Consider the following 144179-nt stretch of genomic DNA (forward strand, 5'->3'; position numbering starts at 1 on the left):
GTGAAATCTGATTGGGGGGGGGTCAAGCAAGCTGCACTGCATCACTGCTCTGGTTTGTATCATACTTCCTGAAATACTGAAGCTGCTGAATGAAAGGAAACAGTGCACCATCCTCACTCTACTCTCATACCATGTGGAAAAGAGCTTTTACTGATGTTCTCTTGTCCAGTGCACAGGTTGCACTTTCCAAAGTCTGTATCAGTTTGTGTGTGTGTGTGTGTGTGTGTTGGGGGGGGGGGGGGGGGGGGGGGGCAGAAGTGTGCTGTAGTGGCAATGATAAGGACCTGTACCATAAACGTTGCCATCTCAATACCATGGTGGGCCACTGCATGTATAAATGCGTATGCGTATAAATAGATAACATTTAAAAACTTTAAGATATGTAAATTGCTCTGGAAAAGAGCCTCAGCTAAGATAATGTAATGTAATAACAGAAAGGTCCTGACTTCTATTCCTTGAAAACTTTCCAAAATGTGTGTATACCCATATATATGCCAGAAAATCTGAAAAAGCAGAACTCAAAATACACATGGAAATTGACATCAGTTGAAATTATGACATCATCTTTTTATATGAAAGCAGCTTTCCCTGCAAGGACCTGCCCTGTCCCCACCACACTCTAACTACACCTTTCAAATAAGTCTTCTTCAGTTCATCCATAATGAGGAGCATTTACTATTGGGATGGGAACCCAGATTCTAGGCTACCCTACAATAGGCTTGCAAATGTAAGCACAGTTGTAGGAATAATGTAATTTATCAGACGTTTGGACAACTTTATGGCCACTAATATTCTCATTCTAAATAAACAATAAAATTTTTGATATAAATCTTCCTCTATCTCATAATATTTACGTATTTTTGGCCATGAGACATATGTAAAATCCAAGAGTGGTGAAGACAGGGTCTTAATGTGTAGCTTCAGTAACTACAGCTGTGTAGGTCCTCTGCTGCGTGGCTCACTGCCAGGAGGAGGTGCTGCCACAAGGCTCCTCAGATAACCACAGGGGTTTCTGTTAAAGGAAGGGGGTCTCCTCCCTGCGCCCTGAGTGGGAGGGGGAGGTTGTGGTTGGGGTTTCCCACAGGACATTAGCGGCTGCATCTCTTGCTGCTGTAGGGACTGGGTGTCCTCCTCCTCCTCACCAGGGAACTGGAAACGGGCACTCTGGGGGGGGCCTCCTCCACCTGGTCGGACTCCTTCCTGCCTGCAGAGGGCCACCACCCGCGGGTGCTGTGGTTCCGCCGGCACAGGGGGAGAGGCCAGGCTCTCCAGAGAGGAGATGCTCTGGTTCCAGGCCTGCTGTAGGTCGATGGGGATGATTTTGGTGGTCTCCATGGAGACACAGACAGGGAGGGTACCCCCGTCCCCTTTCCAGGGTAGGTGTTTTTCTGCACAGGTTGGAGATGGGGGCATGACGGATGGGCTCTGACATACCTCCAGCGAAGCTGAGAGAGAGGGAACAGAAGAAAGGGATTGAGGCATAAAAAAGATCCACAAAGAACAGCAAAAAGAAATAATGTGAGCAAAGCATGGTGAAAACAAAACCCTGCTCTACTATACAGGGCTGTATACCAATGGTTTCTCTGCAATGTGTAACAATATGCTCTATAACATACAAAAAAATCACCATTTAAAATGTATTTCATTTAACAATGAATACGTGACAGCTTTAAGTCTTACAGGTCTCACCCACCTGATTGTGGTGGCTCTTTTGCGATTTCCTCAGCTTTACGAGCAACAAAAGTGATTCCCACATCCTCCTCCTTCTCTGGATCTGAGTTATCACTCTTCTCTTCATCAGAATCTACAGTCAGGACCACTGGAACTGCAAGCACACAAAGGTTTCCTGTATTACCACTTAGTGGTTTCAAATTGCTACCATAGCATGTTTATGATGACAAAACAAATTATTTAAATAAACAAATTGATCAAATAACTCATAATAACTGCTTCATTTTTACATAAAATCAAATGACAAACAAGACCAGTAAAATGTCAATATCCATTTGAATACCCACCAGTGTCCTGCCAGCTGACATTCCTTCTCGGCTTTCCATTGACATCATGCTCTTTTGCATCTGAGCCTTTACGCTGAAAAATAAAGTGGTGTAAAACTTTGGTCCTGTAATGTGCATTATGGTATCTTCTGTCTATTCAACAGAGGCTATACAGACATCATAAACACAAACATCAGTGTTGTACCCTTGCAAGGTACTTAACCCAAGAAATAATGATTTATTGAGTTTTCTTTTAAAAATGTATACATGTAAATGTATACATAATGTATACATTAGTTCTGTGCGAAATGGTAATAGTACAAACAGATATACATTGAACTCAGAATTGACAATATATATATATGTATAAAAATTCAGCAATATATGTCACACTTTGTAAGGGCTAATGCAATAAATACTAACCGATATGAAAAGCAAGCATGATCTAAATCTTAATGAGCCTGGTTAAAACTGCTTCATGCAAATAAAGAGAGGTTCAATATTTCAGCTGTATTTCAGCATTCACATTAATCAGAATCTACAACATCAACATCTATTTCAGCTCTGAATTTCTTCCCTACACACAATGAATCATGATCTATTCCTAGATGATACTTTTTAGGCTTTGGTTGCATCATCTCAGTGGTCCATCTTACCCCAAACCAAGATTTAAAATACATCAGCAGAGACCACTCAACCAGTCGTCCTTTGTCTCTGATCTGGTGTGGGGTGGGCTAAATGGAAACTCTAATGGCTCCCTTGTGGGGAGCACATGAAAGGTTATTGAACAGTAAGAGGGGTCCTGCCTTTTTCTGGCTGCGGTCCTTCTTGTGGCGACCCTTTCCTTTGTGGCGGGTGGACTTAAAGGACTCGAGACGGCTGCGCATGTTTCTCTGGAAAACCTCCATGTCCTGTCTCTCCTTGTCGCCCACAGTCATGAAGTGACGGCTATAGTGTGCCTGGTACTGTAGGACAGATTGAGACAACAAGATCCAGGATTGTAACGGAAGAAACAGCCTGGACATGAGAGAGAGGGGTTATGGAAGTATTTAATATGATGGCCGTGTTACGTGATATTGTAGTGGGAGATAAAGGTTGAGGGATTGTGACGTGCAAGAAACAAGTTTGTGGGATCGTGTAAGGGCTGAGACAGGCTGAAGGATGAGATTGAAGAACTGAGTGAGACTGATTGGAGAGTTGAGTGAGGATGGTTGAAATCTGAATGGAGATTAGTTGGGGGACAGAGTACAGAGAGACTGGCTGGAGTACTGAGAGTTGTTGAAAAACAACCAGATCGAAAGAGTCTGGTTGGGGCTTACCCTCCGTCGCGGCTTGTACAGGTTCACTGACAGAAGATGATGTGTCTCTGTCTCTTCTTGAACTTTTCCACTGGGAACCATGTCAATCACCTGCAGGTCCAAACACACTCCACTCTCGTTCCCCCGCCTGCCAGGGGCACAATGCCACCATCAACCCCCACACACTTCTGATACTGATACTCTTCAAACCGTTAGCACACCATCCATAATTTAGAAAGCACAGCAGTAATTATACATATGGTTACACTTTATTCAAAGGAATGTTTCATACTGTTATTATATATGCAATGAGTGCATTAGCATGCACTAAATTTGAGCAGTATGCAATAAACTAAATCCACTAAAGCATTTCCTGATTTCACTACAGAGAGTAAGCTGAGAGCGAGGCACATACAAACAGATTTATGTTTAAGGTGTTCACAGCATAGGTCTGGGAGTAGGTATATAACTATGCACAAATCATAGTTTCCAGGCTGGTGTACAAGGATAACATTCTTTTAGAACAACAAATCTCATTAAGAAATATGAATACTTAAAATAAACAGGAAATAACTATTTGTATATGAGGCTTTGACAAAATAAAACAAAATAAACAAAATATAACACACAAATGCATACAGTACTTACAAGTAGTTGGTGACATTGGTAACCTCAGAGAAGGATGTCCTGCTGGCCATGGAGGGCAGAGACAGCCTGGCAGAGGACAGCACATTACCCCCCTGTAGACACACAGAGGGAACTGACAGCTGATTGCTGGGTACAAACCTTCCCATTACCTCATCATCCCCCAGTCAGCCTGGATGCGCGACTGAACTGGGCAAACTAGTACTAAACACTTCCTTTCATAACGTCAGAAATGTTCATACAGAGGCTATATACAGAGTTTACACAGAGTTCTATATGAACAGTTTTGGGGAGACCATATCATTGGGGGACACCGCTGCTTTTTGAGTCATTATCATTAATATACTGTATCAATAGAACAGGTTGCAGGTGATCGAAGCTTCCAGGCAATAAAGCGGGTAATTTTAAGATATTGTAGAAGAGCATATCAAAACACCATGTCTAAAAAGAAGCTAAATATGTAATAAGTGAATGTTGATAATCTATATCTGTGTATAGAGACAGCAATATTATTTGTATCTAGGGAAAAAATTCTAAAAAACAAAAGGAAAAACATTTTAGATCAATCAAAAAGAAATCCCAAATGCATGCACCAAATGTGAGAGGAATGAAGAACTACTGTAACAGATGATGCGTATGTCTGGAACACATGCTACTGTGTAGGGCTCATGAGAGAGGGCAAAAAATATGTATTTCACACTAATACACAATGGCCAAATGAACGGGCCAATTTAGATCCAGCAAAGCCGTAAGAAGAAAGGCAAAAGTCATGTTTTGCATCCATATGGGTATAGTCAAGACAGGCAAGCTGTTGCCACATATGTACAGACCATATCTGACAAATATACAAATGCAAGATAAAGAAGTGAATGCTGTGAACAATTATTGACAAGTGTGAAAAATGTCTGATTTGGAGGCAACTTGGTCCTAGGCCAGTGAACAGTAAATTACACATCCACAGAGACTAATAACTGTATGAAATTACAACAAAATTAGACAACACTATCCAAGTGTTATCCAAGGAAGAAAGAATGGAAGCAAGAAAGAGAAAGAAGGAATGCAAGAAAGAAAACTGGGTGAACAGCAAGCTGACAACAGAAACTGTGCTTTAATATGCAAGGAAAAAGTGAAACTGCCAAATGACTGATGATTAAAAGACATTTTGACAGCCTTATGACTTACTCATTCATCTTTACATATTTTGGGGGAAGTGATTTGTGTTTGCATCATGGAATATGATTTCAATGAAAGAATGTTTGCTATTACCACTAAAATGACTTTTCAGCATAATTTGAAAAAAAGTTATGGTAACACAGAAGGCAAAACTATTCTCAAGATGTGGACAAAGCAGGTCTGTCCAAATCAGTCTGGAAATGATGGAATAAAAAGACCCACTTACATAACAAGAGTAACAAAGGCCAATTCAACGAGTTGAGCGCTGATAGTTTCAAAACAGACATCTTAGAACCATTAGCCGCCTTATGTTTATTTGATACATATAGATTCTCTTCATCAAAATTTCAAAAGGGATCTAATCTAAATCCAATGCATTTGTGTGGAAGTTTGAGTAACTTTCAGTTAATCCTCTTTTTATTCATAACTTCACTTCCCTTTTCTGTCCTGAAACAATGTTTAACCTTGTTCTTTCCTCCCTGTAGATGACTGGGTGGTCTGCTTTGGGAAAGAAAGGTTTAGAAAGCACTTTGTCTGGGCTAATATTAGCTGCTCAACTCAGCACAGGAAGTTGTGTGGCTTGAAATTCAAGGATACAGGAAATTATAATTCCCTGGAATTTGGAACAATCAAAACTGGCTGTGACTTATAGTGTTTTTTTATGATAAATATTGGTGTTAGTGCCGCCGCACTACTGAAGACTACTGTTTCTGTGCTTTATATAGTTTCAGTAGCACCGAATCAGCAATGATGTCCAAGAATACCTACATGCTCTGTGATCTTTGCATATGAATCATGGTTTTGTGTGCCACAGGTAAAAGAGCAGTCACTGAGCAGTGACATAACAGCAATACCAGAGGGGCAGAATGAAGAGAAGAGAAGAGAAGAGAAGAGAAGGGAAGAAAAGAAAGTACCCTTTCAGAGAAAGACAGCTGTCAGGCACCACCCTGCTCAAGGAGTGTTTATATGGGGGAGGCTTGGAGAAGACAATTATCATCTATCTTACATCAACATTTCAACACGTGTTTGACGACTCCCTCCTATCCTCTCAACAGCTACCAGCACTCTGGCACATCAATTACATCCTCATGTCTCTAATGATACCCTAGATACAGACTGGTTAAACTCAAAAAGATGTCACCACTGAATACTGCTGCTGAGTTTACATGATTTAGACAGTATAACTAGGTATGATTATCCCTGATGTGGAGATACTCTGGATTTAAAGACCTGTTTTGGACCAACACCATCAGTTTATTGTGCAGGAAACAAAGAAGAGATTAATAATTTTTATCTACCAAACACCTTTTAGACTGGACCAATCTTTCATTTCTTTCAGGAAACTCTACATGCATACATCAGCGTATATACCCTGTGCACTGTTTCCCATAAATCAAGAGTGGTGGTACTGTACCAGTGGCTTTGAGTGACGTCTTTGGTACAAGCCACTATTTTACAGCTAACTCAGAGCTACACACAGGCATGCGATTAAGTCATGTGTTGGGAAAGTGCCCCATCTGGTGGTCAGTTATTGCACTTGGTGTGATGTTCTTGTAGGCATTAAATAGCCATTATAATCAGCCTGGTGGTTTTAGTGCTTGTCCTTATGATGGCAGATTGCAGACTCAATCCCCAGCTAAGTCATCAAGTGATTTAAAAACAGTGACCTTCAAGGATGCAGCTAATACCTTGTTTTTAACCAGATACTGTAAATGAGACAGCATTTCAATTTACACAAGTACTTGAAAATATTTTTTCCTCAATATCAAAATGAAAACTTCCCCTGTAAAATATTTTAGCAGGCATTTGCATGAACATTCATATGCATACATTGATCAATTATAGTGTTGTGATTGTAAGTTTTGTAACTATATTTCTAATCTCAGAGTTATTACAAGATATGCCTACATTTTAATAAAAATATCTGTTGTTTATCTATTGTTTTGTTTTATTTTAAGGGGATTTTTAAGCGGAATATGCTGTTCCTGCACTTTAGCAGATGTACATATTGAAAGTCAAGTGACTGGTTTCACAGTAGAAAAACATGTTTCCTTATATATTTTTTCTGCATATTATGATGTCACCATACAACATCACCACTCTAATGTATAAGTGAAGAATGGGAACCAGACTTATAACTCCCTCCCACACTTCAGTCTTATTTTATGACATCCATATGAGCTCTCAAAGCATGCACATGTGATTGCACTCAAACAGTCAGAAACATTTATATGTTTTAATTGTTGCTGGAAATATAAAATATAACATATAAAATATATATAAACTCACACTGAACACAGTATGGCCCAAACCAGCTTAGTATATACAGAGCAGACTATGAGGGACTGCATCTGCACTCAGAATGCAGATACTGGTACAAAATGTAAACTATGTAACTGCACACCACTGACAGGGGTTAAAGATCTTATCATTTAGCACTTGCCATGTGCAGTTGTACTGTTACCTAGCAACGCTGCCTTGGTCTACACATATGAAAAAGAACATGCACACAGTATTATTTCACTGTGACTTCTCTGTTCTGAGGCATCGGCAGTCCCTTTTTTCCAATGAAAGCAACAAATTGCCTTCAGTGAGCTGACTGCCAGGGATGATATGATTCTGAGCAGTGGATTTGCATGTTATGAAAGTGTAGTTCAGTACAGACACTATGTCATGTATATCTTGATGGTACCAAACCGATGGCATTCTACCAATATGAATGTAAACTAATTTCTTACACCATTTGTCACACCTAAGCGAAAATGATGAATTAGAATTTAAATGTCACATGTGAAAGGCTGCTAAATTTGCATCTCAGCAAAATGTCGGAGGTCCTATGTACCTATGTGTTAAAATATTAAGAACTCTTTTAATGAAGATGATTTGATAATTTAGTTTTCAAAATTCCACTGAGAAGAGAAAGATTTGTGGATGAGGTGTTTTGAAAGCCATGTTACAAAATAATGCAAGGATCTCAATGAGTGTTCTCAGTTATTATAACAAAAAAGTCTTCAATATTAATACCCATAAAAGTAAATGTGAGGAAGAACAAATTACATTTAACATTTAACTGTGAAGTTACCCTTAAATAATGTAGTAAATATTGCTTTACTAGTATAATGTTTCTGAAAGGGAGTGAGGATTGATTGGGTAGCAGTATTGACTTCAGTAAAATATTGACAATTTTATCTTCATAATAAACAAGCCAGTTTTATTACACATCTTTGGCTGTTTGCTCATGACAGTAAATCTACAAGTACATGGGCAGGGGTAAAGTTTACAGAGAAGTTACAGCCATCTGACTATATCTAGCACCATAGATATGAAAGGACCATGTCTTTGTAGGATTCTGTCAGAGCACTTAACTGAGGTAGCTATGTACTGCAGTTTTGTTGTCTCCGACAACCAGAGCAGTTGTTGGATAAAAGAGCAGTAATAAATCACTGTACTACACAGTATTAATCTTACCTGATCAATGAGGCTGATTGCATCTCTGATATTGATCTTCTGGTACACCTCCCACAGTTCACCCTTGTGATACACAGACTTCCGCATCAGCAGTTTGCTAAGATAGTTCTTGTCAAACTGCTCCCATCTACATCCACAAAAGGTAGAAAAGACAAGAGTCCATTAGGTCATGCTTAGGGTCATGCTAGAGTGGTGCTAACACAGGTAAAACAAAGCTTGACGTGTATCAAAGGTCTTAATCAAAAGAATTAGTGCAGTTCTGTAGTGTTTAATATAAAGGTGTTGAGGTTAGCTGAGTGGACACTTTCCATTCAGAACAAACTATGGGACTATATGATACAGGAATACTGACTTGTCTCTCCAATGGTGGTAGCCATTCAGCCCAGCAATGTCCTCAACTGCAGCCAGAATATGGTCAAAGGCCTGGAAAATGTACAGAGGATCACTGTGGGGAGACTATCATTGACCTCAAATCCTGCCGTTTTCACTCACTGATCGACTCCTGCAAATGTCTTAGGCCAGGTTTCTCTACTCTTGATGCTGGGGCTCCCCTATGTTTTTTTAATTCTGTTCCAACAAATCTAAAGAAAAGGACGATAGCATTTTTTGATGTAATTTTCATATTGTCTTAAATTGATACTAGAGACATAAAAAAACACTTCTCTATATCTCAGTAAATCACGAGAGACCTGTTCTCCCTTTACACTCTCCGTGCACTGTAGAGAAGAGGGACTTAACAGGACTGAGGGTGCATTGTCCCTGACGCAGACAAAAGTGAAAAAGGTGATGGTTTACTGTCACTGGATAGACCTGGAGATAGATGTAGGGCTCATCTTGTGCTTACAGCAAATGTCTGTATTGTCTGAGGTACTCATGTACCCAGGTAGGGTCATGGGCGTTTTTTCTGCAGGCTAGAGTAGAGTTGACACAGCACCATTCACTCTGTTACACATCATAAGGGATGTGCCCTGCCACCTAATCAAAATGACGCTGCTTCTCAGAAAATAACGGGCCTTGATGATTTATTTATTTGACTTGTGCAATAGCGTCACTGCCGTACTCTGAATCAGCCCGCTGCCACAGTATAAAAATAAACACTGAGGGATCTGCAAAGAAACTGCTTGGAAAGGTCAACATTTTCAAACCCCAGTCCCACTAGCTGAAAAATAACATACAACAAATCTTAACATTCATTCTAATGGTATGTCATCCATTAATACGTAGAATCTGGCCAATACTTATGCCACACTTTATGATATGGATGTATCCATAAATAGACAGGTGTCAATAGATCCAATATCAATTTATGTAGTACAGTCTCATTATTGTATCTGTTCTCCTGATTTCTTGTTTCCATGTATTTCTAATCTCAGGATTACTATGAGATTTTTTGGTTTAACAATGTTAATTGATACATTATACTGATACAGTGGTTTCTGATCTGAATTCCATGAATACTTTTTACCTCCAAAACAGTGGCACAGTGTATCTGTCAAACTTAAGATGAAGAACCTGTGTTTTCAGGGAGTTAAGGGACAGCATTCTAAATTATTCCAAACCAAGTGTCAGAAAGCCCAGTGTGGGGAAAGTAATAGGTTGCAAAAATGGGTTCTTCTGGGCATGAAATTGATGGAGTAGTCACAAAACCCTGAAACCCATGGTGATATCAGCACCCCTCTGACAGTCACAGAAGAATTTAAAAAACCCGTTTCCAGCACTTTGCTATAACTGAGGTAATTCTGGGTGGGACACACCAGGTCTTCGGTGCTCACCCTCTCGTGGATCTCCTCGTTGATGGTAGGCTTGCGACTTGTGCTGCGTGGCACCTTCAGCCATTTCACTAAAGGCTTGATGGTCAGGCCCTGCACACACAGAAGCACAGACAGAATACTTTACAGAAAGAGAGAATATCATACAAAAAGACTAATCTGGCTCACACTCCCCTGTAATCCAAAGGTTCTGACAGAGTCTCACTGGGCTAATACCACATTTCATGGGGAGGCATGGGGGATAATAGTAGATATAACAATCCACACTATTTTTGGTTCCACAGCTCACACTGAGAAACCAAAAATTAAAAGAATCCAACGATGAAAACAAGGTATCCAGGTATTAAAGTAACATGTAAACTTAAATGTAAAAATGTAAGCAATGGAGGTTTAACAGGTACTGCCCATCCACTACTGTTCAATAATTTGCTCATCTACAATTAATAATGAATCATGACTGAGCTTGGTGTATTCCTCTAACACTCTCAACACTTTGTTCTGTGACAGTGTGAGACAGCGCAAGATTTTAAGCACACCCTTATTATCAATGCAGAGCCAGTCATCCTTGTTCCTGGGTATTTCAGTTGGAGTTTGTTTTGAAAGATCTGCTGATACAAACTTGGTCGCTGCCACTGTGGCTTCACATCTCGTTTATAAAATTGATCTTTCAGTCATTGAACTGATCATTCAATATTTATGTTCCAGTCCACAATGGAAATGCCAGTAACAATCTCCTGTGTTACAGGGCCTTGTTACATCACCAAGGTTACAACATGCATATTGGTTGTCTTGGTCAGCATATTCTCATGTTTTTTTAATACTCAAATCCTAGTCATCATCCTGGTTAAAATCTGATATTGTCATATCCTGTGACCGTATGGTGTGACAGGCCTTCATTGTTATTCCAGGCACTTCACAGAGAAGAGAGTGCTCTGTACAGACGTGCAGTAAGAGACCTTGCAGCAGACCTGACCCATGCCCATCACCATGGCCTCGCTCCCACAGGACCGTACCCTGAGTGCTGTAATTGGAGGGCACAGGGTCTCCCCACCTGCTCCATTCATCATAATCACTGCCTGTGTCTCAGAGCCGGATTAGCCATCACTGCAATTTAACTCCTCTCTCCTGAAAATGTCAACCCTGCCGGCAATTACCTTGTGTCAGAGAGACGGCTGAATAGAGACAATAGCGTGTGGGCCTAGCGAGACATGAGCTGAGCCAGAGATGGAGACACACTGATAATTACACAACAACTAATTACTCCCGTTTCATCAGCAGTGCAGTATATTCATTTCAACACGCTGCTGGATAGACTGGATGGAATTTCATTGAAACGCACTCACTCGTAACCAGATACTACACAAACACCCTGTATTGAAATTGTTCACTGTTTGTCTTTGACTGTTGGCTAAAAATAGAGTGAGGGGAACGACCAGAGCAAGTTCTGGAATCAATGTATAAAAAATGTAAAGCCAATGTAAAGCCAATATTTATTTAAAATTTAAGAGACTTACCTGGAACATAACTGTGAAGAAAACAACGACAATTGTGGTCGCCACAAAGTAATCCTTTGCCTTCACCTTTCTTTCATCAAGCAGCACTACCAGTGCAAATGCAACTGCTCCCCTGAGACCACCATACGACATCACCACCTGGTCAATCTTGTCTAGCGGGACTAGTCTGAACCAATTCAACACCCAGGTCTGCATGACAACACCTTCAAATGCAATGAACAGACACAGAAATTCAAACATGAGCGTACAGACAGCCAGACTCAAATGCATTTTACACATGAATGTTGTTTTTGATTACGGAAGCGTGAGAAAAACAGTTACTCATTTCAAGCATATACAAGGCGTTCAGACATGTGTTCATTGAACAGAAAAGTGTCAAAGCCCCCCATACGAAAATGAAATATATTGATAAATATATTGTTCAGCCCAAGAATATATTGAAAGTAAATTTAAAATATATTAACATGAAGCAGAAATACACTGAAATCTACCAAAATCACAATAATTTACATATTTTCAACATACTGATTGAGCTACACGTAAAAATATATTATCAACATGTAATTTTTTGTTTGGGTCATAAACAACAATTGAAATATTTACTACAAGTATGATATACAAGTTTTTTGGCTACCCTACATACACACATCTTTCTTTAATATTAAATGCACAGAACAATCCAGGTGTCGAGCACTGGAACTTACCAACAGCTCTGAAGACAAAAATGAAGATGAGGGTACAGCATACTAGGCCTGTGTCCCAGGACCACTTGGACTTGTCCACAGCAGAAATACCCAAGAAGATGAAGATGATGGTCTCTGCAATGCTGGCAAGAGTCTTCATGGTGTACTTCACCGTGGTGCGAGACTTCTGAGAAATGTTGGCCTCCACGTATTTGTTACATCCTATGCCACAGAAGGTCATGCTGGCAGTGGGAGACAGGAGGTTAGACACTAACAGAGAACAATTTTGAGTTGGTTTCAAAATGAGTGTGATTAATGTGCTTTGGATCCTTGTCTAAATTCACGCATCTTATAGCTTGATATGAAAATAAGACAATTTATATCAAACTGGAACCTGCAGGCAAATACTCACTTTCTTTTAAAACATATAGCTGCGAATATCAGCATCAACACAAAGTTCTTTCACAAACTGTGGTGTGCTTACAGGAGGGAAAAAGTGTCCTCCATGCTATCAGTGCTTGGACTCATCACAAGAATAATACCAGTGCTTACACGAGAGTCTTAAGTATTAGCCTTACAGATAATCATACTTACACAGTAAGAAAGAAAAATAGAGCTATATAACCTTTGCTATGAGGTTACAGAACACCATTAAAACAGTCTTGATGTGGGGAAAAAGACAACAGGAGACTAGAGAGATTTGGGAATTGTGTTCTTCAATCCTAATTGGATGAAAGTCTATAAATCATAACAAGAAAATAAATTGAATGGAAAAGAAAAGGTCACTCAGTATTTTGAAAAAGTAAAACCTTTTTTACTACTAAAATGTCAATATGTAGAATATATAACTGATAGGTTTTCATTGATGACCTTTCCATCTATTGTAAAGTGGAAAGGGTAACTGAGATTGAATAGCTCAGGCAGAGGTGAACACAGTTAATCACATTTCAACATATTGAGCCCCCTGGGCAGAGGGTTCTCTTCAATCCTGTTGTCAGATGAGGGCGCTGTGGTTTAACATTTGGCCCACCACTTGTGGCACAAACACAATTGTGCACACGCACCTTGCAAAATATGACTGCTTGCGTACACACAACTGAAACACAGCAAATTTTGAACACTTAAAGTGCTCTAATCAAACACACTCTTCTGAAATCCTCTATATTAACCTCTAACTGAACTAACAAAATGAAGATGGCCCCAGACTTACTGATCACAAGATTTCATATTCAAATATGCACATCTAACATCTCTCTCTCTCTCTCTCTCTCTCTCTCTCTCTCACACACACACACACACACACACACTTAAAATTAAACACCCTACATTACATGACATTTATTTAGCAGCTGCTCTTATCCAGAGTGACTTCCAGCACAAGGGAACAGATGTGTATCCATTCAACTTAAATGAGCAACAATGTCAAACCAGGCTAACAGCATTCCCAGACTAGTGAGTGCATGCAAAACACTATTCAAGCATCACCACAAGTTAACTTCTGCTAATCTGAAACTATAAAGCCTACAAAACTATGGAAAGTTGTTGAGTACATACACTACCATATATTGATCTTACTAAATCACAATATCCACAACACACACAGATACTACAGGTAAATAAGCATCAAGTAATAGTACAAGTGGGGGGGTACAAGTAGGAGGTGGGACTGAAGGGGAACCGAGATGCAGTCTGAAGAGTTGAAACAAGTTCAGTCTGCATCAAAAGATGGCCAGTGATTCTGCCATTCTGACACCTGTGGGAAGTTCATTCCATCATTGAGGGACCAGTACAAACAGGCATCGTGGCCGGCAGGAGTTACCCCGCCAGGAGGGGACAGTCAGCTGCCTGAGGGTTGCAAAGCGGAGTGATCTGGCTGATGCATTCACTAGCCACATACATGCACACACAGTACACACACTGTACATACACAGGAAAAAATTAAGCATCACGCTTAGCTACCCTCTTTTTACACAATAGGCTACTGAGGTGACAATGTCCAACAATTGACATGTAGTGCCTATTAAGTGACACAAAATAATATCAAGCCAATCTCTATATATAGTATGTCTGTGCAGAAACCAGCCAGTAATTACTGCTAACCCTTTATTATACATGTAAAACAAACTTTCCAGTAACGTTGTATATTACCCCTTTCAGTTATATGTATTCATGTAAGTGTTTGTATGTTGTGTTATACTATTTCAAGTGCATAAAACATCTCAGTAAGACATGTATGTAAGAATCTGAATCACATCCAGAATGGCTACATTAACCAATTATCCTCTGAATATTAAAGACTTTCAATAAGCCAGTGCCACCTTCTATCATAGAAAGTATTACGTTAACGTCACACCATGTTTTTGATCACTAGAGTAAACAAAATAAGCCTTAAACCCTACCATGACCTGAACATTGAAATACACCCCTTCACACTGGCTGCTTTCTTTGTGTGAGTAATCTTAATCCTGGTCATACAACACAGAGTTGTAATTTGTCACAGTTTCGTCACAATGTCAATTGGGCCAAGGCTCACACAGATAGGGTACACATGTAACAGGTTTTAACAGGAGAAGAATGAATTACTCTACACATGTACAATTAGTATGATGTAAATATTACATTCAGGCACTCTGACTGATACAATTTTCACGCTGCATCCATGTAGTACATTGATGGCTTTTAAAAGTAGCTGTTATAAAATAAAAGGCCTTGGACCATGGTTATGCAGCTGATAAGAATGTTCAAGGTATACCATTTCTTGTCGATAAAAGTGTAACCCATTCCAATGTGTCACATTTTCACTGTGACTAACAGCACAGCTACTTGGTTCACACATCAGAGCATTAGAATTTCACCCTTGCTACTGACAAGAAGTAATTTGGGCCATCTGGTTAATTTGGTTTCTGGTAGAACACTAGGCATATCATCAAAGCCTCTGCTCGAACACAAGAGGCTGGGCACACACCCACACCCCTCTCTGTAAACGAGCGCCTACTATTCTCAGAACTAGCGACACTCTTCCTTCTCTTCAACGTATGACCTTGGCTTCCTCTTTCACTGCAAAGCATGAATCATTCCTTCAGGCTTTCAGCATTCTGGGTCCTTTCCTATGCAAAGTCCACCCAAAACAGACTGCTTTCTGAACTCCTTCCCCATCAATCCATGTTCTCTCAATTCAATTGAGAGAACATGGATTCTCTTTTTCTTTAGAATATTCAGGATGAGCCAGCCAATCTTCATTTATCAGGTAGCATGGACTGACTCATGCTCTCTGACACATGATTTGATATGATTACATCCACTTGCAAGAGATTAAAAGTCTATCTGCGGGAGTTGTTCAGATAAGGGGTTCTGTTTGATAGGCTTTTGTTCTAGCATGTGCCCAGTTGCCCAGCAACATTTTACACAGCATGTGATCCATGTGCAGCGCCTACTCACGACAGGATAGAAGACAGGGACAGGAGCTCGGCTGTCAGGTAGGCCAGGTACACCAGCAGAAACACAAAGAGAGGCTCGATGATGCGCACCCTTTTGGTGAATCGTGTGACAAAGGCGAGGATGAGGGCAAAGATCAGGCCCACCAGCGTCCCCCCAATGCTGACTATGAAGAAGGAGGCTGGAGGAAGAACAGAGGGGGAAGAGAAAGGGGAATGCCACACAACAACAGAAAGGAAGAAAATTAGAAGAGCCACAACCCAAACCCTTGCCACAGCCACACTCTGCAGCTGACTGCAACATTATGCTCTTTAATAATTTCAATATTTCAATAATCAATTTATCCTGTATTTTCATCCACTGTACAGAACACACAAGTAATTCCTTCTAAAATTAAATGAACACAATGTGCTTATATTAAATACTCAATACTAAATACTTCTATTTTACGTATTTAAAAATAATCCCTATAAATGCATTTTCATAACTGAGTAACAAAAAGCTGAATAGAGCCACACTAATTAGATATTAGACATTACTAGAGATAAGATATTCTGAATTTTATACTTCACACAGCATCTCACGGGACAGATTGCCAGACAAAACTATTTGTCATGTTTCTTACCAACTCCTTTAAAATAATCTGCTGTTTGAATATTCCCTGGTCCCACCTCCACAAATGAGATGAATACCTTGTACAAAACCTGGGGGGGGAGGAAACAAACAGTAAGGGCTTTATCATCACATGTCCACTAAAAACTCTACCCAATGACTCCTCTTGTCATTATGTGCATTGAAAGTGGAACAAGGCTATTCAACAGATTACTGTACTTTGTGACAGTAGAGATTGTCAAAAATAGAGATTATCAGTAAGCATGTTACTGACTGAGGCACATTTAATTTGTATAAAATGGGAATGCTAAAAACACATTTACACATTGCAGTTGGGAGTTTTCATGTCATGGTCTTACTCGGTCAAAATAACCTTGTGATCCTTTTTCAATAAGTTCGGCCTAACTGATTTATTGTATGAAGGATGTAGATTGTCAGGGGAATGTCTGAATTAAAAAAAAAGAATTAAAGATGACATTTGTGTCTAATAAGAAGACATATAGATAGCATTAATATGATTTTCTACAGCTGAAAATCAAGGAGGTCTGAAAAATAAAGACCTCAATGGCATCATGCAATTGCGTAACTTCTGTACAAAATCCAACTCCAAGCACAGTAACCAACAGATGGGTTCATTTTCCAATCCATTCTGCTGCAGCTCAATAGGCTTCTTTAATGAGAAACGGGGTTAGTTTACTCCCACTCATTTGCTGAATGAAACTCACATGTTAGTGAGAGGCACAGTTTATGCAGAGGGAGTCTTTGATCTTAAAGATAAAACAGCATTTCATTTCAGTCCTGGAAACTGAAAGCTCAGGTGTAGCTGCTATTAAGACCTACTGTACCCTCTATTGGATGTTGGACCACTGGACCACTGTAAATGGCATATAGTTCCATTACAACATTGTTGCATTTCCTTTTCTGATTGTATTTTATGACAATATAAACAATAAACACTCTGTGATAGCTCTCTGTTTCAGAATCACACTATAAGGTCCTAACAACACCTGGTCCAATAGTATTCCTAAATGACAGACTACATAGACTGTGCAAACATTTAGGGTCATTAATGTGGGAGGCAATGTTATACTTCTGTGTTCTGTGTTTGCCACTATTAAATAGTTTATTATGATCTTTGCATGAACTGCCACCCTTCATGCCCTTGCCTAATAGTGAGAGAGCAGTGGCAATGTGCAGGGAAGCCAGAATCTAGGTATAGCAACAGGTTTGGCACAGAATGCAACAGTTACATAACAGTTAATGTACAAGCTCAGGGAAAATTTTGCAGGGGATTAATGAATTAGAATGTTTCTCTGGTGACACATATTTATGCAGATCATCCTTAAGGCTGCTAAAACTTCAAACAGCTGTTTCAGCAAATAGGCTCATGGCTCTGTTTCTGCAAATGAGCTTGAAAGCCTGTGGCTTTTCCAGAGAAACTGAACAAGACATATAGACACCCAATTTACAATCCATTGACCTCCATGGATTTTCTGCCTCAGCGTGTACAATCGTCACTTCAAAACATTCAGTTACCTTGAAAAACAAAGCGTGTGGATCAAACTGACATGAAGTCAGTTTACAAAAACCCAGAGATCGAAGAGTGATTAAAGGGGGTCAAAAGGAGATAAGGTGGATCACAGGTGGAATGATTCCAATGACACAGAGCCCCTGCCCCTATGTCTACGTTATTACAAAAATAGAGACAATTACAGGCTGAACACTGTCTGTCACAGTGGCCTAGGAAATTATTGGTTCAAATTTCAGTAAAAGCAAAAGCTGACAATTGGACCGGAAAACTGCAGTCCCTGAAAGGTTTAGTGAACTCTTTAAGCAATATCAAAGAGTGTCAAAGATGACTGCTTTTCAGGATAATCTTATTTAGATTTTAGTTTTGATAAGGGCTTAACACTTGCATGTTCATTTTCATGCAAGTAAATGAAACTGTATTCAGGACATTTCAATAAGAATACACTGGAACTTCAGACAGTGTGTGCATTGTGGGGAAATGTATTAAAAAGACAAATGCACGGTGTGTTCTTGATGAGATGGACAACTGGATTAAACCCAGTGTATCAGGGGTCACAATAACAAAAGAACCTTGTTGAGGTGATTGAAACAATCTTGCAACGATGGTGGGAATAGTGGTCATGTCGCTAAAATTGGCTGCAGAGTGTAGGAGGGATTTCCATCAGAAAATAGACTCAAATCCAAGATGTGGCGATCACCCAGCATGGTCGGCGCTGAAGACCAGGAGAGAAGCAGGCCACAAGGAACTTCATGTAAACCGATTAGGCCAGAGTTCATTTGGCTGTGTTATTTAAGGGCAGAAAATTTGTCAAGACTCCATGTTGTGCGAAGCGTAGAACCTTTGAGCCAGCAGCTCCACACAAGCACCCCAAGCCATAGTGATAGCATTAGTCATTTCTGCAAATTAAAAGAGGCACGAACTGTTGTCCTCAGTACTGGAGCCTCATGCTATCTGCTCCATGACTAAGTACAGTACTCGATAATCTTAGATCTACAGATGTGGCTTCAATCAAGTCCCTGAGGTCACCATCAATGTTTCCTAACAGATCGGAGATTCTAGGGTAGGGCTGGGTGGAACATGACTGAATATAATCTGTCCACCATTCTCTTGCTGTACTAAGACATTTTTAACGCTCATTAACCTTAATAATATTGATCAGCAGTGGGTGAGAGCACAAATTTTGGACCCCTTCTGAACCTCTTCTGAGCTATTCTAAGTGACAGTGTTAGTTGTTCTTTGGATGTATTTGATCCCACCCTTCTCTGGTTCCTGAGGGAGAAAGAGAATAGAAAGGGAGAGAGCAATGACTCACTACTGTGACAGCGTCGTTGAGCAATGACTCGCCAAACACGATGATGAAGAGCGTCTCGTTGACATGGACCTCCTCAAACACGGCAAGCACAGCCACCGGATCCACCGCCGAAATCAGAGCTCCAAACAGCAGGAACTCCATCATTCCTCCCTTCACCCTTTCATCTACACCACCCAAAGCACAAGAGTCAGGTAAGGGAGCTATGCAGTTGCAAATTAAATCAAGATATTCTTCACATCACAATGATATAACAGCATCATAAGTATAATGTTCATACTGAACTCTCTTTTGCTACATTCATAAAAGAGAAATGGCACTGTCCTCAGGATGTAATTTAAGATGTACCGGTAATCTTTCTGACCTCACTCTCTCAAGGAGAACCTGATAATTATCCTGATAATGAGCTGAGGGTTTCCATTCTCACAAGAAGCCAGACTTCCACACACATACAGCCCCAGATGAGGGCTCCAGCATTCTCTGTGTGCTAACTGACAAAACACCCCAGCCAGCTTCACTCTGTGCAGGCAGAACAGCTCACCCCAGCCCTGAAATATTCTGGTGCTCTCTGTGTGCTAACTCACCTATCACCCCAGCCAGCTTCACTCCATACAGGCTGAGCCCGGTACAGAAGGCATTCCACAAGGTGCCCACCACAGCGTATAGCAGGATGGCACCCAGGTTGTCGAAGAACAGCCTGCTGGGCATGAAGTAGCCGGCATCCCCGACGATGGTGGGCAGCAGGAAGAGGAAAAAAAGGCCGGGGTCCAGCAGGTACAGCTGCTTCTTGTTGGCAATGAGGACAATGCCACCCAGGACCAGACCAAGCAGGATGAGCAAGCAGCTCTCCGGAACCACAGTTGTGACCCGCTGGGAGAAGTGGAACACTGAGGGAAGAAACGCACAAACATATAAGTGACTGGGGCTGGAGATCCTTTTCTTTTCATTTTTTCCATTTTCTCCCCAATTTGGAATGGCCAATTCCCCGAATTTTTCATTGATGTTCGGTGCCATTGCACAACCCCCACTGTCAATCCGGGAGAGCGTGGACAAGTCCTCTGAGACACGTGATGTCAGCCGCTGCTTCTTTTCACACTGCAGCCCACAAGCTGAACTAGCACAGAGATGAGCTGGAGAAAGACATTTCGTATGCAGCTCTGGCACGTGGACGAAAGGTGCCTGATCGACCAGCAGGGGTCGCTGTTGCTAATGGGACCGAAGCCCCTGCAGATGTACCCACCCCTATCCCGGCGGAATGAAGCCAGTGTGTTCCACCTTTGAACTCCCAGTCACTGTTGGCTAGTGACACAGCCGGGATTGAACCCAGGCCGTAGCGTTCAGTCTACACTCGGAACGAGTGGTTTTACTGACTGAGCCACTTGGGAGCCCCGGAGATCCTAACTGTATATCACAGCTGAGGTACACATAGTAGAAAAGGATGAAGCATATAATATGGCATGCAGATGACCCTGCATTGTAGTTTGTCAAAGGCTGAAACACTGTTACTGTGCTCAGTCAAGCTCCGGTGCAGTCAAAAGTAATGTACAATATATATATACTAAAACCAAAGATGATCTGGATTATATACAACAGGCAGCAGTGATCATGGTCTTCCTCTGTCTGAAATTATAGTGTTGGGCTCCTGTACACACAGTCACTACATCAGCTGAGTAAAATCTGATGATCAAACAACACATGTCAGAATACTGGTCACAGTGCCATTAAGAATCAGTATAAAACCCTGTTATAAATTTTTGCCATGTTGCCATGCTTTGTTGGGCAAGATTAAAGTTTAGTTGAGCCTAGCTCACCCAGATCCTACTGTAGGATCAGTTCTGTCTAGCTACCAGATTTCTAGCCAGCTAGCAAGCGGATAAGATGATAAAAAGTCATACTATTCTTACCATACTTTAAGAGACATACCATACTGCTTCCCCAAACAGACTGCCTAGCTTTCTATCTGGCTTGCTAGCTACATGTACACCAAAAAGTAATCATCAAATGTTAAGCCACTGAAATCAATGGTAAAAGATAGTAAATATAAATGGTTTTTGACTTTACTGTTAACAACATCAGCCAGCCACAGCTCCCTCTGGGAACTGCCACTGGTTTACACTTCTGTCTGCAAGTTAACAAGTGACCTACAACACATTAGACATACTAGACTTCCATTACTTATTCATGCCGCTGCAGGAGTACTTGTCAGGATGCCTCATTCTTGCTGCCTGTGGCCGCCGCTTCAAAAATGTTCGTTAGCATGAACAATGATGGCTTGAAAAGCAGTAATCATGTATTAGCTCTTGCTATGGAGTAATGCTGTATGTGTCGTCTCACTGTTTAATGTGGCTCGGCTACACACTTCTCCCTCACTCAGTCTGTCACTTATTATGCAGCTCCCATTTTTAATGCACTACGTACAGGGAGTACAGCTTCTTTGTTGAAATTCAAGCCCCGTTTGGGGACCGATGCTGGGAGCGATCCCTTGGTTTTGCAGAGGCTGGAGTTGCACAATTTTAGAGAAAGGGTTGACAGCTGATACTGACATTGGGAGTGGCATGGCAAAGCTACTGACACAAGGTCTTGCATAATCGATTGACGGAACATATACATCAATCATAAAAATAATAATCCCCCTGAAAAAGCTACTTTAATTTGTTCTGAGACTGTAACTACCTCAGTTTGCACAATACATGTTGACAATGAGCCTTTGGAGACACCACATTCAACTGCCAGTTTATTTGATTATAATCACTTCCTTATTTCAGAAAAAAACTGCAGAACTGCCTCCTAGATAAGAGTATGATGGTTTGAATGATTAATCTATCTATGATAATTACTTGTTTGCTTTGGATACAGCCTCTTCCTGTGTATTCTACAAAACCGCATGACTGTATCAAGTCTTTCACATCTATCACATCTATTGGGTGTGTGATGGCTGGCTATCGGCAGACTGGTGGCCTCTCTTCAACAGCAAACAGGAGCTGTATGTGCTGAGCATGTTGGACCTCTTCCCAAATGCTTGTGAAATGGTCTGTACACAATGAGGAAGGCTGAAATACTCATAGCACCGAAATCCAAAAAAGGGAGAGATTAATCTAATCAGTGTGGTCATACACTAAGCAATCAGAGACATGGTTACATTTATTAATACTGTTGTTGTCACTGTCGCTTTGAAAGCTCCCTGAAATTTAGATATCAGTGTGAGCAAAATAAAAGTTTGGTGCTATCTCTTCCAGGGTCATAGCCTATTAATCACAGGCTGCTGTGAGTCATCACAGGTAACACGCACATGAGCAGACACGCAATCACCTATCCAAAAATACATACGTACGCAGAGCTACATGTTAACACACAAACAGTACGGCTTTCAATCAGCAAGATAAAAACAAACGAAAAAATGCCTTTGTGCATCATTAAAAACAAAACAAAAACAGCAAGCCACACACAGACAATTCTGGAACATGCATATAGATTTGAGGCAAGACAACTTGTATCTGTTGTTAAGGTATAGTGCTATTTCTATATCTAGTGAGGCTGGGGATCTTACTTTGACAGTAAGCGTGAAAACCCAGTCATTGTGAAAGGATACAGCTTAGCCGACAGGTAAGGAGCTCATCTTCATTGCTTCACACCTCCATGTGGTACCAGTAACATTCCACTGCGATGTTGATATTAAGACATATTCTCACACTCGTAGGCTTACAATTTTCTTGACTCTGTAATGACTTCCTGAAATATTGTATTTCCTTACAGAAGCTTTCAACACTCCAGAAAAAAATATCTTGTGGTTTGAAAGGCTGCAACATTTGGGAAATGCTTCAAAACATAAAATACAAAAATGCATTTATTAATATTAATCAATTTAAAATAGTAATTATGACTAGTATGTATTCAGATATAAAAGCAAAATGAAATAGTATTTGCCAAAGATACTCCAAGTTAAAGTTTTTGAACAGAAGCAGCAATGGTTAGAATATTATGCCAGGACCAGGAAGATGTAATGATATGACTATCATTGTGAATCCACACAGGATGGTGGCCTACTTAAATTGCAAGACAACAGATGGAGGCTGAGCTGCTGAGAGGACATCTCTTTTGAAATGAACAGAACCCTTGAAATGTAATAGCTACACAATTTACTAAATGGAACACTCTTTTTACAGTAAAGTCTCTCTGTTAAAAAAGGAGCAAGACTTGATTTGATTTAAATCATATCTTTCTCTGTGGCCATTTGCGGCTTTGGGAAGAGCAAAACCGATTGACTGCTAAAAGGGTTTTTTTTTGTTAAAGACGAAAACTTTTGCTATGACAAAAAAGTTATCGATACTATGACCAGCAAAACGAAAGCCCTTGTGGCCTGGGTGTGTATATGTGTGAAATGAACACTTCCTGCATCAGTTTTGAAAGAGGAAGAAACGATTTGTGTTACAGCAGTGAGGAGCCCTTGTGGTCATGAGGACATGCAACAGAATGTGGGTGTGCTTCCATTTTCAGAACATGAGTTAGTCATAGGCCTACAAAAGTACACAGAATTTTCACATCTGTTGCAAGGGGCATACACACAGACACAAATAACAGTGCTTCAGACAAGAGAGAGAACAATGACACCCAGACACAGAGGAGAAAACACCTAGACCTAGCCAGAGACAAGACAAACCTTTGACAAAGAGGAGAGAAAACTGAGACACAGACAGAAAGAAGACATACCTTAGACTCAGACAAGGAGGAGAGGCCTGCATACATTATTTTTGGTTTAAGGTACTACTCACTGCCTTCTGGAAGTTCCAAGTCATTAAATTTGAAAAGAAGATCTGTGTGTACACAACAGTTGATGTTGCTAAATTTGTATATAAAACACAACTGGGAAATGCAATCCCTGAACATTACACACCCCCAACTCTTCAGCCATTGCGTAGGACTAATGCAGCTCTGGCACATGTACGTGTTTGTATATATGAGAGTGTCACCACATTGTATTTGTGGTATTGTTTCTGGAACAAAAAAAAAAAACTCAGTGACAATGTCATGAAGGGAATGATCTTGATGTTGCCCCCAAGCAACTTCATCATCTATTCTGACAAATGGCACTGTCAACACTTATCTGTATGGGATGGAGTGGATTTCAAAAACAGTTAAGCACAGAAAAATCTCCACAAATGTTCTTTGTCATATCAGAGCCCTTATGAAGAGGGAGGGAGGAGAACCCAAGAAGAGTGCTTGGGTGTCAAGAAGTAAACACTGCACTCCCAATACCATAAACCATTTAAGGGGGAACAGCAAGGAAATAGAAGTCCAATGCAGTACACAGTTGAGTAATTTCTGGCTGTGAGGCATAAACCTGTATAGCCATGGAGTAGCAGTCTTAGTACTGGAATGTGGGTGCGCTTCCATTTTGACAATGTGAGCTGCTCTGCTTCAGGGGTAAAGGAAGGAACACTCGGAATGTCCACTCAATCTCAGACAACAGAGCCATCTCAGACAAACAGAGGCCAACATGAAGACTGTCAACAGCAGAATCACAGGGGAATCTGGTATGGAAATGAGAATGCTCTGCAATAGGCAGATGAGTAGTTTTTCTGGGTTGTGGTATATACTGTTGTAGCAGTATTGAGTTCATTTACTGTGTACATTAGAACACATCAGAAATGAAAGCTGCACATCGATAGAACAACTCGAGCTAACTGGTTCCAAAGCATTATATAGCATTTACTTGAAAACAGTGATGGCTTAAAGTCATTTGCAAATGTGGAAATTTTATAAGTTTCAGACAGAAACTGACAATGTCAAGGAAGAAAAGTTGACTTTGCAAAGGTCAAACTCAACATGGTATGAATGAATTTGATACATTAAGGGAGAAACACATCTTGTCCAAGGTCACAATAGAAATTGCTGGAGTAGAATTTGATGCTGATATCCCTGTGATCACTCTCACAGATGGCAGTGGCTGATCAGAGGCACTGCAGGAGTGTCAAGACAAGATCAAGGCTTAAATTTTTACAAAATGGCTTTTCACATCACAATCAAGCCAGAAATACTTATATAATACACTATATCATACAATATAATGTTTAATATGTACCGTTTTCTAACAATGATGTTTTACGGGGCTTCATATGTTTTCAACATTATGACGGAAAAGGGAAGACTACACAGCAGCAGGAGCGGTGGAGGCGAATTCAAACTAACCGCTAAGGTGTTTTGCCCTTTGTCGAACTTTGTGGAGCAAGTTCGGACTCTGCATTTTTCCCATTCTTACAAATTACTTCTCAGTCACTGACCAGCGAAGTAAGTAAGAAGAGCAATCTAAAATGTATAATGCAGTATTTAATTAGCAAGTCAACGATTCTCAATTAAATGGGATAACGGTTACATTCAATGTCCCCTGAAAAACCGCTGTCTAGCTGTGTGTACTGTGTGCCGAATTTAGCGCTGTGTCAAAGACTTTCACTTCGCAATTGTACAGCTTTGGTGAGAAACTTGTACTGTAGAACGGATTACACTGGGAAAAAAACGTGCAGTATGTAGCTATTTTGTGGATTACCAGATTATGGGTACACGTTGCTATAGCAAGAAAATGTGCTTTGCACCAAAACGGATGCATAAAACAATGTCATACATATGTCCTGTCAAAGTTTGTTCTAAAAAATGGACATAATTTTATCACTCACGTATTTTTGCGACACTGGCCACCAGTATCCATATGGCGATGATGTAAGGTGTCTGGACGTAGCTCCATTCCCACTGAACAATTTTGTATCCTCCTCCGTGGTGAGACGATGCGCTGCTTTCAGTGGTCGCGGTTGGCTCATACGAGTCGGCAGACCTGGCTAAAGCTATCCCAGCATCACTACGTTCTTCGGAAAGACGGTGAGGAGAGGTGGGGGATGGCACCGGCGCAACGGCAAGAGCACGCTCAGTGCGAGCCGATGTCTCAGTAACATAAAGGTCAGTTACAGCTTCACCGACTGCAGACAACACCAGGAGCAGAGTGACGAGCATCTTCCCGATACATTCAACGTCCTGTCATCTTAGGTTCTCTTTTATACGTCTGAGGGAGCAGCATAAAGACGGCGGGTTACCAGTCACCGGCGCACACTATAAACACCTCAGCCTCGGCGTAAGCTGAGGTATCGCTCTGGCGTATCTTAACACGTGACAGCTCCCACTAGGGAGAACAAAGATTTTTATTAAAGAGCTACCACATCCCAGTGACACCAGTCATTGTCTGTATTGATTTGACGCACATTCATTACGTGGTTCGGTCGTTTTAATGGAACATTTGTCCGTAAATGTTTACCTTTATTTCACAGAATATGGCTAGCCTACTGCTTGGATATGCTGAAAAGAAAGGCACCTTTACTAATAATTAAGTTTTACGGAAACTTGCAAGCACTGAATCCTTGAATTGTAGTCAGTCATTAATAAGATTTATAATTAGGAGGGATTAGTAATAATCAAACCTGAGAGACACTCCTCAGACACTGTCCACTTCGAGATTCCCAGTTCTGTGGATGTTAGAGAGGCCTTTCAAACACCATCTGACACACACATCAACGGGCCATTCAAGTTTATATAGCGGCTCTAAGTAGTCAGTTTAGTGCCTCCGAATAATGGTCTTCAAGACAGATGAGGTGGAACTAAGACCGGAAACTCGTGGCTCAGTAATAGACATCACTGTCGTAGACAGCTCAACGCATTTAAACTTCTGCACCTGTAACTAAAGATACAAGTGCCCCCTCTTATGGGCAAAAAGTAAAAGAACATTTTATCGTATACATAATTCTCAAAATACAACGTGCGTGTACCAGCGGCTGAGCCTTTGGAGACGTCTGGGAGGTAGAGAAAAATGAAGACGTCATTCCCAAGTTGAATACCTTATGGTCAGAATCAAAACTGTCATAAGCACATATAGTCAAAATAAAAAAATGTATGAAATCGTACAAAGAAAATGTGCAAGGGACACTTTTAATCTTTAGAAGAATCTCACTCAAAATATGTTGAAAAGGTTTATTTAATTATAAGGGATGACACTCTTTTGGGCCATATTCATTACTGATATATCAATCATTTGATCACATATGCATATTGTATGTTTACGTTTTAAATGAGTTACAGTACAGCTTCAGCGTCACATGGGTGAAAAGAAACACAGCAAGGTGAGATAGTATTCAACAGGCCAATAGTTTTACTGCAGATGTGCCTCAGAACAGTGGTGGAGAGATTCCTTAAACAAGAGAACATACCTACACTGATACATTCATCATGTAAACATACATTATTCATAATGACACAAACCTATAATGATCTCGCTCTTCAAAGAATACAGATTTAAAGGAAGTATATTCCATATGTGATATGCAAATGTTACCAAATATTACCACACCAAAAACCCCCAGTGCAAAAAGCTATATCACCATCATAACTTCCTTCACAATACTCAAAATTAGCATTTTTAAGGCATTACAGGTGATCTGTTTCAGGTTTGCATGCTTAAAACAGTCCATATGGCACCCTAGCCACTCCTTACAGTTAAAAAAAAACATAAATTGTGCATTGAGTGACAGAGGTCATAGCGGCTAGATCATAATAATACTGATTTAACTGCATTAACGATGGCAATGATGTGACACAATTCCCCTCTCAATTCATGCATACACTGTGCTCCTGCCGGTGGCATTCATTGGGAATGGACAACAAATTAAAAGCCCATTTAAATGGAGCTGTATATCAGCATAAGATGCAGGTGAAAACATCACCCTCAACACCAACACAACATAGCAACAGCCAAACTGGTGTTGCATTAATTAAAAACCAAAGTGGCACATACATATTATGATCAGCCTGACCTCTGTTCAAGAAGACCATGATGGTACTCCTTTTTACAGTCCTGATGAGGAAACTTTATCGTGAACAAACATAGAACGTTCTTGACTGAGAACATATTGTCTAATCAATATATTCAAAAAGTACTTATGTCTGTACAACATTTTCATTTAAAATTTTGATCATAGCTTAAAAGTATGTAACATCATGACCTATATTTTCTAATAACTGAAAATTTTGTAGCTTGCTCCACTAAAATATATATTTTCAGATATGGAGATTCATCTATTCTTATCTTGTCTTTCAACAGAAAAAAATCATCTCTTAGTGGGGCATCTGAGAAAGTCAAATGAAATACCTTTGTTTATGATACAGTTTTAGCACCTTCACAAACATAAGACTGAAGCCCGTGCAGTTAATCCATATTCCACCTGGAAGGCTACTTGTAGCTCTATCTGAAGTGTTCCTCAGTACTGGGCTGTCCTCTAAGCCCTTGTCGTAGGATTTCTCTTATCCTTGTCCTTATGGTGTAGTTTGTCAGACGTTGCTCTTGTATTTCTCATGTCTCTTTTGTGTCTCAGTCCAGGCAGGTCTCATCACAGCTGCTCGCTGGCCTTGCTCAGCCCTAGGGCCTGCACCATATCCGAGCTTAGCCCGCTCTTCAGGGTCCTCCGCACTGAAACATAGCACACACATTACTCTGCAAGCTCTACCCTCTTTGTCTTTAACATTCCCCCCCCCCCCCCCTCCCAAGAATGTGGAAAAAAAGATTAGTCTGCTGTGTGCCTGATTTAACAGGACTAGCATCTACTGCTTTACATCATAGAGGGACTGCCAATGTCACCTGTCAAAATGAAAAACTAGATCTGATGACACGGGGACAGAGGGATCCTGTGAAGTTTGCAAACACAGACAGGAATTTTCCTGCAGAGGTCAAATAAAACACTTTGAGCTATCTGTTGATCACAAACCAAAACTCATAGAGAACAGGTTATTTGGTGTGCTGTATTGTGGGCGGAAATGGCAGTCTAAGTTTATACAGCAGGATTATTAATGTCCTGTGAAGACAGGGCAGCTGACTGGCATTCCTCCTCTGGCTTCAGCTCATTCCAGATCTACTGCATAGCAGACAGGAAGGAAACACTCCCACAATTACAGTCAAAAGAGGACTTATGTTGAGATGTGTTACATAGTCATGGTACAGTAATGTTGTGCTTACAGGTTACACTGAGACTAAATCTACAGAATGGCAACTAATGGGAAAAGATTTTTTTGGCTGTTACTTTTTTAGTTTGTAGTAGTTTGTGACTTGTGGAAAAAACACCAATATATTTATGCATAACTCCCAGAATAAGTAATTTAAGTGAGACATGACTAGTGATGTAAGTAGATGAACATGGCATACAGACACTGAATACTTACAGGACTTCCTGTTGACACGGGAGCGTTTGCGTGTTTTCGGACTGGACTGTCTCTCTGTGGGATTCTGTGTGACAGACTTCACCAGGCGGTCCATGATTTCATCTGTGGCATCGTCCTGTGAGCTTGTGCTGTCCTCTTTGGCTGCTGCCATAATAGATGGGCTGACCCGCCCTAAACCTAGTATAATACAATGAACAGACTGATTATCTGGAGGATATTTCATTCAATAAGCCTATGCATTCCTGAGGAAGACTGCAGTTCCGCATTTCATCACTGAGTAAACAAAAAAATGTTACTTGGTCACCCTCTGACAAGATAACACCATCACTTAGAGAGCACCAGAACTGTCACTCAATGTGTAGTTTAGCACACACATTAAATGATGTAGCCATCTCACCATTAGCCCGAAACTGCTTCTATAAAACATTAGAAGCAGCAACAGTCCCTGTACCTCAGCAACATGAGACCCAGAGCAAAAACACCACTTCTCTGGTGGTTTTTAGTGATGTTGCAGACATGGGAAGAATACTGTCCTAGAAACAGGTTTGTGAAACACACTGAACAGTGAGCCTTGGCCTGTTCCAGGCACAGAAAGGTCCCTTACTTCTGACAGCGCGACTCCGGCGGAGGTTGCTTTGATCTGTGGCAATCAGCATGTTCTTCATGTTCTCATGCTCCTCCTGGGCTGGTTCAGCCTCTGTTACCAAAGAAACAGGTGCTGTGCTGTCCGGGGACTGTGGGGGGACAGCTCCGGAGAACTTCTCAGTCTGAAAGATGACAAAGAAGATACTCCTCTCTCATCCTATCCAACATCCATTACCATGTGACTGCCACTATGCAAATATTAAAGCCTTCACAACAACTCTGGTTAGGGATAAAATCATTTTCTCATCAAAAAATCAATTCCTGGACAACATATAACAAACTCTATGAAGAGGTCCTGCAAACGCTAAATGTTTAGATTGTGAATGTACGGTCCTGCCACTAATAATGGGGCTGGTTCAGTATGCCAAGCAGCAGGGGGTGGGCTGAACGAAGCCTTGCTGCGGCTGCCCACTCGCTCTCACCTCAGTGATCATCTTCCCTCGTGTCTTCGTTCGCTCGCGGTGTGCAGCCCGTTTGCGCTTCTGCGTCAGAACCCTCTCCCTGGCGGTGCGGTACTCCAGGGCAAACTCACTTATTATCTTACAGAACTGAGTCACCTTCATGTCCCGCACCGAGTAGGATGGCTGACCCAAGTACAGCAGGAAGGAGTGGAACCTGCCAGAAAGATATCCAAAACTTCACTACCTTTGCAGTCACACTGTAGTTCACCCAAACACTTTTACTCAAAGGAATTGTCTATGCCATTTCCCAAATACATAATTCACTTAGCAAACACATTTATTCACATCAACTTCGATAGCTGACTTTTTATATTGTTCATTCATATAGCTGGATATACACTACAAAAATCAGGTTGTTCTCCATGTTCTAAGGTATAACAGCAGTGACTACAATCTGTGAGCTGAAAGTGTAACAAACTGCTATTTTGCTAATTAAAGATATTAATATGCTAGCTTGGTAGTAAACAAGTCAAAAGTGATTGCTTGCCAACTGTAATTACTGAAGTAATTGTAGTTGTTCATATTTTCCAGTTACTCATTCAGCATAATAAATGACTCTTATCCAGATGCTCACAAGGAGAGGAAATCCCAGGAGCAAATATGTGGATGGGAAAGGAACGGAGGTATCAGGTGCACAGGAGAGGAGAGGTTGTTGGAGGCCATCTCACCTGTTGATGATGCGTCTGTGCACCACTTTCAGAATGATGATCCTCTCTGTACAGTCCTTCAGAAACTCTGTCAATTTGTTCTTCAGAGACAGTTTGGTCTCATGCTTGGCCATTAATTTCAGGTTATCCCATGATGTCTTGCACTTCCTCTCCAGTTGCACCAGGTTGTCTGACAGCTGTTCGAAGTCCACCTGCAGAAAATGTGAATAGAAAAAAATGAATGACTAAAAACAGTATCATTAGATCAAATATCACTGGACAGTCCCAGAAGCCCCTACATCCCCTAAGAATTAACCTTTAATAACCCAACAAAAATAAACCAGCTGTTATGTGTTGTGCTCATTTGATTTTTTTTATTTGATTGCTATTTGATTTGTTTCTAATTATGAGGAACTGTGCGTGTGACTTGTTTTCTGTTCAGAGAGATTTTAGCTAACCACACGCAGGGGTAAAGATTTCTGGGAGGTGATATCCGTAATGAGAGGTGTCTGGAGTCAGGGCAACCCCTGGAACATGTGGCTCACCTTAGCAGAGCGTGTGATGGAGGGAATCTCGGAGTACACATCAGTTGTGTCGGGGTAGTTCTCCACCACAAAGTTGCAGGTGTGATGCAGAAGGGACTGCCTGTGCACTGTATCCTTCACCTCCGTAACCTTTTCCAGGTAACTCAGCTCAAAGCCCTTTGCCTGCAAGACAGATGCGAGTCACAGAGTGCCAGTGTGCTTTAGACAAAACAGCCATTGAAAGCAAGTCAGTCTAAATAAAAAGCACAGATGCAGCCTTATTTTCTACATTTTCAATACAATACATGGCCTAGTACTAATATTATACTAGGAGACCACCCACACTGGTGCTATTGAGAAAGTTTCCAATGGCCAAAAGGGTTGCTAGGATGCGCTTGAATGTTTTGTTTTTGGCGAGCTGTTCCATTCCTAACTTCAGATCAAACAGAGGTTCAGCAATCTCCTGAAAAATAATAACAAGAGCAAACACATACAGGGACCATGAGTGGCTCATATTCTTAACTGCAGCAGATTCATTAACTGGTGTTTCTCTCTAGTGGTGAAGAATTAACATTGCAACTATAAAGTAATCTGGAATTAATTTGTTTCATTTTATTCCCTGTGGCCTACAATGGCCTTATTATGTCATTAGTTTTTGTATTTGTATCTAGAACAAAACATTCATGGAGTCAGTGGGAACAGGAAATGGAGTTTACCTGTATGTCTGCACAGTAATGTTCACAGTTAATGACAGCAATGCCTTGTATATATTTATCTAAAACAGGAATTAGCAATCACTTCACTCAGATGTCCATAGGAATGCACCACCCTCATCACACACACACACACACACACACACACACACACACACAAACACACACACAAACACACACACAAACACACACACAAACACACACACAAACACAACGCCTCGCTGGAAAAAGCTGCTTGAAGGCAGGTCTGAATGGGGTTGGATCCCGCATCCACTAGCACTGCCCTGTGTGATACCCTATGCTCCTGAGTGAAGAATGCAGACCTTCTCCAGGGTCTCATAGTTGAGTTTGAAGGCCCAAAGCTGTAACCTGGCAGCCAGGCCACTGATGGAGGACAGGGTCAGAAGGAACTTCTCTGCGGTCCCCAGGGGCACATCTGGGTTGGCCAGTTGAGCCTCCTGAATCCTCTGCTTCTCCTCCTCAGTTGGCATCATTGTCAGGATTTTCTGTGACAGCATGAGAAATGGGACAGACAGTTTTATTGTTCGGGTGGACCATGACATCAAGAATGGTCTGCTGTTTTCTATTTGAGAAAACTGGTCAAAGACATTTTAGGGATGTTCATGCTGTTGATCATTTTCATGAGAGTATTTTTTATTGCACAGAACTGCATTTTACAGTGCATCCTCTTGCATGGCTATAACCAGTGGTTTAAGATCAGTGTAAAATATAAATAAGTTCTAGATAAAATATGGAATAAATAACTGTCACATTATTTACTTTATCGCCAATTTTTAAAATGTCCTGTGATGACCAAATCATATATAGCACATAAATATATCATCATCTATCCTCTACTTTTGGTAAAACGTTGCCAGTATAATGCAGCCGGTATACAGACAGCAGGAGACTTGCATCAGTCTTACCTCAATGCCTTCTTTATTAATGGCAAATTCATCAAAATTAAGAATGGCGGTCTTAATGACATGGACCGCAGGTAACACAGTCATCCCGATGTTAATGGCATTGCTTCTCTTTGAATCAAGGACGAGAATCTCAGACTTCTTCACTTCAGATCCTTTCTGGAAAAGACAGTGCCGCAAAAATCAACTTACCTGAGGCAAACAAACTGACGCAAACCTGCTTCTGTTGCCCTCTGCCAAATATCTACGTAAATTAATTATTAATTAATTAGTACTACAGAATAACTACGGTATGAAGTTACTTATATGTGAGTAAGTAATGGCAATTTTCAAAATAAAGGGATTATATTTTATTGCATTTTAAATTAATTTTGGAAATGCAATGGACGGCTGTCAGCCATACAAGTGCTGTGGTAAATGGGTGATATATACCTTAGTAACAGGAAGCTCTTTGGCCTTCGACTCAAACAGGTGTTCCAGTTTGGCAGTGTCCACAGTGACTTTGTCCAAGGATGCCCACACTGTGCCACGCCCAAACTTGCACTTCCTGGGGCTGTCTGGCTGCTTCAGCTCCTTCCAGAAAAGTTTCACTGTTTTTCTCTTTTTTGCAAAAGCAGGATCAGGGGCCTGTGAAGCGGGTGTTGGAGGCATACCTGGAGGAGGTGGTGGGGGAGGAGGGCCTCCTCCAGGTGGAGGTGGGGGTGGGGGTGGGGGTGGTGCACCACCAAGTGGAGGAGGAGGGGGTGGGGGAGGGGCCCCAAGGCCACCCATGGGTGGAGGAGGAGGGGGGATCGCACCCCCATTGGACATGCCAGAGTCAAAAGAGTCTACATCCAGGACGTCAATATCCTCCTCCTCCATGAGGTCAGAGAAGTCCAGGTCTTTGATCTTCAGGGCTCTGATGCTGGGCTGGAGCTGGTCCCAAGCACCTTGGCTGCTGTCTCTAGACAGTGGGGTCATCATGGTCTTCTCCAGGCTGCGGGAGTGAGTCTCTGCGTCGATGCTGTACTGTGGCCGCACCCTCCGGTGCTGCTGCTCCTCTGCCAGCCGTGCTCTGGCAGCCTGCGCAGTGCCCCCCAGACCCTCTAGCTCTGCCCGGCGAGAGCTGTCCTCGCTGGGCTGCAGACGGGTCTGCAGGCTGGAGAGACGTTCGGCCAGACCCTGTCCTTCTGAAGGCATGACCTCCCTCCCCCTCTCCTCTGGGCTCTCCTCCTCCCCAGGTGTCTGCAGGGACCCTGATGTGCTCTTGGAGTAAAGCATGTCCATCATGAACTTCCTGTCACTGGAAAGGGTGTTACGCTGCTCCACAATGCTGCCCTGCCGCTGGACTCCTCCACCTGCAAGCAGAAAAAACCTTCATACACCCTCTACCTCTGCCTCTTCACTGTGCTCAGGCAGCTTCTAGCACAGCACCCTTTCTATAAACAACTTCATGATCATCCTCATCGTCATCATCATATCCACACTTGTGCTTCTGTTTACTCTTAAATACATCACTGCCTCCTTAAATATATCCCTAAAATATAATGCTCAAACAGGCATTTCATAGAACACAGCCATATTCACACAGCAATATCACACAGTGCGGTATTGCTTTTTTTAGCATCAAAATGTAAATCCTACTTCATAAAATTTCAATAGCATCCAGAAACCAGGGTGGCAATCAACTGCAAAAACTTTAAGGAAAGAAAAAAAAAAAATCAAAGCTGGCTGCTATGAAGGCCTTACCTTTAAAATGCCCATCACTGGAGCAAACCTCTGTGTTGCCACAAAGAACCATCCTAAAGTCTTTACGAAGGACTGCTGCTGCCAACACAAGGCACTGCTACAGACTAACTTAATTGTTGGGCAGATCAAAACAGAAGTAGGAAAACATATACTGCTCCTTCTCTAAACACGATGGTTATTACTCCAATTTCAACAAATTTGCAGTCCCTAGGCAGTGGTCTTATTAGGGTGGAGTAATTTGGCAGTCAGCCACAAAAGCAGGAGATCTTATCGGTCCAATCAGTGCTGCACAATGAAAGTATGTTATGATGGCTAGTGCTAGAAGCTTGATTTGATTTCCCTTCCATTTGTTCCTCCTGTGACATAAAATCAGCATATGAGTTATGTGGATTAGCATTCTATTGGTCTTTCTAGGAAGTCACAATCTCAGATGTATGATATCTTGATTCACTGAGGCACAAAAGTTCAGATGGTAGGTCTGAGCTGGAGAGGGAATTGGAGAGAGGAAGTGTGAGGGGCCGGTCTCTTGCCTGGTTCATTCTGAGATGTCTGTATGTCCCCAGACTGCTCCAGGGTGCTGGGCTCACCCCCCTGCCTGTGGGGCTTCAGTCCCCTGGGCAGCTTGGTCTCTGTGACACACAGATCAGGGTCAGAGTCACATCCACAGCTCCACAGAGCTCACTGAAAATTGGGCATACTATTGTGCATACTAATCTTTATAAGTAAAACTATACAAACAATTGCATATTTCACCGCTTACAACATTATATACATGAAACGTAAAAGTATGACTAAATTTTAAATTTACTTTGGAAAAAGCCTTCCAGATGTCCCTTCAGTTCAGATGGAGGCTAGTCAATAATGGGTGCATATGTTCAAGAGAAAGACCCAGTGCACCCAAGAATGTTTTGCTCATTTTGATTTAAAATAAAAATTACAAAATAAAAACATCATGCAATGCATTTTCATGAAAAATGTGAACATCTGTAGAAAGTGCAATGGCAACACAATTTTAAACCCATAAGGCACTAAACTCTCTGTAAGTAAAGTTGTGGTTCTCTTTATTTGGCCAGTTCTCTGTCTAAAAGTGTCAGACATAGGCATGGGCGAAAGTGCTGCCTCCCCCACCCCCACCCCCCCCCCCCCCCCCCCCCACCCTAAAATGTTTCCCTTTCATTACTATGCAAATACCCTCTCCCTCCTCTGTTCTCTTTTGCCAAAAGACTTTTCATGCTCTTCTGTGCGACAGTTTCCAGCATTGATCACTCATTTACATCTCTTTGGCTGTAACAGAAACGTATTCTCTGCTGATCACAGCCTGGCTTCCTGAGACAAGGGGAGGTCAGGAAACTTCATGGGAAATCTTATCTTCAATCTCATCACAGCCAGAATGCCTCTCCACCACTGCCTCATTCATATACACAAAATCTATATCAATGAGGAAATGGGTATACATTCCCTTCTGTAGATGCAAATACATGTTGACAATATCAAATGCTTTAATTTTCTCACCACACTATGGCTAAGGCCTATGGCTATGGTGAAAACTATGAGTGACCTTGAATGAGTGATTTTTTTAACATGGCAGCCTGAAATGCAATACAGACTACACTAAATAATTTGTACTTTGTACTACTTGTTTGAGTTATGGCCTGATAGACAGCAGTACATCAATTGCGCTCATTTAGAAAATGTGATCACAATATTAATGGGTAATTACAAACCCATTGGCTGTTTACTTGATCATCCATTTTTTCCCCCTTGAGTTGCTGTTGTGCAATCAGAGAGATCACAGTTTCAGCTCTGGTTCTGCATAAAATGTGTATTCAGTGTGAACAGAGACTGTGTAACCCACACAGGAAGACAGTGTGCTTCCTGGGAGGGGATGTTTAGCACTGTACCTTCAGTGGCAGAGCTGGAGTCCGTGGGAGAGCACGCCTCCCCTTCCGGGGAGACGCTCCCCTCCTGAGATGCCCGGTCCTCGGACAGGACTCTGTGGAAGGGCTGCCTCTTCCTGTTATCCCACTGGGTGGCGGCCAGGCTGCGCAGGAATGTGTCTCTGCAGGACGATGGTAAGGGGCAGGGAGGGGCAGGGCCACGGGGCACAGCGTGAGAAGAGTTTACACAACACATGCCCAGCTCTCGCTACCAGGAGACTCATCAGCAGATTCAAGACGGCAAAACTCAAAGCCCCAAACCACACAATTCAATCAGCTTCTGATGTTTAAAGGCAAGTAATGGCAAGACTGCACACAGAAATGGCTGATTTAAAAGACCCAAGTTAACAATGATTTTGATTTAACTAACAAATGACTTCCTAGCAACTGATGCAAATGCAAATTCCAAACAAAAGCATAAAGAAGACTAATATAAATGTAAGAGAAATTGGTTGGATAACTAGGATAATTTAAATGAGCCACTTCTGTATTTATTAAAGGTATTTTACATGTGGCACACAGTGATACAGTGATGCACTGTGCACGCCTCAAAGAGACGTACTCATGACAGCCTCACCTACACAGTCCGCCACCGCCTCTCAGCATAACACCACATTTCAGCCCCACCACAAGAAGCCTGTTCACGCCCTCTGCACTCAAACCCTTGCCAGCGAGAGAAGCCAAGCCCATCTCCACATCCCTTAGCCAAAACCATCTGATTTCAGTTTACCGTAGGGAACAGCTGACAGAGAGCAGTGATTGAACAAAAGCAAAGCCCCACCATCTAGAACACCCTGAGGAAAAATTGCAGTGGTCTTACCCTGAGAACATAAATCAGTCCTGTGGTTTTCAAAACTTTCATGAATAAATAAAACCATTTTCAAGGTGCCCTTATTAAGGTGTCTTAATAAGGTGTCATAAGCTTAATAAAAGTGAAGGCACTTTTGACACTGACATATTAGAACACACTCGCCTCATTTTCCCTTCCCACCCTGAGCACAAAGCATCCTAAATAACCCTATTAAAGTAAAGGGTTGGGTACATTCACAAAATGTATAAATTATATTTTCAACAGTGCATTGTTATTTCATTTGATCACAACATGCATTTACTGAACAAACCAAATGAAACATATTAAGGGAAGGTTAACTAATACGGTGCCGGGGACAGCTATGCACCCACACTGTAAGCTTCAGATTTTTGCAACAGCATCTCACCACAATGAATATAATGTAACCTATTCTCTTTGACAGAGGACATGTAGTGATGTGCTCTCATAAATACAGTTATGCTCGACTCAGAGTGGACTGGTGAAGTAATCCATAACGACCAAAGATCTGCATCAGAGTTGTGTATTCTTACTCTTAGGTGTACCGTTCCTTTACGAAATGGTGTTATTAGCCCAAACACTTGTGCATGGAATTCCCTTCAGCTTCAAGATTTGGAGGAGTAATATACAGCACATTCAGCTTTCTGAAAGCATTTGTGCACAGCTCGTTATCTCTCTAGCACTGCATAAACTCACTGGGGTGAACATGTTCATCAAATTATAAGCAGGTATCACATGCATTTTCAAATCAAGTCCATCCATCAATTAGACACCTCAATGTGATAGGCTCCAAGCACCAAGAGATTCAGCCCCGTATTCCTCGCATCATGCAGAGAGAACTCACGTCCACATTTGAGCTGCAAATCCATACTCACTCAAACTTCTTCAGAACCGGCTTGTCCATATTTACATTACACATCTCTGGGCTGCAGACAGACACTTGTTTTACACAGAGGGATACATTTTCACGGGCACCCAGTGCTTGTTGTAAATTGTTCCCGATCACCTTCAATATTAACAGAAACCTTGTTGATATGTCTTTGTCCTAATTCTAAATGATCAGGACTCAAGTTATACGTACAATTCCCTGTGTTGTACATGACACTACAGACAAAGAATACAATTTCAGACACTTTTCAGACACATGTCATATAACAGAGAAACCAGCAGTTATATGGAGTGAAAGGAAGGATAAGATCAAAGCGGATGAAGCCAAGGTGATAGATGCAGATTAAAAGGAAAGCATTGAGCTGAACCTGAAGTACTGTACTTCGCCACCTATTGCGTTTAGGTCCTAGTTTTAGGACCTAATTTCACCTTCTGTATATACACTGTAGAAATGTATATGCATATGTGTTGCGGGGTATATTATGAAGTATATGATTCCAGACTTAACTAAATTACTGATTAATTGTCAGCTGTGCTTGAGGAACATGCAGCTGCACAGGTTGAAATGATATACTTCTTGTTATCATAAAGATTCCTGTGCTCCCTCACCGTATGAGCGGTGAGGCATCTGAGGAGCATTTCTTTCTCTCTCCCCCAAATTACTAACTTTCACAATGATTTAAAATCATAGCACCTCCAAAAGCCACATTCTTTGGCCGTGCTGTTGTTACTTACCAAACAGTGTCGGTTTGGTGTAGTCTGTAAAAGGCAAGAGGTTTGAAGCAGACAGGAATGTTGGAAGGCAGAACAGCAAGGAAAGAGATTAGGATTCCAGCCAAACGTTATGAGGGAACAGAGAAGAGAGAAGGAAACAGCTATCAGTGAAACAGAAAGACTGAATTCTAGCTCAATTATGAGAATACATGATGTTAACAAGCAGCAGCGGAAAGTGGTAAAAACTAATATGTACAAGAAATGACGAAAAGCTTAAAAGCTAAGTCAATATTAAGGTCAACAAAACACGGAGGAGTTGCTTCAGGTAAAGATTAGCAGAAGATGTGTCAGCAGGTATTGATGGCAGACAATTGGCTTGATATGATGACTTTTAAAACATAACAGACTTGCTGTCATCTCCTGAAGACATTACAGGTTGACAGGCATCATCATCAGAGCTGCTTAAACTCACAATCAAGATTAATTCCCTTTGCCAGCCTGCATCACAACAACGCAGCCTCAAACAAACAATCAAAGTTTCTCTGTACATTGAAAACATACAGCCCACCAATATGCCCGTAACAGCTCTAACCACTCAGGGCCTGCCACAGCAGTACAAACTTCCCTGTCACCCCATGTGTGGTGGGTACTCACTTGAAGATGCCCCTGCCTTCGGTCCTCTTCTGCGGCTGCTCCGGCAGCGTCTCGGACTGGTTCTCTGGGGGAGCAGAGTCTGTGGGAGACGGACTGCGAAAGGGAGAAAACACACACACACACACACACACACACACACACACACACACACACACACAAACAGAGAGAGAGAGAGAGGGAGTGAGTAGCAGCCAAAGCAGTGACGGGGCAGCAGCTGCGGTGCTGCGTCTCCAGACAACAGTGTTTCCTGTCAGCCCTGTCCGTCAAACAGCCGTCCTGCACACTGGGGGCCCTCCGCTGAGACTTTATGTGTGTGCGTGTGTGTGTGTGTGTGTGTCTTCCCTCACACAGAGCGACTGCCACACTGAACTGCACTGTACTGTACGTCTGATTGCCTGTCTGTTCCAAGGATAATCTTTTCAAGTCTTTTCAGAGCTTCAATGACAACAAAAAGGACTATGAGCGGTCAAGCCATGAGAGAAAATAATTTCACTTGTCTCTACAACGATACTATGGATATCCATTACTGGAATGTTCGCTTCAATTTCATCCAATATTTCATTTATCCAGACCACAGAGACTGGAGAGACAGGGCAATTTATTTTATTTAATTAACTTTATAGCTCAAGTTGAGCTCCATCAAACAAACTACTTGACAGTAATGGCTATAATAACAATTATGATGGCAGTAACACATACTGGTAAAAATACTGGTAATAACACATACCAGTAAAAAGTATTTGAAAAGTTAGGGGCCAATTTAACAACTGCAAAGTGTTAATAAATAATTTAAAGCAAAACTACTTATCGTTCTGCTTTCAAACTGAGACAAAAAAAATGTGTGACATAATAACTGACATTGTCTTAAATGAGTCTTCTTTTCCTGTGCCTTTTAATGTTATATGGAGGCATCACGACACCATTACATAGAACTAGTCTCAAACTCATATGCTGCAGGATGAAGTCACTCAGAATCCCATAATGTTCATATCTGTGTGTCAAAAGCCATGCGACCAGGAAGTGATAACACGCTCAATGGGTATTTTTTTTTTTTTATCTTGGAGGCACTCCAAGCTCAGCCAAACCACAGAATTTTCTAAGTTGGCACTGCACCTCTCCTTGAGGTCTGTCTGCCAAGCTGACATTATCAGAGAAAGAATACATGGACTGAATGTTTTTTTTCCACAAAAGCCTTTCAACTGTGGAAGGGAGAGAACTCTTACAAGACACTTTAGTAGTGGAAACACTAATCCTCTCCTTTGAAAACCACTTAACTAAGTCTTTCATGTCCCTTAAACATGCAAATATGACCAATGTGTGTAATAGGCAACAGAATATTTCCAAGCCTCCACCAACACAGTTTACTGTACTCAAGCATCTTAACATATTGCACTGCTAAGACAACACATAATAATAATGCATCATTATTTAGACTTAGATCAAGCAGCGAGCCATTTTAAAATGATAGTTTTGCTAAGTATCTAGGATAGCCAAAGAATCTGTATGCATTATGGGGTAAGTATTGAATACTTGAGGCATATATGATGAAGGCAAAAATGCAATGCACAAACAAGAAAATATCATTACATACATCTTAATCATATTCTATACACTATCAGACTGAAGTAGTCAGATCATTCAAAAAAGTTTCTTTCAACACAGAATATGGTTCTGATTTTCCCTTGCACTCCATATACTTAAAAAAAATCCAGAAAAAGAGTGCTAAAGGAACTTTTGGAAAAAAAAAGGTGCCCTTAAGATTAGACTGAAAAGGGTTAAACATGCAGCAAGACAAATGCAATGGAACCGCTTACAGACCTGCTGGAGATTGGGGAAGGCTCTTCGGTTATTGACCCCGCCTTCTTAAACAACCTTGACCTTCTAGAAATTCCCGAAGGAGACATATAATGACTGATGAAAGAGCGCCCCCTGATGAAAGGACCAGGACAGTGAGAGAAGTGCATGATGAGTAGTTACATGAGAGGAGAGAAAGTTAGGTTAACCAAGCATGGGACCCACAATGCCAGTAAGCATCCTATAAGTGATTTCACAGCAGTACATAGAATAGCATGCTTAAGAAAGAAGAAAAAACCGTGAGGAAACAGATCACCCTTGATACAGCTGTGAGGACAGTGAACACTTGAGATACACAAAAAAACTGGTTGAATGTATATGCAATATGCCAGCGTTTCATACTTATGAAACGGGTTCAAAAACTTTCATATCCTGCTTGGCTGAAAATTATTCCAAGTGTTCAGTTATACTCTGGTTAGTGTAAAAGTAGTGCTAAATATTTGTAATTTCACACAAAACATTACTTAGTAATGTTTGAAAGTAAATACAGCTTTTTGCTAAAGATACTTGGAAGAAAAGCTAATACGTATTTAATCATTATACATGTGATTAGGTCAATGAAAGCATTTATGATTTGTGTTGATCAGAGGTGGAAAACTCCAGTCCTTAGAAGCATAAGTACTTGTATGTATCAGTTCCACCCATGCACTGAACTAGCTGATTTCACTAATTAGTTCCACTTCTGGCTGAGAAGTTGTTATAAAATCCAAGTGATTGGAACAAATGCTGTGAGGCCATCTACTTTCTTCACTCAGACTTTTCCCACCTCTGGTACTGACATTCATTTGCAAGATGGTTTTGGCTATGCCAAAAAAGAGCAAAGAGCATTAGTGATGAAATATATGCTTCTTACGCAGATCCAAGGTCCAAAATAATGAATAATCTCAGCAGCAGGTATTTTGGAAGGTGGGGTGGATACTGTTTTTATTGTGCATTGTAATGACTTTAAAAATAAAGGTATTATGAAGTATTAAATGAAAAGTACAGCATATATATATATATATATAATTTCTGATTTATGGGACACAGCTCCCGTTTTATAAGTGCGATAAGACACTCTGGCGCGTACATTCTCCTAGGATAACTGCATAGCCATGCCTATGGCTCGGTGCCTTACTGCACACCTCGGAGCAATGTTGTTCTAGGTTCATGCACACTCCATCATGTCTTATCCCTGACTAATTTGCAACTTTACAATATGACAGAATTTCACAAAGTCGTAACAGCATACTTTCACTGAGAAAAAACAGGCAAGCAAGAGCTCCAGCAGCCAAAATCAATATAAACAGCACATAAACATGCAAAAGCAACTAATTCAATATGTTGATACACAAGCATATCCCAAAGGACAATGCACATTTGGCAGCTGTGTATCCACCATTTCTGATGGTTGGTCAAAAGCCAGGCATGTATCTAGTGTGACTGACAGTCAAGTCCACTTGTAATTTGTGTCACAGCTGCTGGTACAAATAAATACTCACACACACACACACACTGCATACTCAATTTCTGACAAAATTCAGAGAAAAGATTCTTGCTGGTCTACTCAGAGAAACATGGGTTCCAAGTAAAATATTTGCTCTCCACTTATATAGTGGGTTTGTCAACAGAATAAAATGTTTTTTATTTTCCAGGGCTATACTTAGAAAGGCACGTAGCAATTTCAGTATTTTCAGAATGGCACGTCACAGGACATCACATACCTGACGATCTACAACATCCACATCAGATTAAGTCACCCGCAGTGTAACGTGCTTATTCCAAACTAAATCACAGCAAGTGGTGGATAAGACCTCAAACTGGTCCTGTGACTCGGAAGACCATTCCAGCAGAGTTTAGTCCAGCTGGAAGTGTTCTGTTGGTGGTCTGTACTGCTGAATCTTTCAGATAAAGGAGAACTGGAATGAAGGTTGGATTCAGGTCCTTATCCCAGTGCTTATCCATTCCTTCACTTCACCTGCCTCTCTCAGGTTCCTACTAGATGTGGTTTCACATCATTCTGCTGTCACCTGATGGGTAAGCCCTGCTCCACTCTCTGCTCTGCTCCTCCCTCTGTGCTCTCTCAACTGCTACCCTTCCCCATCTTGCCCATATACTTGGACTCCTTTGGCTGTATCCAAAACTTAAAGAAGAAAAAAAAAAAAACCTATGGCACCTGTACCCTTCCAATCAAAACCTATTCTGTGGACCAACAACATCTCAACAAGCTGACCCAACATGCAATGCCTCAGTGCTCCTGGTGAGGTCAAACACAAAAGTGAATGACACAGTTTTTTTCCTGCACCTTCATTCTAGCAAAACATTCAAGGCAAAATTAATCATTTGTAGACTGAAGCCAATGTTCATACAAGACAACTTTGGCACATATTCCACATATGACTTTTTTTTTGCTTTGACTGCTAGCCTTCATTTGCTTGTAGAGTGCTGAAAGGATGCTGTGGTGTTTATGTTCTTCTCTCTCGGAGATTTACGCTCCCAAAGCCCTCCTCCACGCAGGGAACATCTCACGGCCTCCCCTGGGATACGTCAGGAAGCTCATGACTCACAAAGCCCACACCAAACATGGGGAAAAAATGGTGGAGAAAACATGTTTTAAAGCCTGAGAGAGGACTCCTTGTTCAGTATTGCACTAGTACTGTGATTCCCTTATTCAGCACTATGTACTATAAACAGCTGACAGAATGCTCATCTCCTAAACTCATACTGCCTTTTGAAGAAAATAATGCTGTAAATTTCCTTCATTTATTCAATAATATCCATCTTCAGTATACCAAATGCACAAATGATACTTCTAAACATGTAAATATTTCACATGTAATTGGTGTTTTTCAGTGATGGTGCCTAAAGACACAAACCATATGATTCAGACAGCAAAGCAAGGCACCTCTCTTAACATGCCTGTTTTATCCATTGAGACAGACAGCTTGTGGGTGGGCTCAATATCTACTGATCAGAGAAGTCCACTTAAACGAGTAGTTTCTCTGGGGTGGTTTGAGTTACTTGCTCTGCTAAACAGCTCCCAGGAGGTAATCTGGGAGATGAAAACTGGTCCTTCAAGGACTGTTGGACTCATTCAACTATCACATAACACTGCAGCAAAATGATAGTAAAATTGTTGCATGGATGCAAACTGAGAACAACACAAAATCTTCTTGTGTTACTGGAGAAAATGTTTTCTCTCTTAAATGGTGATGCTGACAATGAATCGTTAGTCAAAGGCTCATAGAGAAGCTGCCTCAGCATCTCAAGACTGACCTGGACAGGTATCAGGAGTAGTAAGACCCATTGTACCTCTGCTGTTTGAGTCCCCTCTTTAAGAACACATCATGGCTTAATAAACTCGAAGCTCTCTTTCCACAATTACACAATGAGAAATCACATGTCCACCAGTTGAATGCACATTTAAAAACATATTTGTGCCCGAGTTTACTGAAATGACAGCTAGTTTTAGGTATTTTTACAGATTTAGATTAGATTCTTACATTATAGTATGACCTGAAAAAAAGATTATCACAGCGCCTAAAACCAAGAACATGTGAGCTGAAAATCACCCATCCTATAAAACTGATGTAAGCTCAAGTAAATGAATGAACACAGGCTGACCTCATAGCCACAGTGCCATACAGAGGGCAACTATAATTTATTTTGTTGGGGAAATGCACAAAGAATTTGTGGGGGAAATGCGCAAACAATTCACTCCCTGTATTATGGGTATAGATTTGGCAATATAGCATGGTAAAACTGGGTTTCACGGGCTAACTCTGCAGGTTTAAGAGGTATTAATGATTTCAATAAATGACAATAATTGCTTATGGCAACAAGAGATCACTGCTCAATTCAGAGGCATAAACAAAACAAACAAGCCCCCTAGCTTGATAAGGTGATTCAATGCCCTCCGTTACACAGGGTACTAAATTATCATGAATATTTACTGTATTATTGGTGCATGTGAGCTTCCCCTACAGGTCACTGTTGGTCAATGCGTTTCAGGCCATGCATTTTAGCGTTCCACAGCAGAGGCCAATCTGGCAACATGTCAGCACATATGGAAAATGACAGGGCCAACGAATCAAATGCCTCTGTCACTGGTGAACTGATTTGTTTCCCCCACATGTGTAGATATTCTGCCTACCTGGGGGCTTCTGTTATACTCCCCCTTCCCCCCAGTTAGTGTTTCCAGTAATCTCCAGCGTGTAAACATACCTCACGTCAGTCATCAGCATTGGGGGGCAGGGGGGTTGTTGTTGTTACAGACACTGAAAATATTACGGGTTCTTCCATTGGGTTAATAACAGGAACAGCTAGCCCCAATTGCTTTACCAGTCTTTATAAAAATGTTGAGTGCACGTTGAGTTATATTTTGAAGGGCCTGCTGTATAAACACGAACTAAATAACTTTAGCCTAACATCTGTCAACTTCCTTTACCACATTAAAATTGTATTGCCATTCAACAAGAGTCAGAGAGACTGCATAAATAAGCTTTATTGGCTTCTGACACACTGCAATCCAGAGGAAAAAGAACAGCCATTTTTAAACCCAAGTATGTCTGTGTTTAATCTCTTGTGGCTGCCCAATGTAGTGATTCATTCAAATGCAAGCCTAAACAAGCTAATTAATATCTATACCACACAGAGAACCTAAACCAGTTCATTCATAAAGATCACCCGATATTCTGTCTTGCCTTCTCAAAGACTGGTTCTGATGTTTTCAGGGGTTGTTTTGAGGCTACTGACTGGGATGCTCTGACTGAGCCTCACGGAGAGGATATAGAAGAGCTTACTCAATGCATCACGGGCTACATCAACTTCTGTGTGGACAATGTCATCCCCACCTGCACAGTACAATGTTTTCCAAATAACAAACCTTGGATTACCAGTGACATTAAGGCTCTCCTTAATAACAAAAAGAGGGCCTTCAGAGCTGGGGACGGGGAGGAGATTAAGAGGGTCCAGAAGACACTTAACATCAAGATCAAGGAGGGCAAGGACACCTATAGGAGGAAGATGGAGTGCAGGCTTCAACAGAACAACACAAGGGAGGTGTGGAACTGCATGAGGAGAATCACCGGCTACAACCAGACCAGCAGCCGTGTGAGAGAGGACTGCGTGGCCAGGGCCAATGAGTTAAACCTGTTTTTCAATAGGTTTGATACTGAAGCCCTGGTCCACCCTCCCCCCAGCCCCTCGACTATTCACACCTCCCATATCACCATACAGCCCCCCTCCAGACCCTCTCAGGCCCCTGTACCGGGGACTGCCCTTCCCCCCTCGCCACTCTCCCCAACCATCACAACTGACCAGGTGAAGAGGCAACTGGAAAAACTCCAATCAGGCAAAGCTGCAGGCCCCGACGGCGTGGGGACTGAGGTGCTTAAGGGTTGCGCTGAACAGCTTTGTGGAGTCTTCCAAAACATCTTCAGTCTGAGCCTGAGACTCTGAAAGGTTCCTGCGCTATGGAAAACATCATGCCTGGTCCCTGTGCCCAAGAAGGGGCACCCCAAGGTCTTAAATGACTACAGGCCAGTGGCGTTAACATCACATGTGATGAAGACCCTGGAGAGGCTTGTCCTCTCCCACCTCAGACCCCTGGTCAGACCAGCATTGGACCCCCTGCAGTTTGCTTACCAGGAACGCATCGGAGTGGAGGACGCCATCATATACCTGCTGCACCGGCCTACTCCTATCTTGACGAGGCTGGAAGCACTGTGAGAGTCATGTTTTTTGACTTCTCCAGTGCCTTCAACACCATACAGCTTTTATTGCTGGGAGACAAGCTCAGATGCATGCGAGTGGACGCCCTGCTTGTGACCTGGATTACTGACTACCTGACCAACAGACCACAGTATGTGAGACTTGGGAGCAGTGTGTCAGAGACAGTACTGAGCAGCACAGGGGCACCCCAGGGGACCGTCCTCTCTCCCTTCCTGTTCACCTTGTACACCTCTGACTTCAGGTACAACTCAGAGTTATGCCACCTTCAGAAGTTCTCTGATGACTCTGTTATCGCGGGGTGTATCAAGGGGCAACAGGAGGCAGAATACAGGGGATTGATAGACAGCTTTGTGGAGTGGTGCAGCCTGAACCATCTGCAGCTAAACGTCAGCAAGACGAAGGAGCTGGTTGTGGACTTCCGCAAGTATAAATCTGCTTGGACCCCTGTCGCAATCCATGGTGTAGAAGTTGAAGTAGTCCACTCCTACAAATACCTTGGAGTGCACTTAGATGACAGGCTGGAGTGGACTACGAACACAGAGGCCCTTTACAAGAAGGGCCAGAGTCGGCTTTACTTCCTGCGGAGACTACGATCCTTCAACGTCTGCAACAAGATGCTGCAGATGTTCTAGCAGTCTGTGGTTTCCAGTGTCATCTTCTACGCGGTGGTGTGCTGGGGGTGTGGTCTGAAAGCTGGGGACGCTAACAGACTGAACAAGCTTGTCAGGAAAGCCAGCTCTGTCATAGGTGGTGGAATTGAGCTGGACTTACTAGGGGCGCTGGCGGAGAGAAGGATGCTTAACAAGCTGGTGAGCATCCTAAACAACACCTCCCATCCTCTCCATGACGGGCTTGTGAAGATGAAGAGCACCTTCAGTGGCAGGCTGATCTCCCCAAAATGTTCCACTGAGAGGCACAGAAGGTCTTTTCTGCCTGCATCCATCAAACTCTACAACTCATCCCCTTTCCGCTGCAACATGGGATTGACTGGCACCTGATGCCCTGTGCTGCCGCCCCCCCCCCCCCCCCCCCCCCCACACACACACACACACACACACACACACACACACACACACACACACACACACAATATCGTTGCACATGGGACAATAACTATTTTCTAGACATCTGGTCAGGATTTGCACTATACAGTTAACATTGTTTTGCATATTGTACAATAATAACTGTTTTTCTACTGCACTTCATACTGTATAATAGCAATAACCTTACCCTTGTTTATTCTTGCTTCATAATTCATTTTATACTATGTATATAATCATAGCACATGCACGATAACTTGCACGATAACTCAACACATAATTGCACAAACTTCTTTCTATTTGTTGTATTTTATACCTCTCATTTATTTTATTCAATTTATTCTTTGTTGTTTTGATGTGTGTCGGACGGTGCAGTTGTGACGCTCAAATTTCCTTCAGGATTAATAAAGTATTTCTTATTCTTATTCTTATGATGAAAAAATGCTTTGGACAAAAACTAGCATAAACTGAAGACTGAAGTGGTAGTCTCCTTCTGTGCTGCTGTCTAATCTAAATCTTCTCTAGAACAGCAGACAAAAGGACTGTCCCAATAAGAAAGTGCTTTTCTCATTCTTGAGCTGATTCTAAGATTGCTTCCATGCGTTTCATGCTATGTTGAAATGAATCACTGTGCAATTCCCTGGTTTGATTTGGCCCTCAAGCAGTGAGCTCCAGCCAGTGAACACATAGGTAATGGTGCACAGATAGAGCATGCACACGCATCTGCTTACCCAAGATTAGCAGGTCCCTAATGCATAGCATGCACAAGCACATGAACAGAAGAAGCCGTGTTGTCAGACACTTACGTGCTTGAAGGAAGCTGCTGCTCTTGGTCGGTTGGGGAGACAGCAGTACCATTAGTGGACCCAGCAGGTGGTATAGGAGAAGATCTCTGAGATCCAGAGTCTGTGGAGCTGGAGCTGGGTATGGCTGTTTCTGGGGTAATGGGCTCAGAGGGTTGAGGGGAGGTAGTCCTGCTCAAGCCAGGGCTCCCTTTGCCAGTGGTGGGGCTCAAAGACGAGGGGGAGGTGACAGCGAATGACCCATCCGAAAGGCTCTGTCCTGATGACCGTCGGCTCTTTCGCCCCTCCTCTACGTTTGAGGCAACTTTCCTGCGCTCTTTACGAATATGCGGTGATGCCTCTTCCACTTCTCCATCTTCGTACTTCAGAGCATTCTGCACATCAGGAACATAGACATGCACTCCTAAACATATCTTCATATGGAGTATTGTTTGATGAAATTTAGTTTGGGCTAATACAAAAAAACATGGTTGTTACCCCAAACTCACATTCAAAAAGGCAAAAAAGTCAAACACAAAACAAAGGTTACATAAAATGAATCCAAAAATCAATCTGGTAACTGACAGAAACTGACGTTTCACATTTTTCACTTATTTCCTCTATTCGAACTTACTTTTCAAATTAACTGCTATATCAGACTGCACTGCTTAAAATCTGCCTCGTTATTAATGCTTCCCATTGACCAGACTTGTCCAGCGGTTCAATGCTCAAACCAATATCCATTTCAGCTAATTCAGTGCAATATCTTAGGTCCTACCTTGGAAATACTGCTATTTCATGTCCTACCTCATACTGTATAGAGTGATGTCCTGCCTCAGATATACTTCACTTAATTACACTTTCCATTTCAGATCTTTCCACTTATACAGAGCATTGGTATCTGAGGTCCTACCTCATATATAGTGAACTGATGTTTCAGGTCCTACATCATACATAGAACATGAAATGGCAGCTCACTATCTCAGATATACTTCACTGCCATTTCAGATATTACCACTTTGGTAGTAGATAGAATTGGTATTCCACATCCTGCCTGGGATATACTGATATACTGTTTCAGGTCCTACGTCATATATAATAAGCTGTAGTTTCAAGTCCTACCTCATTCACAGTGAACCTCTTTGCCCACAGTTTCTCTTTGCCCCTCTCACATAGTGAACTGTCATTTCGGGTCCTACCTCATATATAGTGAACTGCTGTTTCAGGTCAGGATCAGTCCCCTTGCTGTTCACGTGTTTCTGCATGATGCGCTCCATACCCTGCTGCTCCAGACAGTCAGTGACATCATAGAAGGAATCCTGGTCTGGAAGTGCTGCCAGAGTCTGAGTCCAAGAACAGACAAGGGGGTTACAAATCACACGCTGCACTGAGGGAGGCTGAACCAATAACAGACCTGCCTAAACTAGCAATACCTGAACAGTGTATGCTTGTAAGCTGAGTTTGAAGTCAAATGGAGACAGTTTAAATAAAGTTATTTCTTCAATATAATTATATTGAAGAGGCAGCATATGTTACAAAATTATAATTATAATTGTTACAAAATTATACCACATCAGCTTAACTTGCGATCCTTCTTGCAATAATGTGTATTACAGTTCATCATTTTTTGTTGCTTTTAAATTATGCATGTTGTATGCAGCTGGTTTAAATGTGTAACCGCCAAAGAAAAGGCATTGGTTTTGGGTGGAGGACATTCACTTGCTAGTATTGAGACAAAAGACTATTGATAAATACTGTATGTATTTTTATTTATTTATTTTTTTCTGTTTTCTTTTTCTTTATTTTATTCTGTTGTTATCCTTTTTTTTCTCTTTTGTGTCTTCGCCTTCATCTGCTTGCTGTAATTCAGTAATATTATTGATCCTGTTGCCTTTCTTCTTGAGCTTAATAAAGAGGTCCTCCAATGAGGAGGGGGTGGTGGTGGGCAAAAAAAAAAAAAAAGACATTGCAGCAGAGCTTGAGCTCTAAAGCGGGTGAGCTTTCCTGTAAGGAAACATGTTATCAGCATGAGTGAGACAGCAGTGTACCTTGTTTATGAGGGTCATGGTATACACCAGCAGCTCACTGTCTGACCCATTTCTCTCCTCCAGAATTTCAGTCAGGTACGACCAGGGCTTCACCCCTGCATAAAAGTAAGTAAAAGTAACACAGACACAGTCCAGATCAGCGTGATCCATAAATCTCACCTTAGGGACTCTTCTCTACACAGTCCATATCAGCATGAATAAAAACAACACTCACCCCTCTTGCCGTCGACAGTGTTTACAGCCTGAATTAGCAGCTGGCCATTGGATTCAGTGTACTCCACAAACACAATGAGCAGCTTGAGGGCAGTTTTCACTACAAGCCGTGACTGAAACAACCAGACAGACAGTGAGGGAGTGGATTGAAATAGGTTCCGGAGACAAAGAAAACAGTACAACTCCTCTCCACAAGATGGTGCCACAACACATTATAACATTTGACAGAGTTCAAATTGTTCTAACAACTTCAGGAATACTAGTGCTCACAACCTGGTAAAGAATGGTACTTGTATATGAATAGGAAACTCCAAGAATGTAACAAAGCAAAAAAGGGAAGCCTACACTGACCATCTGGGTCTTCGGGCCAAAGTGGTCCACACATTGTTGCCTGTCAGTGTGTGTGTACCATCATTTAATACAATATTACTGTGCCAGGGAAGTGGGTGTACTAATTGACATGTGCATGCTTTCTTAAAGTGCAATTAACTGCTCAGTCCGTTCAGAAGATGCCACAAGTAACAATTTAAATACTGTCATGATCTGAATTAATGAAAGAGTTGATGGACCTCTGGAGAGAATGCATAAGATTTTTCAGCATATCATCCAGAAAAGGAGAAAAGGGAACTGAAATAAGGTTTTAGTCAGACCGGAAGACTGCTGTGATGACTTATATCCTTTTTTGTCTTACAATACTTTCAGTAAACCATGAGCAGGCCTTCTTTGCCCTTCCCATTTCTGTGTGGCATCAGCATTCATTCAATTTCGTCTGAGCGCCACTTCTCACACCTGCTTGTTTCTGTTCTCTTTCCTAGCAGTGTGAAAGGAGGAGACTCATAATATCTGCTGTGACAGACTCACCAAGCTGCCGCTGAGAGTGTACAGCCACTGCACTGTCTCATTGTGGTTAATGACCCCGTTCATCCCGTCCACAAATAGCATGATCTGGCTCAGAGCTGGCAACACAAAAACAAGATGTCACATAAAAAAACCCGTCAGCATGTATTTTTAGGTTTTCCATTCATTTCTATGGTTGTTTAAGTTCTAGGTCGATGTCCACCGGCCTCATCATCAGTCAGTCTCTCAGAATAATCAGTTGATTGATGTTCTTTAAATAGGTGTCAGTGGAAAAACATCCTGTTTCCTCTGCATTTTCTACTGAAAAGTGCTTTGAAAGACAGTCAACATTCTGCACTCAGAAAACATAACCTGGGGAAAAAGCTTGGGTGGACATATAAAATATGTATAAATTTGCCATGTACAAGCCATATACTTTGTGTGAGAAACTATACACTTACGGTTCAATTTCAAAAACAGAAATCCATTAATTCATTCATTCATTCATTTATAGAAATGAGGGTTTGTAATATATGCTTACTGATCAGTGTTTTGCACAGAAAGCCTAATGAGCCTTCCCCAGTCACCAAAATGATGTTTTACTCCATATAAAACAGTTCTCCTCCTCAGGTTGCCACCTACCGTGACATGAGATAAAGGGTGACCTCTGACCCCATAGAGGAACCTACCTCGAAGAATGTAGTTTTGATAATTGTGATCAGCTTCCGCCCCCACTTTAATGAAACATGTCAGCCCTTCAGAATTTACAAACTCTGGCACCAGGTCTTTGTCATCCTACAAGAAGCCATAAATGCATGAAAACACCATTGATTCATCTTTTCAACTGAAATAGTAGATAAGAGAAGTAAAGTCAATAGTTCTCTCTTTCTGTGTGTGTGTGTGTCTATGTTTCTGTTTATGTCTGACAGAGAGACAGAAAGAGTGTCTATAAGCAACAGAATCAGCAGAAAAAAGTCCAAAATCATGAATATCACCTCAGGTCCTGAGTGATTTGTTAGAAAATCAGAGCAAGCGTAGCTGTTGTCATGGACAGTGATTAGTATTTCCTGTCTTGCTCAACCCCTCTCCCCAACAGGGCAATGAGGACATCTGCCTTATGAATAGCAAGCTGAACTAAACCACAGCAGTTAAAGAGATGCAATCTTATCAAATGTACAGGACATAAAAGAAGTGAACTTCAACCCCAAAGCCCAACACGACCGACTCAGAGGATGCAAGTAACAGCACTGTGGTATGGTACGTCATACAGGGAAATATCCTCTATGTCATAACAGGTCCCATCTTATCCTCTTTATCTTTCCAGTGATTATAATTATGTGCTTGTCTGTGCTTGATTTGTATGTGTGGTATGCATGGTATGCATTTCCTCCATTTAATATTCCAAGACCCCATTTTAGTGCCAAAGGGTCAAATGTCCAAGTTATTTCCTCTGTTCTTCTATGTATCTAAATTTACTGAGCATTGATCAAACTAGCGTTCTTTACCTGAAACAATTGCTTCAGCGAAAACAGGGATCTTCTGAGCTCCGGTCCATGGGAGTTGTACAGTTTTTCTGAAAGACAGGATCAAAAGAAGTACAGCAGGCAGAAAAAAAACAGTGAAGACATGAACTTCAGGACACTAATATTCACTAAAATGAAATGAAACAGATGTCACTGGTGACCAGCAATCTCCCTAAATTCAAGCTGGCACCACAGTTATTACCACCACTTATCTAGTCATTTGCAAACTGAATATATCAAACACAATTTGATTTAAGCTACTGATTATTCAGAGCAGACTTTCAAAGATGAAATCTTAGTCTCATACTACTGTGGTACTGCAATTTTAATTTCAGGTTGTAATGCAATGCAGAGATACTACATCATAAGTGCTACTGCACAGAGGCCTAAACAAAAAGTCATCTGAGTTTTATTCAGATCAGACGAATGCAACCTTCTCCCACACATGGACCACACACATCTAGGGCCACCCGAGAAGTTCTTCCACAGCCTTTTGTAAATTGGCAACCATTTTTCAAAAAAAGATGCAACTGAGTGGAATGTAAATATAATAATTTCAGAATATGCACTTAGCAACAAAAACACAAAATTAAGAGTCTTTGGTGACACTACACTCAAATATGTTGCACAGATATTGCACTAGACTTTCAGTTTCTCTTAATGTTAGTTGATGTCCTGAAATATTACAGTATTTAGCAGCAGTCATTTTTGTTCACTTTCCAAACACCCTCTTCTCAAGCCATTTCCTCAGCAAGATACTGCTGAAGATTTGAATTAAATAAATCTGCCAATGTTTGGCAAAAAGGGGCAACTTTGTTTCTTTCTTTATTTTATCTGGGTAAAATCTACCCTACTGGAAAACTGCAGAGGTGATCCCTAAGGTGTCAGTAAAAATCAATAAAAATCGGTAAATCTCTGTGTTCCCATTTCACCCCAATTCTCACCCCTGTAAAAAAATAAGGATTTGGAGTCCTTACACGTGCTGAGGGAAGCGTTTTTATTACTTGGAATGCCCATGCCTTTTTTTCACCGTTCTCTCGCAATTTGGAATGCCCAATTGTATCACAGAGATACCGCTAATCACTATGACCCCCTCTAACAATCCAGGAGAGAGCACACAAATATGTGCACTTTTCAAAAACATGTGATGCCAGGCACCACTTCTTTTCACACCACAGTCTCTATGCCAAACTTGGAGATGGAGGAAGATACTTCGTGACTTTTGGGCATTCAATTGACCAGCTGGGGGTCAAACCCCTGGCCAACCTACCTTGAGATGATGCTCAGCTTGCATTGAGCTGCTTGGAAGTCCCCACTGAGGGATAACTGAACTGTGTACTATGGGCCACTGCTATTAAAAAAAGGTTTGTCAATCAGGAGTGCCTATGATTGTTCTGGAATGAAAATATCTCCTATCTGCTCCACCAGTAATAAACATCTTGTTTACTTCTTTGGGGGCAGAGGCTCACATGTTGTAGCTACTGAGAGTTATATAAACCTTGCAAAAAAGAATGCCTCTTTAAGAAATGGGGAAACCCAGCCTATAAGAGAAACAGGGAGGGAAACACTTGGGAGAGCTTTATAGCTTTGTGTGGGAGGGGAAAGGCTCATTGCTCAAAGCTACTAGGTCAGCGACACTGAGTGTCAAGGCATGCACGGAAGTACAATGTCCAATTCTTAGTTTGAGTCCTCCTGTCAGACAATGTTCCATTTTCAGTTAATCAGAGAAGTTGCCACAAGGGGGCCTTTAGCCCAAACAAGATGAAGCTTTACAGCGCTATGCCCCTAACAGCACAGTTTTCTCAGACACTAAATGCCTTTTTCAAAACATTTGAGAAACACTGGCTGTAGTGGACTTCAAGTAAACACATTATCTTCCGGTGTTTGAATCGGAGCAGGACATTCCTAATCATGTAAAACTAGCTTTATCCTGCTTATAATCAGCTGGTCACAGCTATCCCAGGTCGGGATTGAGGAAGCCTGAAAACAGCAGCAGGGAAGAGGGTTTTCACTCATCTTTTTTGCTTAGTCTTGATAGTTCACAGTGACGTTCTTTTTCTTAGAAGAAGTACGGTAAGGACAGCATGCTCCCTTTGTATGTGTGGTCAGGATCTAAATACCTCCCCAATGAGAATAGCACATTTTTTTCAAAGATTAAATTCCAACGTGCTGATTACATTTGTGCCAGTAAGTATGTAAAATTAACTAGAAATGAGAAATGGCCAAGTTATTACACACTTTCAAGGATATTGCCCAACAGCAGCAACCAGGATATGAGACCGCAACCTATTCACTAGATCAGATCTCAAAAAGACCACAGCAAATTATGCTATATAGTATATTTTAAGTGATTCATCACACAGCTGTCCGTCACCATGACAGTACTATGCTGTGACTACATACATGCACTTTACCTTGTCTCCACCTCTCCATGATGATGTATTTCTCTCCAAACAGGAAGGAGGGGTGAGGATTCAGAAAGAGACATTGTTCCTGGCTGTCAATGACGTAGCACTAAAGAGGCTGCTTTGTACTGATAACAGACACAATATGCCTACACAGACCAATTTTACACTTCATGCAGCTTATAACTGAATATAGACATAGAGAGTCAGTGGTTGTTATCAGGGGTCAACAGCTGGGATGTTTATTGGTTGGGACTAAAAACCTCCCAAAAAACACCATAAGAACAGATGAACGGGTGTCTTTTCTGCCTGGCAAAAGGACTAAGGCAACTAGCAGCCGACAAAATCCAAAGAAATCCTTATTTAAACACCTACTGATCTCTAGCATATATATTTGGAAGAACAGGTCCAATACGTCAGTCAAAAGAACATATTAGTTACATAACTATAGCTGCCCCCTAATTTTTCAGTGCATGGGATACTGCCCGATAGAGAGTCTTTCCCAAGTCTAAGTTTATAAATATATGGCATTAACATGGGACTGAATCCAACTATTTTCAGTGTTGTTCCAGTCCTTTGACCTCTTTATTTTCTTAATGGGCACAAGTATGAATTTCGTCTCTGGTGTCCAGTATAAAATATCAAAAGCAGTGACATCATGTGACATTTATCAGTAAACAACACTCCATACAGGAAGAAGGCCAAATGCACTGAGAACACAAAGCAGGGGTAGATATGACCAGTATTAAAAATGTGTTCCACTCTATCTATGACTCATATCTAAACTATGATGGAGAGAGGACAACAAACACATTGACATAAATGTTTAGAATCGGATTTAAAACAGTGACTTCATCCAAAGATATTTGTTGTGAGTGAAATCCCACAAGTGTTCCACTTCGAGCCCACATGGCACTTGCTTGGCTGAAAGAAGTGGAATATTACCAAAATGAAGCCAAAATGAGAAAAGTCATAACCTTCTAAAACTTAGCTTCACGTGAGATATGTACATTTACAATGTGAGCATGTTAAAATCTGAGTGATTAAATGAAAAAAAGATAAGACTAAAAGAAGTTATGAAAACAACATATTTGAAATCAAATGGGTGTCAGCCCCACACTGGTTAGAAAATATATTAAGTGCAATCAGCTATGGAGGAATTGATGGTTTCTGTATTATATTGTCAACTCATTTCAAATGTTAATGAGCATTTAGTTAATTGTTAACAACAATGTTGAGTTCAATTCTTCAAATGTTATAAATAAGATTCAGCCCATCTCTTCTCAACCCACTCCCTGTACAGGTCACACCACCACCCCAAAACTGATGCTCCAAAATAACCACTGAGTGGCTTGGCCAGTCTCACAAATCAGATCAGAGAGGATAATTAGATGCAAATGAACAGTCTCAGACAGGAGGGAGGGGCCGGTCCACTGACAGGAACAGGTGCATGACTTTGCATAGCCCCCTGCTTAGATCACTACATGCTTTCAATTGGCAACAACAGTACTCTGTTGCTGCTGAAAGCTCTGACATCATCATTCTAGAACCTCCCTTTCCTGTCCATTTACATCTGAAAAAAAAATAAATAAAGTCGCCCCTAAAGGGAATACTTGATAAAACAAGGTTATTACTTATTTGGATTTTTAGCTTGCAAACTATATTTTTTTCCTCCCGTTTTAAAAATGTGTATTACTCTTTATTCATTAATGTTACCATTTAGTCACCAATCAACAAGTAACCAAATATCCAATTGCTTAATATCACTACTATCACTTCATGAAGCTGCAATTCAGTGAGAAAAGATGGCCACGGTTTGAAACTGTATACTAGAAACTGGGAAATTCTAATAAGAATAAGATGTTACTGAATCTTCCTGCTTTACACTTTTCTTTAACTTTTCCAAACAAATTTAAGCAAGTGTCACTTTGTTCTAATTTACACATGTTTGACTGATGTCTGTGACCTTCCAACTCATAATGTTGTTAACACATTTATTCAAGTTAAAGACAAAGTAGAGGGACAGCCTGCTGGGAATTTTTAAGTGAGAGCTTAAACGTATTGGATTTAGTGAAGATGCCTTTAACACTTTCCACCAGAGGTCATGAATCTCTGGCCTAATTCTCTGTACTTGAGAAATTGGAAAGAACAGAATGGTGCTTGTATTCCTTGGATCAGGTCATCACTGCTTAATGACATCTGAAGAATTTTAGTAAATGAGGCGTCAGAAATTCTTAGTCTCCTTATCTTGAGTCAGCAAGATCTGGACTAGGAGTGTGCACAACTGTCACTTAATTAAGGGATGAAAAATAATTGGCCATTTAAAGCTCTTCTTCCTGGAAGAATTAGACATGGGCACAATGTCCCTCTGGGTGGAAAAGCTTTAAAAGAATGAAATGTACCCTTAACATACTGCAGTCCAGACAATTTCAGGCAAAAACAGACAGCTGGATCAGCTCATCTGCACACAGGCTCTGGGAAACTTCTGGAAAGTGCAGGGGCATAAAGAGAGACAGTGGGAAGGGAAGGGAAGGGAAGGGAAGACAACAACCCATATTATGAGGAACCACTTAACTAGAGAAGTCATAAATACCAGCGCATATGATCACAGATTCAAAACACTTTTACTATACTATGATATAATATCACATGTATTTCAAAAGTTAACCACCACAGGAATATCTAAATTGAGGTTAAACAATTTGCCAATCCATGAACCATCACACCTATTGCTCATGAAAACTCCCAAGTTATTCCACTTATGTGGACTGGAAAATCCTGCATTTCATCCATCTTTGCTCCCATCACACAAGGAATGCAGGCTGGATTTACCAGGCCTTATCACACAGTACTGATGAACACAGAATTAGGGCTTGGATCAACCTGCTGGGTGCAGATTATAAATCCTTCACTTCAAAGCCTTCTCGTGAGCAGGTGGTTTCAAGCTTCTATCCGGTGGACCTCAACATCAAAGACTGGAATTGTACTCGGTAGCGACCTTACTACAGAAATTAACACTCTGTATAACACACATTGTATGAAGCCTGCTGTTGGTGACGCTGAACTGCTGCACTTCAGTCATTTATATAAACGACAGATTACCCTGCGATTCTCTCTCATTTCCTATTCAAGAGACAGAAACACTCTCGTCCATAATTAGGGCGTGCACATTCAACTTGTCACAACATGCAATTTCATTGAGGTAAACATTCCCTGCTGTTTGCCTGTTTGGGCTTATGTTTCTGAAATGTAAAAGGCACAAGCACTTATAGAAGAGGCCTTCTTATAAACGTAAAAATGAAAATGGGTTTCCTTTAAAGATTTCCTTTAAGGCTGTGAAAACAACAGCATTCTGCATCAGTACCTTTTAATGCCATGCAGTTTGCATAGTACAGGTACAGGTCCATGTTACCGATGGTACAGATGGTACAGAAGGGCTGCCCTCTTTTGCCATGGTACCTCTTCAGACATGTTCAGCATTGTGGTTTACAGTTGTAAGGAATTACAGCATTCTGCCCTAGAATGTGTATTCCACCAAGAATGATCTCATGAATAGCTGTGGCATCCCAAAGGGCTTGAGATCATAGAGACCCCGACAGGATGGCCCACACCTCTGCCAACACCTTAACAATTTGGTCAAGCGAGGTGGCAAATAGTTATAGAATGGGACCGGGAGCAGGCAATCAAGAACTCTCTCAGATGAAGGGTATCCTGGTTTACTCAAAACCAATGCTGTGACTTCATTATCATACAGGCAACAGGTTTGGCTCATTTACATTAAGAACAACCTAAACTGTATATATCCACTCCAGCACCGCTGAACCTGAAGTCTGCGTTTTTCCACATGCTTCGATGATGTTTTCTACTGGATTAAAGACTTTCATGCCAACACGCATTCATCTTCTCCATCCTTGTTTTTTTCTTACACAGTATAAATTATGCAAAAAGCGTATAGAATTTTCCACTTCCCCCTTGCTGGACTTGCTGGTCTCCTCGCACATCCCAAACTGCCCTGTGATACCTCGTGTAGAGACACTGACTGACACTTCTCTCATTAACAAGTCCAAAAACAACAAAAGTTTTATTTTAAACAATTGATTTTTAAAACCAATCAACAAAACAAAGGAAACCAGCACATGCACAGCAGGGACAAAGCACCTTCCCCTGCTCCCCAGCCACACCTGTATTTAATCAGGCTTCCATTTGTAGGCTGTGGCTTGTTTCCCAATAGGCTGGTACCCCACACAAATTAACACAAGTACACCCAATTAACAATGGTTGACAACAATTAGCTCAAGGGAGATGTGGTGAAGGCTCTCCTTCACACCTTGACAGGATTAAAAACTGCTGTACATGCCAGACAAATATTCACCTCTTCAGGATTTCTCTATCTCTGTGGATGGTTTAGTAATTCTTTCAGCTGTCAAGAACCTCAGGGTCATCATCAAGAACAAGCATTCACTCTCTGAAAACACCATGTCAGTGACCTGGGCCTTCAGGTTCCTTACCACCTACACAATACAACTCTTAGTCCAGGCTCTTTGTGATGTCTCAGTTAGACTACTGCACCTCCCTGACAGGCCTCTTGGACTGTGCTAGTTTAGATCATTGTATGAGGCCCAGAATGCTGCAGTCAGTCTAGTCTTAAACCAAAAAAGATGTGCACATTTTACCTCTCCTCTGTTCACTATGACTACGGATTGCTGCTCATATCAGGTTTAAAACACTGGTGCTGGTAGTGTGTGCAGCCAGTGGAGCAGCCTTTCCACACCCAACATCTCTTGTCCAACCCTACAACCCAGCTAAATACCTCCACACAGGTACCCCTAGTCATCTGGCTGCACCCCCTGGTGTTTGCTCCACTCAGGCTGACCTTTTCTCCATAGTGTTGGAATAAGTTGCCCACACCAGTCACGACTTTAGACTCTCCAGCAATCTTCAGGCTTAGATTGACAACCCACCTCACAGACAATCGTCCAACTTCCACATCAAACCCTGCACTTTGCTGAGCAGCATTCACTTGTATGCGATACTTTTGGGTCTGTGTGTTGCCTGTGGTACTCTACTGCACTTAATTTTACTCAACATAATGGCCTTGTAAGTCACATTGGATGAAAGTCGCTGCCAAATGAATCAGAATCAGAATCAGACTTAACTGGGCAAGTATGCTTTTACACATACAAGGAATTTGACTCCAGTTCCAGTGTCTTTCATAAAGATAGTAATAAATAAGAGCATAGTAATAAATGTAATGCAATGATGAAAATGGATCCACATTCACTACCTCAATCTCTCTCTGCCACCGATATGTATCCCTTTCACAGAGACATGCTCAAGGTTAATGCATACGGATCAATGCATTTGTTAATTATTCACTGGGTAAAATTTTTTTTTTCTTCTGGAAAGTACTTGATCTACAAATGATGGCTACCCAGTAATGTGATCATTTCCCAAACAACAGCAGAAAGGTCAGTTGGTGAGGCACAGCCAGGGTTCAGAGATCAAGAGCTGGACCAGAGATCTGGTCAGAGGTCGCATCTGTACTGCTTTACGTCTTTAAGGGGGTCTGCTCTTGAGGTATGCTTAACATACACCTCAAGGTCCATATAAGGCCTTGCAAAACACAGAGACGTGGATCATTAAAGAACAAATGCTTGCATAAGCTGCCAAAATCAGAGCAATCTAAATTATTCCCTGAATGTGGAAAAGCACAGCGCAGTCCAGCTGTCAAGCTCATAACAAGTGTTCTGCCTGTGGTGTGCCAGGAATGAACCATGCTGTCCCTCAAAACTCACAGGCCCCCAGCTACCATGATGACAGACCTTGGGGAAAATAAAAACAACGCCACAACAAAATATGCTTTACTATACTAATCAAATGGTAAAACATTCTCTTGCTGTATAATGGGACTTTACGTTGCTGTTAGAATAGTATTACAGTCACTGTGGTCTTCCAAGTCTGCTCATACTCCTGGGTATTGTTCGCCAAATGTTCAGAGGAGACAGAGTGCAGCAGAAGTCCTTCCACACGTAAACACAGAGCGGCTGTGCTGGGCAATACAAAGGAACAAAGGTGCCCTGGTTGTGAGTTAGGGTGGGGTGATGGATGTTATCACTCTCATGGGATGTTCTCTAGCAGGCAGAAAGGGGCACCAAGGGAGGAACGCAATGGGTGTGGTCAGGTATTCATGGGGGTAAATTTCAGTTAAGTGCTTAAATAGAACAATTCTCCGAAACAATTTCAGTTTTAACGGCAAATGCAGACTTGTCCATTACAAACTTCATTATTAAGATGCCACTGAATAACCGCTGGGATAACAAGTCTGTCTTTCGCATTATGTATGTGACTGCTTGATTCCACTGCCCTTCACATCCATAGATAACAGCTTTCCCACAGGCTGTGTGTGGTGGCAGATTCCATGACCACACTTAAGCCCCCAGAACTAGAAGGCATCTGGTAGCACTTTCCAAAGGTCTAAGCAGCTCTTGAGCAATTATTATGGATACTTATCAGCATTTGCCTTCTGTGGTTAATAAACTAAAAAATTCAACCAAGGTTTGCTGCCTTCAGCTGAGAAATGCTAGCAAGGAACTGAGGACATTCAAATAAAAAGTTTGAACCTTCCTCCAAATGACAGGGGAGTAGTACCTTCAAGTAGAAGTAATAGTAGCAGTAATAATAATAATAATAATAATAATAACAAAATAAGAACAACATTTTTTCCAAATCACTATTTAATTCAACTCAATTTAATCTGAAGACATTGATTTGAAATTTCATGAAACTACAATAAACAACATGTTTACATTCAAGCTCTCCATGGTCACTAAAGCAGATATAACCAACAATTTCTCTTTTATAAAATTGCAGGTCCACTTTATTTATTGGCAAATTTCCCTGTAGAGTAAAGCCAAGAACTCAATGAATAATTCTGTCATGAGCGCCAGCCTTTTAATACACGATAAGCACTTAAGTCAATGTTATTGCTGACCTGCTTTCTAACCACACATTAGAAGCCCAGTGTGGCTGGCAGGTTCCCCCTCTGGAGGAAAAATAATACACAAGCCTAAACTTGGCATCAAGAGCGAATCTGTAATAGCATGCAGAACCAAATTTTGAATGAATGTTAAATCACTCAAATTAAATATTGTAAAAAAAATAGCAGTATATTCAGTTTTCCTCAAGGCTGGAGAACATTTTTAATCACTGAACTATGTTAAATTATGCTATATTTTAATCATAAGTCTTTCAAGTAAAACCAGCAAGACCACACTTCAGTAGGTCCAAGTCATAATCCAAGGACAATTTGGTATGTACCCTTCTGTTGACTGAGCTATAATGAAGAGAGATATCCTGGGCTCATGACTCCACAGAATGACATGTAACACAACACTGCTGGTGCTCTCCAAGCACTGTTTACAAGGATTGCAGAGGGGACCCACAAAAAAGACCAAGCTCAATGTCATTTACCAGCAGGCATTACAAGTGGAAGCAATCCCACTCTACATATAGCAGCAGAATGCAAAATGTTTCTCCACTGAGTAAATGGCTTTAGTTAGTCCATGCCAAGTGACTGTCGCACACAAGACAAATTCAGGGACAGAAGCAGAAGAGTGGAATGCCAATGTGAGCTCAGAGGCTCCGAGGCTCTGAGGGGTGGTAAAGATCGCCCAAAAAAATATCCCACACCCCAGTAACTTGGGGGAGTAATTAACATAGAAGATAGTCCAAGTAGCACCATGGAAAAAGGTTTAAACTTTGATGGATCAAGCTTGTGGTTGTTTTAGTGCCAAAATGGTCAGATGGATGGAAAAATAAGTCTTGTATACGCTTCCCTGTAAGCAGATTTTTAGCTGCTATTGCTCAAAGAAAGAATGTAAGTGACTAAATCGTGTCTGAAAAATTCCAATTAGGTACCCTAACAGTTGGCACAGAGTCTTATCCAAAATCTCCCTGCTCGAAGTCCAGTTTTAAAAATATCCTCAAATAAGTCCCATCAAACCACACTGTTCCCCACAGACCAGCGGCTCTTAACCGTGCAGATCGTGTGGTGGAGGGAGACTGGGGGGATGTTAGAGGCAAGCCTAAAAACCACCAGAGCAGCCTTTGCCTTGGCAAATGCAAGCAGGCTCAGCTTGTGCCAGTAGGCTTCTCAGTTTCTAACTGAATGTGCAAATACGTGTACAGTTGTTGTTGCCTCTTTTTATGGAAAGACTGCCTTCTTAACAGTTTTGGTTACAACAACATTTTTAATAGGTTTTGGCTAGGTAGTTTATACTTGTGCAACTTTTGGTATAGTACTGTAATTTAGATAATTTAGATGCTCACAATTTGATGAAAGAATATGTAGTTGCTTTTGACACCTTACATAACAACTAAAAACTAACACGTTAAAAATAAATAAGTATTCATTATTAGATTAAATAGTTTTTTTATATAATAATCTTCTTTCAATTTAATTTAGCTTCATACTTCTGTTTACTTGCTTTAGAAAGCATATGCTAAAACAAGTCCATCTGTGCACATTGCATAAACTTGTGAAGAGTGTAAGAGAGTGTAAGAATAAGTTTTTTTCTGAATTGTGAATGCAGGTTTTTTGTATTGTTTATCATTAATCAAACAAGGTACATTAGAATCAATTTTTTTTGAAAGTTGAACATTTTCCTGAAAATTTGTTTTGAATGCATTTATGCAATGACTAATGAGATCAACCTTTATAGTACTTATACTTGATTAAGAACGGTTTCACTTCTCTCTGCTGCACTAGAGTGCTGCCTTTCTGTTGCTTTTGACATGGTTTGCTATTGGTCAAAGTGTGTCCAGGACAACATTCATGCATTATAACCTGCAGTCAGCCAACACTGGCCTTGGGGGGGGGACAATGGATCAGCATGCAAGCGCCTTCACAGGACCATCTTCAAGCCAGTATTTGAACAGTGTGGTTGTGTGAGAGTAGATTAGGAAGTCCTTGGTCTATTTAATGAGTCCAGTTTATAGGCCTTACAATGTTTACAAATTAAACAAATTTAGCGGTTAGAGAGCCTGTAGTTCTAGAGTTCTCCTCAACTTGTCTTTCAGTCCTCCAATTAGCATAGTAACATTTTAACCTGCACTAGCATATAAAAAGTAATGTAAAGAGGAAAAAATAGTCAAGGTGTTTGCAGCAGGACTGCATAAAAGAAACAAATAAAAGCATGTGAAAGTCACACATACAGCTGAATAAAAGAAAGTCCACTTGTCTACATTTTGAGGTTAAATATAACCAGTGTCAGTCTTGTCTTCCATGGATTGGCAATGCTATGCAAATATTTGCTCTCATAAAGTCACACTTTTCCCAGCATTCACAGGGTTGATAACAAATGACAAGTATTGTTTAGCCCTTCATGTTATACAGGAATATCATTTCTCATATTTATCCCAAAATCTAGACATTCCATTGATGTTTTCTTTTGTGTACAGTTTGTCCAGTTGGGATTTGTGGTGCTCATCAAATGCAGGAATAGATCAAACAGATTTTCCACATTCAAACTGCACATTTTTGAGGGCTAAATATCCTGACAACCCTGAGAAATTTCTGAGCAGGATGAAGGAAGCACTCTCTTTCTTCCACAGATGAACTTTTCTGAAACCTAATTGAACAGTTTAACACACTGGTTACAAGAACAACATAACTCTGCCTTCTTGAATCTCAAAAACAGTCTTGAAAGAAATGCAGCTGACAAATCAGGCATTCCATAGCCTTCACTGTCTTAAGATCCTATGAAGAACTCAGAAGACACTGCACCACAAAACAAAAGCAAATAAACAAGTCACCACAGTTGCAATTATCATGTCTTCAATCATAAATAATTAAATTGATTAAAACTATGATATTATAAACATGATGATATTATGAACATTGAGTGGACTACAGTGTTGTATTTCTAACAGTGCCAACAATTCTCAAGATGATATTCACATAATTCATGTGAGTCATCTCTTTTTTATTTAATAAAGGGTTGTGCAATTAATTAAAAAACTAAATACTTCAAATATGTTTTGTTCCATAATTGAACTTAATTGAGTAATATCCTTGGCTTAGAGTAAAATATTTTTTAAAAACATTTTAGAATAGCAAAAACATCAAAACTATGAAATAACAACAAATGGAAGAATATAGTGACAAAAAAGTGTGAAAGAAATCTAAACTATCTTATATTTTAGATAGTAGTAGAAGCTAAAAGTAGCAAAAAATAATTTTGGAATTTAATACATAGACAAATATAAAAAGTGAAATTGATTCCTAAGAAACAAATTTCATGCATTTAAGCATAAGTCTTTAGATCAAAATGTCTTTGACTGCATGTTCCCCTTTACCTTAATCAGGTGTGTCCTAATCTTTAACTGGTACTGTACAGCAGTGTCTTTGTTGATACTGGTTAGCTATTACATTAGCCCTTTCTTTATTTTGTTTACATGAGCTGGCAGGATTGAAAACGAAAGTGCTAGAAGTTTCTGTTTGTTTAGAGAGTAAAGCTGTGATGCTGGACAGAGCCTTGGCAAACTATCTTGCGTTCCAGACTTAAATCAACATGGGAAATACAAAGCCACTGTTTGCACATCTAGCATTTTCTCTGACAAGACAGTCTTGATACTGGGGAATGTAGTTTCCAGTTACTATACTTCAGAGCTTCTGGTCCCTATTACCTCACCCAGGAAATTACAGACATCTTATAAGGCTCTTTAAGTGGAGTCACACAGTGAAATCCAACCTGAACCTGGCAAAATGACACTGGTTTCTTTGAAAAGCTCTTGAAATGAAATTACCCCATGGTAATTTCCAAGTGAAAATATATATTCTAAGACATATTCTCAAAGTGAATATGTCTTGCAGCCAGATTTACTAATAGAAAAGGTTTGCCAAAATGTGCAGTTACTTTGCGGTCTCAGTTTGTATGAAGTTAATGACCAAGACTAGGACAGAGAGTAGGTAATCACACAGTCGCTGTAAAGAAACACCCTATTGTTGCAGTCAGCTGAATCCCATCACAAAACAAAATGGACAGGTTATTTGGTCAAACAGAGCACTACATGATGAACAAACGTTTTCTGGGGATAATTAGAAAAATTAGGTTAAAATCATGCATAACAAAGTTTGAAAAAAGGAGCAGCTGAACAAATGAAGATGACTTGGAGAACACATCTTTCCCTGTGAATTCAGTACAGGCAAAAATACAGATCATAGTCCATCTGGATGAAATGTCACTGCCACATCTTGAATAGGCAAACAGATTTACACCAAAAAGTATGGAGTATATATAGCCTATAGTCAAACTTATCACATGAAACCAAAGACAGTATGTGAAAGTAACTTGTGTTATATAATTTGAAGTAGATAATTTTTGCAGGTCTTTGTTACCTAAAAAGTACACACACACACACACACACAATTTAATTCTTTAGTAAATCTGGCTTTCATTGCCAAGATATGAATATGATGAATTTATTTCCAATATAACACTACCAAAAGAAAGCATTCTATTTTACAGCACTTTCAAAGAAAAGTAGCAATTTACACAATGTGTTACCTTAAACAACATTCCCTTTATCTGACAATACATCATAAATTAACTACTGTACCTCTAAGGTCACTTTATGCAAGACACTTTTTTGATTCACATTGGTTACATGTACAGGAATGTCATTTATGGAAAACTGAACTGTCATTTTAAAAAATTTTAACTATGAATTGTATACCAATTACCAAATATGATTCTGTTTCATTCTTTTAAAGTACAAAGGCTTTTCCCAGTTCTTCAAAACAGCAGTACATAGGTCGAGTTATCAATGCTTTTAAACTGCATTGTCCCAAAAGGGCACAGAAAGGCACACAGGAACAACCAACAGACTGTATCATGTTATCAGGCATTCTAACAGCACTACTTCATGAAGGAGGCACTAAATGATTCAAATTATCAGAATAGAGTTGTCAGGATACCAGAAAGTACTTCACAGATTGTTCCACAGACAAAATATCCACATCATGCTGCTGAAACCATTTCCCTGCCTAGTAAGCATAATTCATGCTGACAGAGGACTGCAGATAAACAGCTACACTACAGAACGCAGCACCGCACAATAAACCAGGCCAACTTCCTTGGAGGCTGCCCCTCCCTATGAGTCAAAGGAAACAAAGTGTGGCCACACAGCTTGGGGAATGTGGCAGTCACCGACCAGCTCACCCACTATTACCTCTGTAGTATTAATACAGCCTTTCCATACTACGGCTGAAAAACAGACATGTCAGTGTACAGTCATTTAAGGATATAGTCTGCAGCCAAAAAAAAAAAAAAAAAAAAAAAGGCATGCATGCCTTTGTATGGGCTTTTGTTCTATGGCCCCTATCTAAACATGAGACACATCTGAAAATGGAAACAGTCCATGGCTGGCTCAAACAAAGAACATTTGCATGAGAGGAGAAACAGGATGCTGCGTCAGTGTACAGGACGCAACAAGACTGAGACAAGTGAGGCCTGCCGCTGAATCAGATCCAGGAAAAGCTGCTAGCACGTCCGCTGCAAGACAAATGCGCTGGCAGAACTAAGCCCCTTCATCTCTCAACATGTCCCAAATTCCCAAGTACTACTTTGATGTTGTCCTTTTTGGACATTTAGCAACAAGCCCTTGCACAACATGCATCCACACACAGCTGGCAACATTAACTAATGACATTTTATAATCCAGTCCGTGGGAGATTGCTGAAAAAAAGTGTTAGGACAAAATGCTATAATGCAATGTATATGTCTAATATTCACTGTGCTACTGGCTATAATTCATAAATGGCTTTTGGTGCCTCATTGCACTCTCATGAACCTTTGCTCATTTTGGCCATCACTGTGGCTAGGCAGCCTCCTCCACCCTGCAATGCCAATGTCTCCAGGAGCAGTTTCCACAGTTCTGTTACTGTGGTTACATGACATACACACAGACGGGGTACTGGAGATAGTCTTGTGGTGCGTTATATAACTTCTCCCTAGGCTGTAATTTGGGCATTATGCTCTTATTGACTGAATCAACAAATTTTGTCATTGCAACTCTATCAATAAGCCTTATTCAAGTTCAACAGCACAGTTAACTTAAGTCCAGCTCAACCCTTTTTTCTGGAAAGACTACAACACAGAAGTGGGTATTCATCTCTGGGCAGACAGTTAAAGATGCCATTTTATCACAATTAAGTCAGAAACCTAAGCTAGAAGAGGTGAAGAAGGGACCACATGGACTGCAAATGGCAAAAACTCCACACACAATACTTTATTGTTGTGGTGTTCTTAGGTTCTCTGTACAGTCAGTACAGTCAGCAGTACAGTCAGCAGAGGAAAAGGGAATACATGTGACTCACCACGGGAAGTTTCCAGTAAAAACATATAACCATATGAAAACATTATCAAAACAAGAATAAATCATTTAGATCAAGTACTATCTATACTTCAAGTGTGAGGAAACATCTCCTCCTAATATAACTCACTTTTAATACTTTTCGTGATGCTCAACATCTCAAAAATGTGATAAAAGACCCACAGAGGAAAAAGGTAACTTCAACAGTATAGAAACACTGAGGTAGGGTGTAAAAAAATAGGCTGAAGTTATCTGAAAATGAATCCCTGTGAAAGTGCTTATTTGGGTCATACAGGGCTGATATAAATATTTATAAATGCTGCCACATATAACCAAACACTTTCCCTGGGTTTTGTTTTCTCTTAGAACCACCCAGAATGCCCTTTAAAGAATGCCATCCAGGTAACATTACTACTTGCTATGACAATGACCTAAAAATTCAGCAAACAAAACCAACCAGTCAGTCCTGCTCAACCACCCTCGACCATTATGAACAGCCTGCCCCAAAAAATAAATCCCCACCTGCTCAAACTAGTCCAGTGTGTGAATTCACTAAAAGAATGAGTTTGTGTCAGGTCTCTGGATCACATTTGCTCCACCACAGTCCCTACATTCAGGCATAAACCTGTCAAGACCTTTTGAATGTCTCACATAAATATCCATGGTTGTCTTTGGGGAGCTATCACCGAGGACTAAATTCTCATGTTATTCTGTTTGTGAGTATAAACCACTATTTGATTTCAATGCAGTCCATGTGGTGCATGACACAGTATCTTTGTGCTTACATTTTCTGATAATAGACAAATGTTTAGATTTAGCCACCACTTGGACCTGTATGTCACCTGCTCATACCCAACATCTGCAAACAAAAAGACTCATTCAAGGAGTGGCAAACATACAATTAAAGAGAGAACTTGTTGCCTGTATGCAGTGCTCTGCATAATATAAAACAATATATAAAACCACCATTTCAATCAAAGTTGCTATGCACAATTGCATCACCATTGAACCATAGCTGCCATTCCATTTGAATTCTAGGTTTTGTTCACAACACAGAAAACCACACCTTGAAGACATTGAGATCATACTCTCTCACAGTCAATGTCACCTTAAGAATGTTACACAGCAATCTGAGTTATGCACCTCTAACCAGCTTGTTTTGATGACACTATTTTTGTATTACTATGTAGAGGTAACTGAAAGAACAAATTCATTTCATTCTAGTCTAGTCTAGTCCAGTCAGTTCACTAGACATTTTACCTCATGAAAATCACTTTTCCACTACATATTTCCTTGTGCTTATGGATATGCCCAGACTTGAAACAAATCACTCTGCAAAATGTACGGTTAGTTGAATTCATTACAGGAAATGCATGTCAATATACTTTCTGAAGAAAGTGAGTGACCTTTATTATTTTGCATGAACTCTGTTGTATGAACTTTGTTTGCAATTCTAAGCTTGGGTTTAATGTGTAAATTCACATTTACAGCTGTTCAAAGGATAGTAATTTCATATATAAATAAGAAACAATATCCAAGCAAAAGGGGAACACTCTTCTGGTCTAAAGTGCAGATAACCATGTAGCACAACTTTCATTATGATCATCTAAATGCAGAATGTTAAAAAGCACACAAGGCAGTGCAACCTCTCATTAAGCTGCTCTAATGATTAATTCTAGTTTATAATGCAATATAAACACATATTCACCACTGCTGCTGATGTCACTACTGGAAATAATGAATGATTACACATGTGGCAGGGTCTGATGTTTTAAATTTGAGGGAAAACCAAAAGGAATAAAATCATTTAAGCATTAAAAAAGGCCAAAGAGGGACAGCTGGCTGCACTTTTACAGAGTACTTGGAAAAGTAAAGCTCATGTGGCAAGGCACGACTTCACACTGTAATGCTTACATTTCATCAACATCAGCGCTTAAGGCCCAAGAAACCAAATGCAGAAAAAAAATGAGACTGGCTACTGTTGGGTAACAATAAAAAAAAGATGAGAAGCATACCGGTGTTTTGTGTTAATGTTATAAGTATTTTTAAAAATATGATTACCTAGAATGGAATGGACACGCACAGACAGCTGGGTTCGGAGAATCAGGATGGGCTTTTTTCCTTTGCTGTGGAAAAAGAAGAAACATTTCAGGACATAAAGGCAGTTTTTCTTCAGATTTCACCATTTGTGGAAGTATCAGTACACGGTACTATAGGATTTTACACATTTTATTTTTTCCCCAAGTAGCAATAAATAAATTCAAAATCCTTTTTTATTAATCAGGCATACCCCACCAAATATTTGTTAATCTGAAATATGAAGGCCATGGACTTGAGTGCTTTCAAATCCAACTAAACACTCTCTCAAGGGTACATGTTCAAATGCAATGACTATTCCAAGTGAAATCTAAATTAAACTCAAGCTTCAGTTGGACATGCATGTTAAAAATAACTAATGTAAGTCATTCACTTTTTTAACTTTATCAGCAGAAACCACTTGGCGGTCATACACCAGAAGTTTAAGTGTGGCCCTTGGTGTATCAGAGCTGAGTGTTGAAGGAGGATGTGTGCTCATACTGATCTCCTACTGGTAGCCCATCTCCACTGCCAGCAGTGTCATCCTACAATCTGGAATGCAGAAATCCATGGAACATCCATGGAATTTTAAAACTGTTTACATTTGGAGACAGACTTAGCTTTTCACTTTTTACTCTGATTTACTGTAAGGTGTAAGGATGTATATGTATATACACTCCTACTTTCTACTAACAACAAACCCCAAACCAACTCACTCACCCCCCCCCCCCCCCCCCCCCCCCACCACACACACACACACACACACACACACACACATACATAAAAAAATCTGCAGGATGAATTCTGATGGATCTGCTAAGCAAGGGGAGATTATGCTATGGAAACTTACAGGGCACAGAGACAGGAGAGATGTGGAAAGTATGCTATACACTGGTGGAAGGCTGCACACAGAGCACTTCAGCAGCTTATGCTGTTCTTAAAGACACAGAAATTCAGAGTCCCCTCATTTTCTACCAGGCACAATTTCCAATGACATTTTCTCCCTCTGTGCCTTCACCCCATCTCTGTTCCAGCTGTATTCAGATTATAAATAACATGTCCTCATTAAACTACTCTCATAATTTCTTCAATTAATACATCAATTAGAGACGGCAAAATAAGAGGGGCTACTGAGAAGGGCCATTTGGGGTTCCAAATGCCAGTCCAGTAAAAACAAATAAAAAGAAATAACTCCTTTTACATGACATGTTTACTTAACTCATGATGTTCATTTATCTAATCATTTTCAAGGGTTTTGCATAATCATTTGCATACTATAGACACAGATTGAAAACAAAATGTTTTATTGCAATGATTTGCACTGCAAATTCCTTGGGTGACCATCCCTGGGCCTGTACAGCCTTGCTCCTTGCTTACAAAAGGGATGGTACAGCAGTCCTTGTGAGTCTGTTATTATTCAAATTATATTCACATCACGTTCCTCAATTACAACCACCTTCATTGTTTAACAGATTAATAAAGTCCCACAGATATAAATCTGTACTTCATTAGACAATTCCCATCTGTTTCAGTGGAGCCAAATAATTTGCATTGAATATAAAATAAGTAGAGAGCAGGAAAATGCACTGAGTTAAAAGTGGCTGCATACAAAGGCCCAATTATTCGACAAATAGTTTTCACCCTCTACAGTATTTGCACACTGCAACACACAAGTGTGTCTGAGTGGTGTTCTTTTTTCATGAAAGAGTGGTCCTGAAAGAATGTTGCAAACAATTCAGTGTAACAGATACAGATCATGACCACAGGTGACCTGGAAGTGTAACCTTGAATGAGACAGACCCACTTGGACTTGTATGTGTTCATTGCACTTTGCCATTGAAGGGTCAGGATGACCATATACTGTGCACCGTGATTTCTACCTTGTTTATACCATTAGGACTACTGACATAAAATCTGGCATATATATTTTTTTAATTCCACATTCTTAAATAGCCCCATATTTCATTCACTGCTTTTTTTTGGTTAGTCGTACCATTTCCTATGCATACAAAGCATTTTTCATGATTGCAAAGCAGTTATTTTCCAGTATCTTCCTGAGGCTTTTTCCAAATTCAAAGGAGGCCATTGTTATTTATATCAGACAGTATATTTTTGTCATAGCAGACACCTTATTGAGTCTCTGCTGCTGTTCATATGGATGCTGCTTCTTCCTTCTTCTTGCTAATGTAACCGAGATGATGGTGTCAAAGAGGCCACTTAACAGTCTCAAAAAGGTTCCTGCCAGAGGCTAACCCCCCCCCTTTCTCCAGTATCTCCACACAGTACAGGAACAGTTTGACATACACCATCCTATAAATGTAACATAATGCATAAATCTAGAAAAAAAAATCAAATACAAAAGTCAAAATTAAATAAAGTACAATATAAATGGCTGTGCGGGACAGCATTATTCATTGGTTTGCTGCTTTGTGAAAAGTTAATGCGAAGTAGGCTGTATTTTATCCTTTTGACAAACTTCCAGTTCAATTAAAGACCCCTTTCATCCTCTGCCTGACTGTGCGTCAACAGCTACTATTAATCTCCGCTGTCCCTCCAGCCTGCAGCAGTTTCTCTCAGCCTTCAGCCCCACTCTGCGTCCCCGCCCCAATCCTTACATCCCATTCATGGTCCAACTTTCCAGATCCTGCAAGGGGGAAGAGCTGCAAAAGCCTATACCAACTTGTGCTTCCTGAAGAACCATTCCGATTAGATGTACGATGCATAACCATGTGCCTGTCTTATTCTTCTTATCGCTGGGCTCAGCTGTTACTTTGTCTATGCTCTTCTATCCTGCTGCAAGTTGCCACGCTGAATGTGTTTGCAGTTTTGCATTAAACTGTTTATAACCTCCCTTCCTGTCACTGCAAAGTACAGGGATGAAATGCAAACGGGCACGTTGCCAGAGCAGGCACAGATTCAGTGAAGAGAGACAACAAAATTTTCCTTACTTAATATCTTCATAAAACTGCTCCAGGTCATCTCGCTGCTCTGCCAGTGATAGGTCAAGGTCCAGGTAGTTCCCATTGGGGGCAAGCTGCAGAGCACACTCTTCTAGCTAGATGTGAACAACAACAGCAACAACAACATGGGATTTGGGTGAACATCAATACATCTGTCAGCCATCTTATTTACTAAATTATGTCAAACTGAACTTAAGCTGGCACCAGTTACCTCAACTGAATACGAATACAACATATAAAATAGTACCATAGTGATACTCTTAGCTTGCTGTTTAAGCAACACATAAAAGAGTTGGAATGCTTTTTTCTTGACACAATGTATTAAGCTGCTCTGAATCAAGTTTTCACATCATGTGACAAACATTTTGGTGTACATTCAATGTCAAAGATGTATGACTTTCACATTTGATGGAGTCAGTTGTTTGATGGAGTTAGTTGTGGAGGTCAGAACGCATTCTTCCTTGCAGACTCACAACATTGCATTGCTCTTTTCAACATTACAGCATTGATATGGATGACCATTAACAAATATAACTTGATTTTTTTTTTTAGTATGAAGGTAATGTGGACATTCAAAATTGTTGCACAGCAATCACATAAACAAGACAACATCAAAAAAGAATGCACACACAACCTAATATATTCCAGGGCAAAATATATTTGGAAGCCCCCCTAACCAGATCCAGAAAATTAATTTAGACATGTGGGAAAAGGTAACATGTTATGACCGTTAATAATGGACAAACATTCTCATGTTATCATGTGGGGAAAAACAATTAAGTCCTAAATACTGCCACAGATATCCCCCCCAAATTAACAAGCTGATTGAGGGGCATTCCTGACTCTTATCTTTGTTTACAGATCCCACCCTTTCCTCAAGTATTAACACAATTAAGCCTGAAATGACATCCAGGATGCCTCACAGTTCAAGTTTGACTGTTCCCATTAGAACAACAGAGACCACTGCTCAGTACAGCACCACTCAGTAACCAGGTCATCCAAATAAATGGCACAGATCTCAGTAATACAGTGGAACATTAACACAATTTCCTCTCTTTTTGAGAGTGGCCCCACTGGCTTCCTTTCAGTATATTGCTTCTGGACCATGGGACTGAGAATTAAAGCCCAATCAAAAACAAACTTCTATTTTTAACCCTCTGGAAGAAAGGGAAACGGAATGTAACAACACCGGCTTCCAGCAGTTCTAAATGCCATTACAAAACCTGCTAGGTCCTTGCCTAGGGCTCTTACGGTAATTATACTGCTTACACTGTACGGCGTAGTATTCGAGGGCAATGTCGCCTCAAACCGTTTGTGTAAGTTTACTTTATGAGGCTGTAGTTTATTTTCAAGACGTCACCACATTGCTTGGTAGTCCATCAAAACCTGGGGAGAGAAAAGCACCCCTCCGCATCTGTATTAGCATGAGTTTGTTTACAATGCGTGCGTGCACTATACAGCTGCACATTTAAGACAAGGTGCTTCCTGTTTCGCCGGTGTCCATGGCAAGCTGACAGTCACGCAGTAATAGAATAACATTTAATTGTGTGTTAGTTTTTCCATTATTACCGTTAAAATTGCCATGACATACTTGAAATAAATTAAAGGTAGGCCCGTAATAAATGAAAAGGAGGAAACTATTTACCTCGTTGCCATGTTATTTTATTATAAAGCTCCAAGGGTATCTATCAGGCGAGCACAAGCTGTCACGGCTGACTAATTGACCTACCGGTGGTTGTAACATGCCCTCTAAAAAAGTATTTCAAAATGATGACAAACGCGTCTATTTACAGTTTGTCGGCATTTTATGATGATAAAACAGCTCTCATGAGGGACTGAAATAGGCTAGACTACATTACGTTTGCTCAATAGCTACATGTAACAAATCCTAGAAATTTACAGCATGAGGGTTTTTCCACAGTTCCGTTTCCATTCAATTTCTCCCCATATGGTACGCTGACATCCACATTTTTTTCCAAATATCAAACATTATATCTCAAACGTTGTGTATTCCACTCATTAACACATGTTGGTGGCACGCGCACTGCTTTGTTTGTGTAACAACGTGACCAGTAGCGTCCAAACGTACCTTAAGTGGAGCGTCCAACAATTTATGAACACCAGCAATTTGTTCACTCAGTACGAGGTTTTCGTAGAAATTGTGCGGTGGCGGTCGTCTTGGTTCAGGGAAGTTTGTGCAGACGAACGGGTCCGTATCTTCCAGATACTGTACTCGGCATGTTACCACCGCCATGGTTTTGTCCGTCAAGTTTACTTCGCTCTTTGCATTTAAAGACTGATGTATCAAACTCTTAGTGAAGCTCAAACTGCCATTTAAAGACGCGGTCAGGAACGTACCACTTTCCCACTCGTAGAGGTAAACTGGATCAAGCGTGACAGCATTCAGCGCTCTACCCTTGGGGATCTGTGACGTGATCAGGAAATGGACTGTAAACTTGCATGGAACTTCTGAAACCGAAGTAAATGACTCATGCTATTGGAAATAGAGCTGGCTGCCGGAAAACTTGAACTAAACGCTCCCTATATACCAACCAGCCTAGATTGCAGTAATGACGCGCTTTACTGCCGAATGAAAGGCGAGTGGCATCACCTCACTAACGAAACTTTTCAGAGTAAAATATTAAACCGGTAGAGTAACACTGACCATTATATTGGCTAGATAAACGAATAGAAGTGTTAATGACGTCTGCAAGAAGAGAAAGCTATCAGAAGGGTTTCAACAATCAGGTTTTGCGTGAATTCTTTTAAAATATAATTTTGTGGAAACCACAATAACGTCTTGAATTCATAAAAAACAGAGAATATCAGTGTTACAAGTAAGATGTTAGGAAGTTCATTTATAAGACAGAAAGCTGCTAGCCTTCCGAAATAAGCGCGTGCCTATCGGTTTCATAAACACGTCTCGTTGTTTGTGATAGTCACATAATTGCAGTCATCCTTGTCGGCTACAATTAGTGCTTACACTGAAGCTATTCAAAACCCAACATTTAGAGACCAAATTAAATGCAAATGAAAGTAAAAGAGTAAGGCATGTGGTTAATCTTTACTACTTTCAGAAAGCTGTCAATATAAAACATGTCTTTTTAGGAATTTAGAAAATACCCTTGGGCACCCAGGAGTCCCTTCATTTTGAAAACCGTTGGTAGCTCGTAGCTGCGTTTGCTTTTCTGAGAGCACCCTCTGGTGGCTGTATATGCTTACGAATTAGAAGTATTTTAATTGTTGCGAAGATTGTCTACTAATCCTTTCTCACCAAGTAAACGTCCCCAAAGGGCTGGCTAGGTGTTGTAACATTGCCCTGGGACCCTTTTCTCTGTCTTAAGAATCGTTGAGAGCAGGGCATAGAAACACATTGTCCTCCAATATAATTTCTGTGAGGTATACTGTCAGCCTGGCATGTATACATACAACACACCACAACATACAACATAGCTAAAATAGAAGACAGGCCATAATATTTATATTGTTGTGACTTTTATTAGGCTTAAATATTAGAAGCAAGAATGATTCACAAACAACTATTTTTGTAATTTTACCTCTAAATCTCTCTTTCCCTCATTAAATTGTTCAAAAAGACTTAAGAATGAAGTTCTTTCATTTTCTACATAAGATGTTTTGTCTAATCGAAAAAATCTTTGTAGATGAAACCTTGCTGAGGACCCTAATTGTACTTTCTGTAGAAAGCTGGCCCATGCAGAACATGTGCTCTTGTCTTGCAAGGCAAGTCTGACAGAGCACAAATTCAGTTGGCGTCACAACCTGATCCTGGCTCTTTTGGCAGCAGGGCTGGGTATAGCAATGAGAAAAGGCAAAGCAGGCCTCACTTCATCAACATCAAAAGGACAGGTCAGTGAATACTTTTTTTTCAGTTTTCCCTTGTTGTCTGGGTTTTCTTGGCTTCAGTTCCCTCTGAAAAACACTCTGCACAATCCTTTCTGACAAAATAATTCTATAAGTGTTCTACAATAAGTAAAGTGATTGACTTCTTACCTCAGAAGTCATTTCCCCACACAGCAGCAGAGACCATATAGGGAACGCCATCTAATTTCTGAAACTCTGAAACACAAATACACTGGTGGACATTAAGAAAGATGTTACATTATGCCTTTTAGTCACATTTTTATTACTATGGTTGGAGAACTGAAGTCACTATGCTGTATTGTGATAGGGGTTAACTAACTGACATGGCAAAAGCTGATACCTGGTGGAAATGCAATAAAACTTTAAAATGTCTTATGCTCTGTCATCTTTAATTTACATTTTTATGTGCATACAAAAACAAAGAACCCATACATTCCATTTCAGAGGTGAACTCTGTCTGCCACACTAATTTTAAGGTAGTAAATCTCCATTCAGGGTGAGTGGCAGAATCAGTTCATTGCAGGAGCATTTGAATGGAATGGTGGACCTTCGAAAAAGTTCCACTTCAAACACATATATAACATTAGGGTATAGGGATGTACTAGCATATGTAGCTAGTTAAGTTTCATGTTGTGCTATGCGGCATAAATTAGTCACTTTTGCTGCTATCACCAGATGACCATGAATCATGATCATGATGAAGAAAGAGAGTGAGAGAGAGAAAGAGCGATGAGAGTCTGATGACAAGGCAGTTCTGAACAGTATATCATGGCCAGTGTGGCACTTGAAGCCTCTTTAGAGATACACTATGACAGCATACAAAAGAAGTGAGAAGTAAGGATAAGACCTCTGACCTTGGAGGTGTCCTGTTTTGTTACAAGCAGCACCTAACTGAATCAGGGACATGCTCACTAACAGTGAGGTCACAAAGACAGAGCTTGGCTGACTTTTCTACAATATCCACTTTGAAAGAAATGAACAGCATCTGAATGTTATTTCAGTTACTTTTTGAACTAAAAATTACTAATTCAATTGACATGACTACAGTCTAATACAGACACTTCACATTGGCATTATAGCCAATCAGTAATCAGTGCACATTGTCTCACAGAATAAAAAAAACACAAAAGTAGAAATGTGCTTTTCCCTTCTTAACCTTGAGCATTGTCATGTCTTAAATACATTAGTGATAGCAGGAGATGAGAATAGTGCTCATGGAGTCCTCACCAATATTTCTGCAGTATTCATCTTTCCTATAGTTTTCTGAGACAGGTGAAAGTTGGTACAAAAGCAAAACCAAAGGAAATTACCTAAAGAACTATCCATGAATGTATATCTGAAGACATATTTACTCTTTTTGGCCTTATATCACACAGACACTTATAATGTTGCACTTGATAATGTTGCAGATATTATCAATATATAATGAATAAGCTCTCCTAGTGTACAGACTTCTCCTGAGCCTACAGTGCTGTTTTCTTTTAGAAGAGTGAAGTGAAAATGGAGGAGAAGAAACCAATGCCAACATTTCCACATTTCTTCTGGGATCAAATTGGAGAGTTTGCTGTTCATTACCAAACTGAGACATTTTGACAGACATAATTACATAAATCCAATTTTCTAGTGTCCAACGAATTGCACAATTTTCATGAAAAAATGGAAAGATAATGAAATTGTCTTTCGTTCTGAAAGTGTGCAAGTGCCTGTGTAAGTATTTCCATGCATTTAAGGCCCTCTAGTGGAGAGAAATAAAATAAACAAAATGGTAGAACGACAGTGGGAACGTTGAATTTATGGGTCTTTGAGTATTGAAAAGCAGCTTATAGGAGTGATTGCTGAAAGAGGACATTTTAAATAAATCTAGGGGATTAAATAACTTATTTATAAAGATATACTTTTTGTGCAATTTTAAACTTGGCATGTGTGTCTGTATGTATTTAAATGAAACATTAAATTTTTGAATTGGTAAGGAGTGACAATGTCACATGTTGATATTGTTTGGATACTTTTGAATACCTACTTGTAATATTGCTTGCTATTTATATAATGAGATCAAAGCTGAATATGAATATGTAAAACTTATATATTTTTATACAGAAATACTCTGGATTGATAAGCATCTGGTGGGCTTTAGAGGATGTAGATATATAATACAATGAAAAATTCATATTAGTTTTTTTGTCTCTGTCACCTAGGCATTAAAGTAGAACTTCACTGACAATTTTGTTTTGATAATCTACTTTTTACTTTACATTGCATTTCAAAATCTCAACTTCCTTCCACAAGAATTGCATGATCTGACATCAGAGCATGGCATACTCTGTCTTTAATATATGGATGGGCAATTGAATTCTTACTTCCTCCAATAAGTCAGTGACGTATGTTTTCTTATTTGGAAAATTAATATTACTGAACAACAAGCACAGTGTGGTTTGTGTGGTCGTTGTGTCTATCTTCATGAATAACTTCATATACAGTACCAGGCAAAAGTTTGGACGCATCTACTCATAGAAGGGTTTTTTCCCCACTATTTTCCACATTTACTAATAGTATAGTAATAGTATAGATATAATAATAGTAAAGACATCAAAACGATGAAATAAAGCATGGAATTTATGACCCAAAAAGTGTTAAACAAATCAAAACTGTCTTACATTTCTTCAAAGTAGCCAAAAATATTTTTTAAAAATTAAATTTTTTGTTTTGGAAAGAAATTCATACATAGACATCAACTTCACTATTTATATTTGTCTTGGAAACAAAATTAAAGCATTTAAGCATAAGTCTTTAGATCAAAATGTCTTTAAGATAATGAGAAACATGCATTCATCCAGGTGTGTCCAAACTGGTATTGTATAACTATTTAATATTGATCTATTGATCTTTGTTTTATGTTTGCAGATCAGCTTTTGGAAATTAAAATATTTCAATTACTGCAAGGACTGTTAGAGAAAGAAATTTGGGGGGGGGCAGTTTTTGAAGGTGAGTATTTATCTTTTCATAGGCACATGTTCTGTTGCATGAATTCCTATTCAAACTGAGGAAGCATACATTTTATAAACCTGTTGACTTTAGAAATGTCCACAGCTGTCCACAAGAGGACAGTGTTGCATTGGAATAAAAGATTTCCAAGGCGGCTCAATGGACTCAATGGACCACTTGCTTTTCTAAATGTTCTCACTGTGGAATCTGTAATTATCAGATGATTAGGAAATGCTGAATACAGACAGACAGACACACACACACACACACACACACACACAGAGAAGTAAGTTTAAATCAAATTATCTGTTCCCTAATGTAAATACATATCACTAAAGCAGCCCAGAACCCAGCTGTGATTTATTCTACCTCTGCTGTTTTCCGTACTTCCTATTCAACTAAAACTACTTGTGATTTCATAAAACATTGTCCCCATCTGCACACCATTTTGAAAAAAAAAGAAAAAAAAACCAATCAATCATTGACTAATGCGAGGCTCTTATTTTAAGTCTGATATTACAGTTGGACCAAAGTTGCTCTTTCCTAACAGTTTGGAAAAAGCTTCTTCCATTGTCTCTGAATGGAGCAAAAAGACTTCAATCCAGCTGTATAGTCATTGAAGACTTTGGAAATGCTGACCAGACACTGATGGCATCACATTGCAAAACAAAAACAATAAAAATAGAGAAGTTCTGAATGACAAATTGAAGTAACTGAACACATTTGGCTGTCATTTGGGTCATAATTGGTTGAAAAAGCACAGAGACTTTCAATAAATTATTGTTCAACTCTAGGCATCGGCTTAATGTACTTTTGGTAGTTTATAATTTCATAGTTTAGATAAATATTGTATATTTTAGCCATAGTATTCATAGTAAGGGTTGTGTGAAAATCAGTGCATCCACATGCAATAATCCTTGTTCAAACCAGTGAAATATTACCTGTGTGAAGCCTTTCTACCATGTGGAGTCCAGATCTGGGGCTAGGGGTACCCAATCTCCAGGGTCATATCTGGGGAATTAGGGGATGTACTTTTCACAGAGGCTCTAGATAAATTCACTCTTAGTCAATTTATGTTTTATTTTAACTGCACAAGCCCAGCTTTTTCTTGGCTGCAGGCATATGATTTTGTTCAGCAACTTGTAAATTATTTACTGCTCAGAAATGTCACCCTGTATGCCTACGATTAGAAGATTAAGATCTCTGGGTTATTATTAGATGTTTTTGGCATGCATTTCAAATGAATTGTTGAATTTTGTGTTGATTGTGGTTATATTATAAAGATAAAACAAGCTTCTACCTAAATTAAAGTTAAGTGTATTTGTGAATGCATATTCTATACCTTTGATCAGAGTGTAGAGTATGTTTTTTTTTTCCTTTCCATGGTATGGCAGAGTATTAATAAGTCACTAATTTTCCACCACTCTATCACTTTTGGTTCTGAGTTCAAAATCACCCTGCATTATAAATCAGAGGCCCAGTTCCCTCCAGAAACTTCTGTCTTATTCTGTGTTACATTGTAAACCAAAATGCCATAAAGATGGGCTGCTTTTCTAATGAATGTTCCACAATACCCCAGAGTGGATTACCTGCAAAATGCTGGGTTCTAGCTGAATATTACCTGGAAAGCCAATGAGGGTGGTCTGGTGACGCAGGCCCTGGGGAATATAATGCACTGGCTATAGACAAGCACCAGGCTGTGCAGCTTACCAATGGGATTCACTGGAAAGGCTTCTCCTAGAAGCCGCATACGGGCTGTGACTTCTCCTGAACTCGACTGCTTTGTCAGCCCATTGAACAGCAGCCGTTTCCTAGAAACAGAGAGATGACCTCTGTACCCTGCATTACATCTCAAGGGGCTGAGTTCCAACCAAAAAAAGCATCAGACATTGACCTGACATCCATGATATCTTTACGAAGGTTGCCTGTGATAAAGCAATGACATAAAAAGCAAATTAATGATAACCAAAAAGATGTTTAAAAAAAAGACCTGATATGATTGTACAGTGTGGTATGACCTCATCCCATCTAAATGGTACAACGGATACTGGAATGATCACGAGAGGGTGGAGATGGAGGAGGGGCCCGTGTGATGGTGAGTCAGGTGTACCAGAAACCACAGATGACAATGATGCTGTGTATCCCTCACACACCAAAAAAAAGGAGACGACTTCCTTACTCTCATTATAGCAGTTGACCTTTTGAAGTACTGTAAGTGTCACCATGCTGGTATGTATGTATTTGTAGTTTTATATTATTGAATACACCATCATTATATAATTGATTTGGTGCTATCCATGGTGTGGTACCCATAGTTCCTTAAATTATTATACCACAACTCAATTTATTTGTTCCTCACTTGACCTTGGTCAGGCCTTACATTCACGAACTTAGCTGAATTTCTCTGTGCATCCAATGAATATGCAGTGAATTTTCCCCAAGGGTTTCATCCAGTTGGCTTTTTACAAGTTGAGGGTATCTGTTAAGTCAGTCATCAATTCATGATTCCATGATTCCATCCTGTACAGGACAAGAAACAGAACTGAATGGACATTCCAGTTCTTTCATAGAACAAATGAGCCACACTGCGTATTCACTCAACAGTCCAAATAAAACTGAGTACATACCCAACACTGCGAACATCCAAGTACTGAAAAAGTAAATAACATCAGATGAGCATTTGAGAATCTGCTCTGTGTGAGACTTTCTCGCTCTTGCTGTAGTCTTCCTTTATTTTGATTGCTCAGATCTTAGAGGCCAAGACCGTGTTTTATGGAGTTTGACAGAAAGCAGAGTTTTGGCTGTTCTGCAGCGGAGGCCCAAAGCTTTTAATGTGGAGGAATACTCAAAAACCTGTTTACAGTCCAAAATCCAACCACTGCATTGAACTTGGCTGTTCAGTAATTTGGTGTTGATTTAGATTGTAAATATCATATTACACCCAAAATGATTTTCTTAAAGTAGATGGCTGCCTACATTGGTCCTTTGTCCTTGTGCTCCAGCTGCTTTACTCTATCTCCTGGTATGGACAGAGTGGCTTGCTTGACCCCTGGTCAACAGTGATATGAGACATGGCCTGCAGTGGTCTTTGCACTCAGCTCTGATGCAGGGTTCTGGTGTCTTTACTTCTGATTGCACCTTATCAATGGTGGTGCAGACAGTGCTGGCAGAGTGTGGATAAGATAAGATCATAAATGGGTTGATTGAATGCCTGAAGGCCTCTGATTATAGGCTGTACTTCTGTCTATCTATAGGTACTTTTCCAATGCTTTTTAAATGAGACAGCTGTCTAGCTGCTGTGTGAACGCTACACTCCATTTGGGGAAAGTAAGTTTGATATCAGAAGGGCCCCAGCCACTTCCTGTGAGATTGCTGGAATGACCAGCCTCAAGTATGCATGAGTAAGACAGTTAGAGATACCCTTTCTGCTTTTTTGTAGTCTCCATGTACTGGTATGAACTGGGCATGTATCAAATCAATAGTTTCTCTCATACTAATGATAAAAAACATCGAATCAAAGGTGACAGCTCCATTTCATTGGTTGTTAGAGAGGTATTGGTTTCGAGAGGCCTTTCAAAAGGGCTTTTCTCACCTAGGATGTAATTTATGTTCAGCCAGTGAGTTATGTCTTTGTGGGAAGCTGTCCAAGGTCTATAAACACTGTGCTTCATTTTCATAATTCATTTCTTTTTGGAATGCAGTCACTGAATATATATGATATTTTATGATTACTTTGTGTATTTCAGCTCGCGATCCTGCTAACACATAACATTCTGGTTTCTTTGCTCCAACACTGGAGCATAATGGTAGTGACAGTTTTTGAATGAGTCACACGTGAAGGTCATGACTGAAAAGGGGGCATCTCTGGTTAACCCTGATCACAGTGAGCAAATAGCCAACAGAATATCCTCTGGGACTAAATCCATCAGGACGTATTGCACATTGACACTAAAAGCACCCCCTCCCCCTACAAGACCTGACCTTTTACCTACATTTGCCTATAACGCCTCGTAATGTGTGTATTAAATCAACAGGCACTATCAGCTTGACCATCGCATGTGAGTGCAGCAGTTGGCAAGCTATGTTTAGCAGTGTGATTCCTGTGGGTGAATCACATTAGCATGAAGCACCTGCCTGGCTGGGGATGGACTTTGCCCCACCTCTGTTTGCTGAGCCCCTTGACGTGGTGATGTCAGTCCAAAGCAGTATTGAAAGACTGTTTGATTATGAGATGAACTCTGACCCCCCCCCCCCCCCCCCCCCAAATCGGCTGCATGCCAGTAAAATGCAATAAATGACTGGCTTTTTTATGCTTGTGACCAGTGTCTTATCTCAGACAGTATACCACAGTGCAGAGACATTATATCATTCTTGCCTGAATTAAAGGTATCATAAAATAAAGAGCAATTTTGCAACATCATTTAGCACTGGAATGGAAAAAAGTAGTGTAGTATCAAGGAAATGTGTTTTGGGGGAGTTGGCTGTCTGGGGTCTAATTGAGAATTAAGCAAGCTCTCCCTGTGGTGTAGGGATTTAGAGAGCAGTGCTGGACTGTATCTCAACCCTTAAACTCTCTCTGGGGGGAACTGCTGCACAGCACAGCCAGCTACTTTTTACAGACATGGTGGCACAGCACACAGATTCCTTGGGAGGCACTTGTATGAACCCCTCATTTCCACTGCCAGCTTTTTCCACGGCTGTGTCTAAAGGTGCTGGTGACCGATATGTGGCTACTCTGCATGGCTTGATGTTACCCCGTATCATCCTCACATTGTGGTGTAGAGTATGAGAATGTGGGCCTTGTCATTTGTTAACGTAGTGGCTATGAGGCAGGTGAGATGAGCTGTCATTCAGATACATTCACCACTGCTGAAAGCTTCATCAGACAAGTTTTATTCATTTGTTTATATTTAACCTTTATTTTGACAGGGAAAGTCCAGACAACTGGGTTCTCTTTTACAGGGGAGCCCTGTGTACAAAGAGTAGGAAATACACACAACTAACAATACCAAAGTACATACAGAGGAGAGAGAGAATGTGGGCTTTATAAAAATGGTCACATGTCTGCTACATGACAATAATGTAATGTAATTCAACACTACATATGTTAATATAGTAACATAACTATTAATGCTTTTTTATAAAAACGGGAGAAGTTCCTGGCAAATCCTGGTGACACTGTGCTGTGAAGTACAGGGTAGTAATGAAGGAAGACACAGTTCAATCATGCCAGTTTACAGTATGTAGAGACTGCCAACTGACTGCAAGCACTGTTTTCTTCACAGCGGTGAGATCAATTATTTGCTTCATTCACTGCTTTTTTTAAAATAGTGGTAATGTTCAGTGATTTGCACTGTACTATGTGTTTGTTATGATACCTTTCCATTGACTTTTGCAGATCATCCATTTTTAAAGGGGATGTTTTCATAGGCAGGAAATACTTGCAGGTATTGCTACAAGCTATTAATTTTGATATTTACATTGAGGAAGTTGCAAATATAAAAAATGAGGAGCTAGATAAGTCTTACTGAGGTTGTAAGTCCTAGAAAGAGCACAGACCTTTATAAACACCTCCAAATGCATATATAGCTTTATTATGCCAGTTTGAAGATGGAATTGCATGTAAAAGCTAATTATAATTATGATTATATCCATCTTGATTGGGAATTAATATATTTAGTCATCAGGTTCAACGTCAATTGAAAATTGATCACACGTGGCCCAAGTCAGAAAGCATGGTTGCTTCTGGGCTATTATTTCAAATAAGATTATGTTGTGTATCAAAAGGAAGCAGGTGGTAGGATCATAGAAAAGTGAAATTAGCTTGAGGAGGTGTGTTCATCTTTATAAAAGCATTCTGAGGTGAAAGGGAGGATGCTGTGATTCTACCTTTCAAGCTTGAACATGTTTTAAGATGTTTGTGTTCTTTCTGCTTACTTATTCTGAAGACAACAAAAGATTACGATGAATGATCCTGATTAACTTTACCCCTGGCATAAATCACAGCTACCTCACTAACACTAGTATTGTAAAAGGCACTGTCCTGCTTTCTTATTTTACACAGGATATCTACTTCTGCTTATCTCACTTGGACTTGGTTGAGCCTATAATCTTATTTGGGATTGACAAACGTACTGTCAAAAAGTATGCTGTAGACCCATCTTAGGTGGAAGAAACTGTGGCTCACATCCACCATAGACATTATTTCAAAATCTGAACCTTTGTTTATACTCAGTCAAATTTTAAGAATGTTTGGTGACAGTGCAAACTGCCACCTCCAGCTCCAATTTCAGTTCCCTCTGCTCCCTGATGCCCATTAGAGCCCTGACAGAATCCATTGCCATTGCCTGGTTACTATAGCTAAGACTGTCACACAGAACTGGCGACCTGACATTACAGCAGTATTACAAACTGCGCGCACAGATACCAGGCAGTTAGTAATACATGCTTTTTATGCCTTTCATTATGGCTACATGTCCAGGCTTGGAACACCAGATTCAGTTGGCTTTTCTCTTGTCTTTAGAAAGAAGCGATCAGTGTTCTGTCCTGACTCCCAAGAACACTCCCAGTAGTAATTAAGGAGACAATCACCAAAGAGAGGCTAAGATAATAAAGCTTTAGGATATATCAATTTAACAACCTTATCACATCACAAAAGATGTGTCTCTGTATTGATTGAATGGTTCCTCTCTTTGGGTGATTTTTCTTTGCTCACATATGCACAGCTGTTGCCTTATGCCTTCTGTAAGATCACTGTCACTTTTCCGCACATGTTTCACTGTCCTACCACAGTTTATGTCTATGGTCAAGGCTTTTGGTATAATCAGTATAGATTGACAGAGATTTAGCTCCTCCACTGTCTGTCCTCCATTTATCTTTACAGCACCATACAGTCACACTGGGAAACAGATCTCTTAGTCTTAGTGTCTCAGTATCTGTCGACATGCAGGGCAGTCTGCCGACAGACCTGGGCATCATGTTGTATCATCAGGTATCAGAAAAACCGTGAAATGGGTTGTCAGCATAAAGTCATGTGTATGGTTATATGAACAGTCAATAAATTAGATTTTTGTAGATAATCACAGCTGTATAAATGTCACTTTTCAGGTACGATCATCATCAGTATTTGGCAGGGTAGGTGTCAACCAGCCTATCTGAAAGCGCTCCTGAACTGAGTGACCCTTGGGAGGTCCAGCTGAGTAGCCGCCCCTGCCTCTTATCACTGTTGCACCAACCCCAGACTTTACCCTGGACATTTATTACACATGACCCATTTCTAACAAAAAATAATCTGCTCTAGACAGCAGTGTATTGGTGCCAAGAATCTAAAAAAGGTGATCTCTGATACTATCAGGCCGTTGTTTTGGAAAGGTTGGATTGGATTGGCAAGGCTAATACAGAAAACCCATTATCTCAAGACAACCTGTAATTTAAATTTGGTTTGCACACAGTATATTGACCTATAAACCACAGAGACGTCACTTAAGGAACTCTAATATTTGAACTGTGACAACGGCATTCCATCTTCAAACAATGATCTTTAAAACATTTGTCATCTTTCATCCACAGCCCTCCTCGTCCCATAGTAAGCATCTGAATCAAACCTACATCCTCTTCTGCAGTCATTCATCTTCCATTATTTACCAAGATCTTCTTTCTATCAGATCCCCTTGCTTTCATGCACTACAATGTTGTATCCTACTGTAGATCCCCCTCTAAACACATTCATCATCCACCATCCTCCAAGATCCTCCTCCACAGGCTATAAACATTCAACTCTCTTTTTCTCCCCTCAGATACCCTTTTTACACACAGCAATCAAACATCTCTCTCTATCTCTGTAACAAACACGCAAAGTAGAGCAAAGGTTATGTTTCCTGGCCACAACTGCAGTTTTCAGGGATGCAAACTGGAGATCCTTTTCTATGGCCATGTGCCTTTGAAGATGACAAATATCTTTCAAATATTTGTTTACAGGAGGGTAATGGTAATGGTGCTAACCTGGATGATGTTTGTTGTTATTGTTTTTCATCATTTTTCTTTATACATTTCATGCAAGAAATGTGCAGCTAAAATAAAACAGGACATAAAAACATAAAAGAAAAACAAAAGATAAAAAGAGATTGGGTGAAGAAATAAACCACAAATGGTGTAACTACAATTGATTTGGTTACAGCTAGATGAATGAAATGCCCACACAATATAGGGTAAAACTGTTTCTTGTTATATGTCATATATGAGTGGAGGAAATGGATTCTGATGGATTGTGTGATCCACTTCAAGGGGAAGATTGGAATGGCAGACAGTTGTAAGCAAGGATAGATATGAACACAGGTTTCAGACTGATGTGGATGTCCTCAGGAGTGGTTAATCTGTTTATTATCTGTATTCCCCATCACATTCCAATGATTATCTGAATGTACAGTCAGATCTTCAGCCCTCACCTGTTCTTTGTTTTAGCAGCTCTGCCTCCAGCTTGCCACCAGGTAGGGATGTTACTGTATATATCAGGCTCTTCCTACATAGTGAACTGAACAGCATAGTCAATTACACAAAATAGAGCATTCAGTCTAATTGCTATGAGAAGTTGTCTTTAACTTTGAATTTAGACAAATAATAGGATCACATTTTTTTATTTATCCATATCAACCAGTATTCAATTGTATTCTTGTGAAAAATTTTTGAGTGATTTGTCCAGCTACAAAAATCGAGAACATTGCTCATTTGTTAACATTGCTCTTTTTGTCTTTTCTTTTTTATAATTCAATGTTAGATCACACCACTTTAATATCACATATTTGTTTATGTTTATTTGTTTAAAATTAGTGTAATACACTGTATAAAAATATTGAAAATAAAATTTTAGTAGTAAGTAAAATTTGGTAGTAAAATTATCCTAAAGAATTTATTCAAGCTGAGGATGAAAACTGAAAATGAGGTCATGATTCATGTATGTGGGAAGAATGAAAAGAGGATATAAAAAAGATGCAAATCACCCATTCCTTTACAACATCTCAACTCCAAGACTCACACAACTTTCTACACTGAAACATATCCTATACAGTGAATGTCACTACGGTTGAGTATGCACTCTGACTGCAATACCAACAAGCCTGGCTCTTTAGCATTGCACTCAAATTGCTGGTTTGGTACCCTGTAGACCTGGGTTCAAGCCTGGGTAGGTTGACTGCTCTCGCCCTTCGCTACATATGGTGTCAGCAGTGGGATGGCTTGCTGCGAGGCCATCGGAGGTGTGCCCAGAGTGTGAGCTGTATGAGGGACTCCCAGTTTAGGTTGACCCCGGTGTGAGGGACCCCAGAGATGGGTGAAGCACTAGTGAGTGGTCACCCTGGGATGGGAGAAGTACGGAGGGGGAATGCACGAGGTACGCCTCTGTGTGTGAAGCACATGGGCACACTTCCAGAAGGGGAGGGCAGTGTGACAAAGTGCTGTCAGTATGGTTGAGTATGCACTCCGACTGCTATACCAACAAGCCTGGGTCTTTGGCGTTGTGGTCAAGTTGCTGGTTTGGTACCCTGTAGATCTGGGTTCAGGGCCAGGTGGGGGTAACTGCTCTTGCCCTTCGCTACAGTGAACATTAACAGAATCAATGACTGTGTTTTTTTCTCTTTTTCTTGCTCTCTTTTTCACAAATATTCCCATTGTTCTAAAATATAGAAATAGATTTTTCTAGTATAAACAATATATTAGAATATTAGTACTATTGTTCTGGTCTTGATATGCCAGTCTTTGCTCATTGGTTAACTGTGTGCTTCAGGCTTAAGGGGGTGCTTTGCATATACTGAGTAGTCACTCCTGTTGTCTTAAAATACACAAGGATAAAGCTGAACTGAGTACTGTCTTTTGGAGACTGTCATTTGGAAATAGGTAACTAAAAATCTTGAACATGACACAACATGTTCTACCACTGATTTGAAATAGTTACCTTGAATGTTTCAAACAGCTGATCATTATCATCAGTTTGAATTATGTACCCAGCAAAATGTATTAATCTCCCTTAGGGGAGCAAAAACATGAAAACAATGTACTGCTATTTCTTTCATCTGAGTGAGTAGGTCACTCACTGTGTGCTGCTCATCACTCTTTTGTTATCCACAATTTCTGCTCAATAACTTTGAAAACACAAAATTATATATAATGTAATTGGGAGAGGCTATTATTGCCATTTTGACTGTTTACTTTGACCACAACTACAGTAGCTAGCTACCATCTATGTGTTTGAAACATTATATATATGAAATAATTCATAGTTACTGTAGTCATGTTCAACAAACTTATTTTTAGTCATTTGAAGGAACAAGACTGATCACAGTGATGTAATAATATGTGGCAAATTGATAGTCATTGTATATATCCAACATACAGTAGCAATATTAACTTGTTTTCCGCAATGGTAGTTTCTCAAACTAATTTGCAAGACCTTTATGAAGTTTATTTTGTTTTATTTTACACATTTTACACAGCATAAAATGATTGCAATGCAGGCTGCTACTAGACAAGAGCACCCTCTGATTGCTCACATTAAGTTGCACCATGGAACCACAGAGGGCTTACTTACTCAGCCTAAAGAAGACATGATGTGCCAACATAAGTCTGTTGAGTCTGTTTACCACAACTCAGTATAAAAATGTCAAGGGATGTTTTTTCAGACGTTATTCGTCAAAGCTTAGCAAGACGATGTTGTTTATCAACAATGTAAATTTTCAACAAACATCAAACGTGTGTAGCATCTTCCCTCTTTCCATTGATAGGCCTGAAGGCTTTGTAGATTTCAAATAGCTTTTGAAGAGATGGCCATGTGTATGGCAGATGTGTTTAAAGAGAGTCATTGTCACAATTGTCATATTGTAAACTGAAATATTACATGTGCATCTCGGCAGATGTGTGTGGTTGAGAGAACTGTTTTACTAAAACCAGAGCGATGTTATCACTCTATTGATCTGAGGATTACTTAACAGCAGTTCTTCCTCATTCACCCTGAGCAGTTAACACTAGCCAGCAGTGAGTGAGTGCAGTAAGACTGACCATGATTTAGTTACAGTGGATACGGGTTAGAATGTAATGTGCTTTTCAATTAATAAATCGTTTCAGTTATCCCATTTTCAACATCTAAAAACGCTGCCTGTTGGGCTTCCTAGACTCTAATGTGTGGAGGAGTCTCGTATACCCCAGTGTGGCACTGTTATCAAACATATTTATGTTGAAGGTGCAAGTGTTGCCTGAGCCCAGCAGCAGTAGGTCATCATCAGCTTTTCTCTGCCATGGTTGCATGGGTCTGCCTCCTTCTCATGACAATTACCAGAACTCTCTAGCAACTCACCAGGTGCCTACGAGTTATTAAATTGTCGACAATGAAAGGTGTGCTTATCCTCCAATTTATGTTCACTATCCTATACTGTACTGTTGGGCATGTAGTTTGAAAAATAGCTATTAGCTTTGAGCAAGTGTATCAGTGGGTTATAGTTGCCTCATTTCAGTAATCCTCTCATTATTATCCACACAAGTTTGTCATTTGCTGTTCTCAGGAAGACAAAACTAATTTACTGAGATGCTTCACTGTTCTGAGTGCAGGACATTTTATTGATTGATTTATATTATATCATATTGTACTAATATATTGTAGCTTTGAGTGTAGTTGAGTTGATTTACAATGTTATTAGTAATGTTTCCTTAGTACAAGTATGTTTGTATATTTCATTGGTTAGTCAAGTACAATGTGTGGAACATATGTGTGTTTTCCATTCGACTGTCTTCCAGATATCACTAACAGGCTGATGATTCATCTGAAATTATTAAACACAACTTGTCTTTTTTTTACTTGGTAAAAAAAAAAAAAGAAAAGAAAAACTTTTTGTATACAGTGGCTTAGTATTGTGTATGTTATACATGTAGCTTTCACTGTTTGATCTATTTGTATGTTTAATGAATGGTACTTTGCTTTTAACTGAATTTTTCATGCAAGCGTTAAGTCATTTATGGACTATTCATTTATTGCCAGTGACGAGTTTTATGTATATTAAAGACCTGATAATCCCAAGGAATGGAGGTGAGCTGTGAATACGTCCAGATACTTGATAAGTAATGGCAGAGGAGGGACCAAGGAGTAAGGAGTCAAATGAGCTGGTGGGAGCTATTCTTCAGTCGTAGCAGAAGCCTGCCTCCCCCTGAGGGAGTTGAGGATACAGGCTGGGAAAAGGCATTGTGCAGATTTGACCTGCCGCTAAGTGACCCGGCTGGGAGTCACATCAGCTGCGTCTGTAGCATTGGAAACCTCCCCTGATGACTACTTCTCTCCCTTTTAACTTGTAGAAACCAGCCTGTTTGTAAATTATTTTAGTATGTTATTGTTGCTTGAGTAATTACATTACTTATAATAATAAATAATTGTTGCAAAGTTTGGGTTTGTGCCTAGCTATAGCTTTTTAAATGTGAGAGGCAAATTCTATTCTATTTACCATTATATGCCTTTTAACAGTTCTGGAATTGTAATGGTAATAATGAGTTGGGGAATCTGACATGTTTGTCACACCTTTGGCCACCTAGATTGCTAACAGAACAATGTTAGTGTGCCAAATTTCAGATGGATAGTTGTAACTGTATAGAAACAATGTTGTTCATTTTCGTACTTCTGTAAGAATGGCCTGTGGTCTGTGGATAAGTGCAGTAAACTGAGTGTTCATGACTGATAGCAGTGACTAAACCCATATCTACCCACTTCTTAGACACATGTGACCCTGTCCCACAACAGAGATAAAAAAAAAATGTGTTAGAGCAAAAAAGTTTGAAGAACTTTTATCTGCAGATTGTTTCTGGGTAGATTATCAGTCCCATCAGACTGCTGACCACAGAGACAATGATCCTCCAGCCCTCCTTCCAGAAGTACCGTGACCTTTACTCTGGAGGTGGCGTACAGCTCTGCTGTGACAGAGCAGATCGCTGCCCAGGAACGACACCTTGGCTCTGACTTCCCTCTTTGGAGAATAACTTTTTTTTTTTTTTAACTTTATTTTATGGTTGAGATAATCTGATTGCTTTCAGGTTGCATTGGGCTCTGCACAAAATACACTTGTCCTAAATTCACCCCATTCATCGCTCTGGCAACCGATAAGGCAGCTGTATGGAACCAGACCTGCCAAGAGCGGTAAATCCTGGGTGCGTATGACACCAGCTGGCAGCAATGGTATTCTCCCCAGGCTGCGCTGTGCTGCTCAGACACTTCATTCTCTCGCGACACATACAGAGCCTCATAGGCTCAGAGTCTGCAGCTTTGTGTTATTTTCTCTTCCAGGAGTGTTAAAATGCTAATGATAAAAACTGATTTGCATGGCAAGGCACTCAGTGCTTCTATTGTGCAGCTTTGGCCTTTTGCAGGGAAAATCTTGGCTAGAATATTCATTGATGCTCAGATTGCTGGACAAATAAAATTGCCTTTTTTCCTCAAACTCTTTTCTTGTTGGGTTATAAAGATTTAAACGCCAATATCCTGTCTTCAGAAACAGACAGACAGTGGTTTTCATCCAACTCTGTGCACACGATTAGTTTCAACACCAGACAAACAGTTATTATGATAAATCTTGTTAAAGAAAATTAAAAGTATTGTTTGGAGAGTTTGTAAATGAAAATTTACAATATGTCTTACTTTTTTCATCAGTCTGGTTTGCCAAATTACACTCTGGTGCAAGATAATTCAGGGAGACGAGTCTTCTCCTAGCCTACTTGGAAATGGGACAGTCCCTTATTTCTGAATCATTAGGCCTTTCTCAGTCATGAATTAATGCTGTTTTCTATTTGTAAAGATTCAAGCAGCATTTTTTACATTTAATGTTACATATAAAAAGGCAAGTAAAATAGGAAAAAAATCTACTGTGCTTTGCAAGCTTGTTGAGCAGTGCACATCTCTGTATTCCACAAACGGGTGATTTAGGACATGACATTTGCTGTGGCATGAAGATCCTGGGCAATCTGACGTGATTCTTTCATGACTTTTATGCAATTCATTGCAGACAGGTTGTGGAATGAACTCCACGTGGCGTGTACATTTGTATAAGGGGCGTATGATTGGCTGAGACACAGCGGGAGCCCTTGATGCTGTGTGCCAGACTGCTCCTGCAATGCCGTGTCATGCTGCGGAGCACAATGTGAATAGAGAGCAGAGTCAGTGATAAGTATCTTAAGGCAAAAGTTTCCAGAGTTCCTTGAGACACTCCCAGACTCTTCCCTCCCTGTGTCAGACACATGACATCACTGGAGAGCTGTTCCACCTGGGAAGGATTCTAATGCTTTATGTCCATCATGTCCACTCCATATCATGCAGACCTTGCACATCTTCCTTTGTTTGTGAGACAAGTGAGACTTGTCTTTTGCTTTGATGGGAATTAGTGACAAATTACAAAACATTTTGAAACATAAAGCGCATTGTTTTATTCCAAATTGTCTGAAATCAATATCAAAATATGGAAAAATATCTTATTACGTAGGTTTTTAGTGGTCACCATTCTAAACAGTTACAAAAGAATTATAGTGGTATAAAATGACAGATGTTGTCGATATCAGTTATGGGTCCCATATTTTTTAGCATTTATTAGTAGTTTGAAGTCTTTGGCCCATTAGATTATCCTCACAGAGGCCTTACTGAACTGTGGTGCAGAGGATGTAGGAGGATCGCATCATCTGTGGCACGTTGCGGAGGACTTTGACTCTGCGTGCTGCATTGACAGAGCATCCATCGCTGAAACCGCATGGACCTGGTGCTATTCCCAGATGCTGTGTTCAATTTGGAGCTGCAAGGCCCATCTAATAACATTTGTTCGGCCTTCCTGTTGGCTTAAACGTTTTCATCTGTTTTGCTGCCTACTTTTAATTTAATGGTCCTTCAGTTTCACTTATTTTCAGTACTGCACCATAAATCATCCTGTGTCTTCAGAGATATCCTTCTTTCTTCCTGATTCCAACCCTTGGAAATTGAACACACCATGGATGAATGCTAAAAAAAAAAAATAATCAGAGAGAGTGCACGTATTGTTTACAGTAGGTTTATAACTGGTAGATTTATGAGTTACAAGTCGTACCTAAGAATAGAGCATTTGAATATCTGCTAGCTGTAGTGATGGTACAACAACAGAAACAAGGACAAAACCATTGAAAACTGAAAGTTCCAAGAGCTTGCTCTCAGTTTGAATGGCAGCGAAGGTGGACCATGCTGGTTGTTGGAGCAAGGGAGGGTATAGTCATTACTTTGGCATGGAGTTTTGGCTTACTTGGCTGGTACTTGTCCAGATCTCCCTATGGAGTGAGAAAAGGATTAAAGGGAGGGGAAGGACAAAGGGTGGGGGAGGGATGCAGAATCACCAGCATACAGTGGTGACTGGTTTCTGGACTATTTAAGCAGGCAGAAATGAAGAAATGGGTGGAGTTAAGGTGTGGTTCTTCCTCCAAAACCTCAGTTGTGATTCCATTAAAATGTCCTTGGCAGAGCAGACATATTACCCTCTGAGGGCCTTCATCTGTTGTGTGCGGACATTAGCATCACGTCTTCAAGGGAAGCATTCAATATCAGAACCACTGCTGTGTCTCCTGTGTTCCACCACAGAATCCTGTGATCCAGAACAACAAAGCTAATTGCGCCAAAGGAATTCAAAGGCTTTGATTAAGCACAGCAATGTGACAAACAGGAACTACTCACATGTTCAGGACTAAAGAAGAACAAAGCTGGCCCAGTTCTTCAAAGACCTCTACAGATGTCCCAGAAACGGAAGGGCTACTTCACCTCTGGCTCCACTCTGCTCTGGAAAATGACTCCCGTTGCTCTAATCATATTACTATTTTTCATCCAACGTTTCATCGCTGTGATTCTTTGACTTTTAACAGAGACTGAGTCTTTCTCCTGGCCCTCTTTCATTTCCTCACTGCCATACTCATTCCCCCACCTACAATTACTGTTTTACAAAATAGTGATTTACAAGAATTAAATTCCCAACTTTCCTTGTGTCTTTCTTACACTGTATGTGATACTTTCACTACTACTTAAAGTAAAGCCCTTTTTAAATATAAATCCTCTCTTCCTGTCAAAATAGAACTGCTAATCTGTTACTTCTTATTTAAGGTGAAATATGAATAAATTGAAGATTTCCAGATCTAGAATTTCACATCATATTATATTTACCCAGCCTAACACCCAGCTGAATTACATTTATGAAACTCTTAAGCTCTGTTGTTGTCAAATCAAGATAAAATGATAATTTGTTAGAGACTTACTGATGAAATGTATGCTTTCAATAGAGATTTTTGGATGATAGATACAGGGAAAAACTATATTCTGCTTGTTTGCGTGTGAAACACCCCCAAGTATGCAACCACTTAAAACATGAATGGCTAAACAAAATTCTCAAGATATATGATATATTTGACATCATGACAATATAGAGAGTATGCTGCAAACAACTTGGCTTGTAAAGTCAGCCAGAGGTGACCACACACAAACAAGAAAAATATTACATAAACATCTTTGCATGGTGTATTAATTCCAGTGGCACTAATGAAGAGCATGTGCAGTCGTATTCAAGGCAGAGCGAGGAGCATGCGGACGAGGCAGAGCTGTGGATGCGCAGCGTACCTCGGTGACTTGCGTCTTCACCCAGAGACCCCTGTCTGCTGAGCAGCAGGGGAACCGCACAGACAAGAGATTGAGCAACTCACCAGTGAGGAAGTTTCCCAATGCATGGAGCTTTCACAGTTACACTCATTCATTATCTAATGGAAGTAAAGCTTTTAATAGCTTTGTCTGTCATTTCAGTGGATTTCACCTTTGACAGCTCTGAAATCAAACCTTTGTAATTGAAACATACAAGGGGTCTGAATATTTCCTTTTTTCCCCGACACCTCAAATGTTTGACCTTCTCCCGGCAAAGGATTACTTTCATGGATGTAACTTGATTACACGTGCTCTCCCACTTTCCATAGTTTGCGGCTGATGATGCCAAATTTAAAGGGCTGGGTATCTTATACACATAATGGACAAGGTAATGTTATCTTTGCTTGAGTTTTTGCCTTTGATGGGAGTAACCCATTCCTTTTTGGTGTACAATTTACAAGCTGAAATCCTCAATATTGTCTATTTCTAAGAGCAAATCATGACCATTCACTTTGTCATTGTACTCTTATCAGTGACATATAGAGACTGAATATCGTTGCTGCTTCATATCTCATGGAGAGGCGCACAACCCATATAGCATGTTGCCTTGCAACTTCTCTGGATATTCTGCTATATGCTGAGTTGGCATAGTTGGATGGTTGAAATGTTACTTGTAAAATAAAATTTGTGAAATAAATTGTACAGCTTCATAAGACCTGCAAACTCTTTTGTGTGTGTGTGTGCACGCACGCGCGTGCATGTGTGTGTGTGTGTGTGTGCGCGCGCAATGTGAATGCAATCCAAATCTGAACATCTGAATTGCTGTTCAGCACAGTCACGCCTGCTGGAATGATTGTATTCATTAGAACCCAACAGACTAAATATCCAGCGTGGTCCAAACAGGGGCAATTGCAACAGAACTCTGTCTCTGTCTCTCTCTGAAGTGGGCCATGGGCGCTCCGACATGGACACGTTGAGCAATAGTGAAGCGTGCAGGCTGCAGCTCAGCCTCGTGCGGCCATGCCGTCTGAACTCTCCACCAGTTCTGCGGGATTGCTCCAGGGGAGCCCGGGCCACGTTTGGCCAGACTGGCTGACACTCTCTCTTGTTCTGCAAGCAACTGTGCATGTGACCTCTCCGGGTGGGCTGGCATCAGAGTCAGACATACCTCTGCAGGACACTGTATGTGTTGTCTCTGTTTACCCACTGTTGTTAGAATGACCATCTCTGTATCTGGGTTCGAGTTAACTCCCCTCTCGATGATTAAATTGGCCTGTTGTGGATTAAGAATGAGGTGGAGAGGTTACATGACAGCAAAAAACACCACATTTGTGTCTGACAGGCCCATTAACAATCAGGATTGTTGAGATTCCTGTGTTGAGTATGCTTGCAGAGAGAGACAGCATCATTCTGCAAAGTTCCTCATGCTGTATGAGCCTCTACAGTCTCTGTTCATGTACACTGCTGGAGCAACAAAGATCCTATCTCCTAGAATCTGAAGCCTGGCTTTTGTAGAAATTGTGAATTGTGTTAGTGATGTCTGTGTTCTTATACTTTTGACAGCTCTTTTTCTTAAGTCTTAGATGTTTTAATTCAGATTTTTCTGAAAAGCCTCACCATCTAGCCTTTAGTTTTACTTAATCTTCCCTGAGGTAGCTATAACTTAAATTTGTTTGTCTTTCATAATATTTATTGTGCTTAAATCTTTCCAAACAAATTCTGTTTTTATTAAGATCAATTACGCATGATGTGAATGTTTTTAGGATGTTTCTGTTGTCACTTGGAAAGAGAGAAAGAGGAAAAAAACAGCAAGTAAAACTCATGAAATTCACCACATGGTTATTCATTTACTTGTGTTCTGTCAATAAGACTATTACTTATTCCATAAATTTAGTCTGTCTGGTGTCTTGGTCTATAGTGAGAGCTGGCACTGTAAGTGTAAGTGTTTGGAGAATAGCATATGTAGGACTGAACAGTCTGGGAAATCCAGGGATCATTCTGTGTCACTGATTAGAAATCCTGCCAACCTGATCATGTATGGTGAGCAGGACACTAGGTGCAGTCTGTGAATGATTTCTATGTAAGAGACCTAATGGTCATGCATTCTAGCTCAGCATCATCTGACGTTACAACAAACAGACTGTACCGTGTCAACAATGGAAACTGTTACAGCTGTACAGGGCCTTAGGTACAAGCTGTACAGCTTGTGCAGGCTGAGGGGTGGGGGTGGGGTAGGGCCTAGAGGGACAATGGAAACACATTACTCCTACTGCTCTCATAAAGAAGTCACTCTTAAGGGGGGCCATCCTGTTGATCATTGTCAACTCTTCTTAACACCTCTACCTCCGAGTTGACATCATAATCCTGGAAGAGGGTTAATGTTTGACATTGTAATTGTGTGTGTGCATATGGGTGCGTGTGTGAGTGCATGTGTGCCTGTGTGTGTGTGTGTGTGTGTGTGTGCGTATGCTTATGTGCATGCTTGTATGCATGCATGCATGTGTGTGGGGAAAATGTATGAGTCTTTAAAAAAGACTGAGCATTCATGACTTTTCATGTCAACTGAAAGCATGCATTTCAACTAAGATTTTTATCTTTGTATACATAAGATCCACAGCTGGTGATATGGTCACAAGTTTTTTTTTCTGCTAAATTAGGCCAAAAGATATATTTGGAAGAAGCTGGAGTGAGTCTTGCCTAATGTTGCATATGAAATATCAGTATTGTTTCAATCCCTCTGTATCACAGATGACAAATGGAAACACGGACAGGAGTTTATTTTTTCTTCTCTGCACAATGTGAAATTCACAAATGCTGATTACCAAACAAGAGGGGGCCCCCTGGTGAATATAATGTTGATAGACTTCTGCAGTAGCCCTTTATACCCCCGAGAGTGATGAGTGCACGTACAGCTCATTGGGATCCAGAATTTATAGATACAAAATTTCCACATTTATGTGGCAAAGGTCACATTAGAAAAGTAGCATATTACAATCTTAATCAAACTCATTACCTAGTTTTTCATTGTTTATCTTGGCTTTGGAGTCTGTAATGAAAATCCTTACAGATTTAGATTGTAACATTTTATGGAATAATTCCTAACTAATCATGATCTACATTGAAATCAGAAAGATGCTGAATCATTGTTTTTTAAGGCTTACAAGGCTATTTTTCTTGGTAGAACCATTTCTTTCTGCTTGTTTTTCCATGTGGTTAAACCATGTCATAACACAGACTGATTACCATGACATAAAATTGTCATAACTTTGCCAGGCATAAACTGATCATACTGATGTACAGGTGGGCTTAAGTTAATGAAGCGCAAGGTCACTTTCTCATCATAAAATTTTTTACCAGAGACATAACTAAAATGCCATATATAGGAATGTGTTCCAAGACCTCAGAAAACAGGGGTATTTGCACAACATTGCTAGCTAATATAGAAATATTATTAAATTCAAAATACACATGGAATATGTATTTATTAAGTCAACATACATTAATTTAGATGAGGCAACACTCAAATTCCATGAGTGCTATAATCATCACTGGCTTAGCTCCAATCATTAAGGTCACCAGTATTCAAAAGTCATTATCTTTTCTATATGATTTAAAATGGTTTGCAGTGGTTAATGGGTATAAGAACAAGTGTCCAGCACAAAAATCCGAAGAACCTTCAAGTTTACATCATCTACATGTAAAAAGCCACTGAAATTCGAAATTTCTGGAAATCATTGCTGTGCCTCTTTTATCACGAATGTGCTGAAAATACTATGAATGCCAGCCAGTAAGAGTCAGAAAGTCAGTAAGAGTTCCCATCAAAAAAAGATTGAACACTTGGAATGTCTCTGTGGCAGAATATTCCAAGCATCTTCCCAAGAACTGATGCACCCAGGCCTCAAATGACATTAATAGTTAAAATATAATATAGACAATATAGAAAATATCATGGAGAAAATTGACCTTTGACCTATTAATTTACATCAGCACTCAAATGACCCCAGAGACTATGGAAGATAGTACTCCCCTGGATCTGAAAACAATGTATCAGCAAGCACAACTAAGAAACCAAAGGAGTCATGCACATGCCCTTCACCATGGGCTGGTATAATGTGCAAAGGTGAAGAGAACCAGTGAACCCGTTGCCCTGCTACAGGGAAAGCCCAGTCAATGTTATCCTTTTGAAACCTAGCTAGTTAGAGTTGGGCCATGAAGAACAACATGACCTAAGTCCCATTATTTTCTCCAGTGCTTGGTGATTGTAGATTGGGTTCAACAAGTTCATGCAGTGTGGAGCTAAAAACTGCCTTGACCTGCAGTATAGGCAAACAAGAGACCATGGATCAAACCCTGGGCCAGGGGCAACAAATGTTTATTAGATGCACTGATGTCAACACAATTACATGGATTTTTTTGTGGAAAATATATTAATGCCTGGCCCTGCTGTGTAAATGCGAATGGTCTTAAAAAAAAAGAAATCAATTTGTGAAGTGCATGTTTTAGTGTAAGAAACAATTTTGGATGAAGGAAGCAGTAGACTGGCGGCATTTAAATGAAGCACACGCAGATCTGTGAAATATGTTATACTTTACTCTGAAATCTTCCATCTTAAATGGTACACTGTACAGTATGTGTAACTCAGTCTCTTGCATGTTTAAATATTCAGACTCAAACTGTTCAGTGTGAAGGATTAAGCCCTTTGTCTTGATTTGATTTTGAGCACTGTAACAACAAAGGTTATGAAGAACAGAGATGGTTTCTGGTTAAAAAAAGAAAATAGTATGTATTTCCACAGTCTTGATCCATGAAGCCGGGAAGTCATGTTTATCAATGGGGAATTACATATGGTGAAACATCACTTAGTGGGTCTGTGTTCTCCCACCAAACTGATACTGAGGAAGACCATTGTGTGGTCTCTATGGATCAGTAAATAGGAATAGGTGTCTGCACAGCTGTATTTCATAGCAGTGTTCGAAAGAAAAAAGCTCAATAAGTGGTGCTGAATTGTGCTTGGCTGCACACTGCAGGTTTGTTCCAAGTATGTTTGCCTAGTTTAATCATTTTCTGATAGCTTCTTATAGACCAATGCACCTTATCACACAACCCCCCCTCATGGGCCCACTGTGTGTTTGAACTGTGCTTTCATTAAAATAATCCTGCCAGTACCATAGAGATAACACTGCAGAATTAAAACCTATGACTCCAGGCCTTATTGTGAAGAAAATATGGTCAGTTTCCTTTATATTGAAGTGTTTATCTCATTGAATCTTTCACAAAGGACAGCTGTCGTTAATTTGGTATAGCCAGCCATGTCTCCACGTGGCTATTCCTCAATTAACATGTTGCCAGAACTTCAGACCCTCCGCTCTGGCCAATAAGAGCAACGATAATCTTGGTTACTATGTAGTCTCCATAAAGATCAGTAATTGGCTGACGGAGTGCTCACTCATTGGCTGGTGGGCCTCTGGTGTTGGTTTGGCAGCAGGCTAGGAGTTGAGCAGACGGTTCATCAGCACATTTTCCTGGGCACAGACCTAGTCGTGTGCTATAGTCCGGAGTCCAAGGATGCGTGCTGTCTCGTTCCCTGCCCCCAGCCTATCGCAGAGGCACAGCCATTTAATAAATTGGTCCCTAGATCATGAAAGATCCAACCTCTTGCCACATGAATCCCCGCTGTTTGGCAGCTTGAGTGGTTTTTGGACTTTTTAACTGGAAAGAGTAGTAGACCCTGACCTGCACAAAGTGGCCTCCTTTTCAATATTTCTTCATGGACAGTGTCAGATGACATCCAGCTGGATCCTGCCTTCAACAGCCTGAACTGAGAGCCAGTAGCCTTCATCACACATTCGTCAATATGGCTATAATAAAACACTAGATAATAACCTGCTGTAGTTTAGTCATTATTCTGATTAGTGATGCAAACAGTCCTCATTGCAATGGGTGTATACAATATTGATACATAGTACAAATAAACACATACATATATACTGCATTCTACCGCATGCAGTTATTGATCATTGAAACATTGAAAGCTATTTGATTCAATGTAAACTGACAAACATATAAGGCTTACGGCCTATATTTATATCTGCAATGTGAATTTAATAACTTGCTACTTTTAACTTTTTTACTTGTGAAACATTAAATAAATGATAGTATCTCATGCAAAGCAACCAAATGCATTCTTGATGAATTATGGTATTAAAAGCAGAGGCCTCAGTTGAGCTAAGAAAGAAATGTCATGCATCATTTTTCAATTACATAATTCATCTTGACATCAATTTCAAATGAATTTATTATATTCACGTCATTCAAATGGTTCTTGATAGTTTGCAGACATTTGGAAATTTGACAGTTGTCTCATTCTGAATTTCTTTATCAATAGTTCTCATAAACATAGACCTTACCCCTAATCAGGCAATTCCTTTGAGGGTTCAGATTGGAATTGGGCTACATGTGTTCACAAATGTTTTATTTTTTAACAATCCCAGGCCTGACTAACCAAACCCAGCACTGAAGTTATTGATCTGACTACAATACTTTGAGCCAACACCCCCCCCCCATTTGGAAACAGACAGTAAATCTCCTTAATGTTGGAGTAGTCTCCAAAGTGTGTGGGTTATTAACTCTGCATGCATGCATAAGGGGGAGGGGTGTTTTCCCCATTTGATTTTAGGGAAGGGAATTCAAAAATTTATTTTTTGCTCTTATAAAATAAAATTGGAATGGCATTATCATTGCTCGCTGTATTTACAAAGATGTGAAGTTGAGCCTGTACCATTGAGAGTGAGCACAGAGAGGGCAGCCAAGAACAGAACACAGTGAAAAGGAGTGAACAAAGAGGGTCAGCGCTGTGGCCTCTACATGCGCAATACACGCTTTGTCCCACAGATAATGACAAGCACACACAGTGAGCTGCAATGGGAGAAGTATCCTCTGGGCTGAGCAACTGCAAACTTAGTAAGGTAATTAAATGAATTAATTGATCATAAACCATTTAAACTGATATGAGGTGTTCAATATATAGTGGAGAAAGGGAATAGAGACCCTTTTTTAATGTTGGAAAATGTAAGGCACTCACAAAATCATTTTAGCACCACTTAAATTCTGAAATTATGTATGGAAAAATAAGGATTGCTAGAGAAACAAATATTAGAGAGGTGACAGTTCTTTTCAGGCATGTGTTTCCATCCCTCTCACTTCTACCCATGGCCTTGTTGAAAGTTCCCTACCAGCATCATAGACTTCTGGGACAGCAGGTCCAACATATTAAGATTAATTAAGTGGAAGATTTTATCTCAGGTGTCAGTCGATGTCTCACTGGAGCATGGCTAAAGAGTTACCTTGGAGATTACACACTTACCTCTTATGCACAGACTCTGCAAATATCTGACGGCACCAGCATAAAGGCTTTTAGGCACGCTTCCACATCAATAGGTGTCAGCTCTCACTGCCTGACCCATTTCCCATTAATTCACCTATTTGACCACATTACTTTTCAACGGTTACTTTTTCAGCAGATGGCTTAAACATATAATTCAGTAAAGAACTATGATGCTTCTGGTTAACACATGGGACAAACCCACTTCTTCCAAATATATTCCAAATGCATACCATACAAATTTCATATATTCACACTGTACAGCTCTTAGATTTTGGCTTTCCTTTGCAATTACTTTCTTTCTTTCAAAAACAAAGATAAATGACACATGTGTGATTAATAAATGCAGTTACTGCAGAGACTTTGATTAAAGACACAGGCCCCATAATAACAAATAATAAACGCAGGAATGCAGTGTAATTTCATATTGTGGTATTATTGTACTATTATTGTAACAAATGCTGCAAACTATCTGGACTTCCTCAAAAAACATTATTTCTTTCTTAACAAAGACAAGATGAGATGAAGAAGGAATTAGGAATAGGAAATAGAAATTCATGATACTGTATCTTTGACTGTTGCATAGTCAGAGTATAGTTTTCTGAGCTGGACACCCCACTGTAGGTGGGAACATGCAGGAATTTCTCAGTCGAGGCCTGCCCTGTCCAATGGCCAGCTTTCCCAATTTAGTCTTCCTTGCACAGGATTCTCCCACCTGCTGACAGCTTTATACAGTCACTCCCGAAAGGAGTTTCACTTCACTCCTTTGCATTTCCCTCCTTATTTCCCAAATGTGAAACTGAGAGCTCTGGCTCACTTGGTACAGGAATGCATCTGACAGCCAGCTCACACAGTAAGGCAAACAGTTTTTATTCCAGTCCAATAGGAACTAACTACCTGTAGTTCTACAACCAGAGGCAATGGAGGCAAAGGCTTCCAATACTTCATTTTCATGTTTTCCCCTTAGATACACTTTCAGCTTGCATGTCTGTCCATTTAGAGTTAAAGAGAGTGTCTCTCCTGGCAGGTACACAGTGTTCTAAATAAATTGTTTCCAGGCCGTGTTTGTGGATTGATTAGCAATTGTTCATCAGCCAAGGAAATATTTCAGAATTGTCATCGCAGTGCTCAGTCTGTGATTAATGTGAAAAGATTCTTGGACACCCACATGATTCATTTACATGTGAGAAACAGCATGCATTCTTTTTTTCTTTCAAAGTTAATAATGGATCATTTTTTGTCCCTCCAGATTTCAGTTTTTAATTTTATTGGCTAGTAATGCATGGAGAGCAGAGAACAGCACACCAATGCAAGTCTGAACACAGTTGCCCTGTAGTGTATCCCATTGTTTTTATAGGGGCACAGTCTCATTCCTTGGGTGCGCTAACTGTAAAGCATAGTGCAACATTATGAATCCACGGGAATGCTGCCATTTTCTTCAGGCTGCGGTGAAACAGATGTGGGATGTCTCTCCCGTAGTGCTCCCTGTTGGACAGGCTTTCCTCTTCCAGCCACTTTATCTGCAGCTCCCAAGCTTTCATGCAATGGTGTGTGAGAGTTTCCAGCTACAGCCGCTGGACTTTCGCGAGATTTATTCCGCTCTCAGAGAGTGAGGGCTTCGAACCGGTTACTCCCTTCCCCTAATTTGTCCATTTATCTCCAGTCTGCGATAGCCCGTGCTGTGTTAGCACAAATTTCACATTGTTGGCAGAGAGTGGGAAGGGGCTCGAATGTCTACGAAGGAAAGGCGATCTTTTAGGAGTGTGTTTGCGGCCCCATTTCTGGAGGAGGATTTTTCTTGGCATAGAAAAAGGATGTTTTGTTTAATTTTTGTCTTGATTTTTTGGGGGGGAGTTTGTTTCTTAGCGTGCAACAAATAGCACTCCATGACCCAAGCAGATACCAATGACTTTGTGTGAGAGAATGAACAGGCCGAGAGAAGGTGATGGGAGTAACCTTCACCAATGTTTTTTTTTCTTCTGTCAGTGTTTCCCAAGCAGTTTTCAATTTAGGATTAACTGTAGCTGTTTACACTTCGCACTTCATCATTTAATGTCTGATCGCACAATGAGGACATCCAGCAAGATATCTGTACATTGCCTATGAGTTTACAAATCACTTTCTCACCCACACCCCAAGTCATCCTTACCTAAGCATAAACCCAAAGTGAAGCTGGCAGATTAATGGCTTCCTTCAGAAAACAGAAAAACAATGAGAGCATGTTTTGGAAGGGAAGATTATTCTCAGCTCAGTGATCCTGACTTCCAAAGGATACCTCTGTGTGTTGCCTTATCTGAACTGTTTAATGAAACTCAATGTTCTTGGCTGCTGAGGTCCAGATACTCAGTCACTGCTGACAGCCCCGCACAACTGTGTTTTATGAGTGGGGCCACATGAATGAGAGATTACAGAAACTAATATCCCTAACTTTATGCTAAATTATAAAAACCATTAGGGGCCTTCAGTTTTAAAAGGCGAACAATATAAAAAAAACACAAGACATGTTTTCCAGATGTTCCACAGCTACAAGTTGCACGCCAGATTCTTCAAGGAGGTTTGCTTAAACAAACGTATTTTGGCATCATGGAAAAAAGCCTCTTTCAGAAAGGATTCATCATTCATTTTTATGTTTAAAGTTTTCTACTTTGCCCATCTGTTGAGGTAACATGCAATAACAATACAAATGTAATTTTCAATAATTAACATCATCCAAGCTTTGTGTTGGTATCTGTGTAAATTGAATTTATCATGAATTTGGTGAACTCCAGGGAGCAGCCATTTTGGCCAGATGGGTGATATCAGTAGTGCCATTTCCATCAACAAAGAAATGACTGTGGGTGTTCTATCAAGGAGCTGTCTCTCTGTAATGGCTTCTCTTTCCACATTTGAATTGGGGTGAGGACTCTAAGGCCAGAGTGCATAATCCTGACAGAGGGACCCTATGAGTTCATATTCAGACCACGTGCAAAATGTGGACTTTCCAAGAACTTACAAAGTGATGAGCTTACATGCCTTTCTATTGTCATTTTCCACATGGAAACAACTACTGACTGGCAATATATTTGTGATCTATAAATGAAGTTAATTTCAACTCACTTTGAAAGCATGGTGCTTTCACATTTGGTGTTTTTGTTTGTGAGCCTTTCACCTTCTGATGTATTCCTTGGGTGGAAGAGTTGTAAGAAATGAATTTTGTTTTATACTGTTTAAACGCTGTATATTTCTTTCTTTTTTGTATCATCAGAATTGCTGTTGAGGTCAAAGTCCTGTGGAAAAAATGTAAATTCATAGAGGGACCTCTGGAATTCACTATAGAAAATTTTACAATTAGCTGCTTGACTATAGAGAACTCAATGAGTTCTGCTTATGTGTGTTTTTTGCAGAGATAAAAGTAAGCCTATGTGTCCATGTACACTGAAATTATGAAAAAAATTGCTGAGATGTAGTGCATCAAAAGATAAGTAATACCTGTTTAATCATGATGGCTAGTTCATTTTGTATAATAAGATCACGACATTGGGCTGAGCTCCTAGGTTAATGAAAAAGGCTGCTGGATGCATCATGTGCATAGAAATGTTCTATGAAAGCACAAGAGGCAGTACATAAATCCATATTTGTCCCATGGTGTTTTTGTGAGGTAGTGCTTTTAGCGGTCATACTTTGGGGTGATGGAATCATTTTTCTGTGAAGAGGCAATGAATCAGTCGTTTTATCAAACCAATTTGCCTGCTTTTTGCATTCCAGAAACGCCCTAGCACAAACTGTCCGTTGCATACTCTGACAGGCACCACAAATGTTTTTGGAAATATCTACCTAAGATGCCTTACCGGGATATCTTTGGGGCCCTTTTCACTTTTATTTCAATGCCCTTTGAATCAGAGTTTATTTCGTTGATAGTACTTTTGCAAATGTGAGTTATGCACCACTTTTAAGTTACTTGGCTAACACCAGCAATCAGAAGCAACACTGTACTGAAGTAGATGATCTAAAATTTTAATTTATGGATCTTCAAGAGAAGTCCTCATTTTCAGTATTTGTTCTGTAAATGTTATGTATTGAAATGTCCACCATTAACTACATATTGTAAGCAAGAAGAGTGGATGAAAAGTTGTAGCTGGTTACACTCAGCATGGTAATTATTCCATTCAATGGCCAATGGTCAAGAAAACAACATCAGCTATAGTGGTGCTCATCAGAGTATGTACCTCTGCCATCTCTAATTTATAATGTCTCACCAGTAAGTATCATTATATACTCATTACACATGTATGGACTCCTCTCCAGCATCAGATGAGATTGTTTATAACTACTGTATGTGCATGAAGTAGTGGCCCTACAACCAAACTTAGTTATGCCCTTGTCCCAAAGCCAGTAATCCCAAGAGCTGTTATCTTTGTCTGTCCATAACTGTTTCAGTTATCCTGTTCATGGGTAAACAGACAGATGCATAGTGTGATCATATTCACATCTTCACTTCATTTGTCTGTGGCAGAGGTACGAAGACAGTCAGGAGTCTTTACATAAACAGTGCCTGCATTGCTGAAATTCTTGATGTGGAATTCTTGATGAATGTTTTCTACAAAACCTCAGCAGTTAGTTTCCTTTCCAAAGAATAAGTGCTTCTCACTCTGTCAGTGTGCACACTATAGCCCTCAAATGTTATTGCAACTGGGACAATTTTATTCACTTGGAGAATATGCTGTTTTTTCCCATCTGTTACATTACATGCACATGAAGTTTTTATTTTGCACAAACGTATGAATATTGAATAAGTTTAAGACTGGCTCCTTTTGAATGTCAAGTGCCCAAGTTACCCAGGTGTTTTAATGCAACAGTCTGGAGTTCAGATCCTAAGTACATGCTCTATCTAGCCAGTTTCATCTAACTGCCTGTTATAGCTCTCTCAAACACAGTTATCACCAACGCCAGAGGACTTGGATAAGACGACATTTATCAAGGTGTAAAAGCACGGATAAGCCAAGAACAAACATCTTTTCATCACATGAACAAGGGACCTTTCATGCACTGGATGACAAAGCATTCCTCTGGTTAAAGAAAAAAAGTGATATAACAGATTTTATTTTTAGATCACTGTGTCAAAGGGTATAACTATTATTAACAATATAACGTGGGAGGTTACCTAGTTTTTGCAAATAGATTTAATGAAGCCTTGTAGCTTAACAACCTGGCCAGAAGTCTGCTGAACGACTGCCCTTGTGGCCTTGAAATACGCCCCACCTTCTTTTCCCCAGAGGGTTGAGATGGCATCTTGTCACTAATTAACCACCCTCCTTTAGTTCACCGAAGGTGGTGACTTTCGACGGTTTTTCTTTCACTGCTCTGTTATTATTAAAGACATCCATTCGTAATAGATAGCCAAAACATCAGAGGTTATCTGTATCACAGATTACTTAGGACTGTATAGTATAAATGGTATCTGGAGAGCAAAGATAACTGACCAAGTATGCAGACAGAGCCTTCTATAAATAGATTGATATAAAGGTGATGTTCTCTTTTTGTAATCACTTAAGCTCTGCTTCTTCTAACTTCCATGATCTTCCATTATAACAGTAATACATGCTTGGCTGTCCCATTTCTGGTAGGGGTGTTACATAAGCATGCCCATTTCTGTCTTTGGGCTGATGCGTGAGAAGGCAAGGATATGTGTTTGCTGTAGTACTGGACTGTTTGTCTTGGCTCATTGCTGTTTGATCAGAGATCATGTTCTGCCGTCTCCTGGCAGCTTAAAGTGGCACCTGGACTCTCAGCACCTGTCATGGCTGAATGGCACGTTTCACTGAGCCAGCCAGGCTGGTAGGCTCCCCCCTCTATCTCAGTACACCGCCCAGAGAGACTGCAATGCCATGGGTCACGTCCGCAGCAAGGCCACTTTTGAGTTAGAGCTGTAGGACGGACTAGACCGACCCTGTCATCTATGCTGTCTGATGCAAATTAAGCAACAGAACCTCAATGTATGTGACTTCCGTGTGCATATTATTCATCCTCCATCTCTCAATCAGGGCCCTGAGTGTATACAGTGATTCTCACTATATTCCGTTCTGTTAAATGGATTGCAAGTACTGTGGTTAGTGCTTTATTTGTCACTGTAATTTCATTTGGCCAGAGAACCTTTATGGTGTACTTGAATAAGAGGGTATGAAAATTCTTCATGAACAGTTTTCAGGCTCCTCAGCTGCTGTGTTTCCTTTTACAAGCTGTGAAAGTGAGAAGGAGGGAGTGGCCTCAGGTTTAACAGCCTGGGTTCACAGTGTACCAGCACCATCCGCTGTGCTGGGAAACCTTGGCGTTTTTACAGCAAATGAACCATGAAGACGTCACCACCCCTGCATGTGTGAATCAGTCTGAACGGGCAGTTACAACTAAGAAAGTCCAGGAAGAACAAGGGGACCGTGATTCAAAGGAATGCTCCATTTCTTACCTAACAAGTTTTCTTCTTTATCTGAGGATATCTTTGACATATCTTACTCTACTTATCAATTTGATATATGCTCTAGAATCTGATGATTAGTTTTGATTACAGTAATGCATTTATAGCTCACTGATTTACTTTCACCTATTCTATGCATGTTCAGTCCTGGAAGGCGAACATTTTAGATGTTATAATTGGTCATATTAATTAAAGAATTATTTTAAAAACTTGTGAAAACTCTTGTAATTGAATTGAATCCCTTTGGCACAATTTGAAGGTTCTGGAGACTTTCAAACTCTTACTGGCACCAGGGAGTCAATGTGACAGGCTCAACATTCACAAGAGCCCAGTAAAAACATGATTTATCCATCCTCTCTGCAGCATTTACTGCATAAATATCAAGCGCTATTATACAACCAAACCATGCCCTATACCAATGACTTCCAGCTGTGATCTTCTTTGGACATCCAGTCTTTCTTTCTTTCCAAATCGAATATTGTTTCTTAATTTGTATCATTATTTGGCACAACTCAACACACACTACAAGTATTTTGTCATTGAACTCTGCCCCCTCCCCCACTGAAAAAAAAACAGCAATAGTCTTACTAAGCCCATCATACGTACCACACAGAAAATAAATGCTTTTTTTAATGCGACTTTCTAGCACTTACTTTTGTGCTAGGTCCAATTGGGGTAGATCAGTAACAGTTGGGGAGTGAAAGCTGAACACTGATAATTGCTTGATCTGGCTAGAGCCTGATTTTATTGTCCTCTGCCATTTCTAAATGGCCGCACCTTTTTTCTCCCTCATTGTTTGCTCAGGCCTCAAATAAGCTGTTTTAATTTACACAGCCATGACTGCAAACAGATATAAAATTAGATCATGGCTCAGGCTCAGCTTGTGACAGCATGAGAATCTAATCAAAAGCCTCTTTGTACCAAAAAGGCAGTCTCTAAAACATGGAACCATTGTGTAGAGTGCATGAGAGTGATTATGTCCATTTGGATTTTGCAAGCTAGACATTTCCTTACAAGATGTCTGTAGGACATCTGTAAATGTCTGCTTACAATTCAGATTGTTTTCATTCTTAAAGTATTAATTTTTCCTTAGTCTCCCCTCTAATAACTGCAAGCAAATGGTTAACCAACAGTGGTTATTAACCTAGTTATTGACAAACCATTTTACCTTTCAAATGATCTCATCTCAACCCTACATCTTCTTGGTTTTCTGAGGACCAGGTTCAAGTGAGTTGCTATTTGTCTTTGACTTTTAACAAAACTTTTGAACGGCTTTAAAAAGGTTAACACTAGTTTTTCTTAGGATTTGATGGTCAATAAACTCATGTAAATGCTGTGGAAGAAGCTAAGAAAAAGGAACGGTACATGTGTTATTCAAAGGACAAACTCTGAAGATCAATCCAAAGTGTATTTTGGCTTTATTTTTGAGTACAAATTGACATGTGAACAAATATATGAAAATGTTACTTTTTCAATACTTGTAATTCAGGAGTTTGGCGGGTGGCTGCAAAACTGCAAAAAAAGCCCATGAATAGTGATCACTGCAAAAGAATTAAAAGAGATCTTCTTTTGTTCTAGTGGTTCTCTCTGTTTTACACAAAGTCAATGACTGCTGTACATCTCTTTTACGAAGATGATACAGTTCTGACTCAGTTTTTTGTAAATTTGACCACTTTCGTATGAGAGATCATAATTGAGATAGAACCTAAAAAAGAACACAACAGCTTTTGAGCAAAAACATTTATTTAAGTTTAAATTACAATGCACCATACCCCTTGTCTAGTAAAAAAAGCAAGTCACAACTTACAGACAAATGCTGCCCAGCAACATTCGTACTTTAGCAAAATATGTCAATCAAATCCTCAAATGGATATGTTGGCTTCAGTTTAGTCATTTCCTATGCAAAATGTTTAATCCACATTTGAATTGTTTTTCATTCATTGCATACCATTTGTGTTCTTAATGTGTTTACTTGAATAACTTTCCGTTCAACAGCACATAAACAATGCTAAGTACAATTCATCAAATGTCTAATAAATGATTTGAACTTTTCCCACTTGTTATTAAGTGCAAACAATGTATTTGGACAGTATTTAACATGCAACTTGTCTTATTATCATGCTGTTTTCAATTACTGTAATAGAAAAATGAAAAATAGAAAAATTAGCAAAACGGTGCACAAGACGTCTTGTACTTCAATGGGTTCTCAAAAGCCCTGTTTGATGTGGCTTTTATTCATCCTGAGGTACTTAATTGTATTTAAAGAGATTAAATATGAATTGGTTGTTTTTTTTCTATCATAAATCAGTTCTCAACAAGAATTCTCTTTTTTTCAGTATGGAAATGGATTTGATAGAGGTAATTCTAAAGTAAGTATGAACAATCCGTAAAGCCCTGTGATCACCCAGTCTTAAAAACATAAATGGACACTGTCTGGTTCTCCACAAGTTGTAATACCTGATGGCATCTTCCCAAATTGGGCCAAACATGTCCAACTCTGCCTGACTACATTAGTTAAGTCAATTACACCTCCACCGCCCAGACAAGAAAACAGGCCAATATTTCACTTTCCTTGTACATTAGGATGGTTTAAAGGCTTAACTGTGATTTAACAGCTGCAAGTAATGCCAAACAAAGGAGTCTGGAGCTCAATGCTGTGCGACAGTGTGATAGTCTGGGGTGTGTGCTTCTCTGGGAGCCAAAGACACAGACAAGCTATAGTTTGTGTGTGCGTGTGTACATTATATATATATATATATATATATATATATATATATATATATATATATATATATATATATATATATATATATATATATACACACACACACACACACACACACACATATATAATCTCTATAAAACATTTTGTAAGTCACCATCAAATCTCTGTAAAGCCCTAAGTCTGAATTTTCCAGTGTCTGCAGCACTTGTAGTGCCACACACTGATGGCTACATGCTCAAAGAACCACACCAAGTCCTTCTCTTTGAAGCTGTTCATCACTCCTGTGGCAAAATTCCATAAGAGCTCAAAACACACGGTGGGCAAACATGTAATTTGGACAAATACAAGTTTACTAAATATACTGGTCTAACACCGCCTTGAGATGGAAGTCTAAACATTTTAAAAGCATGAAAAATTCTGGTGTTCAAAACTGTTTGAAATTGTGTAAATTACTCCTAGGATCTGGACAGCTTTTTGTCACTGCACAGACAAAATCTTCACTTTCCATTCTACGTTAAATACCCCAGAAAAGGGGAGGGGGGGTGTGGACGAAGAATACAAATATTACGTGACAATCCTCACCTTAGGCCTGTTGTCACTCTATTACAATGTTAGGGTATATTCCAGTGTTATTTCCCATGCCTTTATATTATGAATATAGTGAACTACACACTGTGTGGGACAGGTCACATCACTTTATGCCAAAACTCTAAAAAAATCACTATACAGGGACTTGAAAGCAAATGTCATCTCTAAATGTAGTTCGGTTCAAACTAACATAAATGCAAAATATGTTTCTCATAAAGTATCAATGCCTTTTCAAGAAAAATAATTCAGCTGGTAATTATACCCATCTAATAATAAGGTGACAAGAACTAAGGTAGCAATAACAAAATGTAGATCGTGATAAGAAATGGATGTGTTATGCAACATCTAAGTGTAAAGGCAATGTAACCAAAACTGAAAAGCCTTGTCAAATCTCTTGAGAACAAACTTGGCTGTATAAAGATGGGGGTGAATAAATGTTTTGGAAAAAGCCTCTAAGAAACACTGCTCCAGAAAAGAAAGGAGGAATTTCCAAATGGTTTAGGTGATAGCGATCAAACAGCCGAACCCCATGGAAAAGTGAAGAGCAACCCCCGGCCCTGCAGCCCTTCACGGGTGCTTGTGGTTGTTGTTATTGTTGTTGCTGCTGTTGTTGTTGTTCTGGCCGGGGCTGGAGGCCTCGGTGCCCTGGGGCTGGACATTGTCGGCCAGGTTGTGGGCGTGCTCCAGGAACAGGTCCTTCAGAACGCTCAACTCCTTGCTGAGCAGCTTGATTTTGGCCTCCAACCGCTCGTTCTCCTCCTTTAGCTCGTTGACCCTCTGCTGGGTGTCCTGGGCCTTCTGCTTGCTGCGCATGCGGCTCTTCTTGACTGCCAGGTTGTTGCGCTCGCGCCGCTGGCGGTACTCGTCGCTGTCCTTGTCTGTGATGGTTTTCTTCATCTTGCTGGGGGGTACAGCCTTGCCTCCTCCACCGGGGCTGACTGGCACCAACTGTGGCACCTGCTGTAAGCCGCTGCTATGGGCCTGGGTCTGGATCACGCTGACGCCGTTCTGGTCTGTGGTGGATCTCTGCTGCGACGGCTTGCTCATTTGGACCGTGTGCCTGCCACTTTCCGCCCTCTTTTGCCGGTATCTCACAGATCAGACTTTAGTAGTGAGTGATGAGACCTGGCTGGATATTTTCGCTGCAAAGCACTTCCTTTCAATACCTACTGCACTCTGGAAAAAAAGGAGAGAAATGATCAGTTGTCTTTATATTCAGAAGTGTGAGATGTCCTCATTGAATTCTAAACAAAAAAGTATGACTATACCTTGAAAACAAATTCAGAAGATTCAAATCATGGAAATAATTTTTGGTTCAAAAATCACAGTACAAATGTGATAACCAATCTCCATTCCATATCATGCACATATACCGGCACATTGTGTGTATAATTCTTGAAATTTCTAAAGATTTCTAATGTTTTCCTCCAAGAACTATCTGAAACTTCTTTTCTTTCTGTGTAAACAATGACTCACTGCAAAGAAATTCATCCGAGCACGCATTCATGTGTTTTTTCAACAGGAAAATTAATATCAGTGATTTATCTTATTTTGTGCAGGCTCTGTGTGAATATGGATGAAAATACCTGACTAGCAGTTTAACAAGCATCTGTGTTCTAATACAAGTAATCAATTAGTCATCTAAGTAGATAGTTAGATAGATAGAGTACTTTATTTATCCCTAAAGGGAAATTTCAGAAGTAATCAATTATTGTGCCATGGTTGTACATTTAAACAACTGAACATTTGGTCTCATCCCTTGACTGCTACAAACTATAAACTCTGTAGATAATTTCTTGATTTTATGCTTATTTTACCTGGTAACCACCCACTGCACCTGTTTTTACTCCTCAGCTTTCACCTCCCTGTCCACATTTACTGCTTAGCATACGTTAAGCGTCACTTTCATAGGTTGCAATTCTTATATGTTATCCATGTATATTTATGGAGGCAATTCTGGGGTAAGTTCCTTTCCCAATGATACGACAGCAGTGCTGGTGTGGAAAATCAAACCCGCAACCTCTAGCTTACGAGCCTTGCTACTTAACACTACACCACCCTGCAAAATGTGGTCCTGAAGCAACTGGTCCTTGTTCTGGCTTTCAGGATGGGAGTAAAAAAATTGCTTCACACATTTGGAAATTCTGCCAATTTATAATACTCATAATATAATAGTGTAATTTTGAATCATCTTGTTTATGCCAAAAGTTGCCAGATAGCCTCAGAAAACGTCTTGAAAATAATAATGAAAAAAGTAAACACTCCCACTCATTCCAAAACAAGGGCTGACTTCAGTGGACAATGTGTGGAATATCTGACTTAAAGCAAGTTAGACAAATATATGTTTGGTTTGGTTATATGTTTGTCCAAACATATATTAATTACCCAACGTCACCTTTACATTATGACTCATTAGTACAAAAGTTTTCATTCAAGATGTTATAATTATGCAGAGCCCTGTTGACATCATTGATGTGCAAACGCAGCTGGGGATATTAACAGCTGTGACATTAACAGTGTTTATCATTAAAACTTTTGCAAATTGTTTCCATAAAACTGTACTGTAATATGGAGAGTTAGGTGAGCTGAGACTAAACCTGAGGACATAAAACAGGTTCAAACGAACGGTGACAGAATATGCTCAACAATCTATAGGTCTATACAGCTCCTTGATTAATGTGTTTATAGCTAACATCAGATCAATTTTTGCACACTTCTTCGTTATCAATGTTTGTTGTGAAAATATAAAAGTTTCATAATACTCTAATGAGTGAGTATTTTCACCGTCTATCGTTATGTCTAAAGGGATAACAAGGCAGGTAACGTTAGCTATCTACCTAACAAGTTTGTTTCACCATGTCTGAAGACATGCAGACAACTGCTAGCTAGCCACCAAATGTAGCAAAATGCATGTTAACAACAATACCGCTAACAACATAGCAAGAATCATAACCTGTATTTGCTGGTTAAAAATGTGTTTTCCTCGTTGCTGCTGACTAGCTACCTAGGCTAGCTAGCTAACGTTAACTGGATCTGTTTCAAGGGAAGGTAGACTAGCTAGCAGTGTTGCTTGTGGTTGCATCATCATGTATTTTCCCCCCACTGTTCTTTGAGCCATACAACTTCTTCTGCCACGGGAATGGGGAAATACCGTAGCCACGCATAAATGGGCAATACTAAAACTGTAAGGATCTTAGCGGGCTAGCAACACAAGCAAGTTAAATCTGCATGAGAGGTCGGCAATAACATTCCCTAACCATTAATGTTTGGACTATAGTTAGGTACAGAGCTGGCTACTGTACCGACTCAATGTTTTTCTTCAACGGGATGACTCAATTTAGGATATTATCAGTTTTTTGCTAGCTACGCCCACTGTTTCGTAACACGGTTAGCTAACTAGCCTTGGTGCTAACTAACTACGTTTGATATGTCTACCATCTAGCAATCTAGCTAACTAGGTACCTATCAGACATAAAATACTGCTGCTTATTTAGCTAGCTTGCAAACATAGCTAATTTAATACTCGTGTAACGATGTGTGCTAGCTACCAAGCGTTCACAAAAGACAGGGAACATTAGACAAAAACAATAGATAATGTAGAAGGCCAGAGATTTGGCCACAACCGATAACAAATCCGTAAGCTATCTAGATATCTGTCTAGCTGATTTGCTACCCGGGTGAATTCGCGATTGTTCGCTTACTAACTCAGCTGAAATCATGAAGGAGCAGCAAGATAGCGACCTAGCCAGTTAACAAGCTGTATCGCTAGCCAGCTATTTAACGCTAAATAAATTCCTTGAACAAATATAGAATCGACCATTACCTTAGATGTTGGTGGACCTCGTTAATCGTCCATGGAAGCAGGAGGAAGCTTTATTCTTTCCTTTTTCACTAAAAGATTGTTTCTGTTTTTGTTTAGAACTGGTGCTGCTCCGAGTATTGCGAAATCTTACCACCATGTAAGGAAGTCTACCAGATAAACCAATGGACACAGTGTGTTAAACGGGATGATGCAATCTACAATATGAGTGACAGCTCCCTCAGCCAATCACAAAAGCAGAAAGAAGTTGGTGGGTGAGGTTTTATGGAAGAGGGATATGATTTCCATCTTACTGTGAAGAGTGATGTAGGTGGTTGTGTATGCCAAGAGCGGGAGCCGTTAAAAGCCTGTTGTAGTATCTGACGAGCTAGCTGAAGGAACAGGGAAATCGCAATAAGAAGTGTACCTATAATTAACAGATGTACACGAGTATTTTAATTGCTATATCAAGCATAGTGATGAAACGTGAAGCTCAATAGTTAGTACTGCGCAGATTAATGCGTAAAAACAGAGGGCTACATTTCAGGTAACGCTCTAAATAACGACGTCTTCATGCGTGTAGCCTACATGGACCATAGGGAAACATGCAATTGCAGGTATATAAAAAAACAATATAAGTACGCTAGACTACACATATATTGTTATTACTTGTCTTATTCAACTCGTTGTTTCATGTATTGGTTTTCTTGGCAAATCGCCCATACAATCTAATGTGATAGATTAGAGGAAAGGATTAACTTTATTTTGGGGAGAATACGAAGAAAAAATGATTCAAGCAACATCACATAAAGGAGGAAGGTCTATGAACATTCTTTGGCTACACAAGGTGTGGTAAACCTTTCTGCCACTTCCCCCTTTAAAATACTAAGTTGTCAGAGCAACCAACCACAGACGATTTCATAAGTCTTTCACTAGTCAATCTCCTCCCCTCACATACAGAAGCCGTAAGAGGATGCGCTTTTGGTCTGCAGACCAAAGTGAAGCTCATTGTCAATGGAACAACAAAAAAGTACAGTCCATCTGTTGCCTTGTCAAAGCAGGTTTGCTTGACAGACACCTTGGATAATTAAGCGAGAAAACAAAATGTAGGAAAAGTATTGGTTGCACAGACCAACAGTTGCAGATCATCTACCTATACACGTTTGCCTTGAAGGGAACTAGGATTAGTCTCTGAGACTTAGTGACACATGTGAACGACATGTTCACTTTGAAGTGGGAGCAGGACAATTGCTTTGATGCAAAAGTGTCTGACAATTCAAATGCAATCACAAGCAACCAGGTTTTTCGTGCGTCGTGTTGGGCAGCATGATACATTGTCTCATGAATTAAATGGGGAAAAAAGATGTACAAATGAGACATTGTCCACTCTGGACTCTTCTGGATAAACGTCATGAATTATATATACGGAAGATACATTATGGGCATTCGCTCATTTTTTTCTTTGTGATTTGTGCAGGAGAGTCACAAAAACTGGTAAAATGACATCTAGATGCTGCCTCTGAATGCAGCTTCCAGATGTATACTGTATGTGAACACGCTCTGGGGCTGGTACATCCAATTGTAGGCTACCCCTTACCTCAGGTTAATTGACAAAGGTATATTGGCGACTTCTAACCAGTCCTATCCACACTTTCAAGCCCCCAATTATTTGCACATGTTAAATGATAACTAATGTAAGTGACTTTATTATTGTTATTAGAGAATGTCTATAGGCACCCTTTAAACTGAATGGTAAATGCACCGTAGAACAACAGAGGGAGCTCCCAGTCTAGGGTATCTTACATAGACTGTATTTGGTGTCACAGGGCATGTGCCAACAAGCCTGACATTCTCCGCTCTGATAAATTGCTGTTACTGCCTTCGTTGTACTAATACCTGCAGACATTCGTCTTACGGGACTGATGAGATGCATATTATATAAGACAAATATGTCCTTGTACATTTGGACAATTAATGTAACACTTAATATGAAAAAAAAAACATGTTAATAAAATAAGAGCTGTGAAATGATAGCCATGAGTATTACGGAATGACACAAATATTGCTTGAAAGGCATGCTGAATAGTCTGTGTGCTCATAAAATTATGATTTTCTATTAGTTGTGGTACAGTTCAATAGAAATTCAATATCCCCTTTTCTCAATATAGCTGTATTAATTGAAAACTATACTGTATTCAGTGGTTTTTGTTTTTCAGTTTTTTAGATGCATGTTGATATAATGTCAAAGTAACTATATTCCGCTCGAATTATTCTTTTTCAATGGGACCTTCAAATACTTGCCATAGACATCATCATCATCATCATCATCACTGTTGTCGTTGTTGTAGTTCGAATCCAAGTGGAGAAGTGTCTAGATAAGACTTATAATAGATATAACTTATAACACTTATATAATAATCACGTTTTTTCCCTAAAACGGAGCTTTTTCGCAGGTTTGAAAACTTCTAGTCATCTTTACAAATATTAACAGGAGGACCACTGAGCAAAGAATAAATTGATTTACTGACGCTTGCCTGCTATTATTCTCAGCGTGAGACGCTCGCATCAACCTGGTTAATGCAAACCTTAGACTCCGCGACACTGACTCCACGCCTGTTGTTGCCATGTATATTCAGTCTTATGTGCTGTCACTGCCGGTTACCATAAGACTGTTTTGTCCAGTCAAAAGTGATGAATCTGATTTCCTCACTAGAAACAGAATTACATAATTCCATTTTGACAATCACATCAAAGAATAGGCTATTAATAGACTGTTTGAATACATATAGTTATGCAGGGCTATAAGGGAAATAAGAATCACAAAATGCCCCATATGTTTCTTTACACAGTTTGAGTGATAAGGTAACTGCACTAAGCAAAAATAGTCTCCTCAACTTCACTGATATTACAGCTATGCATGGTCAGATGATGAACTACTGTCGGTAAAACGTGTAACATGTTTAAGATCTAAAATCAGAATTTAAAAGCTATAATGTTGTAATTCCACATTTATGCTGGAGATTGGCACACATTCGTCAGGTTATCCACGAAGATATACAGGATTTCTAGCGATAATTCACGAAAATAGAGGTCTGGAGTCCGGAGATCTATGAAAGATTGATGTCAATGTGTAGTTATTCCTGAATAATGACTATGAAATAAGTTGTCACAGCACAATTATGTAAAGGATGGCAAGAGTAGAACAAGTTTTATCGTTTTAACATGGTAAATAAATATTTTATTGTGGAAAATAATTTTATATCTCGCTTAGTGAAAGCGGTATCAAAGTATGATGGCATTTTTCTTCTGAAAGGCTTACGTTTTTATTAACTTCATTATTCAGTGAAAATATTCAGATTGCTATATATCCATAGTCATTAGCTATTTGGATATCACCGTAACATTGTTGGCAAAGCGTGTAAAATTAAAAATCTGTGTTTTGCTTATCATTTCACATCAATGCTGTCTTGGTGTAGTTGTAATTCTCCAAGCTATAGTGAACTGGACGTGTGAGCTTTAGGACCCAGAATCTTCCCGCTCTGACTGCTGCAGCCTGCATGTGTATATAAACGAGAGGAGAGCGTACAGTCAGTTGAGAGGTACGAGAGCTCCAGGGACAGCTGGGTCGACACACTTAGAACTGCCTCTGGGACACAACTTTTACAGACCGCACTGTCCAAGCTTTCCAGCTCTCTACGGTGGCAGATCTAATTTGAACTGCCATTCATAACACTCAGTGTGAACACCTGCGAAGACAGTGTAATATTTCGTCGAGCCACTGCGGCTTTCTCCGGTACTGCGACCAAGCTGGATTCCCGGAGCTCTTCACCATGTCTGGCGGGTTATAGATACTCCATGGAGCAGCCCAACTTCTACGAGGTCGCCCAACGACCCCTGATGACCAGCCTGCCTCAGAATCAGCAAAGTGCCTTTTGCTACAAAGAGCCTCCTGCAACTGGAGACTTGAGCGAGATTTGCGAGAACGAGAACTCAATTGACATAAGTGCTTACATAGACCCTGCAGCCTTCAACGACGAATTTCTGGCCGACTTACTCCACAACAGCTCAAAACAAGAGAAAGCAAAACTGGCGAGCGGTGACTACGATTACCCCCACGGCGCTAGCAGCGTGTCCGGGGCTCACCAGCAAGTTTACGGCTGCATGGCGAACTACATGGATTCCTCAAAGCTGGAACCAATCTATGACAATCCGTCTGCCACAAGAATCAGACCTGTAGCGATAAAGCAAGAACCCAGGGAAGACGAAGACCCCCTTCAGTCTGCAGTCCCCCCTACATACCATCATTCCCACCATCATCATCCGCAGCATCTATCGCATCTTCAGTACCAGATTGCGCACTGCGCACAGACAACTATGCATCTTCAGCCCGGGCACCCGACGCCTCCACCAACTCCTGTGCCAAGTCCCCACCACCAACAGAATAGCCTGCCTGGCGGATCAATGAAGATGATGGGGGGCAGCGACCGAGGAAAATCCAAAAAGCACATTGACAAGAACAGCCCTGAATACCGTTTGAGGAGAGAGCGAAACAATGTTGCTGTCAGGAAGAGCAGGGACAAGGCGAAAATGCGCAACGTGGAGACTCAACAGAAAGTCATAGAATTGGCAGCTGACAACGAAAGACTGCGCAAGAGGGTGGAACATCTCACCCGGGAACTAGAGACACTAAGAGGTATCTTCAGACAACTCCCCGATGGGTCTTTCGTTAAAGCCATGGGTAACTGTGCGTAAAATTATCTATAGACAAGTAGGACATTCAAAACTGGTTTCAATGGTGTCTTGTGGATATTTGCCGTGTATCTGACAGATCCAACTCTGTTTCTAAAGGAGCCAGGCAGCTGAGGTATACTTGTATGTGCCTTTTGTACGAAACGATAAGCTCATTTTCACACGTGTAAACAGTGGTTGTATGGTTGTTTTGTGCCTTAATGTAAGAATGCGCTCGCATGTGTGTTTTTAGCTACGCTTAACATATCAGTGCAGCTAAGGTAGGCTACGATTTACATCTTAATCTGTTATACAAGGTTCAAATTTAGCATCTCCTCGTCCTTTGCCTTTGAAATATAATTTTGTGTTGTGCCTTATAGAATATGTATTAAAACTGCTAAAAACTTAGTTCTCAAACGTGCTGTATTTTTTTTGCTAACAGAAGTGTGTGCACAGGATTTCTTGCCATGCTTTCGTCCAGATATAAATCAGACCATTTCAGCTTTAAGGTACATAAAGTGCTATTTTTTCTGGCAGAACTGAAATCATTTTAGAGACTGTAGATGGACTGAATTAAATGCCAAAGTAAAGGACTGGAATGCAATTGCAATACTGTGGTATCTGCTTCACATAAGCAGTTTATTTTATGCACTATGTGTCGTCAAAATGCGACGAAATGAAGCTTATTGTATTTTGAAAATTGCCATAGGTTCGGGTACTGATCTATTGAACGCCTCTTAGTGTACGCTTTATAGAGTTAAATCTTTATATTTATGCTGTATAATTCAAAATGTGAACGGATGCCTCTATAAACTGTATTTTGCCATATCCATGATGATTCCACACGAAGATCACTTTGTTGTGCTTTCTCACTGGTTTTTCAGTGAAAACTGTTTCAAAGCCTGCTCTCTGTTGTCAGTTTCATGCGCACTGTATTTTTATTACTGTTTTATTATTATTACACTCGAGCAGACGCCGGAATTTAGTGCCTTTTCACTTTTACGCTTGACGTTATGGTATCACTGGTCGAACTTTTAGGACCTGTAAGGAAAAGGAAGCACTTTTTACAAAAGCCCTGTTGCCAATGTATAATACAAATGTTTAAATACTTTTGAATTGTAAAATGAACAATATATATGCCAAAAATTATGAATTATAATAAAAGATCTTTGTGTTACGAGTTGTTATGCTTCTTCCATTCTTGGTTGTTTGCTTGTCATGTGTATTAATTGGGTAGGCTAATTTAATGTAATGTATTTCAAAATTATATTTCTGTTTGAGTTTAGCGTCTAATTGTTGCATGCATTTATTTACTTATGATTAACTATTGACAGGAAAATGCCTCTCAGAGTATCAGAGTTGAGCAACCAAACAATATTTGGTCAAAAGGGTAGATCCATATTTCGATGTGAAAAAGTCATCTGACCTAATCCTGCATTTTGGGCAGCATACATTTTAAATTCATGTATGTGGTATTTTTTTTAAAAGATGATACACGTTCTATCGGCAGATGGCGCTTGTAAAGTGCTTATTAGAGATCGATAGAGAATGTTACTATATCACTGAGCACTGAGCCCTGCCTTTTACTGATTAACATGGAGTTCCTCTTCACGTTGTAAATTTTATTAGCAATCAAACAGCGGAGAAAAAACAGTTGTCCGTTTGTAAAATATGAGAATTCATATAATACCTCTGACAATACGGGACTTTGATAATCCTTTGAACAATAGATTAATATTATTCTCTTTAAAACGCCAAAAAAATACTTCACTGGAAAAGAATATGCTAATTGAAAAACAAAAAAAAAACAGTTGTCATATTCAAGTATTTATGTCCATGTAACCCAAATGTTCACTGTTTTTCTTGATCACACACTATGACAGTTTTAAAAATTATCCTTGGATGCAATCATCAGATGAAGTGGCTGTATCTGAGGGTACAACTGTACAACTTGTACTTGTGTATGTGAAACTCAAGATGCATCAAAACATTTCAGTCTGACCTGGAGGTACAGCAGTCTATGGTATGACAGCACTATTCTTTCATCAGCAGTGACCATCAGATGTGATTCTTAACAGTCATACTAAGGTTCTGATATATAAATATAACAAAGATTTATAAATTGTAAATAAACAAATCAGTTCTCATCTATACTGTATGTCTGGCTAATTCCAGTCTGTGTTGTTAATAGGATCATTAAGTGTAACCTCAAGTCTGTGGCAATTAGGTGTTCTAGGGTTGTCAGAGTGTCTCTGTGGATCTTGTGGATGGATCTTTTCATTTACCTTCATATTTTGACATAATCCAGAGTACACTGCAGATCAAATTCTTCGTGATAAATATTAAATCTAATCCTGTGTGTGACGCCTGGACAGCATATGCAAAGAGATCACAATAGTGGATAGAGAGGCTGACACAGGAATCCCTGACTGAGGAGCTGTCATATCTGCTCAAGCAAAATGCAAAGTGTTTAAAGCCTACATTAGTATGTTACACATTTCTTAAAATATCTCCCTAAATTAATATAATGTGTAATTGATTGACAACATGGCACTGATAAATGATCGATTATCAGATAAATAATCAGAAGATGTCAGTGATATTTCATACCCAAATTAACTGATCATCCCTCTGGCAAGAACTAGCAAATACTCTGTGGCTCCATTATGTCATATAACATTTGGCATAAAAAAGAATAAGCTTTGTATCATAAATGGTATGAAGAGCAGTTTCTATCTGCAGGCTCGATCAGCTTCATTGTATTGCATTCATTTTTTTCATATAAGCAGTCTCTATGAATACTCTATAAATCACCTCTGATTCCAGCACACTGTCAAGGAATGGAATGGTTGTGTTCGAAGAATCTGCCCTAGCACAGTCAGTCTTGCTCAGGGAGATAAAATAGGCCCACCTCTTCATAGTTAGCCAACAACAATATGCCAGTGCTTTGCCTAATTGTTTCATCTATAAAAAAATAGTTGTGGCAGTTTATAGTTGAAAGGAGGCCCAAATGTCTATTGCAGTTAATTGTAAAACAACTTCAAAATGATTCAGAGGTATACAATTGTCTGTATCGATACTTTATTGTTGCATTTCCACCTTTCTCCTTCAGATAACATGTGTAAGTTTTGTCATCTGTCTGACATATGAGGATCACCTGTCCTCATTAACATTCAAATATAGACTGGCCCTCCTCCAGTATTCTGCACTGAAAATTTCCATCAAACCGAAAGCCCTTAACTACAGCATTATGAAGCACAGTGTTTCACAGACTAGCCTTGTGAGCCAGCAGTTTGTTTGAACAACTTTATGGTAAACAAGGCCTTCAGCTGTAACACTGAATGTCTACACAACTTCCTATTTGTTTTCTGGAGTAGAACAGGACACTCATGTCTTTAATCTGAATACCATTCTTATCATAGTAATTGTTTACTCACGATATTGATGTAAAGTGATGCAAATTAGACCCTACAGTTCTGAGGTATTCTGTCATTTGTGCTCTTTTCAGCTGAGTTGGATGGAATTGCAATAAGTGACCAATATATTACTTAGCAATTAGTTTTGCAATTAATAGAAGCTCTGCGTTAGGTTAGTATTGTATTGTCCATTTGATTTCTTCAGCAGCAACATACCCAGCTGATTTCCCTTTGAAACAACATGTTATGACAACATGATATGTTCTGGAAATGCAAATTAAATTGTCTTAAGTTTAATGTAATCCACTCCTATGCACAACCCCAGTGTGCATGATTTCCAAGGAAGATTGTTTTCAGTGAAATAAACATGTTAAAGATGGCACCCTGAAGCTGATAAGACTGTGTTGACAGTTGCAGTAGACCTGCTTTTGTTCTGGCAATGCTTACAGACTCACAGTGGATGTGTATGCATTCCATTGGTGCTGACAGATATTATTAAATATACATTATTATATATTCTATTTTCATGAGTTCAAGGCATTTCCGTCCATGCACAGCTATTAGATTTGGAGATAAAAGGTAAAATATTAAAAATGAGTTTGTACACATATCTGGACTGTTTGGAAATGTATATTTAATCTATTTAATTGTTCCATTTTTCTTACCAGAAATTTCATTGCAGTGGATTTTGTCCTACTGAATGAGCCTGTAAGCATATTTAAAGAGCATGCAGCATACACAAGTCGGCAGAGCATCTTATAATTTCCCCTTCTCTGTCCATTATCTTATAAACATTGAATTGTAGTGTGGAGAAATGGGGATAATCAATGTGCACTGATACAGTCTGAATGCTGCGATTATGACAAACACCAATATTTTATGTTACTCTGTACAACAGTTACAATTTATATCCCCTCCATATGTCAGACAGAAAAGAAGCAGTCTGCAGCAACTGTGTGGCTTTCTGCAGGAAGCACTTGTGAGTGGGTTTCTAATATAAGCATTATATAACGAGCCTTGTGCTCATTTGTTTTGTTTACTTCTCTGTGCCAGGTTGCAGTTTGTTTAAGGAATGTGTAGGTTGGGCCCAAAGGCATATAATGATGTCTTAGGCCCCTGTTATGTTATATTTCTCTATCCTTTATCTGCAACTGATGATCATGCAAGATAGAACATTTGATAGATTGAAGGGGAACTAAAGAAAACGCATTCAGTTGTACATATCATTCTACCTGCTTTTGAGCTGCAAATAAAGAGGCTCTGCATTAATTCAGTGCATGCAATTTTTGTTTAACAAAATAAAAGTTTGAATTCTATTCACAGTATTAGACAATTGCTTTAAACTTGCACATCCTTGAAATATCGCAATATAGCATTAATATTTATTTCTGACCAGCTCTTACCAATTCAGAATGGCTAATGTAATATCTCCTCATTCAGTATTCTCCAATTAAGTGTTTATATGCAGCATAAAATTTCTGAGTCCAACTGGTAAATAATCCTGGCTGTACAATGCCATCAGTGAATGTGTTCCTTTAAACAAAAGCATGAGTGACAAACTGCTGCTTGAAAAGCTAGTCTTGTAATTAAAGCGATTAAGTGGCTAAAGCCACATGGGAAATACGTAACTCACTGAACACAAATGTTGGGGAAAATAGTACTATTTAAACTCAAACACGAATGTGCATTTTGAACATTCATGAATACCACAACAAGAGTATCAGCCTACATGTCTCAATGTGCCAAGACTTTTATACCCAGTTCATATTTTACATTTCAACTGTAGACAACCTTCCCCATGTTGGCCCCCTATAGAAGGCAATTATTGCATGCTCAATTGCAGGTTATGTTAGATCTCTTACACCAAAGGGCTTATGAAAGTATAGTGATTCCAATATTAATGTAAAAAGACCTAAGTACAGGAAAATAAAATTTAATGGGGTGCTGCGGGAGTCGTAGCAACATTTTGTTTTGTTTTTGTTACGATTTTAGTGGGAAAGCATTTGATGTCAATCCCTTAACAGCTATGCAGCGTGAAAAAAGAGATAGCATCTCAGCTTTTGAAGGACAAGTTCACAAACACAGTTGCTTTGCCATGAGGCGTAGTGCTGCAGTTAAGATCACTTTTAAGTTGTGCCACATAACAGCCAGGTTTCGCCAGATGGGCAGATAAAAGCCTCAGCGAGCATGGCGGTGTCCTCGTGTGGTTTTAAAATCAAACCTTTGGCTGCACTATTAAATGTCACGAACATAGTTTGATTCATCTGATTCAGTCAAAGGTTACAAAAACATGGGTTCTCTTGCCTCTTTTCATGGCATCAGACTTGTGGCAACTAAATTTGAAACGTATTGTGAGGGATTTTTGCATTTAGTTCCTCCTGATATCATACTAGGTCATGCACGATAGGCAATTGTACGTTTAAAACACAAGCAGATATGTCAAATCTGAAATTATTGTGGTATAAATTGTTATTTTACATATGATCAGTTTTAATAAAGTGTATTTATGTGTTATGATACGATGATAAGTTAAGATGAGATATTTATTTAAGTACTCACCTCAGAAGCATTTGTTTTTGGTTATTGCCCCAATAATAAATAAGTTTGCAGGGAAATGCTCAAATTGTTTAAATCAGTGAGCAATGAATTTACACCTGGCTTGAGAAGACCTGCTTTCCCATTATGAATGGATCTGACTAGCAAAATTAGTGAGACTGAGCAGGTGAGTAAGATTCTAAGTGAATAAATGAACTGGAATGAATGAAATAAATATGTCAATAAATGAGTACCTTCACACACCAAATAAACTATGAGCTTTCAGCTTCTTAAACAGTTTATGCATGCTTTTCCCCCATTTCTTCTTGGAGACCTGCATGAGGCGGAGAAAGGGTATTGTATTTGTATATGGAATGTATGTGATGCATTGCTTACTAGGCTGGTACTGTAAAGAACACCATATAACCAATTTTTTTTCAACCTATTTTTTTCAAAATTGAAAATGGTGGTTATTTGAGCATTGTTGTCATTGTAAGACACATTGGTTCTTTTATACTCCATCAGGCCACTCACCTTGTTGGCTGTTTCTGGTTAAAGATGTTATAGATTACATCTGAACAGCCTGCCTATATCCTGGCTATCTATTAAAGTGTCAAAACCTGCAGAATATTTCCTTAACATTCCTTAAATATTTCCTTAACTGTGGCACTTTGTCAAATATTCCTTTTCTCTTTGATATCCAGGGTTAATAACTGTGGTACTTTTTTTGTTTGATATCCAGGGAGAAAAACTGTGCTGTTTTGAAAATGCATTAAATAAAAGATTCCCATTTCGTTAATAACTGCATTTTAAGGCATGCTCACTATTGTTTTTGCAGAATTAGTATGTGAATTGAAGTATAAATGATGAATAAAGTATACCCTGACACACAGTGTGCATTTTATAGATTTAAATACAGTTTGGATCTAAAAAGTGCAGTAGCTGATTCTATCCTTTTTGAGTGTACCACATGCCTTAAATGTAGTACTAATTGGTATCAGAACTGAACCTGTGTTGCCCTGGCTGCTGTTTCCTAAGTACTGGGAAACAAACAATGATTCATCTTAAGGATAAGTAACACAAATTACTGGGGCTGAGCGGTTTATCAGTTGATCCTTGTGTTAATTTAGTTGATCCTGGCATCTAGAACAGGTTCACAGTCTTTACATGTAGGAATAAACAAAAATGTGGAATAGAAAATGTCTAAAAGTTATCCCCCTTTTCTACAATAGTATAGTTAGTTTTATTTTCGTCGTAAAATATTAACATTCAAGATGACATATGAGACTGTTCCTGAAAATTAAGTTGGCAATCTCATTCAAAATAAAAGATACATTTGAAGTGAATGAGGATTTCTAAAAGTGGTTGTTGTAGTGCACAATGAAATAATCTAAACTAATTTACTGTACACTATAAATGAAGTAAAAAGGTTGGTGGTATGGGAACCTGTTGATGGAAAATCAACTGTATGACTTCTGTAATGCATATTAGCTGTTCTTGTTCACAGATCAAGTAGAGTGGGTAAGGTTCAGATTTCCTGTGAACCAGAAAAAGAGGCTGATTAAGGGTTTCATTTTTAAAGGTGGGAAATTTTAAAAGACTGGGTTTTATTGATGTTGGCATTTAGGGAGTCTCTCTAGGTTCCCTCGCGGCTGCCACCACCTCTTGGGAACTGATCACGGCATTTCTTTGAGATCTGGATTGCAGTGCTTTCACTTTATGGCCCCTCTGACTGCAACCGCAGCCTTGGTGCAGGAGTGGCCCTTTGCCTGAATGGTCTCCAACAGTGTCAGAGAGTCTTCAGAAATAATCACATTTAACGAGAGGATGAAGGAACACTGCTGTCCCAACACTCACAGGAACAAATATTTCGCACAGTGTTCGCAAGCCAGAGGCAAAGCCCTTGGAGGTACTGCTTCCTGATAAGGAATCCACATTGTAAAATATGCGGTTTTGGGCCCCATATTCTCTTCCCTTTGTACCAACACTTTTAGCAGCAGGTGGTCAGGAGTAAGGTAGACCATTGGCTGCCTGTCAGTCAGTCAGCAAAATTCCTGTTGCACTGGTATGGTATACTGATCAGTGCCAACTGGCTTAGGGCAAGTCCAATTTCAAACTGTGAGCTTGGGTGGTGTGTATATACTGATATTTGGTAAGAGCTTATTTGCCCAAAGAGACATTTCCTAGAGCTGTGTTGGACTGGAATATAAAAACATGAATGTATCATTTTGGAGCCATCAGATCTGGTTTAAAAATTGAATAAATGTTGTGTGGATGTTACAACCAGTAATAATTGTAGCTTTTATCAATTAGCTTTAGTCAACCTGAAAATATTATTTGATCTAGTCATTCAAAGTGCTGTACTGATTGTCTGCATATTAGTTGCTCCCGATTTAAATGCTAAATTTAAATGTTTGGAGCTTTAAAATGTCTGTGACTGGTTGACAGATAAAGTTAGATGGTCACAGCACCATAGTTGCAGTCTTCAGCTTGAGCTCAATAAGAAACCATTATCAGTAAATCCAAAACTGTAACTGGTAGAAAGATCAAAATGCATTATTTGTCATCACTGAATGAAATGTCATTGACTTAATTCTGCAATAAATGACCTTAAAGTATACATCCTCACAAAAAACTATGTCTCTGTTTTTGGTGACTGCATTGTTTGGTTCCAGTAAGAATACTGTTTAAAATGCCATTGATAGACTGCAGTCGAGCTTCTATGTTGTTAGAAACTCAAACATGTTTGACCAGTGCTTTCAGATAAACATATCTGGTGTGGAAAGGAGTCCCTGTGGAACTCTTCTGTATTTATGGCCCTGCATGAGGGTGTTCCACAGGCAGGCAGAGATCAGAGGCTCCAGGCAGGGTGGCGTGAGTTCAACAATACCAAGTGACAGTCGGTGTTCTGCTACATAGAGAGACCTGGCTGCGAAGTAACCTTTGAGCTGAGGGTTATGTTGCTACAGGTCGTGGAGGCTGAGTAGATCTGGGCTTTCACTTCTGAAGTCATGTGATGTGGAATTTATCTTTTCACCCTGCAGCCAAAATGAGGGTGCTGAATTTTTTACTTCAAAGTGAAAGCTGCACTTTTTGACAATATGCATGTTCATTTTCTTTTGTTTTTGTTACTGTAGCTGGACATTCTATTCCTGTTTGTGTATCAATACGTGTCAGTATAATTTTTCCTCTAGTTAAACTAAATACACTGTCGGCTGAGAAGAAGAAGCTGTCCCACTGCCAGTGATAGGAAGGTTGATAGCAGAGAACTTCTCTTCATGGGGCTCCTGGGTGGCTCATTCAGTTAAGGTGCTATTTGTGAGCATAGGCTAAGTCCCACAGCTCAAACTTGGGTTTGAGTCTGAGTTGTGTCACATACCAATAATGACCCAGAGTCTATGGTGGCAGGTTATAATTGGCTTCATTCTGCCCCTGTAAGGCAGGTTTTGTCAGCCAGGGTTCCACGCAACCGTTGTGTATGAGTTGCTCAGGTCATGTCAGAGACCAATTGCTCTCCTGGTGCATTGTAGTATGAAAATTAGTCATTGGCGTATGGGTGTATCCAGGGATTGTGTTTTCTGCATGCCAGCACACCAGTGCAAATGTGGGGGGTCTCTGGTTGAGCCCAGTCTAATGTACAATTGTTGATTCCAAGGTTAAGAGTTAAAAAAGGGGGGGGGGGTTACGCCTCATAAAAATGCTTGTCATGATATTTGATACCTCACAGTCCATTCCTCAACTAAGAGTTTGAAATCTCCTATTTATGGTGTCTCTATATGTGAAGGAAGGGTGTGTGTGTGTGTACATGTGAGTGTGAGTGTGAGTGTGTGTGTGTATGTGTGTGTACGTGTGAGTGTGTGTGTGTGTGTGTGTGTGTGTGTGTGTGTACGTGTGAGTGTGAGTGTGTGTGTGTGTGTGTGTGTGTGTGTGTGTGTGTGTGTGTGTGTGTGTGTGTGTGCGTGTGTACGTGTGAGTGTGAGTGTGAGTGTGTGTGTGTGTGTGTGTGTGTGTGTGTTTCTGTGTTTCTGTGTGCATGCATGTGTAGAGTCATGCAGACCTTTGAGGTGCTGACTCACTGCGCCTGGAGTGTTTGTGGAGGTAGGGCATATGACAGTCTTTAAAATGGGCAATTTTTTGTTCTGTGTGTTGGTGGTTGAAGTCTAGGATCACCTGAAAGATATATGTTTGAAGATTCTAAAGCACACACAGGAGATATATCTTTGCCCTTATTCACATTTGCTCAGGAGTGATAGGGTTCAGTAGTGCTTTAAACAAGGTAGATAGGGAGCTCAGAGGGTGGTAGAAGGGCAATCCAAAGCTCATCAATCTCTGCAGAGATAAAATGAAGGAGCCTGAAGTCTGCCTCATGCGTCATGGTAATTGTGATTGAATTTATTTGCTACAGTCAAAGCTGAAGTTCTTCCAGGAGTGTTTGTCTCCATGCTCTCTCATTATAAAGTTTGTATTGTTTCTAAGTTTGTATTACCTGTTTCCCATTCTGTTTAATTGTTGTCTCTATGAGTTGTGAAGAAGGCACCTATCTTCTTAGCAATCCCATACTTGGCCCGAAATCAAATAAAATTGACGATGAAATCGTTCAGGGAGAAAAACTAATTAAATACATACCATTACTTATAGACATACATTTTAGAACTACAAAGTGTAGATAATGTCTGTACTTTTTTAGTCCAATAGATACATATGTATGTTAGTGGGCCCATTAGGTGTTTAGTGATTAAGCCAGGGGTATTCTTGGGAAATGCAAAGGTTAGGGGATGAAAAGACCAGAAATTAGGAAAGAAAGCATTCAATTTGGAGGAAATGCATGTTTTTCTTACAGTCACCATTGCAGCTGTTGAAATATATGTTGACCTTCCATTCTACTTTCTAGTCCTCGGTTGGATGAGTTTTGACATTCTGAATATTTCTCTGCATGCTCTGCAAATGGGTGTGCTTGAGTCCTCTCCAGAGCTGGTTTCAGCCAAACCTCATTCACTTCACAGTACTACAGGCATCCATTAACCACAGCCATGCAAGGACTGGTTCCACCGCACTAAAGCTTGGGGACTCAGCTAAACTCTCCGCCTTCTCTCTTTGTAATGCAAGGAATTTACAATGCATAAACAAGCCATGTAATGTAGTTTTTATTACTATTATTTTTACAAGATGTTTAATGTTGTGGTTGTCCGTACTGATGCGAACCACAGCATTTCCGATATTTCTTTTCCCCAAGAAGCTGGAATGGAACAAGAAAACAAGATGCCACAAAACGCTGATGGTGGTCTGGTGTTCAAAAACCATTGCCTTTATGATGAAGCTGATGGTGGACTTCAGAATATTTTGGTTTTATCCACAGATCTGACAAGTGATATTATTATTATTATTATTATTATTATTATTATTATTATTAGCAGTGTTCCATTTGTTTTGTAATAGTTTCCCCATTTTGATTTCTAACTTCTCTGTAGCACATTTTATTTTTATGAGCCATTTTACTCCTTTTACATTTTACAAATTACATTTGCATGATTATTTCACAGAAGCATCATGTTGGTTACCTTTTTTATTCCACTGTGTTAATTCTCCAATTCTTTGTGTATTTTCAAACAGTTTAAAATTATGTTTTTTAAGTTTCTAAACACTTTTTGTTGGAAGCAATCACTGTCATAAAATGTCTCATATGTCACATTGCTAGTAGGATGAAAGGATAAAAATGTCTTTCCAAGTTTGACATGACCTGGTTTTTCTGCTCAGTTCAAAAGCATAACTCAAAGTTTACCATCTGTTCATTATATAATCATATTCAACAGTCAGCTCCCATCCAGTCCATCACACATAAAGGTTTTTTTGTATTGGGTCAGCATTAGTAAACATTTGCAATCATATATTTATTTTGCATGAAAACACTGAAACATTGGCTTTTATTAATTTTGGAAAAGCTAGTAAAATCACGAATGTCCTGACAATTATTTCTTAGATTGCCACTTGTAAAAAAAAAAGCCGATGTCAGTCAAAGCTGGTAACACTGCAGCTTCCCTTCTTCATCAGAGGGAATGTTTTGAGAGGAAAACGTTGTTAGTAATTTTTGGTTTTTAATCTGTTGCCAGATGCCCCTCAGGCTTTTACCATGTCAGATAACATTTGAATGATATCTTTGTTATGGTCATGATGTAGTGTGTGTACATCATAGAAAAGGACAGACAATATATGGAACACTAGACAGAGCCTACTAGTGCAATCCATTCAGCATATGAGATGTGTAGCATACTTTGGAGAAGCCTGGAGAGTTTTGGGGCCATTTACAGAAATCTATGCACCATCTGAGTGCTTTGTTCAGTGAGCTCCAGATATTTTTCCAAATCTTATTGGCATCGTTTAGACTCACTGAAATAAAAAAAAAATCTGGATGTCATTATAAGCAGCTGATTGAGATGTGCGGTGGAAATAAAAAACAAAAAAAACCTTTTTTATAATCTATAATATCATCACTGTTTGATTGATTCTGATCATTGCTCTATATACCCAATAGTGTGTTCTTTAATGTATGCATACTGTAAACTTTCAAGACTGTTTGTCAGAATATCATTATAATTTCTCTAACTTTCAATTTTATATTGCAGATAGTTTTCACATTCAGCAAAATCCCATCTGGAATTTAATACAAAAGCCATCCGGTTATTAGTCAGTAGGCAGCTTATTGCCATTTATGATTCTGTATAGCCTGTACATCTGTATGGCATTGTTACAAATACCATTACTATGTACTGTTACTCTTTTGACTTTGGTCTTCTGTGGATTTCCATATCACTGTCATTTTTATAGTAGAGAGGAGGCAATATTCTCAGCCAATCCTGTTTACTTAATTTTGGTAGGGCAATCCAGACATGATATGTGAAATATTTCAGACCCAGCCAGGGACAAAGAACTTCTTTAAGGCCACAAAATCCCTTGTTGGTTCTTTCTTTCCTTTTTGCGGTTTAACTGCAGCTATGCTCTTCTCAACTGTTTTGGGCTCCTTCCCAGTATCCTCACTGGAAAACATAAATATTCAGTGGACAAACAAAGCAAGAGCAAACCAAACAAAACCTTGACAGAGTGTGGACATGGTGCCCTGCAGAGGCGAGGGTGTGAGTGGTGGATCCTTCACAAGGTCACTCTCTTAGGGACCTCCTTTCAGATTCGGGACTGCTCAGCATGCTCATTGCCTTTTTATACAGCACTGTTTTCACTGTGATTCTTACACTCAGCAAGAACAAAATTAAGCACACTGCTGTAGGGCAGTGTCACTATTATTTTTTGTGGCTTCAGATTTTTTGCTGAAAGAGTTTGGTAGTCTGCAAGCAGGGCTGTTTTCTTTATATTATCTTTCCGGTGGTCAATAGTAACTCCATGCTGCACCATGACATAGAGGCAGATGGATGGTTTCCTATATCATGGGCTAGCTGACTGTGGATAGTCATGCATGCGCAAAACACAGTCTACTGAGTCACTCCAATGGTCCCTCAGGATCAATCTCTTCAAAGGAGTTGGGGTCATTAGCAATGAGACTGAATCCTCCTAGCTAAGTCTCCAAATGGTTCTTGATTTTACTAGAAGTCAATAGTAATCTGTGGGCCTGGGTACAGAGCCATAGACGCTCTGTGCAACAAACATAGCCTGGAAAGCAATTCTGCATAGGACGTTTCACACCCAGTTGGAATGTCTGCGCTGGATTGAGAGTGGACGCAGAGATATTTAGGAACTGCGTTATAACCATTACACAATGGGGAGGCTACGTCTCCGCAGCAGAAAGAGCAAGTGTGTGTGAGTGTGTGTGGCGATTAATAATAATCCCCGTGGATCACGTCAATTGACTCTACGCCCTTTCAGTCCAGACCGTGGGCTGTCCATAAATCCCTAATTATCCCACCACTTCGTATCAGCAGCCCGGCCCGCCCTGCAGGTTCTTATGGTAAAGAGAGGGAGGAGGCCTCGTCTGCTCCTCTGCGCATCCCTCCCCGCTGTCTACACTGCTGTCTCATTCTCTTTTTTATCTGCGTTGTTGTTGTTATTATGTCTTAATCACCGTTCACTCCAAAAGCCTGGCAGCCAGCCACACGGCAGCTCTTAGATCTTCATCCGTCGCGCCTCACTTATCCGTCTATTAAAATAAGTCATAATAGTAATTATAACCAGATACGTTTAGTTTCTCTTATCATGCATAAATGTGTATAAGATGTGACTCAAACCAAGTGTTTGATTACATCCAACATGGCAGATTGTTTTGGTTTTGTGTCATTCTTCTGTAAGAAGGCCAAGTCTGTCACGTCCATCATCCTTGAGGGAAATGGTGCAGTGACACTACAGTTGTGATTACACTGTTGAAAAGATAGATCTTGACTGCGTAGAGCAATTCAGCTTTGGAATTCCAATGCCATTGCTACAGGAATGTATAGAACAATGACCATGATGAATGTTTTATTAAACAAAAGATACAGTATTTTTAAATAGTCAAATTGTGAGGAGTTTGCCATACAGAGAAATATTGTTCAGATGATTAGTTTGAGAATGAGTGTCTTATTACGAGTAATATAATTCATGTTCATTATGATCATACACAACCTTCTGTCAACCAACAATGTCAGGAATGAAAAACATCATACCATTAATACCTTTCTTCAAAACAATCAGGAGTCCTCACTTCCATTACTGTCTGAGTGGTTCATTTTCTCAATAACAGACATTTTCATTCTATTTAGCAAAAAGCAGCCATGGTTGTTGCATAACAAAAGTATTTATTTTGAAGATTACAAGTAGTAGTCAAAAAACAAATTGTTGCTATAGACCACAGCTCGCAGCTAATGGGATGAATCGTCAGTAAACCCACAGATGATCCATTTTTACAAGCCCCTTAATCCCTGCTTTGTGATGCATTCAGTAATTAAGACTGCAACGGGTAATTATTGAGGCTGGCTTATTAGCATGACTTGAAGTGATTCATGCAAAGTTGGAGGTGCAGTTTCAGACACACCCTATACTCTACAGTCCACATAGGTAGCTGCTACGTGAGAGGGACTTTGGGGATAAACACACCTTAAACTTTGCACATGTACCTGCTACCTCTCAGGGGCCAGGGGGCATTCCTGGGGGTTGGAATTTATGAGTCAGACTTTTGCTCCTCCCAGTTCTCAGTCCCACGCTTCCATTATGAGGATCAAACCAGTGAGTTATTCTTCAAACATGAAAGTGAGTTATTGCCAGAGTGAATTGCATCCCACATGTTAATGTATCAGTAAATGTTAAAATGACGTGCTGGGTTTCACATAGTAGTGGAACAATATCGCTATGACAGATGTGAAATCCATTCAAAAACAACATGTCCAATATTTTATGAGAACCTGAAATGTGGTATCAGTTTGTGTGTTTTTGCTGTTATATTTTCTTTGATTTGAAAAGTACTATATTAGATTCACAGCCATCCTGAAAGAAAAACTCCCAGGCAGGTATGACTGCATGCCATGTGCTCCATGTGCATCATTATAAAACTATGTATATTTTTAATAGATATTACAAATGTACACAGATTGCATTTGGAACTGGGTATTAGTTGTGTGGGAAATGACAAAGACACTGTTGTTTACGTTAGAAAGCAATACCACCTTTACTATTAATAATAACCATAATCATAATCATCATCATCATGATCATATAATTAAATAATAATAATAATGATCAAATAATACCTTGTATAACAAATTATATGGCACCTTTTGTACAAGTTGTTCAAAGTGGTTTACCAAATAAAGAAACAAGAGTAACAGCAGGCAGTGTGTAAATTCTACCTACCATTGCTCTGTCTGTTTATATATTTTTTGCTTCCTAATCTCCCTTTTAGGCATCTGCATGTTGTAGAGCAATTCCCTATAATGAATAATGTACATAAAGCTGCTGCCAGTGTATTTGCTTTGCTTTCTTAGAGTCGCCACGCCAAGTGCTGCCAGTTGCCATATCTCAAATGCTGTGTTGACGCAGAACAACTGATTCCATTCAGAGAACATCTGGCTGCGATCACAGCTGGGGGATTTGGGCTGCCTGGGTGGGGGGTAAGAGGGGGGCAGTGGGGGGTGTTTTAGGAGGCGGTGGGGTCTGAGAGGTACGTGTGTTCCAACTGCTGTCCGAGCTGAACTTTTGAGTATTCTCGAGGCAGGCTTCAGAGGTTACTTTGATGAGTTAGATTGCATCTACAGTGATGTAAATAAAATACCTTTTTTATTTTAATCAGCACAGATCAGAAAAAAAGTTTCTCTTCCAAAAAGCAATCTGCTGCATAATGATTTGGCTTTAAATAGTTTAATCATTGTTCTCGTTACTAACTGAACTCTGTGAGGTAACATGGAAAACTGTAAAGTAAGGCAATGAGCAATGGGACAGGGTTAGCGTAACAGCACAATGATCAAATAAAATCAGAATGCATTACACAGAGCTATTCGAGTAAAGGTAGCCTTTCCAGCGAGACTTAGGAGACCACTGTCTGAGTCTTTCAAGAACTTCCTCACTGAATTATTGCACTGACACAGAGGATCTCTTTTTAGCCAGTGCACAGAGGGAGGAAGCAGACGCCACAGGGCGAGCTAGCAGCAGAGCTGAGCGTGTGGTTTCGACCCCATGATGCCTTCGCTATGATGCACGATCCTGGTGTTGGAGGGCTGACAGAGCAGCTATTTCACATGACTCTGGTCATTCCCAACCTGCTGACCACAAGCAGCCAGGAAGTCACCCAAAATAAGAAATAAAAACAGCAATCCCATAAGTCAAAAACGACATTGCAGGAGAGCTGCTCAGGCTGCGTTGGGTCTGGAATAACTGGAAGTCATGTTATTACTGTGCACTGGAGCTATGCAACACTTTGACAGCTGGTCTCATTAGCAGATCAGGGCCCCCCATGCAGAAAACATCATTCAAAATTAATACCAGTAGTTTGTGAATGGCTGATGTAGTTTTATGGTTTTTGACATTTGTTGTTGTGCTGCTCTAAGGAAAAATGTCTCTGTTTTGCATAAGGTACACGTTGCTTCCAGAAAGAATGCTTTCCCAGTTCCGATACCTTTAACCATGAGGCTGATCGGACCATTTATTGCATGATCTTAGATAAGACTGACATAACCAGTGTGTCGTTTCTCCATTTCCATGACATTTCATTCAACAAGTACTTTTGTATTCAACAGACCTGGAAAAACATCCACCTTTTATTCACTCTAGATTAAACTACTGTACTACTGCACTTTTTTCAAACTGAATTCTTAAACAGATTACAGTACGTAGAGAACTGTGCTGCCTTGGTGTTAGCACAGACCACATCATGTGGCCCCGTCGGCACCCTGCTTTTCCATTCACGCTGGCTTCCAGAGAATTTCAGGATTCAGTTTAAGGTTTTCCGAACATTCAAGGCTCTGCGTGACTCTGTACTGGGTGACCCAAGCCATGTTCTGCCTGCAAACCTAATTGAGACAGAGTCCTCTGTGCAGACCCTCCATTTTTGTGCTATCCAACATGGTGAGAGACTGTACAAACGTAATCACTATTTCAAGTAATTTCATGTAATACTAAACTTGTCTTTTTAAAGTTGCCTTTAATAAGTTATTTCAGTGAAAGAGCATTTTTTAATATTAGGATTTAAAAAATATTTTTGTTGTAGCCCTAATTGTACCCCTTGAACTTTTAGCCCATTTTTACAGTTATTATTTTACATTTTGTATGACTTTATCTTTAGTACTGTTCTGTAGTAATTGCATTTTTAGAGAGGAGTTTCATGTTTGGCAAAGATATAGTGAGTCTTAATGGACCCCCTATTAAATGTGTACCTATGATGTATATTGTGCATTAATGCCATATATCATGTCTTAAAATGGGCCTTGGTGGATAAATATGCTCAGTTACAGTATCACATTCACAAAGGTCTACTATCAGATATAGTCTTATAAAGTTAATGTTTAACTAGGAATATATTAGTGTTCCTACTCATTCCTTCCTTCTCTCTGTTAGTTCTACCTTTGATGTGTGAGGGGAACAGTGCTATACCTCTGCTTTTCTTCATAACTGGCATGCCAGGAATGCTTCCACACCAGTGTCATTTCCTCCATCTTCATAATGTGGGGCTGTCCATTACTGGGAAGGGCTGTGAACATTGCCTACCCTGCCCTCTGTGTACAGAGCCTTGCAGCTCACTCCATCCACACACAGACATGAATCACCACACGTCAGCTTGGAGAACGTGGAATGCTTGGCCTCACATTTTGGGCAACCCCCAGCCCTCTCCTGTCCCAGCACGCAGAGGGGCTTTGTTCTTCCCGTGATACCTGTGATCCCTGTCTGCAGATAAATGGAGGTGAATTCCTCCTCCGCCAAATTTGCCACCACATCTCCAGCTCCTGAGATGCTACCCCCACCCCACCACCACCAACCCCAGAGGAAATAATTCTACTAGCATCATCTACCTGCCGTTTCAACTTACACTGCTCACAGCATCTCTGTTTGTCAGACTGAGCTGTCAGAGTAGATTCAGGGGTACATTTAGTGATGGCTATCCACATGCAGGACATGAGCATATTAAGCCACTACTGATTTCACGATGAGAATGCTTTGGTACAATGGATTAAATCAATAAGAAATTTTTTGGAAGGCAATGTGAGGAAATTATAAAAAATCCACACAATATTATATGTCTGTTTTTTTTACAGTTTATATAATTTTACATGAATCTAATTTTTCCAGAAGATTATTTTCCCTGTGTCATCTTTGACTAATGATTGCTGTGTTCAATGTGAGAGGTTTTCTGGATATTCAGGTTTTTAAAGCACTTGTTTATTTTCCTTCCAGCAGGAGACACGTGGTGATTGCAGTGCCCTGTGATTACAGCCCTCTTTTCTGCTCAGTGTCACCGGCACAGCTCTCTCTTCATTCTTTCATCGCAGGTTCCCCTGTCTGGCAGCGCAGAGGCCGTGGATAATTGCTGCATTAGTCTGGACATCTCCACATGGGTGCAAGCTTCAGTCTGAAGCAGAGACAGGCTGTCATTTTGCCTGAGAGTAAAACAGAAAATTATCTCTTGTAGAGTTTACTGGTGCCAGGCCTCCACACTAAACTGTATGAATTCCAATAATGTCTATATACGAAGCCTGTCATCAACATACCCAACAGATCAATCCATATCCCTTAAAGATCTGGACATGTGTTTACAGTGAGGAGACCAAATTGTTCGTTGGGTATATTTAGCAACTAGAATTTTCAGGAAGCTTTGGCAAATAGGCCGGTGTTTCATTTTGTTAGGTTTTTTGTCCTTTTTTTTGCTGACAATACATTTTCTATGAAAAGTCTGTATAAATAAATACAACTGTGCTTTTTTTTCATTTTAAAATGAAATTCGAGTTTTATAATGTTATTTTATGGGAATAGCAAAGTATATAAATTTACAATTGAGTTTACATGCAGTGTGCGACTCTTCCAATTCTCAGAATTAACACTGTTACTTAAGTTTTTGTGCAGCTTTCACTGCCTTATTCTGCCATGATAATTATAGTACAATTGCTTTTTGATAAACTATGGGTAGTTACCAATAATTCTTTAATGGGGGTACAGTAACATATAGTCAAGTCTCTGAAAGTATAAAATATGGTCAAATTCCCCCTCTTAGTCAGTAACTAAGTCAGCTGTAGTTTGTAAATAAAATCACAGTGACACAAGGGGAGGCTGACTATAACAATAGCTTTGCTTTGCTGGTAGAAAATGTTCTGCCCGAAATGAACCTCAAAACCATTTTAATCATACAGTGCAAGGGAATAATTTACCCCTGGGACCTCTGGCGCTTCCACAGAGGCCTCATACACTGTGCCCACTGTCTCT

The 144179-nt window shown here is 40.0% G+C and overlaps 4 protein-coding genes across 7 annotated transcripts; 1 reads left to right on the forward strand and 3 right to left on the reverse strand.

Annotated features, from left to right (window-relative positions):
• Positions 1–690: 690 nt before the first annotated feature.
• Positions 691–26534, reverse strand: LOC118782124 (sodium/hydrogen exchanger 5-like). The gene is made up of 16 exons (XM_036535381.1): positions 26103–26534; positions 20019–20321; positions 19438–19601; positions 16608–16686; positions 15986–16163; positions 12569–12789; positions 11865–12067; positions 10354–10443; positions 8934–9004; positions 8582–8708; positions 3944–4035; positions 3317–3443; positions 2804–2962; positions 2019–2091; positions 1694–1825; positions 691–1445 (listed from the first exon to the last, which is right to left on the reverse strand). Exons 1-16 carry the CDS (start codon positions 26431–26433, stop codon positions 928–930), a joined length of 2868 nt encoding a protein of 955 aa, XP_036391274.1. The 5' UTR covers positions 26434–26534; the 3' UTR covers positions 691–927.
• Positions 26535–28584: 2050 nt separating this feature from the next.
• On the reverse strand, positions 28585–77644 carry fhod1 (formin homology 2 domain containing 1). 4 transcript variants are annotated; one of them, XM_036534583.1, is made up of 26 exons: positions 77256–77644; positions 75155–75261; positions 72192–72256; positions 54334–54401; positions 53518–53623; positions 52853–52947; positions 51993–52104; positions 51779–51873; positions 50930–51073; positions 49755–50125; positions 42161–42271; positions 40343–40435; positions 39710–39733; positions 38962–39012; positions 37222–37379; positions 35851–35949; positions 34025–34929; positions 33596–33751; positions 32993–33175; positions 32300–32419; positions 31978–32139; positions 31454–31644; positions 30747–30939; positions 30284–30446; positions 29680–29856; positions 28585–28933 (listed from the first exon to the last, which is right to left on the reverse strand). In XM_036534583.1, exons 1-26 carry the CDS (start codon positions 77418–77420, stop codon positions 28854–28856), a joined length of 4194 nt encoding a protein of 1397 aa, XP_036390476.1. In that variant the 5' UTR covers positions 77421–77644; the 3' UTR covers positions 28585–28853. The 4 variants fall into 4 exon arrangements, with proteins under 4 accessions (XP_036390476.1, XP_036390480.1, XP_036390477.1 ...); XM_036534587.1 differs by lacking the exon at positions 42161–42271; XM_036534584.1 differs by lacking the exon at positions 39710–39733.
• A 38234-nt stretch (positions 77645–115878) lies between these two features.
• On the reverse strand, positions 115879–119791 carry cebpg (CCAAT enhancer binding protein gamma). Its single transcript, XM_036535329.1, has 2 exons — positions 119647–119791; positions 115879–116999 (listed from the first exon to the last, which is right to left on the reverse strand). Exon 2 carries the CDS (start codon positions 116868–116870, stop codon positions 116391–116393), a length of 480 nt encoding a protein of 159 aa, XP_036391222.1. The 5' UTR covers positions 116871–116999; positions 119647–119791; the 3' UTR covers positions 115879–116390.
• A 3439-nt stretch (positions 119792–123230) lies between these two features.
• On the forward strand, positions 123231–125488 carry cebpa (CCAAT enhancer binding protein alpha). Its single transcript, XM_036535092.1, has one exon. It carries the CDS (start codon positions 123478–123480, stop codon positions 124372–124374), a length of 897 nt encoding a protein of 298 aa, XP_036390985.1. The 5' UTR covers positions 123231–123477; the 3' UTR covers positions 124375–125488.
• Positions 125489–144179: the final 18691 nt, after the last annotated feature.

The sequence above is a fragment of the Megalops cyprinoides genome, chromosome 8, assembly GCF_013368585.1.
Source record: "Megalops cyprinoides isolate fMegCyp1 chromosome 8, fMegCyp1.pri, whole genome shotgun sequence".
In the NCBI taxonomy this organism is placed as follows: domain Eukaryota; kingdom Metazoa; phylum Chordata; class Actinopteri; order Elopiformes; family Megalopidae; genus Megalops; species Megalops cyprinoides.

Bases quoted from the DNA above. Each gene is read 5' to 3' on its own strand.
- fhod1 (XM_036534583.1), bottom strand. From the start codon at position 77,420: ATGGCGGTGGTAACATGCCGAGTACAGTATCTGGAAGATACGGACCCG. The intron at 52,105-52,852 runs GTGAGTCTGTCA...TGGTTGTTTCAG, and splicing joins ACACTCTCAGCGGCAGCTTG to TCACGGCTTGTAGTGAAAAC. The intron at 33,752-34,024 runs GTATATATCACC...TGTCTTTTCCAG, and splicing joins AAGAGCTTCCTGTTACTAAG to AAAGGATCTGAAGTGAAGAA.
- cebpa (XM_036535092.1), top strand. From the start codon at position 123,478: ATGGAGCAGCCCAACTTCTACGAGGTCGCCCAACGACCCCTGATGACC.
- LOC118782124 (XM_036535381.1), bottom strand. From the start codon at position 26,433: ATGCTCGTCACTCTGCTCCTGGTGTTGTCTGCAGTCGGTGAAGCTGTA. The intron at 16,164-16,607 runs GTAAGAAACATG...TTCTTCCTCCAG, and splicing joins AGATTATTTTAAAGGAGTTG to CCTCCTTCTTCATAGTCAGC. The intron at 4,036-8,581 runs GTAAGATTAATA...GTGTGTCTACAG, and splicing joins CAATCAGCCTCATTGATCAG to GGGGGTAATGTGCTGTCCTC.
- cebpg (XM_036535329.1), bottom strand. From the start codon at position 116,870: ATGAGCAAGCCGTCGCAGCAGAGATCCACCACAGACCAGAACGGCGTC.